Below are 144179 nucleotides of genomic sequence, written 5' to 3'. Positions count from 1 at the left end.
TCAATCTGTCCGCCAGTAAGCTCGCCAGTATTTTGGTGTCCACATTTATTAGCGAGAGAGGGCGATAAGAATCGCATTGTTCCCCATCCTTGTCAGGCTTCAGTACGGCAATGAGGAGCGCCTCTCTCATCGAGGCCGGTAGTGTCTGCGCCTCATGTGAGGCTTCATATAGCCGCACTAGATGTGGGGCAAGTATATCCGCGAATGCTTTGTAAAATTCGATCACAAAACCGTCCGGCCCCGGGGCTTTGCCATTAGGAAGTCGTTTAATGGTGTCTACAACCTCCTGAGTTGTGATAGGTCGCGCTAGGTATTCTCTGTGTCCGTCAGCCAACCACGCTATTTCCACATCGGCCATATAGGCCAACAGGTCCTCTTGCGGTATGACTGGTCGTGCCTCATATAGTGCCCCATATGTGCCCATGAACTCTCCCATGATGTTCTTGATATTGTGTGTTCGTTCTCCTGTCTTAGTTTGTATTGCCTCGACGTGTTGCGGTGCCCTGCCCGTACAGATTTTTTCAGCCAGTGCCCTGCCAGGTCTACCCCCCTCACCGTACCTTCTGGCAGTCGTCCGTTTGAAGATATATTTTAGTTCATCTGCAGCAAATTGGTGGTGTTCTGACAAGAGGGCCCTTATGCCTCCCAACAGAGCAGTATCACCCGTCTGCGTGTATCGCTGTTCCAGCTCTTTAATCGCCACCTCCCGCCTCTGTAATTGCTGGCGTATGTCTCTCAGAATGCCAGAAGTTGTGCTTATGCATACACCCCGTATAGTTGCTTTGAAAGCTTCCCACAGGAGGCATGGGTCCTCCGTTGTGGGTGAGTTTAGCTCAAAATAGTCTGTGATCGCTTTCAGGACGGTGTCCACATACAGCGGATCTTGCAGGGCTTGTGCGGTAAATCTCCACACATATGGCGTTGATACATAGTGAGGGATTTGCAGCTTTAAGAGCACAGGGCTATGGTCCGAGAGTGTCCTGGGGAGGTGCTTGATGTCCCCCACCCATGCTAATGTATCCTGTGTGCCTAACCAGAAGTCCAGCCTGGACCAGCTACTATTAGCCGCATTAATGTGTGTCGCTACGTGCTCCCCAGGGTGTGATATCCTCCACATGTCAACCAGGTGCAAGTCAGTCATCGCTTCTAGTAATACCGCCCTTGCCTTTACATGTGGTTCCAGTGTATGTAGTGTTCTGTCAAGCCCGTCTTGAAGCGTGATGTTAAAATCCCCTCCCCACAATATATTGTCCGCTCTTAAATCTGCTAGCGTGTGCCACAGAGTTTTGTAGAAGGTGGAGTCATCTATATTAGGGCCATAAACATTTACTAATGCAATCTGCTGTTGTCTCACCTTTCCCACCACCACCACGTATCTGCCCTCCGTGTCTTTGCGTGTGTCCGTAATCTGAAAGTGGGTCCCTTTCTTTATCAGAATACTAACGCCCCTCGAAAAAGTTGAATAGTTTGAGCTAGTGATCGATTCCGCCCACCTACTTCCCAGCTTCGACGTGCTATTGGGTGCCAGATGTGTTTCTTGTAGGAAGGCCACATCCACATTAGTTCTATCTAAGTACGCAAACATGTGTCGTATCTTTTTTGGGTTCCCTAGGCCCCGTACGTTCCACGTGATAAAGTTCAGCGTACCAGGACGTGTCATTTCTGTGTGTCTGGTTGTTGAGTATTTATGTTAGCGCCGAACAGAGCATCTGATATGCAGTTTTGCAGCTCCTGGCTGCGTGTGTGCTTTAGCCCTCTGGTAAGGAGTGTAGTCATAACAGCATCATTACAAGCAATGAATGAAGTCGCAATGCCTCTCAGACACAGTGCATAAATTAGAACATTCCCCAACTTCCCTTCCCTCCCCCCTCCCACTTCAGCGCCCAAACTTTGCCAAAGCCATCCCCTTAGTAACTTCAAACCAATGTCAGAACTTGTATTGGGGTACACCCGCCTGGGGGTGTCGCCAGGAGCACACGTCTCCATCCACATAGTGGATGTGGACGGGTGCGTTATTCAGTTGCATAATCAACAAAGTCTGTCCCTTACCATCCCATCTTGCTTCACGTAAGGTGACATAGCTTCTCCCCCCTCAATGGTCTATCCATCGTTTGAGCAATGACAGGCGGAGCGCTCCATTGCCCCCACGTTGTCCCACCAGTGGAGGTACCTACACAGTTCAGGGGTGCGGTGGTGCAGGCTCATTAGTTCGTTGTCTATGCACCCCGAGTATTGCTTCCCATGTGTCACGTACAGCTGTCCTGCATTAAAGCGTGCAATAGATACTCACTGTTCAATGTCCGTGCTGGCACTCGTCGTGGCGAAAGCAGATAGCCGCCCACTTGTCGCAGCACAATCCAATCTGTTGCACACCACGAGCAGCAGCGTCCGCGAAGTGTGGAAAAGTAAATTTTGCCATGTTATATGTGCCTACGTGTTCCCCATATTAAGCTATATGTGCATGATCGATATGCATGTATCCCCCTATGATCGATTAAAGACGCAATCATAGTTGTGTCCAACTCTAGTATGCCAGTTTCCAGTTCTCGTGAAAGCAACGAGTATTAGGCCTAAGTTGCCACCTTTTTCAGTGTGCACGTTAATTCATTGAATTGTCCCCGTTTCTAGGCCTCAAAAGGGCCCGGACACCAGATTCAAGCTCCAGTCTTCTGAACCCGCTCCGAGGAGCGATGCAGCCCCCACCTGCATCCCTGACCCTTCACTTACTTCCTGCCTCGCAGTGCCCGGCCCGGCCTGGCTCTGCCTCCCAGTCTGCCAAGAGTATGTTATGCTTCTAGTTATCAGTCCAGCCCTCCTTCTCTGCATTCCTAAGCTACTGAATCGCATCAATAGTTCCAGCTATGGTCTAGCCTTTCTGTCTCCATGTAAGAGAAATACTGTATTAATATTCATAGAATATTCCTAGCACACGCAATACATGTAGAATTATGCATGCACCAGTCTTAGTGTCAAGTAGCCTTTGCCCTGATAACTTTTGGATTCTATCAACATGTATTCCAAACACAAGATACCAGATATGATATAGGTACAAGTCGTTCTGACACTGCAGACTTTAGTCTCCTCTTCCAGCGTGGAAGTCATAGCCCCAGTTCTCCCTGGTAACACGTCATTGCCCGTTTGCGCGCACCACTAGGTTAAAGGTCCCAGCTGCTCTCAGGCAGCCCCCTCCATGTTTCCGCCCCATTTATGACACTTCCATGACGTCTACATCACATGTCTATGTATACGCCCTGTACACGCCTTCTTGTTACACCCATTTTACTCTTATCTTTCGCGACTGCTACGAGTTACGCCTACTGCTACGCCTACTGTATTGAATGTAATGTAATTGTTTTAGTATATATACTGTGTACTGTTACTGAAAGTTACCCCTTATCCCACCTTATCCCCTTACCCATTCTCTGGCAGCTGCCATCCTTTCTATTTCGCGCAGGCTATCCCGTTCCTGTCCCTTCCCTTATGCCTGATTAAAGCCTGTAAGACTCAAGATACCTCGAATCCTGTCTCTTATTTATTGAGCTATCTGTTTTATTCACTGTATTCAAAAATAGTACCGGTAATTAATTATTTATTTACCACATAATGGCGCCCGAATAGGGACTTGCCCTTTCCCCATGCGCCGGCGAAGCCACGCAGGCCCCCTGATCCTCTGCAGCCGTGACGGAACCATACCGTGCACGTGCAGATATTTCTGCTTCAAGTATCCCTCAGGCCCACGGAGGAGACGGAGGTTGCGGTCCAGCATCCAGACGAGGCGGTGAGGAACGCGGCGAGTCCCGACCAGAGCCCAAGCCGAGAGTCCAAGGTCCGAGGTATCCAGAGGCCCACCTGTAACTGAAGTCCGAAGTGTCCGAAGTTCGTAGTCCGACGTCGTAGCAGTCCAGTCCAGTCCGAGGCTTTCCGTTCTTGCTGCCCGGTGAGTACCGTTGCTGGGGTAGTATCTAGACAGGGTCAATTAATTTGTCTCTGGTCCAGTGGGTTTGGGTACACAGATCCAGTCCGAAGTATTCACCTAGGTGGATACGGGTCCGACGTGTCTCTTTATGGGACCGGTATGTTTCGTACTGTTTTAGCAGTGCATCTAGTAATTCTAGTAAGTTTCGTTCTCGAGAAATTCATGTGTTTTGTTTTCAGTATACCAGGTAATATTTCTGTCCGAACTGTTATTCAAAATGTTATTTAATGTGTCATGTCGTGGTATGAGTGATTTGTTTTTCTAGTCATTATTGTGTTTATCGTGTATTGTATTGTGTTCAGAATCAAGTACAGAATGCCTCTATTTTCTAAGTTACGTCAGTTAAAAACCCGAAAAGGGTTGCTCGAGGAAGCAGTTCCTGTCCCGCCTAGGGACAGTCCAGGTCATTTTATGTATCATAAGCATGGCTTAAGTGCCATACTATATCTAGACTTATGGGTCGACTATACCAAGGAGTTGGAAGAGAAATATAGATGGCCCATATCAGGTACATGGGATGCCGAGTGCATCATGCGAGTAGAAGAAGCATTATGGAAAAAGAAAGCCAGACAGTCCCAGAAAGATGCCATCGAGTTATGGCGCAAAGAATCTCATAGAAGAACCGAAAAAGAAATCAGAAAAACTGAATTAAGTAGGGAATCCGCAGAAAAAGCCCAAGAAAGGGAATTAATCGAAGTAGGTGAACGAGTTAAAGCAGAACAGTCAGACAGACAGAGAAATGCCCTTATTAAGGGTATGTATCCTCTTCTTGCCGAGGGCTTGCCAAAGGCAACCCCGGAAGCACCCTGTAATTTCCCGCCACCATTAGTTCCGATTAAGCTACGTCACAAACCGACCGCAGCTGATATTTTTCTCTCGTCCTATTTGGACGATACAGTCCCAGAATATGCAAATCCTGTTCCGCCTGCTCCCGTAAATAATGTAATTTCTTCTCCTCCAGTTGCTGGTTCCGTGGGTCCAGTTCATGTTACAGCACCTGTTACAGTACCCCCGGCCCAGCATACAGTACATGTTCCAGCTACATCAGTCACTCTACCAACACGTACAGTACCCACCGACGATTCCAGTTTAGGAGCCGCGGGGGGAAGTCCTCCTGGTACCCCGCCTCAACACAGACGTATGACGCTACATGAACTAGCGTTACAGCGTACGCCAAAAGTTCATACATTTACAGATATCAAGCAAGCACTTACCGAATGTCGTTATGATCCAGTTCCAGGCGATAGTACTATGGTCATATATTCATTACGTTTAAGACGGGTGACCGACTATTTGGACACCCTGCCCGATATGAGAGAACATCTAGACAGAATATATCGTTTTATCCGTACAGGAGTGGATCCAGAAAGTGTTCGCGACGCTATGATTCAAAGAAAAGTCGAGACCCAGCTTATGCTTTTAAAGTTTTTAATTAACTGTTTAATAAGAGAACAAGATTGTCCAGGAAAAGATCAAGAAGAAATGAAAGTCCTGACCAGGTGGAGTGACCATATAGCAGAGGGAAGACACAAGACACAGAATTGTATAGAGAGTATGTACAAGAAAATTTGTAGGGAAATAATAAAGTTACACGAGAAACGAGAAGCAGCACAAGTAACCGAGAAAGAAGACGACTCTCCTACCGAAGAGGTAGACGACGAGAATCCCTCCAGAATAGCGTATGTAGGTAGAACTAGACTTTCCGACAGACATTCACGTCCAGATTACAAGAAAAGTTTTCCTCCTCCAGCACCAGAACAAGGTTCCCTTGAACAAGTATTCCAAGCTACCGATAAAATTCTGAAATCACGAATTGGTTATAGTGAGCTTAGTAAAATGCATGAACAAGAACTAGCCCGATCAGCAGTCCGGTGGACTACTGATTCTACCACTTTTCCAGACGAAATAGTGGCACAAATGTTTCTGAAACTGCCCCCAGCCGAGCAACGTCTGGTAGGTATGTATATGATCCAACACCTCATTACACTGTATGAGGTTCAGCATTCTGATCCAGGTCCACTACATGATGTATTGAACGAGTTACTCCAGTATAGATGGAGAGGTCTAGGTACCGATTTAATTAGTGTCATTCTAGAACAACGCCACAAATACCGAACTTTTCTGAATCCACATTTTGTTCACGTCTCACCTCCAGAAAGTCAATCATTTTACATAGATAGACAGAATCCGTTACGAGAAGTACACCCAGTTAGGACAACGGGTGGTGATCTAGAACAAGTATTTGTTTACACCCCTATCACAAAGATGGAACTCTTAGAGATGAAAAAGTTAATTCCCTGTCACGACAAAGATCCAGCAGGGTTCCACCGTGAATTAAAAGACATGCTCCGTATGGGAGAATACACGTATCCTGATATCATTAAAATGTTAAAGGTCCTGTTGCCTGCAGGCATATATGAAAAACTCAAAGAAAAAGAATGGGAGGTGGGAGAGAAAAAGATAGATTGGACAGCTTTAGAAGCTGAAGATGGTTTACGAGTACCAGGTACCGGTCTTGGGGCTAAAGCCAAAGAATTGCCCGAACTGTTAATACAAGTCTTGCCAAGATTACTAGCCACGAAAAAGGAAGACTGGGATGCCATCTCAGCTTGTAAACAGAAACAAGACGAAGATACTAGTGATTTTTATTCTAGATTTGAAAAATGTTTTATTATTAACAGTGGTCTGAAAACAAGTAGTGAGTCATACCCTCATCTTTTTGTTACCAAACTAGTCGAGAATTCAAGTCCACAAGTTAAAAATCGAGTATTGAAAGTCGAAAGTACCTGGCAAGCTAATACTCCGTCACAAATGTTACAAATGCTCCAGTATCACCAGAACAGAATCAGGGAAGAGCAGGAACAAGAAAGGCGACGTATGAAAGACACGAAAATGAAAGTACTAGTTGCACAATCTGTTCCGCAAGACAGTCAGAAGAGGGGTCCGAATCAAGCCAGTCATCCTGCAGCTCCCGTCAAAGGGACCTGCAATTACTGTAAACAGCCAGGTCATTTTATAAACGAATATGCAGTTCTGAAACACAACATAGCTACTGGTAAAACTAAAGAAAGACCACGTCCGCCGAGACAAGAACAAGTTTCACAGACTTCCCAGCCACCGCAGAATGCACAACAGACAGTTACAGTACCGCAGCCTATAGCTGCAACACAGCACGTTACACAGCAGATGTACCAGTATGCACAGACAGAGTATCCAGATTATCAGCCGTATTCATGAAACAGCCTAGAGAGGGAGGTAGGCTTGCCTCTCATCGAGATACCTGTAGATCAAGAGGGTCCCTATGTACATAGTCAAGTATTAGGGAAAGACAGAAAGTTTCTGATTGATACAGGGGCAAGTAGGACTACCATCAGTCATGACGAGGTTCCAGGGGCTCCACTCTCAGGCTCAAGAAATGTTTCCCTTGGATTTTCAGGAAAGCCGATTGTTAATGAAATATCGAAACCAGTTACTCTAGAAGTCGGTCCATTGTCCCGAACTACTGATTTGTTACTCACGAAATCATGTCCAGAAAATTTGTTAGGCATTAAGACATTAAAAGAATTAGGAGCAGTTATTTGCTGTTCCCCAGAGGGGGTCCGCCTGTTTTTGAGAGACTTCAAAGGTCATTATGTATTACGTGATTTTGATCCAAGATTATTGAATGTACCACAGCATTTATGGGCGCAAGGTCCAACTGATGTAGGTTGTATGCATATCACACCCCATCGTGTGACTCTGAAGCAAGGTGTAGTATTACCACGAATCAGACAGTACAAATTGCCACCCGAGGCTGTAGCAGCCTTATCCAAAATTATTGACGAACTTATTGCTCAAGGAGTGGTTGTAGAAACTGACTCCAACGTATGTAATTCTCCTATCATTCCAGTCTTGAAACGTACTGATCTAAATGCACCTCCAGTTTATCGATTAGTGATTGACCTTCGAGAACTTAATAAATGTATCATATCCCAGTACCCAGTAGTCCCTGATATTTCATCACTCTTGACAGCCATTGATTCTGAAGCCACATTCTTTTCAGTTATCGATCTCAAGAACGCATTCTTTAGTGTCCCTATTCATCCAGACAGCCAGTTCCTTTTTGGTTTCTGTTTAAATGGAAGAAGCTATAAATTTACACGAGCACCTCAAGGTTTCACAGAAAGTCCTAGCATTTACAGTCAAGCACTTAAAAGACAACTAGACAGTATTCACATGCCAACTGACACTGCCCTGCTCCAGTATGTCGATGATCTGTTAATTACAGCCCGTTCTGAACGTGACTGCGAGCGTGCGTCACTTACAGTCCTGTATTTCCTGGCCGAGATGGGGCACAAGGTGTCCCCTTCTAAATTACAATTCTGTGTCCAGCAAGTGGTCTACTTGGGACACTTACTGTCCAAGAGGGGTAGGCAGTTGACACCTGACCGTATCCAGTTAATAGCACATCTTCCACAGCCCAAGACACAGAAGGAGGTACGAGCTTTTATCGGCCTCACTTCTTACTGCAGACAATGGATTCCTCAGTATGCATATCTAGCCAAACCACTGATACAGTTAACGACACAGGAGGCAGCCGTATCGACTGTCCTCCCTTGGACCCAGGAACATACACTTGTTTTTAATGAATTAAAGAAAGCTTTATGCCAAGCACCTGTTCTAGCAACACCAAACTACAGTAAGCCTTTTACACTTTTTGTCACAGAACGTGATGGTACTGCATTATCTGTTCTCACACAAGATCAAGCAGGACAATACAAGCCCTGTGCTTATTTTTCTAGCACATTAGATCCAGTGGCCCAGGCTCTGCCTGCGTGCCTCAAGTCAGTTGCAGCCACAGCTCTAGCTATCAGACAAAGTGATTCCATAGTGTTAGGACACTCTCTGACAGTACAAGTTCCACACTCTGTGGAAGTTCTTTTAAACCGAACTCAGACTCAGCACTTGACAATTGCACGTTTAACAGGTTATGAATTGACACTGTTTCAGCCACACATAGAAATCCGACGCTGCAACATTCTAAATCCAGCTACGCTGTTACCGTCAGTTACTTCAAATCCTGCCACACATGACTGTGTGGAAATTGTTAACACCATGACAAAGCCAAGACAAGACTTGACAGATATTGCATTACCTGATCCCGACCTGACACTTTATGTGGATGGTTCATGTATGAGAACAAGTACAGGAGAACTAGTAGCCGCGTATGCAGTGACTACTGACACCGAAGTTATAGAAACACATCGTATTGACACCCTGTCTGCTCAAGCAGCAGAGTTAGTCGCTCTGACCCAAGCCTGCATACGTGCCAAGAACCTGAAAGTTAACATATATACAGATTCACGTTATGCATTCGGAGTCGTACACGACTTCGGAGTGCTCTGGCAAGAACGAGGTTTTATGACTTCTCATGGAACCAAGATCCAGCATGGTCTCCTCATTCAAGCTCTGTTAGATGCAATACATTTACCGACAGCTATCGCTATCATGAAGTGCAAGGCACATACGAAAGTTACTGACATCATTTCCCAAGGTAACGATCTAGCAGATCGAACAGCCAAGCTCACAGCTCAAACTCCAGACATTCCAGTTAACACGACACAGACACTCACTCCAGATCAGACTACTTGTATGACAGTTAAGGACCCTACACAAGATGTCATAGACATACAGTCACATGCTACTCCCGAAGAAATCAAGAAATGGTCCGAACAAGGAGGGGTCCAGACAGATCAAGGATGGTTGACGAAGGGAAAAGCCACATGGTTTCTCCCCGACTCTATGGTTCAAGTCATTATTAATACCACACATAGTCCAGCACATCTAGGAGAAAAAGCTATGTTAGACAGTATCCAGAACCTTTGGTTCAACAAGCATTTACGAGCTGCAGCCAAGCAGAAAGTACGTACCTGTATGATATGTTGTCAGTTCAATCCAGGTAAAAGTGTCCCGGTGGAACAAGGGGGATTCCAACCTCCTGACCACCCTTTTGAAGTCCTCCAAATGGATTATATTCAGATGGAGAGATGTCGAGGTTTCAAGCTCTGTCCTCGTAGTTGTATGCGCTTTGTCCAGGTGGACAGAAGCGTATCCGGTTCCAGATTACACAGCTGCGACCACTGCCAAGCAGTTGGTTCGTGAGTATTTTCCCCGCTTTGGATTGCCTAGGGTCGTGTATTCAGATAACGGCCAGCCATTCTCATCCGAGCTCATGAAACAAGTTTCCCTTCTGTTAGGGTACCAGTGGAAGTTCCATTGTGTACGCCATCCTGAAGCAGCCGGTCTCGTAGAGAGACATAACCAGACTTTGAAAATCCGAATTGCTAAAGTATGTAGAGAAAAAGGTGTAGATTGGTTAGTTGCCCTGCCAGTTGCTCTGTTCTACATGAGAATGGTTGCACATTCCAGATCAGGCCTGTCCCCGTATGAGGTCGTATTCGGCCGTCCTCCAAACATGTGGGGTACACCTAGACCCCGTAGTATTACAGACGTTTCCAGTAATATGCTGACAGATTACCTAGCTTCCTTGATGTCTGCCCTACACTTTTGTCGTTCACAGGTTGCCGCTGCATTTCCAGACAACACTGAGGTGAAACCGCATGAGGTCGTTCCGGGAGAATATGTCCTGGTGCGCAATTTCGATCGTTCAAGTCCGCTGGAGCCCCGTTGGAAGGAGCCCCAAATGGTGTTGTTAACTACAAGGACCGCAGTCAAGCTAGAAGGACGCCGAGGATGGGTCCACATCAGTCATATCAAGAAATTCCATGGACTGTGACAAAAGACATTGATTAAAGACTGCCTTATTCCTAAGGACTGCCCAAAAACAGACTCTGTATTCAAACTTCCCCTGTTAGAGAAAACTCCGCAGCAGGAGTATAAAGATAAACTCCGGTCTAGTAAAATAAGTCAGCCAGTTTAATTGTCTAAGTCCCTCTCGGGTGAAACGGTTAGACAGGTTCCTGACATGTATGAGATAGACCCACACAGTGAGAGAGTTAGTCAAAACTCTAAAAGATGTATTATCGTTCTATTCTTTTTGTTATTTTTGAGTCTTATGGTTACATGCATAAGTTATGCTTTACATTTATGTTTTCCAATTTCACATGTACATATGCTTTCTAATGTTACAGTAGAGCACACATTTAGTGATCTGCCTCCTCACGAGCTATCCTATCGTCTTGCTATGCGTAACAATACATTCATTCGAATGTTGCACTATTCACACCAGACCAGCAATGCCACTAATTGTTGGGTGTGTGGTTGACTCCCCCCTTTCCAGACACCGAAGGGAGTTCTGCCACTTTTTCCTTATCCGTTTTCACATAATGGTTCGTGTGGAGCATGGTCCACGTTAACGTCATCCTCAACTGATATGTTCCTTCTGAATAGAACATGTTTTCCAGACAAGGAAGGTCTTTCCCATAGAACAGGGTTAGATCTAGAAAACTAAGTATATGATTTAGGTAATTATTCCTCGAATTTCATGGTCCTGAATGTTCAGTCCGATACTACTCCAGATTTGCCTGCTATTTCAGTACTACCCGTCAAAGGCGAATTATGTGTCAGAAAGAATGGTTCCGCACATGTAGGACATAGTGATTGTACTACTATTGTCGAGAATAGTGACAGTGGGAAATCTATTCTCAAAGCCTCACGTCATTCTTATTTTGTTTGTGGTCAGACCGCATATGTTCGTCTGCCCCTCGATTGGGATGGAACATGTTACATTGCCTTCCTACTGCCACCAGTTTTTCTAGCCCCATCTGATTATCACAGAAACACACATCTAGTACACGTTAGACATAGAAGGGAGACCGAGTCCCCAATTGTCGATCAAATTGAAACTGCTCTAGAACAATACCAAGACTTCAATAAAGGTTTCTTCTTCTTTATAGGCCCTGTCCAGAATAGTAAGTTAATACGTAGGTTAACCAGAACCCTTGAAGCAGTAGTGAATGAGACTACTTCCGCTCTAGGTAACTCAACCGAAGAGCAATCTGCCATTAGATTTGTCGTGCTCCAAAATCGTCTCGTCCTTGACGTCATACTGGCCGATAGAGGAGGAGCTTGTAGAGTCATCGGATCTAGTTGCTGCATTTTCATTCCTAATAACGCGCCGTCTGTTTATTCAGCTATAACCAGACTTCATAAAATTGCCCATCAGTTACACCAAGATCCAGGCACCTGGACATGGTCCGGTTGGCTCTGGAGTATTATATCTGCCTGGGGATGGAAAGTATTGTCATTCCTAGGTATAGCAGTAATGATCATATTCAGTTGCTGCCTCTGTTTACAATGTGGCCCTGCGATTTGCGGCATGTGTGCTACCTCTTGTATTCCTAGTTCTAAGTCCCGTTCCAAGACAATTCGAGACGAACAAATGATGCTATATGAACAGATAGATGGTATTATGAATATTGATGTTTCCTGATGGAAACGTAGGGCACAAGGAGGGAATGTGGAAAAGTAAATTTTGCCATGTTATATGTGCCTACGTGTTCCCCATATTAAGCTATATGTGCATGATCGATATGCATGTATCCCCCTATGATCGATTAAAGACGCAATCATAGTTGTGTCCAACTCTAGTATGCCAGTTTCCAGTTCTCGTGAAAGCAACGAGTATTAGGCCTAAGTTGCCACCTTTTTCAGTGTGCACGTTAATTCATTGAATTGTCCCCGTTTCTAGGCCTCAAAAGGGCCCGGACACCAGATTCAAGCTCCAGTCTTCTGAACCCGCTCCGAGGAGCGATGCAGCCCCCACCTGCATCCCTGACCCTTCACTTACTTCCTGCCTCGCAGTGCCCGGCCCGGCCTGGCTCTGCCTCCCAGTCTGCCAAGAGTATGTTATGCTTCTAGTTATCAGTCCAGCCCTCCTTCTCTGCATTCCTAAGCTACTGAATCGCATCAATAGTTCCAGCTATGGTCTAGCCTTTCTGTCTCCATGTAAGAGAAATACTGTATTAATATTCATAGAATATTCCTAGCACACGCAATACATGTAGAATTATGCATGCACCAGTCTTAGTGTCAAGTAGCCTTTGCCCTGATAACTTTTGGATTCTATCAACATGTATTCCAAACACAAGATACCAGATATGATATAGGTACAAGTCGTTCTGACACTGCAGACTTTAGTCTCCTCTTCCAGCGTAGAAGTCATAGCCCCAGTTCTCCCTGGTAACACGTCATTGCCCGTTTGCGCGCACCACTAGGTTAAAGGTCCCAGCTGCTCTCAGGCAGCCCCCTCCATGTTTCCGCCCCATTTATGACACTTCCATGACGTCTACATCACATGTCTATGTATACGCCCTGTACACACCTTCTTGTTACACCCATTTTACTCTTATCTTTCGCGACTGCTACGAGTTACGCCTACTGCTACGCCTACTGTATTGAATGTAATGTAATTGTTTTAGTATATATACTGTGTACTGTTACTGAAAGTTACCCCTTATCCCCCCTTATCCCCTTACCCATTCTCTGGCAGCTGCCATCCTTTCTATTTCCGCGCAGGCTATCCCGTTCCTGTCCCTTCCCTTATGCCTGATTAAAGCCTGTAAGACTCAAGATACCTCGAATCCTGTCTCTTATTTATTGAGCTATCTGTTTTATTCACTGTATTCAAAAATAGTACCGGTAATTAATTATTTATTTACCACAGAAGCATTGCCGGATGAATATCAACGTCTAGATTGCTCGCGTTAGTCCGCCATTCATGCCTTCAGTCGTTGTCACTCATTCTGTCGTCCCTGTTTCGCTCTTTGCGGCGCTTACCTAGTTGCTTGACATACTCTTGTGCAGCTTGCACCGTCGGGAAAATCACCGGTTTGCCCTCCGTAAGAATTTTGAGTTTCGCGGGATAGAGCATTGCGTACCCAACTCCCATGTCCCGGAGTTTCTTTTTGACTGAAGCAAATTCCTTTCGCGTCAGTTGCACCGCCATGGTGTGATCAGGATAGAACTCCAGGGTATTTCCCTGATATGTGACTGTGCCTTTTTCTCTAGCGAGTCTGAGTATAGTGTCCCTGTCTCTGTAGTTGAGGATGCGGGCAATGATCATCCTAGGGGTGGCCCCCGGTTTCGGGGTGGGCGCCAAGGAGTGGTGTGCGCGCTCAATCAGGAACATCTCCGAGAAGCTCCCCGCACCAAATATGTCTTTCAGCATCGCCTCCACGTAGGACTCCATCTTGCCAGTGTTTGTCGTCTCGGGCAGGCCCGAAATACGCACGTTATTGCGGCGTGACCTGGCTTCCTGATCCTCCACCTTCGCTTTCAGGGTTTCCAGGGTCTTTTCAATGTTGCCGCATGTTTTCGTTGTGTCCCTGGACAGATCCTCAACCGTTGAGAGCCGTTGTTCAGCTTCCACCAGCCGCTCCTCGTGGTTTTCCAGTTTCGCCGTCATAGAGTCCACCCTCAGCACGACAGCGTCCATCTTAGTGTTCATCTCCTGCAAGCTCTGCTGGATGGCTCGTAGCACCGATTCCATGTTGGCACCGCCTCCCAGTTCTTGATCCCCTTCTGCGTCCGGTGTGGGCACAGTTTTGAGTGTTTGTTTCCTGGTTTCGAAGGGTAGTTTCGATTGTTGTTTATCGGGTTTCCCCATGCCGCTGGGAGCCGCAGTTGGGCTACTAATTTGTGGTTCCGGACTGGCCGTGGCCGTGGGCACTGCTGGAGTCCGCTTACGCCGTTGTAGATTGCCTTGCGCCCCTATGGCCACGGGTCTATTCATTGGACCTGTCACTGTTCATTTATTTATTTATTTTTTCACCAGAAGCTGTGCCTGCAATTGTCGTGGTGTCCTGACATCACACGCAGTGTTCGCTCGTGGACACCTTGTCACGTCGCGCCGGGGTCTGTTTCGCCGTTTCTGTTTCGTCTGTTTTGCCCTGATTATCCTTGCGGGTGGAAGTTGTGATGGACAGCTATGCGAGGCACTGTTGTGCACAGATCCGATCGTGCATGCAAATGCCTTGCGTCAGCACTTCTTCGCGGTGTAGCCGCCCCGCTGCCGGCTTGACTGTAAGCTCCACTCACGCCGTTGGTATGCAGCCGTTTCGCAGTGTGTGTGCCGCAGCGCTCACCTCTCAATGGCGTACGTTGGCGCTTTACGCTGAGTCTCCCATCATCCGTACCCTCACCAGTCTTCTCCACTCAGCCGCCGTCCCCGCTCACAAGCTGCTGCTGATCTCGCTAGCACTCCCTCAAGGCCACGGCAGGCTTGCAGTACTTTTCGCGGGTCCTCCGCCCGTGCGTTTCACCACCACCGCCATTTTGCTGTGTTTGGAACGCAGCCCCTCCGCCGGTCCGTCACCGTTGCTTGGGGCACTCAAGATTCTGGTCCAGGCAGCGTTGTGGCTCCGCTCTATCTGGGTGGTAGTTTCGGCGTTTACAGTGCGTTTAGGGGCGGTTAGCTCCTGCAAGTCGCGTAGCTCCGAGTCGCGATCGCCGCCATCTTGGATCGCCGCTCACCTTCACCAGGGCAATCGCCGATTTCGTCTGCTGGGTCCCCGCCACAGTACTGTAAATTCGGCAGTTTATTGCCACCACCTTCCGATTTCCATTTTTCCTATTGTGGCAGTTGTAGATGCAGTTTTGGGGGTATAGGGACCGCTTTTCCCACACCCGTCCGGCGGAGCTGACTTACATGCCAGCCATCCCGCAGTGCGCCCTCTAGCGCCCCCCTGCTAATTGCAATTTGAGAATTATTGCAAGGGTGCAGAGGTGTCTCAAAGACACCCTGCTGCACCCCTGAAAAGAACATGTGTGTGCATATGGCGCCCAGACATGCCCTATGGGCATGTGTGTGCATCACATGCCACCTTTAAAAATGCCAAATTGTGCATTTCTGGAAGAATTCGCAAGTTACCATCAACTACAAGTTGGTAGTAATTTGCGAATTCTTAAACAAAATTTGCAAGCCAAAAATGCTACATACATAGCATTTAAGGAATCGCAAAATTGCAATTCCCTAAATGCTATGGAAAAATAAGGAATCGCACAAGTTTGCAATTCCTTATTTTGGGAATGTTTCATACATCAAAAAACATGCAAAAAGGCCGTTTGCGATTCGCAAAAGGCCGAAATTCTGCGAATTTCGGCCTTTGCAAATCACAAAAGGCTTGATACATATGGCCCTTGATCATGTCTTTATGAATTTTTGGGTTCCGGAGATACCAAGGATTAATAGGGGCAATCCTTTCCACTTGTCTGTGACTGAGGACTATATGTACCCAAAGCGGTGAGTGGTCAGAGATTCCCCTCACCAGGTGTCTAATTTCATGAATATATGTAATTTGTGGCCCAGGGACTATAATGTAATCAAGTCGAGAGAGACTAGCGTGCGCGCCAGAGTGAAAAATGTGTTGAATTTTATCAGGGTTATACGACCTCCAGCCATCAACAAATCCCATGGCCTCGAGAAAGTCATGTAACCATCGAGTTGACTGTCCCAGCACATGGGGGTGTTGATCTAGTGTGCCTGAGATGACAGAGTTGAAGTCCCCTCCGAGTACCAACAACCCATCTGGCAGTGTCAACAAGATAGTGCTTAAATCTTTGAATGTAGTGGTTTGTGGCACTGGTGGAAAATAAATTAACATGAGTATGACGGTTTGGCCCTCCCAGGTGCCCGTGACCCCAACATATCTGCCCCGGTCATCAACCCACGTGGACGTTAGATGCTAGGGGAAGAGACTTCTTGATCATCATACCCACTCCACGAGAGCGAGACGTGAAGGCAGCATGGGCTACCATGGTGTATCCATATCTGTGTAGTGCCTTGCATGAGTTCCCAACCAAGTGGGTTCCTTGAAGCATGACAATGTCAGGTGAGAGTCGTCGAATAAGTTGGAGCACCACACCTCGTTTTATCTTGTCCCTAAGCCTGTTAATATTCAATATTTTTGCATTTTTGTCCCACTGCGCACACATTTAAGCCTAAATAATTTGTGGTGTCTTTTACAACCCAGCCTGTACTGTCAATGAAGAAAACTCAATCATACGTAAACACAAACTCACAACCCCATGCACCCCCACAACCCAACTACCGGCCTCCCTGCTTTCCAGCACTCTGGGCGTAGAACTGCCACTTTAAACTTGCAGAATGCCTGTCTCCCCACTGATGAACTAAAGGAAGAAAAAGTTGGGGTGCGACACTCGTCCCCCCTCTCCCTTATTCTAATGACAGTTACTTAGAACCCGGTCTACTAGAATAATGTTCGTCCAGTTGAATAGGGCCCTTGAGTAGAAGATCCCCCACAAGTCTCACAGATGTACACTACCCCATCTGGGATTCAGCCTTGGCCAAGGAATAGCTGCCGATCATTGAGGTCTAATGTCAGTCACCTTGCCGATCCTCTGTTCGGTCTCCACGATTATGTTGCCCGGGATCACTGACTATCTGGCTGTCCAGCCACTCAGAAGCAGTATCTGGTTGCTCAAAGAACCAAGAACGTCCCCCCACCTCCACTCTCAGTTTTGCCGGGAAAAGCATTGCGTATTTGAATCCACGATCTCCGAGTTGCTTCTTCACCGTTAGGAATGATCTTCTTTGCCTCAGTACCATATGGGTGAAGCCTGGAAAGAAGGTTATCTCGTCATTTTGATACCGGAGGGGTGCGGACATCCTGGCATTTTGAAGGATTACGTCTCTGTCTCTAAAGTTTAACACTCTCGCTAGCAGAAGACGCGGAGGGGCCCCCGTTCTCGGTCCACCTCCCGGGACCATGTGCTCCCTCTCCACTAAAAAGAATTTACTGAGTCCTTTAGGCTGCAGGTGTTTCTGAATTAGGTCTTCCACAAAGAGGTCCAGTGATTGTGCCTCTGCCTTTTCAGGGACCCCCAGTATACGTACATTGTTTCTCCTGAGGCATCCTTCATAATCATCCAGTTTATGCTCAGTGAATTTGCAAAACACCTGCATGTCGCGTACATTCTCCTGGAGGTGCGACACATCGTCCACGAAACTTGCCGTGGTGATTTCAACCTGCTTAATCTTTTCAGTGGCTTTTGTAAGGTTGCCCCGAATTATGTGACTTCAATTGAAAGGGTGTCCATTTTGTGTTCCAGGGAGGTTCTGTTGCCGGCAATGGCCTCCATCACGTATTTTAACGTGAGTTCCTGGTTCTCCCCCCAGATTCACCCATCGTCCGGCTCTTTGAGTGTGGGTCTTGGGGCGCGTCCCTGGTGATAGTGTAGTGGACAAGTTTGTTTGACTGGACTGATTTGTGACCTCTCCCATTCGGCGGGTTAGTAGTCACCACAAACTTTATCTCCTCCATTTCGAAGTGATGCGGCTGATGGGCTCAGAATGTGGTGGTCTAGATATGCACGTTGGAGAGGCCTAACCATGCCCGCTCGAGTAGTTGCATATGGCTGATTGGGTGACCCCACTGGATCACAGTCTTGGACCCACAGGGGGATTAAGTCATAGGTGCGAGGTTCAGTGGGAGTAGCTCTGGTCCAGTCCTCCACAGGGTCTTGGGGCCAAGGAGGGCTATTTATATCCTCTATTTATGCCGCCTCACCGGGGGGCCACTGTCACTTACCCACCCCGCTCCGATGCGCTGGAGGGTGGAAGGTCAGAGCAACACTGACAAGGGTTGTCTCTCCCTACTTCCCTGCGGCAGCCAGATGGTTCTACTCATCACCACTGACCTCTTTTATGAAGGCTAATCACCGACGCGTCGATCCCCAGGGACATCAACCTCGGTCCACTCCACTGCTTGGTCTCCTTGGAGGACTCCTTCAACAATCAGCACTCCTCTCCAGCGGCAGAAATGGTTCACCGGGAGCCTGCGGTGCATTGAGCGTCTCCGCCTGGAGGCCCAGCAAAGCCTCAGATTTCCATATGTGGGCGGTCATACTCCCTCGCTCTGAACTCAGCCCGATCATAACTCCAGGCCCCGGTTCAGATGCGCGGAAGGGCCTCGCAGTGACGGGAGCCGTATCTTTTGCTCCGGCCCTCCGATCGACATGGGGGTGCCTTGCAAACACTCACCAGCCCTTCCGGTTAAGGAATTTCAGCTTTGTTCTATTGTGCTGGATAGTAGTGGGGGTAACAGGGACGGAGCTTGCGATTTAAGCGGCGCAGCATGATCGCCGCTTGGCCACGCCCCCTAAACTTCATCTTTGATTGTTTCTTGTGTAAATGATTACTTTAAATTCTTTAGTGGAGCAACACAAAAGGTATTTTTTTATTGGATTTGCCTAGATTTGTAGCATTTGTGTACAAGAAAATCGTAAAGGAGGTTAAATCACGGCAAGGAGTGGAGAGTTACGGTATAGAGTGCCGCTATGGGATAGTTCAGTTATTGTGAAGTGCCACACAGGCATAGGTTGATGATTGATCAAGAAGTAAGCTCTGATAGGTTTGTGGGAAAAAGTTGTGACAGGATTGGAGTAATGAATTGACATATACGTATTTATAAACAGAACAAAAACATTGACATTTTGAGTTTGAATAATGTTCATTCATTGTTACTTATTGCAAAAAATAAATGTTTTAAAGTTCTTAGATATCTGATGTAAGAAGGTGTGAGAATCCCAGTTTGGGAGGGTGAGGGGGCACCACCAGAAGGTGTCCCATCTCATTATAAAGCAACAAATGTAGGGCTCCATACATGTCTGTGGCGTTGCCAATGGTACAATTTCACTGAAAATGAGGGACCATTTACTTTTCCCCAATATAATACATTTTATTTTAAGATGATTGAAAACCTATGAGAAAAAGTAATGAGATTAAACCACCTCCTAGTCCCACACAGTACTCCTGCTAACGAGAAAGAAAAACACCAGAATAGAGCAAGGAGAGCAATGCAAGATTATGCAGATGCTCAATGGGATCAAGGGCAGCAAGGATGGAGGGTGTGTGTAGTTGAGGGAGCTAGAATGTACCTAAGTTATAACTACAGAAAAGACTAAAAAGAATTGGAAACCGGAAAATGATGTTGAGGAAACTACAGAAAAAACAGATACTGATAGAGATTCAGGAGATTACATTTTAGAAGCCTTGTTGTCCTCATGTCCACCACCATAAGTGGCCCCCACAACAAATACAGCTTGTGTTACAACCACTAGTGCTACAGTGGCTATAGACCCTGCTGATCCAAGCATATTGAGATTGAAAGACCACTTCCAGCACTTCCAATTGTTCCTACACTTACTGAAGCAGCCCATACTGTATTGTTCCAGGTGTAACAGCTTAAATTGTGACTGTTCCTGCCCCAGTGTCACAAATGGTAAAGGCACAGACATTGGCGGTACAGGTTGCTACAAAACCAATTAATATTGTTCTAAATACTGTTTTTCAAAGTGCTGAAGGAGTAGTTGTGACAAGGTTTACCCTGACATCGCAGAATTCACAAATTGTTGCCTGGACACCACCAAAAAATGTCCAATCATTGAGAGAAGGAAGTGAATTGTTTTCACAACACCAATTGCACAGGGAGAAACAGGGAGACCATCTTCTAGCCAGGAAAAGGCAAGACCTTTAAATGTGCCTAAAGTAAAGATGTAATTAGAATACATTTTCAGCAGATGCTTAGACATTTCAGATATGATTTAACATCTGGAAAATTAATTGATATATTTAAGTCAATAAGTTACAAGATGTTTGCTGCCACCCATGATAAATTAAAAGAGTTGGTGAGAAAATTTGAGGTGGATCTGTATGAGAAATGTGCCTTACAGAAAAGCTTCAGGGCACAACTGGATGATAAAGCTTTTGTGACAATAAAGTTGTCAGGAATGAGATTACATAATACAGAATTAGTAAAATGCATCCGCAAATGGAGTGATTTTGACAGATTAGAGAGTAAGTATGTGAAGAAACAGGGAAAGAAAAGGAAACAATCAGATACCACCAAGAGGAATGGTAAGCCACCACCAGCACCTCCAGATGAAGAAATGCTTTAGTTTTCCCTATGAGGTGGAGGTTATGTTCATGTACCATGGACTAGAGGTGATCTTGCAACATTCATGAAAACATTTTCAAAATTGATGGAGAACCCTGTAGTGGTATACTGAATTTGACAGATCTGTAAAAGTTTCAAAGGTGTTGTGGACAGATTTGAATACTTTCTTCGATATTGTGGTGTTGAGTTATCAGTGGGCTGAATGCAAGATTGCTATGTAGTGGCACGTTCTGAAACTCCAGGAAATACATGTACATGTGCACCTTCTCCTGTAGTAATGACTAAATATGATAAGGTGCTTACCTGTTGGAAAGGATAGGTCCCAGCCAGAGATATTGATATTGATTGGCTAATTATGAATGACTGATGCAGGTATTTAAACAAGAAAAACCCCAAAAGGCGATATATCAGGAGATTTTTTTATCACAGTTTGTTCTTGGGCTGCGATTAGAAATCATTATGCAGATAAAACAGATCCTGAGGTATGCAAAATACTGTTGTGATGAGTAGGAAATGAAGCAGAACAAGCTTAACGAAATATATATGCTGGTGCAGACAAAGCTGCCTCCAAAGAGGTTTCCGAACCAATAACATTGTGGAAATGTTGGTGGAATACAAGACATTGTTTTTCAAGCTGAAAGACAAATGGCACAAGGTCGAGTTGGTGTTTCACAAGATAGAGGACATAGTGTTTGGGCTGATCCAAATTCGGGAATAAGCATTGCGACATTGAAGAAAACAACTCATTCATTATTGTAATGAGCTTGGGCATTGGAAGAGAAAGTGTAGACAGAATCCAATTTGAGTGAATGGTGGTGGTCAAATGCAAGGTTTAAATCAAATGAAAATGCAATATGCTCCAGTTTAAGTACATGCCCAAAAATGCAGATGCCATGATGTAGGACCCACAAGCTCCAATGTCCCTTCCATTTAAGGGGAATCCCAAATTTATTATGAATCAGGTACCAAGAGGAAATTCAAATCCATTCCAAAATTAGAACTCATTCCAACAGGTCCCCATATTGAAGAATGAGAGTTTTAAATCTGACAATTCCTGATGATGATGACTGGTGGGAAAGGAACATTCCGTACTTGGCAAAGTCTATGAGGTAGACCCAAGTGGGACATTTCTAGAAGAAGAAGTTAATGACCACCAAGTGTAATTTCTTATTGACACAGGAGCTACCCATTCCACTGTTGGACGAGCGGAGGTCCCAGACCTGCCTCTTTTATGACATTTTCAAATTGTAGGTGTCACCAATAAGCAAATTACTAATTATATTTCAAAGAAAGTGCATGTAAAAATAGGATAATTTAAGGAAGATCACCAGTTTGTGATATGGGATTCAATTCCTGTAAATCTGTGAGGAATGTATATTTTGTGCAAGTTATATTGCAATATAAAGTACATACCAGATGGTGTTGAATTCTAAACACACAACGAAGACATTGAATTTAAAATGGCCAGACAAGATACAGCTGTAGGGTTATATCCTAAGAGAACAGTGGAGGACTTACCACTTGATTTGAGAGATACAGTAATAACAGAAGTGTGGGATTTTTCAGGGAAAGACATCGGACTAAACAAAAGTGTAGAACCAGTCCAAATAATGAAAATTACGATCGACACCGAAGCGGTCTGGAATCGCCCAATCTTAGGTAGGAGGTTCTGACCGCAGGCTTATGGTGCGATCGCCCATAGGGCTGTTGCAAACATCCATTTGTCAAAGGAGCCTTTGTGGCCACTGGTACAAAGCCTGCAGCACAAGATTCCGTTAATAAATGGATGTTTGTAAACATCCCAGCACCGTGTGGCAGGCACCTCATGGTGCCTGTCAGACAGTACAGGGTTGTTAAGGGGGCACCCTGGTGCCCCCCACCGCATAGCGGAGGGGTCTCTGCTAAGAGACCCAAAAGACACTTTCTGACAGCCTTTTCATGTTGGAAAGGCCAACATGAAAAGTCTGTCAGAAAGTGGCATCATAATCCCAAGCTGATCCTGTCTCTGCCATCATTAGGGGATTATGGTGGGTCCCTCTGCCTGATGCATCCGCCACCGCATCGTAATGCGATGGGCAGACCACAGGGGCAGATGTCGGTGGGTCCAACACTAACATGTAGGAGCCACCAACATCATTATCAGCCTCATAATTGTTCTATGTTGACCCTTGGCACCGAATGCTCTAAGAACAAAGGTACCACATATTATTTAAATTGAAAGTCTGGGGGAGAAGGGTAAACAGAAATCTATGCATGTACAAGCCCGAAGGCACCTCCCACTCGACCAACCCTGAGTCAAATATCACTAATTAAAGCTCTATTTGGCCATCCCTAGACTTTTAAACATCACAAACACAGTACAGAAACAATCAATTCATATTCATTTATTTTTGCATTTTTTTTATAAAAAAGTATTCAATTTTTCATCTGTCTTTTTTAAATTTATTATTGTTTAAACTCTCTTATTTTTTCATTTATACAGAGTGTAATTTGAACAATGCACCATTTGTTTATATTACTTAATAAATGTGAAAATTGAAACAAGTGATACAATAAATATATACACAATTTCCAACATTAAACTTTTCCCCATATCAATTATCATATACACTCACCTCTCATGCAATCATTACATACCAGACATACTCTCATACACTTCACAACTCATACAATAAATTCCAGCTACTAGGCTACTAGGTGGTATGCAGTTGAAAAAAACTCATGGAGAGATTCCTTCTTTGATTTCCATGATTGTGCCACCAGCTGGAAACGGATCTTGCCCAACGTACGTTTCAGTGGATACAATTAGTTTGATCCACCTTCATCAGGACCGCTTGCTTTTTTTCTTTTAAATGCAGTGGAGGTTTAAAAAAGGGATCTGAAAGTTGAAAAGGGATGCGGGTCATTTATGTCGCCCAAAAACAAATTACTATAAAATTATATTCTTATGGTCTGTACTGTTCTACTCTTTTAAACCTAAAAAGTATAAACAAGATTTGCCACCTATCTTATTTAGAAGGCACAAAGGAAATCCGACTAATGCGAAAAATGCGAAACGGCAGTGATAAAAAGATACGAAATTTAGCGATTTATGTGGTAGTACTGTCATATCATTTTCGTGCTAATAATACAAGTAGTGCTCAGAAAGACAACTAAATGCCACATAATAGCGAAATGGCAGTGATAAAAAGATACTAATTATGGGCTCTGCGTGGTAGTACTGCTGTTTCTATTCTTACAAGAAATGCTCAGAAAAGCAACTGAATGCCACATATTAGTAACGCGCCTCGCCCTATTTTTATACCAATGTATCACTATCTGGCCTGCAAACCAGGAAACTAAGAGAGTATTGGGTGGCACACTCACGCGATTAAATACGTGTTTCTGTTTTCTATGGATCTACAAAGGACTATCCATGCCATATTTAAAAGGTACTACCTAGTCAATTAGAATGTATTCACGTGACTTTTCACAAGTTAGTGAGTGTTTTATAGACTGACAGCGACATATTTGAGTGGTTGCCTGAAAGTATATATGTATATACTAGTCCGGTTAATTTAAGCACCAACCCGGGGCCAGACATTAAAGATGAACCTCTTGATGAGCCCGACTATGCAATCTTTGTGGATGGCTTATGTTTAAGAGATTATGAAGAAACTTTGAGAGCAGCTTATGTGGTTTGAACAATTCAAGTAGTTGTAGCTTACTGGCTTCTAGGTACTACCTCTGCACAAGTAGGGGAATGAATTGCCCTTGCAGGAGCTTGTAGTCTTTCAGTTCAATTGAGAGAGACTATATTTACAGATAGTCAATGTCAGAAATGGGTTTTCAGGTTGGCTAGGGCATGCACCTAAGTCAGGCAGAAACCACCACTCTTGCCAGGGCAAGGGAGTTACACACTGAAGATAACCCCTGCTCGCCCCCTTGGTAGCTTGGCAGAGAAGTCAGGCTTATCCCAGAGGCAATGTGTAAAGCATTTGGCCAACAGACTCACACAGCAGAGACACACTAGGCACACCACAAAAGAAACTCCACACAAGGTTATATAAAAATGGCCTTTGTATTATTCATAAAAAGACATTAGATCACAATCACATATATTACACTGTGCCACTTCACAGGGATTACATAATCACTCGGCCAATCGGGCCATTGTCATAATCATCACATTTAGGGTCACCTGTATCTACTGGCAGGACTACCTTCAGCATAACACATTATACACAAACATCAGCACCAGTGCACCATGGTAAAACACTTGCAGAGTGCACACATTAGGGTATAAACCCCAAGCAGATTAGGGAGTACATGAATTATGTTCTGAGCTTATAATGCAAATCCTAGCAGTGCAAACCTACATATATCCCAATCTCAGAGCATGTCATAAAAATGCCCATAACACACCTTGACCAAATTCCCAGGAGTCGATAATTACCTTGCCACTAGGCAATCCTCATGAACACAAGGAGTGCACTATTGCATACTACACAAGGCTTTATAACCTGGGAAAACATTAGGCATAACACCAACACAGGGCTTATACTGTACTTTCTTGGCCACCACTTTAGCATACTGCGCTGCACGCCTTCAGGGGAATACCACACTGCTAGAACTCTCCGTATCCCAGAAAGCGGGGGTGTCCATCAAGGCTTTTCCCCATAATGGCAACCAAGAAAATGCCCCCCAAAGGCAGACAGTTCAAACTCGGGGGCCTCCTACCGGCTCGCCCCACAAGGTCACCAAAGAGTACGTGCCCTCCCCAATACGAACATGGGTGAGAGAGAGAGAGACACCAATAACATGGACTGCAATCCAGCGAGCAACAGGGGGGTGACCTCCTGTGCCACTACTCCAAGACACAGTTGTCCACTGGTCCGACTCACCCTGTGCTCTCCATGTATTTGCGGACTGGTCCCTGCATCTGGGGGCAGCCACTCTGGTGCGGCAGCAAGAAGGGGTGGGCTCGGCCTCCTTCACTGCACCCGCCTACTGCCCGACATCAGAGGAACTCTTCTGCTCCTGGTTTGGGCTCTCCCTCCTTCCTTTAGCTTACTCTGCAGCTTCTGTCTACGGCGGTCAGAGCTGCGCTGCCGCGAGGGGAGCCGAACAAGGTTGCTCGGCATTTCTACGTTACACTCATTGCACGGTCCAAAACGGGAAGATGGCCGGGAAGGTGGGGTGCAGCATCCCTCACCGGGCCTCGCTCATTGAGGACGTAAGTGGGGATCCTTGGCTCTTCCTGGAGTCAGACCTCGTTCACTGTTAAGGCACCTCCCTCCTTCCGATTTACACTGAACAAGGAGCACTTCTCCTGCACTCTCCTCTGGTGCACAGGGTTTAACGGAGGAACAGTGCCCTCCAAAACGACCTCCGCTACCTGGGGGCAAGTTCAGGACAACAACTGGAGTGCTTGCCTCGCAGTTTTCAGAAAGCAGCAGCAGAGCACTCCACACGTGCTGACTGCTTACACAAGGCAAAAACAAAGCATTCACTATGTGCTATGATGAGGAGACCAGGCAAGCCACAGATCCTAGGAGATCACTTGGGCACATACCCAGCAGGAAGCAGGTGGCAGGCCAGGACAAGTAAGTGAGTGAGCACGGTTGCAGCCTTTCCAGGAGCTCAACAGGCCACAAGGAAGCGCAACAAGCAAAGTCACAGTGGTGTTTCCCTGCCAGCACAGCAATCCTCTGGTCCTTTTCCAGTTCCAGTCAGTTCCAGTCCAACTCACATGGGGTCACTGCCCCAGTACTTATAGCAGTAAGTGTCTTTGTCCTCCCCTGGCCCTGGGCTCTGAGCCCAGTCCAAATCAGTTCTGAGGGGCACTTTGCAAGTGCACAACACTCTCCATTGTAAGTGTAAGTCCTGGCCCCAGACACATCACAGGCCGGTGGAGCCATCTTTGTGGAAGGCAGGCACAGCCATATTCAGGTGCAGGTGCTACTCCTCCCACCACTCTAAATGCAGACCAGGCCTATTCAGCCTAGCGCTGACTCGTCCAGACTCTCTGGAGCACTGCACCTCCCCAGCCTCTGTCACTCCAAGGCCAGACAGTCAATACACAACAGGCAGGCACAACAACACATAGCGTACAGAAATGCCTACTCCTAAAAGTGGTACAAAAGGTGGTGGTGATGGACGGAGCATCTGAACCAATCAAACACTCACACCCAGTCAACAGATCTGGGTTTAATCCATCACCGTTCTTTAACCCACTCTGCCACTCCAGTTCAGACATGGCCGTATGCAAATCAGTCTGACCCTGTGCCTCATGGGAACAGTCCAGCCCGAACTGCCAAGCCATGCCTTCTCTGGACCAGAAACAAGCTTCCGAGGACCGGTTTCTGGCATTTCAGCCATCTTCAGCCAGGCTTGCTTGAATCCAGTGGCAAAGGGAGCAAGGGACTCACGTCTGAGCATACCCTGCCAACTTATGGCGAACAAAGCGGTACAAAAGGGGGTGATGATGGACGGAGCATCTGAACCAATCAAACACTCACACCCAGTCAACAGATCTGGGTTTCATCCATCACCGTTCTTTAGCCCATGGCTGAGGCCTGAGACAGGTTTGAAAGGCTACTTTGGTGGGTGGCACAAGCAAATCTGCAAGCCCACCAGTAGTGTTTAATTTAGTGGTCCTGGGTATATGGGATACCACTGTAAAAGGGTCTGACAGGTAAATTAAATAAGCCAAACAGGTGTAGACCAATCTTACCACGTTTTCCATAGAGAGCACATGCACTTTAGCACTGATCAGCAGTGATAAAGTGCCCAGAGTCATAAAACCACCAACAACAGGTCAGACAAAATACAGGAGGAAGACAAAAAGTTATGGGATGACCCTACAAAAAGGGCTAAGTCCAACAGTCAAAATGACTTTGGCATGGTCCATGACTTTGGACAGTTATGGTCACAGAGGGGATTTATGACATCATCAGTTTTCCCGATAAGAAATGGGGAAGATGTAATGAGATTACTTGGGGCTAGATGTAGGTAATTCCCATTTACAGACTCTTCAATACCGAATTTTACCGATTCGGTATTTAAGAGTCTGTAAATGGGAAGGGGGCAGATTTAGGTAAATTTAAAATCTGAATTACCGAATCTGTAAAATTCGGTATATACCGATTCTGTAAATACAGAATCGGTATTTCCCATTGATTCCTATGGGCTTTGAAGCACATAGGAATCAATGGGAAATACCGATTCTGTATTTACAGAATCGGTAAATACCGAATCCTGCAAGGGTGCAGGGGGTGTCACTTTGACACCCTCTAGCACCCCAAGTACAGGCCTGTGACATATGGCACACATACATGCCCTAATGGCATGTCTGTGTGTCACATTGCACAGGTGTGCATGCACAGATGTGCATGCACACCTGAATTCGGTATTTTACCCCACAATAGGATTGTGTGGTAAAATACCGACTCTTAAGGGCCTGTGGCACTGTAAAGTGTGCCACCTACATTTGTAATTACAGAATCGGTATATTTACCGATTCGGTAATTTACCGAATCGGTAATTTTACCGAATCGGTAAATATACCGATTCTGTAATTTTCAGCCCCCTACATCTGAAAACCCTAATACTGGTCGGAAACGGCCGAAATCGGCCGTTTCCGACCGGTATTAGGGCTCCTACATCTGGCCCTAGAAGCTTTGCAGTTACATCAAGAGATTGCAGTAGTTAAATGTGCAGCTCACAGAAGTGGCAATGATTATGTCACTATTGGAAATCACTATGCTGATGAAGTTCCATGGTATTGGTCACTTGCAACATGCACATTTAATGGAGCATATGCAAATGACTTTGAAGCAGAGACTATCTTATTGATGTTGATGTCTATAACTGATAACTGAGAAGAACTCAAAAGATCACAGGAAGACGTTTCCTAGGCAGAACAGCAAGGATGGCGCAGAGCAGGATGTATTAAAAATTCAAATAACATTTGGCTTTCAGCAGATGGAAGACCAGTCTTGCTAGACCCTTTATTGTTTCCTATGACATGATATTTCCATTGTCCTGCACATATAGGAATGAATGCAATGGGTAGGTCGTTTGGGTAGAATTGGTTCAATCCCAGATTCAGAGTTTTAGCTAAAGAGCTATTTCATAGGTGTGTTACACGTCAACAACTGAATGTAGGAAAGAGAACCCATGTAAGCCTTAGCCACTATGGAAGATCAGGAGGACCCTTTAAAAAGATGCATTTGAATGTTATCAAAATACTTGTTACAACAGGCTGAGATATGTCCTCGTTATAGTGTGCATTTTCTCCTGTTGAGTGGGAGTTTACCCTACACAAATGAATGACAGTCTCACTGTAACTAGGCTTCTGTTTAGAGAACTTATACCGAGGTTCAGATTTCCAGTTTCCATGGAGTCAGACCGATGGACCATTTCAATAACGAGGTCCTTAGAATGCTGTGTGTAGCTCTTCAGGTAGAACAGAGATTGCCCTGTAATTGTAGTTATTGTCCTGAGGCTTCAAGTATAATGGAGCAAGTAAATAGAAACTTGAAATCTTGATTGGTCACAGTTTGTACATCCACTTAATTGAAACTGCCAGATGCTTTACAACTGGTGTTGATGAGTCGTCAAAGCACTCCTGACAGGAGAACATGATTATCACCTCATGAAATCTTTATCGGTCAAGCTAGGAGGCTGCCTGCTGTACCAACAAATTTGCCTGCAAACATCATAGATGACATGAAACTCGATTACTGCAAATGATTAGCTGATGTGATGCATTCTGTGTCTCACCAGGTTGTAGCTGTCAATGCCAGTCCAGATCAAGAACAGTGCCACAAACTTACCCCAAGTGACTCGGTTTTGGTAAAGAAGCATGTAAGAAAATTTTGCTTGGATCAAAGATGAAAGCCCCTACAAGGGCATCCTAATGACAAACATTGCTGTCAAGTGTGCAGGGATGCTTAATTGGGTGCATGCCCTACACACTCGGAGCGTAAATTACGTGTACAAAGAAATAGTGTTTTTTGAGGCAGGTCCAAGATCTCCTGCACCTGTAAGTCCAGATGGACCAGAGGAGTGTGAAGTACCACAAAATCCCATCGGGTGCAAATTCCAGAAAGCTCATAAAGTGGTGTGGAAGCACACACTGAAAAGGAAGAATCAACATTCGAAAATAAAGGAACTATCAATGTATTACAAGAGCAATTAAATGACCCTGATGAAAGAACAACTTTGAGAAGGAAAAGACCCCCCATGGAACTCAGAATGGCCCAATGGAAGCAGGCCATTGAGGGCAATTGTGTCAGTTGAACGAATACCACAAACCATACTTGAAGAAACAGAATCCAATAGTATAAGAGTAACAGATGAAGACCAACTGACACCTAGGAGATCCAAGAGAGCGAGAGTTCCTTGTTGGAGGTATTCTGCACATGAATTGACTTGAAATGAAATAAAATGAAATAGTGTATTTGATACAGTGCACAGCTACGCAGTCTAGAGTGTCCTGGTGCATGACAGCGGAAAGAAAACGGAGAAAAAAGAGACCAGTTAGTTTTTAAAGAGCCATGTTTTAAGGTTCTGCCTGAAGGATAGTAGGTCTGTGGTTAGTCTTCCATCGCTTTGCAGTCAATGCGGTCCTTTATGAATAGCCAATGTAGAGACTTTAAAATGGGGGTCATACTTGATCTGGGTTTAGACCTCATAATTGCTCTGGCCGCCGTGTTTTGCACCACTTGTACGCACTGGATAAGAGATTTGGGAAGACAGAGATGCAAACTGGTGACATAGTCAAGTTTTGACGTCACCAGAGCCTGATGCACAATCTTTCTGCCGTCAAGTGGTAACAGTGGTAGGAATTTTTTAAACATGTGGAGTATACCGAAGCAAGCACCAGTTAGATTTTGGACCCGAGAGCGCATGGAGAGTGCATTGTCTGTTACAGTTCCTACATTTTTTACTTTTTCCTTTGCCGTGTGCGGACGCGGCAGATCTTGTGGCCAACATGAACTCCAGTCAAACACATCCGGTTGTCCAAAGAAAACAACTTCTGTTTTGTCTGAGTTACACTGATGCCGATTTATCTTAAGCCAATTAAAATCCTTTGTGAGGCAAGCTCTAATCATTGCCCCGTCAAAGTAGACTTCTTTATTGCATGTAAAAATTAGATGAGTGTCATCTGCGTAAGAGACAATTTTAGCGCCCTCTTCCACTACCAAAAGTGCAAGGGGAGATAGATACATGTTATTAATGGTTTGACTGAGAATGGAGCCCTGGGGGACCCCCACATTCATGGAAGGAACAGGGGATGAGAAGGGGGAAGCCAGATGTCCTGAGATCTGTTTCCCAGGAAGGAGGACATCCATGTTAGGGCAGTCTGCCCCAGGCCAATGTTAGCAAGTCTATCTAAGAGCCTCTCATGAGGGACCGTATCGAAGGCCGCCAACAAATCGAGCAGTTTTAGAACAGCCTTGTCTCCATGATTTATTTGACCCTTGATAAATTCAGTCACTTCCAGCAGAGGGGACTCTATACTACAGTTGGCCCTTAAGCCGGATTAGGACTCATGAAGAAGCTTCCAAACGTCAATGCGTTTTTGGAGGGCCTTGTTTACATGTTTCTCGAGTACTTTGGAGAGGGCTGTAAGGAGGGATATTGGCCTGCAGTTAGCGGGGTCAGTCTGTTCGGCATTAGCATTTTTTTAGCAGTGGAAAGATCTTTGCTTGCTTCCATAATTTCTGCATATTTCAGAGGAGAGGGATGGATTAAAAAGCAGGTTAACCGTGGGGTTTATGGTGGACACTAATAAGTTGAGTATATTTCATGGCACGGGTTGGTAGGGGAGCCAGACTTTATGCTTTGGAGAAGAGCGAGTGACTCTTCCAGATGAAGCTCAGGGAAAGCTGATTAGTAAGAGGGTTCCAGAAAATAGAATTTGCTCTTTGCCCCGTGGTAAAAGGTCAGTTCTTCCTCTGAGATGCTAGTGAAAGCTTGTTGGATCACAGAAATCTTATTATAGAAGAATTAAGCTATCTGATTGGACCATTTTTCCGTGCACGGCCATTCATTCATGCCGGCTTTTGGGGAGTTGAAGGATTTAACTATTCTGAAGATTTTCTTACTCTTATTTTAGGCATTTCCTATCTTGATCTGAAAGAAATGTATCTTTGCCGCCTTCACGAGAATGTAGTGGACCATTACAGTATCTTTATACGCTTTCATGTCTTCAGACAGATAATTTTTCTGCCATGGAGCAGGTGGGGCCGACCTCTTGGAGGAGCGAGTGGCAACTGGTCATTCCTACGCGAAGAATGTGCAGAATGCATCAGTAAAGAATCCTAATGAATTGAGACCAGATTTATTTGAACTTCCATGATATGCTACACTGAGAAACAGCATTTATTAAATAAGACTTTTTTAAACTAACATTAAAATCGAAGAACTTGACAAGCACTATTTAGTGAATACAAAAACCAAATCAATTGAGAAGACACCCAATGAACTGTGTTTAAAACTATGAAATAAAAGATTGAAAATGAACAATGAATGAAAATAAACATAAATAATTAAGAAGAATTTTCTATGGCCAAGGTTACAGTAGATGAGCAGAGATAACACATTTAGAAGAAGATGGAGTAGGGCTAGGGATGCCTCATGAAGATTTCTGTATATAAGCTGAATGAAATACTAGAAATGATGAATCAAAAGTTTTTGCACGTTTGCATAAGTACACATAAGTGCAGATTTTTTTTTTTTTTACAACTGTGGGCTGCACCACCAAACCACGTATCCAAAATTAATGATTAAATGTCCATCCAATGTTGGAAATATTTGAAAATGTCTTTTTCTTCCTCTATTTTATTCAAAGTAGAGCACCAGGCAGCCAAAGCGTTTCGTTCTTTTAGACAAGAACTTCGCCAGGGCTGTAAAAATATTAAAAACAAGTGTTTAGTACAATCTAGTGTATATTAAAAAAAACATACATGTAATAATACCACATTTAATACAATACCATAAGAAAAAAGAAAAGAAAAAATAATAATGCAGAAACACAACTATATTAAAACACAACGTATTGCTACACACAGCAATATATAATCAATCTGATGAGAAACATCGGACCATATAGAAACAAATGTCTCAGATTCATCGAGCGCATTATTGTATTTCAACAGTACTTATATATGTTTTATACTCTTTGTTGGAGAATCTGGAAAACTGCTACGAATGCCACTTGATCTTCCCCAGTGAGTGATTGAGGCAATGCAAAAGGTGGACAATCATCAATTATTAGATTTTCGTAAATTGCTTGATAGTAAGCTACAATAGTAATCAATTTTTTTATGTACATGATTGATAGTAAGCTACAGTAATAACCCATTTAGAGAAAAAGACAAAGGGAAACTGGATTATATTAGAAAATAACAGAGTGATACAGAAAAGTATAGAGGAAGTTAAGTAAAAAAATAAACTTATATAGCTTTTCCATATTATTGGTTTCTGACAGTGAATGGAATGTTGAGTCTAACCAAAAATCCTGTGGGCCCATTTATAATCGAAGTATTAACTCATATTTTTCTAGTCCCTCGTTACTTGTAATTACCCTAAATGGTCCCACATTGTTTTGGTTGGCTACTAATAACCATTTCAAAATCCCCACCGAACAGAAAATTCAAACTACATACCTATAAGACTGGCTGTGGTTATATTCCAAAAGTGCAAAATGTGCCAGACTTTCTCAAATAGGAACTCCGACCCGGATGTCACCGTCCTTTTCCAAGGACCAAGGCAAATTAAATGGCTGTTGTACCTGAAGAGAATTAAATTCAAATATTTAACCCCACAAATGAACCAAAGAAAAACTATACATTTCCAAAAGGTGACTCCTTACATACTGAGTTCGCATCATCACGAATGTAACCTGATTTTACAGTCACATTATCAGAGGAAACTCCAATTTGCTAGAAAATGCCCAAAGGCCCAAGCTTATTTTAACGGGGCATGTTTTCGGTGTAGCGATATCATTGTAGTCCACGATTATCAATCCAACATCTCTTGTAAATTAAGCTCTATATTTACCACATCTGTTCAAGGACTGTATATAGCCCACAGACACTAGAATCACACAATTGATGCAGTCCCATGTGACTACATCGTCACTAGCTCACTTTCAACAGGAAAGTCACTTAGTATTGCAACTTATTTTATATTTTAGTTCTCATGTATAATAGAACACCTACGGGTAGGCCACTAAGTAATGCATCTTATTTTATATTTTAGTTCTAATATATAATGGAACACCTGCCTATCAATCGTGTTGCTGGTTGATATCTCAAAACCAATGACAAGAACTATTAAATGGCTGCTGTGCCTGCAAAAAATTCGTAAAAGATAAAATAAGGTTCCACAAGTTCCAAAGATACCCTAAGGACTCAGGGGCATATTACCAACCAATAGAGATAATTTTTGTCTCTAACTTATTTAGAGACAAACATTATCGCCGCAAATTGGCGATTTTTATCGCAGATAAACCTTGCTATTAGCAAGGTTTATCGCAAATGCGATAAAAAACGGCCGCAATGCATGAATATCGCTGAAAAGTCAGCGATATTCATGCATTATCGAGCAAATGCTCTTAGCCATGTTATCCACCTCCCATTGGATAACATGGCTAAGAACTGCTCCTGGGCAAGTGTTAGCTTTTGGAGATATTCGCGCTTAGCGCGAATATCTCCAAAAGTTGGTAATAGGAGATAGCGATGTTAGCGACTGTTTTCAGTCGCTAACATCTTGGCACGCCCACTTTGCATGTCATTAGTGATAAATATCACTGACATGCAAAGCGGGGCCCAAGATGGTCACTATCTCCTATTAGCTGTCGCTAACTGGTGTTAGCGACAGCTTGGTAATAGGGAGATAATTTTATCTCCGCTTTCTTGGCTTTTAAAGCCAAAAAAGCGGAGATAAAGCCCCTTGATAATATGCCCCTCAATTATCCTAGGGCCTGTATTAAGGGCAACATTGTGTGGGCAGCGATAAACTGCCATTTGTATAGTAAAACAAGCCGCGCTAGCATTTTAAAAGCACGGGGCCAAATTGCGCACATTAGCCCAAAAGCGTATCATCAAGAGCCCAACTAAGGTGAGTCTCTAAGAATGCCTATTAAGGTTTAATTGCAATAGCCCACATTCAACCCTTAAGGTTTGATTGCTAACCAGAGCACGTCATGTTGGACTGCGAAATATACGTGAATCTGAGCGCTCGAAAAAGTAGTTCCATCTTTCTCAGCGTATTTGAGCACCTGACAGCGTCAAGGCGTTCAGGCATGTAGCTACGCATTCCAGGGAATATCTCAAAACATCATGTTTGTTTAGCCATTTCCCCGTTCTGGCCAGGGGCCGTGTGTAATTTATTCAAACTCGTGTTGTTTCTCAAAGTTATTTCGTCCACACCAAAGACAAAAAGTGTTAGTATAAAATCGCATCCTGCCCATTTCTGCTAGAAAGCGATTACTGATAGTTGTAGTGCAATAATAACATAAAGAGAAAATAGCCTTGTTATTAGTATCTCTATTAATATACCAAGAACTTGCCAATGGTAAGCTCATTTCGCATTTGATGTTCCCAATTTGTATTTATACAATACATCTTAAATAGAACTTTATTTGTGCTGCAAAAACCGTACGTCTCAAAACTCAACAATGAATATTACACTAGACACTTCCGTTGAAAATGATAATACTGTCCCCGGCAAATTATATACGTTAAGGGAACCAATGAGAGAAAAAAAGTAAAAGAACAGAAGTACAGAAGTACAGAGTGGAAGAGCAGAATTTAAGCAGTCCACAGTCAAGAATACTAGCCCAGGCGTACAATATATGCACCAGTACAATAAAGTTGTTTTTTCATAGCTTATACATATCTACGATAACAATATGTACCATTAAACCACAGTTACTCGTAGAGCGATCACAGAATAAACATACAGTTTGTCCTTACATTTGTTCTCGAAAAAGACCACAGGCAATCACATAAAATAGTGTAACTCTTCATCTGCGTTATATCCCATAGTAGTACTACGTAGAAGACATATCCATCCTGCTTCATTTCGTCGAATAGCTAGTTCTCTATCCCCCCTAGGTCTTACTGGGACATGGTCAATGGCGTGAAACCAGATCTCAGGCCTAGCACCATGGCATTCACTCATATGGGTTGTTATGGGGTATCTGGCATCTTGGTGACGGATTGCCCACATGTTCCTGAATTCTAGTCTTTAGGGCACGGATTTTACTTCCCACATATATAATGTTGCAAGTGCACCCAATCACATATGTCACATATGTTATTTTATATGTGATAGTATGTCTAATAGTGTAACTCCGTTGTGTATTGTAACTGAATTATTTTAGTGTATTCTTCCCATATTGATAAATATTACAATCTGTACATGTGAAGAATCCGTGTGACGGCACCGGTAACCATGTGCCAGCTGTTTTTTTAGGCGTGACATAACTAGGACACAACATATCTCTCAATGTTGTGACTTGTCGATATGTAATTTTGGGTCTCATCGGTATTTCCCCCTTAACTCCTGGTATTTCTTGGAGCAGGGGCCAATGTTTTGAAAGGATTTTATAGACCCCCTGGCTATGTTTGTTGTATTGTGTGATAACATTTACACCAAAGGGTTGATTGGAACTGCAGAATAGCGGTCTTCCAGATGCTATTATTCTGCTTACGGTCTGACTGCAAACAAACGTGTACCCTTACCAAAGCTAAATGTAGGGAAACAATTATAGTCACAATAATTGCTGTTATATTGGCATTTGTATTTCTTTAAGTTGGTATGAATTTTGCACCAGAAATGTGCACAATAAATGAGAGAAAACTAAAGGATTCATTTAAAGATTATTCAAGAGAAGAGTTTTGACTAACATTTATTCTAGATTAGTTCAAGAATATACACAAATTATAGATGCAAAGGACTTTTACGTTTGCACACTTTTACCTTCTTCAGCTGAGGAGGAGGTGACATACCACCATATGCCTCTGTCATATGCAATTTCATGTATTATTTTGCTTAGTTTATTTTATAAACATGAGTGTTTTGCCAATTATGGCATGATTCTTTCTAAAGTCCCCCTTCAGAAAAGAATAATAACTTATCCACAAGTAAAGGATATGGAAATTGCAAGGTATTATTTTAGATCACCAACAGTCATAGATATTGCCAAAGAATAATAATGAACCTAACATGTCTAATGCGCAATTAGAAAAGGCATTCATAATAATATTTGAGGAAAGGAGAGCCCAAATGTTCCATAGCAAAAATACAGAAGATGTTTTAAAAGATGTCTGAATGAATATAAAAAAATGGCTTGTCCATAATTTTTATTAAACTGAATAGAAAAGGGAAAATTAAGCGTTTACAAAAGGAGAACCCAGGTTAGAATCAGACATCTTGAGATTAGTCATTGTGAGCACACGTGTGAAGTTTTGAAAGGACCCATTCAAATATTAACAGAAGCGGTTATTTCAGGAGTTTATTTAGTGTGTGGAGAAGATGCTTATTTTTGGTTGCCAGCTGATTTGAAGGGTGTTAGATATTTAGCTTAGTAATTTCCAAAGATGTTTAATGTAAATAGCATAGGTGCTTTAACAATGACACCACCTTTTGGGCAACCATGTAGTACAAATTATGGGACACAATTAGTGGGCGATATTTTTGGAGCAATAGTACTACCTGTAGGAGTAGCCGTCAATGATGAAAAAAATAGAATGCTATCGGCAGCAGTAGATAAATTAGCTACTAGTACATCTGGTGCTTTACTAGCAGTTAACATAGAACTAGTGGCTTCCGATGATTTGCCTTGCAAGATTGATTAGCTTTAGAACACTTGTTGGCAGGGAAAGGCAGACACGGCAAAATGCTGACAGCTCAACATTGCTGCTCATATATACCTGAGAGAGTATAAACAGAGAAGAATTTGCAAAGAAAATTTCAGATTTAAAACCTTAATTCAAACCACGAGTGTATTTAGGGAGCTTGAGCAAATGCGTTTCTACCATTGGAAATTGGTTTGCAACCAGGGGAGGACTTTTTATGTTCATATTAAGACCTCTACTAATCATTGGTGTTTGCGTGATAATTTGACATGCTTTACATATAGGTTTTAGATGCCATTTAACTAAAAAAAAGAATAAAGAAAGACAAAGGAAACTCATGGAATTCGAAATGGAGGGGCAATAGAACAGAGAGTATAAAAAGTTAAAGAATAATAAAACCCTCAGAAATAAGAAGAATGACTCAACGGAAAATGAGAGTGCACTCTATAAATAATTTGTGAAGAAATTGTGATGGCTTTTCAACCATCCAAGGGGGGAACTGTTGCCACAAATTGTGTATGGTACCAAAACTCTTATATTAATTAAGAGCACAAGTTTACTTATAAATTCCACATATGCTAAATGCAAAATCTGCAGTTGGTAATCATATTTAAATGTTATAGGCCTACAAGTAAAGTGCTGAATTAAGTTAGCCAACATGTCGATGACACATTAAAGGGAAAATAATTCATTTACACTGAAAGGCCTGTTTTTCACATTGAATAAGTTGTTTGTGGAAGATGTTTTTCTTCATGTTGCTACAGATGTTGCAACTTCAGAAGCCTACTGTTAGTGAGTGAATAGAGACTTGGCTGTATTAGACAACTGATAGTAACGTTCTCACAGGGAAAAGGCAAATTAAAGGAAGAATGATTCATGGGAAGAAGTTTAAGGACCACAAGAAAACAACATTGTAACTTTCAAGGGCTAATGTTTGAAAATATATTATGTTCCGGTGAGAGGATGGGGATTGAAATTGTTACCAAGAGCCTGTTGATATTTTATTGGTGGATGAAGAACACAAAAGAAAATAATGTTACAACATAGAATTTGTGTGTTTATATTAGTGTGTGTTCCTAGTGTAGAGCTGAATTCCTTTCCCCTCCATTCTGACTAGATACTCCAATCTGATCTTTTTGGTTTCTCTACATGAGAGATTCTTTAGCTAAATTCTAGATGTCTGCTGATTAGTGACTGTGAATAATTTCCACTCCCATCTGCAAAGACTTTATGCTTGCATATTGATCTCTATCTGATCAGAACTCTTCATTCGGTTTCTGAACTGACACCTTTTTTTATCATTACACCAAATTATTTAGAATGATGGAGTTTACTTTAAATAGTACAAAATAGTATGTTCTATTGTATAATCAAATATTGATTGATGGATTAAATTAACTTTTAATGCACAATTACAAAGAATAATCATCAATGAAGAAATAGCTGAAAAAACTAATAGATTAAAAAAAACTTTAACTTACACCAACTCTCTTTATTGACTAAAATCTAAAGTTGTTATTGATTTAGTGAGTATCTAGAGGATTTCTCTTTGTCGACCAGCAAAGGTCCATACAACCAGTGGCAGGGGTTATTTATTAATAAAAATGGAAGGTTGAGATACATAAACTCCAACTCCATCATTATGATGATTAAAAAAGTTATGTTACTTACCTAGACGCAGCAACTAATAGACTAATGCCAATAGATTTTTTGTAGGGGTTGCACAATTTAGAGAAACTGCACCAGACTCCACGACGCAGGCATCCAAGGAAAGGCCTTTGACTGGATACGCTCATTTCTCACAGGCAGAACTCAGCAAGTCAGACTCTTGCCCTATCTGAAGGAACCAACAAAGACCAGATGTGGAGTACCCTGGGGATCCTCCCTCAGCCCCACCCTCTTCAACATCCACATGGCCCCCCTCACAACCATCATCAGAAACCACCGGCTCAACATTGTCTCCTATGCCGACAACTCCCAACTCAACCTCTCCCTCAACAAGGAATTCAACATCACCAGGCACAACTTCCAATAAGGGTTGAAAGCCGTTGCCATCTAGCTGAAGAAAAGCTGCCTGAAACTCAAATCTGAGAAAAAAGAAGTCCTCATCCTTGGCCCCACCCCCTCAGCATGGGATGACACCTGGTGGGCACTCGCCTGCAGAAACCCCCCACCCTGACAGACCATGGACGAAACCTCAGCATAATACTGGACTCATCACGCACTATGAACCGCCGGATCAATGCCGTATCCTTGGCCTGCTTCAACACCTACTGCATACTCTGGAAAACAATCAGCCTTATCCCCTCTGAATCCAGAAAAACAGACACAGAAGCCCTTGTCACTAGCGGATAGGAATACAGCAACGCCCTCTAAGCCGGAATCTACAAAAAACTCCTTTGCAAGCTCCAGACGGTCCGGAACGTGACAGCCAGACTGATCCTAGACATTTCCCTCCACAATCAAATCACTCAACACCTCCGTGACCTCCACTGGCTCCCCATCAAAAGAAGAATTATCTTCAAGCTCCTCACACACGCATACAAGGTCCTACACAACATCGGACCAGTATACCTAAACAACCACCTCTCCTTCCACGCACCTAAGAGAATCTTCCAATCAGCCAACCTCTCTCTGGCCACCATGCCACGCATCTACAGGATCAGAACGGGTGGAAAGTCCTTCTCCTACCTCGCATCCAAGACCTGGAACATTACCTCTTCACCCTTGGCAAAGCCCTACATTGCTCCAGTTCAGGAAGGACCTCCAGACCTGGCTATTCAGATGACCCCAGCACCCTACGGAGCCCCACCCCCCAGTGACTTGACACCCTCGTGGGTGAGTTACTGTGCTATACAAACCCCCAGATTGATTGATTGATTGATTACCCATGTTATACACAGCCCTGCTCTGTTTTCTAGCTTCTGACGTATTCAGCCTCATACTTATTTATTTTTTATTTATTTTTAGAGTTTTCTATAGAGCGAACCGGACGCAAGGAAGGGTAACAGAGCGCTTTACATAGTGAACAAGGTATGAATAGCACATTTGGTAAACACATAGCATACAAAAACAACGCATACAAAGTAACAACATAGCATAACTGAGTTTTTGGGATAAAAGCTGAGAAGAGAACTGTTCTGAACAAACGCAGTCAATTCGAGATTGTGCATGTCTTAGCATCGAAAAATCAATGGATGGAGAGTATAGACAAGTTTGAGGTTGTCAGCTGGCGTGGTGTTTGTGCAGATTTTAAGGAAGGAATTTGCTCATCAAGAATGATTTTGCTTCCTTTTTTCAGAGGGGTGTCGAGGCGCTTTCTCTGATGAATGGCGGAAGCGAGTTCCAATATCTTGGTGACGCTCCAGAAAATGCTCTGTTGGAGGTTTTTGTCTTGTTGAACCGTGAGGGTTTCAGGAGTAGAGTATCTGTGCTCCTAGAATGTATGTTTCTTCCATATAGTGTGGGTTTTGGGCTAGGTACTGGGGGGTATTGTGGTGTAATGCCTTGTGAGTGATGCAAACCATCTTTAGGTGAATACGAGCTTCATAGGCAAGCCAATTGAGTTCCTTCAGGTGTGGCGATATGTGGTCAAATTTCCTAGAGCCTGCTATGAGTCTTGCTGCGGTGTTAAGACAGGCTATTAGAGGGGCGGTAAAGACTTTGGGAAGCCCCGAGAGGGTAGAACATTCGTACTCCAGCCTCGATATGACTAAGGACTGAACTGCAGTTTTGAGGTCTGGGTTCTCGATGAATGGCTTCATTTTTCTGAGATAGCTAAGGTGAAAGTGGGCATTTTTAGCCATCAAGTTGATGTGAGCTGGCATGTTAAGGTTCTTATCCAGTGTGATTCCAAGTGATACTGTGGAGTCCACCAACGTTGGCATGCAGTTCAGAGCCGTGATCATTTTGGTCCATTCCTTTATTTCCTGGGAGTTATTGGGGGGAGATTAAAAGAAATTCAGTTTTTTGTGAGTCTAACCATTGGACGATTTTTTCGAGAGCCAGATTCATTGTCTTTATCTCTTCAATGGAGGCGATCTTAATGTAAAGTTGGGTGTTGTCCGCATATATGTGGTAGGAGATGTTCCCCTTTTGTAGTAGATCGGTAAGTGGTTTGACATATAAGTTGAATAGTGTGGGGGATAGTGTAGAGTCTTGTGGTACTCCTAGCAGATTAGGTGAGGGGAGAGAAAGAATCTGGAGAAAGAATCTGTTTTCCAGAAAGGATTTGAACCATAGAAGGACTATGCCCGAAAAGCCCATCCTGTCTTCTAATCTTTTTAGAATTTTGTCGTGATTGACCTTATCGAAGGCTGATGAGAGGTCGAGCAGGACTAGCAGGCATATTTCATTGCAGTCTAGAGCTAAGAGGGCGTCATCTACTATATGTAGGATGGGTGATTCAGTGCTATGGCCAGATCTGAAACCCGATTGGTGGATATTCAGTAAATTGAAGTTTGTGATGTGTTGATTCAATTGTTGAACACATTTTTCCAAGACCTTTGCTCGCATGGGAATGTTGGTTATTGGTCGGAAGTTGTTGGGGTCAGAGGTGTTAGCTGATGGTTTTTTAGGATAGGGGTGACTTGGCCAATTTTTAGGCAGTCCGGGATCTGACCTAGTGTTAGCAAGGCATTCATGATTTTGGTCCAGAGAGGGGAGATGATATGATAGATGTGGGGTAGGCAATTTGCTGGGACGGGGTTATTGAAGTGTTTGTTGAGTTTAGTAGTCGCTAGAATTTTGGTGATGTCAATGAGATCGTAAAGTTTGAAAGTAGACCAGTGAGAGTTATTTTTGACAGAGTTAGCTTATGTTATACCAGGTCAGTGGCTTGAATGATTTTTGGGGTGGCTAAGTTGATTGCCGCCGTACTGAGTTCAAGTTGGAGGGAATTTGTTTTTGCTGTGAAGAATGAGGAAAATTCTTCACTACTTAGCTGTAACCTAGATGTTAAGAGTGAGGATTTGGACAATTTGTTCGATTGTTGTTTCAGAATTTCAAAGAGTTTTTTTGGTCTATTTTTGGCATTCTCTAGTTCTGATTTGAAGAAGTCTTTCTTTGATTTTAGAAGACTTTTATTGTATGATTTTCTGGCTTTCCGGAGTAGAATAAGATGGAGGGGGGAAGACTGTTGCCTCCATTTCTGTTACGTTGATCTGAGTTTGTGTCTCTCATCATTCAGGGCTCCGCTGAACCATGGGTTTTTACCCTTGTCCGGAATTCTTTTAAGTTTTGGCAGAGCGGCTTGGTTGAATACTTTGGTCATCGTGGAGTTATAGTGAGTAGTGAGGGCATTGACATCTGCCATGGTATTTGGGGGGTAAGAGTCATCTTATATTGGGAGGTGAGGTTGTTCCGGTTGATGTTCTTTGTGCCTCTTATCCATTGTTTTGACTTGATTTGTTGCTGGAACATTTTCTTGTTAGCGGATGGGATTTGGAAGGTGATAATGTGGTGGTCTGACCAGTCACAGGGGGTGATCGAGATCAATTCAATTGTATCTTGTTTAGAAATGAGCCAGTCGAGTGTAGTGCCCTTTGTGTGAGTAGGTTTTGAGATAGCTTGGATCATAGAATGGTCTGCAAGGAACGTTTTGAGGGCGTTAACCTGCTTGTTCAGTGGGTTCTCCCAGTGGAGCTTGAAATCGCCTAGGAATATGTCATTGGAATGAGGGGAAGAGTTTGCAGTGATGATTTCCATACGTTGTTCTGTGAAAATTGTGTTTTGACTCATGTATGGCATTGCTACGCAATTATTCATAAATGAGAAGTCCAGTGTTTGGTAGTTTACATTTCCTTTATATTTTCAAGGTACTTTTGAACTCTTCTCATGAGAACGGGGTGCACTGCAATCTTGAATTTCAGTTTATGTCACATGAATCCTCATTCAAAGGAATGCATGTCGAAAACCTATATAAGGCTGGCTTACAAATAAGGGTAGGGTCAGCATTAGATGTTCAGAGAAGGGAAAAGCTGCTAGTTTGCAAAGCAATATTTGAACATTGCTAAATTTGCTAAATAAATTAATGTTGACTTCATGTAGGCTTACAAGTATTCTGTGTTATCTCTCAGACAGGTGTTAAGAAAGGCAGTGCTTGGTACAAACACCTTGTACCATCAAATCATGAAAACAGACCTGTGACAATGGTAATTTATGTGTCAAGAATATGTGGGCATGTTATATTGCATTTAGTTGTGGTGTGGCGTCTGCATTGTTGTTTTGTGCTACTATATTTTTCTGCTGCAATATTTGACTGTATTAGTGTAGTCTTGTACCATGGCTTTCGTGTTTCATTCTGTTTAGATTGTCTATTGTGTTGAGGCCTGCTATATTTTTGTTGTGTTGTTATTTTGCTATGTGTTATGTTATTGTGTTTTGTCCTATTGTGCACTGTAATTCCTTCAGAGATGCCAATAAATGTTGTTACTTTTCGGGGAAAGGCAGCATATCCCATACAGGGTTCAAGGACTAAAGACCATTTACCACTGTCTACAGTGGTAAATCACCACTGCTCAGACTCCACTAGTTGAGATACAGATCAGCCAAAAACTGTGGCTGACAGCATGTCTTAAATTAGTACTCTCAGTTCTCCCTGTATGTGATATGGTTCTAGAGCTCTAGCTTTCTGCTCAATATGCATTCCACAGGTACTCATGTAAGTCAAAATGTGAAGAAGCAAATTAGCTAGACTGGTAATCAGGTCAAGCCACATTTCAAACTACTCAATCCCTAAAGGTTTTTTCAGCCTACAAATAATAAGTGTGTTAATCTTAGAGCCGCACTCTTTTTATCTTGTATTTTTTTGATTGCTTACAGAGACATAATTCAAAATGCCATGAGTAAAATATGTTGCTGGTTTAGCACACAGCACTGTGAGGTTTATATGACTATCTAAATCTGTGCCTGACTGTCTGTGTAGCTGTATGGGTGAATAAGTGGGTGTGTAAGTGACTGTATGGGTGCATGAGTGGTTGTGTGAGTAGCTGTATGGGTGGGTGAGTGGCTGTGTGAGTGGCTGTATGGGTGGGTGAGTGTGTGTGTGTGTGTGAGTTCCAGTATCAGTGACCGAGTCAATGTGTGAGGGGCTCTATGAGTGGGTGATTGGGTCTGTGAATGGTTCTGTGGGTATGTGAGTGGGCGATTGAGAGGCTGCATGAGGGTGTGAGTGGATGTGTAAGTAGTTCTGTGGATGATGTCATCAGTGATGTCATCAGTGTTGTCACCGACCATGACATGAGTAATGTAATATGTGAGGCCATAAGCAGTGCATTGCGGGTCGTAAGTTATAGTTAGCTCAGGTAACTATAACAGTTGAGTTTCAATGGTTTCGTACGAGTGAAATATGAGCCTAATTATAATGTCTCTACAACCTTTGTATTCTTCAGTGAATCTCTAAGCTTTTTTTTAAATTGTACTTCCTAACTATAATATCCATGTTTTTTTCAGTGAATTTCTTTGTTGTTTTAATGCTATTTCCTAGCTATAGTGTCCCTGTAACCTTTGATTTTTTTAGTTAATTTCAAAGGTTTTTTAAATTGTATTTTCTGACTGTGTCCTGTAACCTTTGAGAGTAGGTATGTGAGTGGCTGTATAGGTTGTTGATTGGATGTGTGAGTGGCTGTATGGGTCTGTGAGTGGGTGTCTGAGCAGTATAGTGGGTGTATAAGTAGGTGTGTGAGTGGCTGTATGGCTCTGAGTGGGTCTGTGAGTGGGTGTGTGAGTAGTTATATGAGTCAGTGACTGGGAGTGTGAGTGGCTGTACGGGTCTGTGGGTGGGTGGGTGAGTGTATGTATAGGTGTATGAGTGACTAGTTTAGAGGGTGTGAGTGAGTGTGAGAGTAGAATTGTGAGTCGTGAGTGGGTGTGAGTGGATGTATGGGTCTGTGAGTGGGGATGTGATTAGCTGCATGGGTGTGTGAGTTGCTTTATGGATCTGTAGGTGGGTGTGTGAGTGGATGTATGGGTGTGTGAGTAGCTTTGTGGGTGTGTGAGTGTTTGTGTGTGTGGATGTATAGGTCTGTGAGTAGGTGTGGGAGAGGTTATTTGGGTGTCTAAGTGGGTGTGTGAGTGGTTTTGTGAGTGTAAGAATGATTTTGTGGGTGTTTGAGTGACTGCATGGGTGTGTGAGCACATGTGTGAGTGTCTGTGTGTTACTGTGTGTAGATGTAAGAGTGACCGAATGGGTGTGTGAGTGGGTGTTTGAGTGTCTATTTGGGTGTGTCAGCAGCAGAGTGAGGAACTGGGCCCAAATGGAACCTCACCTGCCGCTTCATTCAGCAAGAGTCCACAGTTTTGCCCAAAATATCTACCAAGCTGGGGCTGTATTACCAATGTGGCGTATTTTCCTGGTTAAAGCTGGGCACACCTTTCAAATGGTGTGTAGTGCTAACCAGGAAAATGCACCGTATTATGGTGAATGTGCAGTCCACAGGGCAGTTGCGAACTCGTGTTGCCCCCAGAGCAGCACATTCATGTGAAAAACAGAGCGACTGCTATATAGCCGCTCCATGTTTTCACAGTGCAGCCGGCAACCTGCCTGCACTTTGAAAGGGGTTAGAGATCCCCTTGCAGGCGGGTTCAGTGAGTGACTGCACCCTCATGCAAGGGGATGTCTTGGGGTCCACAGGACCTCCTTTCTCCCCTCCAGAGGGAGAATATCTGGCAGCTCACTGGCAGTGCGTCACCTTCTAGGTGGCACAATGTCAATGCGCTCTCTCACAGCTTCTTTGCCTCTGCGCTCACATTTATAATACATTGCGGGCACAGAGCAAAAGGGATTCCCTCATCTGCATGGGGCTACACATCCATGCAAATGAGGGAATGCACTCTTGTAGAAGTGCTGGCACTGTATGTGCACTGTGCATTCAGTATTTCAGAAGGGGCAGCACAAGCGTCTGTGTCCCCTTCTGCAATACCAAAGTGCCCCAGGGGCACGTAAAGCGGGCACAAAAACCTTTAATGCTCCTGTGGCACTTTGGTAATACAGTCCCTGTAGCACTTTTGACAGGTTAATAAGTTAATACTACATTACTGGGTATATGTCTAGTGCATATTCTACACTTCAGCTGTGTAATGGACCACAAGGAATTGTCTACAGTGACCTTGTGTGTGTTTTGGCAATGTGATTGTTCTCTGCTTCTTCATCCAGAAATCTGTGATAACATGAATAGCTCTTATAGAGAAGACAACAAGACTAGAAACAGGCAAATCTCTACCAAACAAGGGTCCTTCCTCTTAACTATATGAAGTAAGTGCTTCTACGTTTGGTGGAGATGTCCTCATATTCTTTGGCATCAAGAATGTGTCACTAAAACCAGCAGGAAACAAGGTGGAGGGCCTTTTTAGTAAGCTGCCCATCATACTACCAAAATGTGGGAAGACCTTTGCATACATATAAGGTGTACCGGGCGTGGTCAAATGGGTGGAGCTTCCAAGCGATTTGTGCATTTGCATACTCATAGAAATTTAAAGGGAGAACCATGGACTTTGCTCTCACCAGGACAAGACAAGAAAGCATTCATAGCGAGGGGGCCACAGCCTCCCTTCCTTTGCAGATTTAGGCCCCAAAGAATCCCATCCCCTGGGGCCTGGCCGCTTAATGCTGTGTACCCTGGAACCCAACCATGGGACCCAGTGCGCACTGTTGGGACCTGCAGGGGAAGCCCCAATGCCCCGTAGTCCCCCAGTCCCTGCTAGCTCCCCACCTCCCGAGGGAGCAGGCATTGCTCTCACACATAGGAAGCAGCAAAAAATGCTGTTCCCTGCATTTGGGAGTCATTTTTAGGTTGAGCCTAGCGCAGCGCCCATGCGCTGCTCTAGGTAAAACAACCTCTTGGAATCACTCCGGACTAAGGAAACGATTGTGCGTGTGTTTTTTTTTGTTGCATTTTTCCTATTGGCCTTTGCGTGCAAAGACAGCACACAATTGGGCATAGGCGGTGCATGTGCCACCTTTCCCATCAAATGTAACCGCCCGTGGCCTAAGGCTTGCGGTTACAAGCAGTAGCGCCATCTGTTTATAATTATCGCTCATGCGCTTGTTTCCATTTGACTGTCTCACGGTCGCTTTCATTATAAACAGATAGCACTCTTGTTCACTTTTGCAGCCCTGCGTTTCCTCATCATTCTTTTAGATCAGAAAGTCTACTGCCCAAATAAAACAACGACATAGCCCGTGGCAGGGACTACCAGAAGCCAGGGATCTACCAACACACTTAATCGTGGTGCTTACAATATTGCATTTAAGTTGCAAAGCATCCCGCACGCAATGATTTCAAAGTTCAAATGACCCCACACACAATACCTTCAGCACCACAACCCTAGGGATAACATTAAATCAGCCCAGTAGTATTCAAGGGTTCACATCATCACCACCCCAGGAAGAGTACACATCACCACAAATCAATCACAGGTTTTTTGAACATTCATAAACCTAGGTTTCAAATAAAAGTCATTACGGTCCTAGGTTTCAGATAACCTCTCATGGGAACCGGAGAGTGTTTCCCCAACACCCCTCTGGTGAATGCTCTGCAGCCTCCTCCCTCCCTTTAATATTCACTGGGTTGAATCGGAGTGAATCCCCTCCCCCACATTACTTCCCCAAGGATCCTTACCTGGCTGGTGCTGGCCGCTTCTTGCAGCATTTGCTGGGTCCTGGCCCACTAGCAGCAAAAGGAGGAGAAGGAGAGACCCCCAGAGCGCCAAAATTACCGCCCGAACACCGGCGCTCAGCGCAGGGGAAAAGGACAGGAATGCGCTGTATATTTTAGGTACTATGCCTGCTGTGCTTCCCTACGGCAAAACCTCATAAATGAGGCCCTCAATGTCCCTACAAAGACATGGCTGCAATTTTTCAGAAACACACATCTCTACTAATGTGTATTACAGCATTAGGGGGCCCTTGGAGCTACTCTCCACCCAGCCAACCTGTCTTTGCTACCAAGAGGGGAACTGGCTTTGTAACATGGCAGAGCAAATTTTCAGAGCAGTTGCATCAGCTTCTTAGGATAGTCCCTCATTTGAAATTCTGAACTCAAAATGCCGGCCTCGAGGTTCAGCCATTTTGAAAGAAAACTAAAGCAAGGCTTCCTGGGAAGGGCTGGCGGTGGGAATTTTCTTAGGATAGGGCCCTCACTTGTTACCAATGATTGGCTGGTGTGTCCTAAAAGAAAGACTGTCCACCACCAATTTATCAGAACACAACTAAACCAGAAGATGATGTCAGGAATCAGGCAAGGTGACAGGCAGGCAGGGAGTGAAAGCAATAGAAAACAGGGCTCTGGAAGGAGTAGTAGACCTTTAACTCCTGCTCATTTAGGGGCATATTATCAAGAAACGGCATTAAAGTTATCACCACTTTAGCGGCAGGAAACTGCTGCTAAAGCAGCGATAATGGCCTTGATAATATGCCCCTTGTGAATTCCCATAGATGCCCATGTTCTGGTGTGAACATGGGCTTCTATTGGAATTCTCAAGGACATATTATCAAGCCCATTATTGCCGCTTTAGCAGCAGTTTCCTGCTGCTAAAGCGGCGATAATTTTAAAGCCCTTCATGATAATATGCCCCCAACTTTCTTGGTGAAGGTAACTTCCACAACAGATGGGTAGAACCCTATTTAGACTCCTAGAGACCTTAACTTAGTGCCTGGCAGTAGGTTTGTGGCTATGTTACCTTTTCCCATCCATCTTCACCTTAGTTTACCCCTGTTTTGGCACCCTCCGTGTTTTTTGTGTTCTCCTTTTCAGTTTCCTTGGTACCCTTGTTAACGCCCTCCTTAGTTTTAACTTCTTGGTTCTCTGCCTGTTAACTAAGTTTCTTATAGAGTGTGTGAGTGTTTCCGCAGTGTCCTGGGGCTTCACTGAATTCCTAGTTGGCTCCGGGCTTGTCATGGCATTATCCGCTGCTGAAACTGGAAAGCCATGTTACAGTTGTTACCTGTATGTTACATCCATTTGGTATCTATATTGACCTTCTGATTAGAGCCATACAGCTGGTCAGATCTACTCAGGATTCATCACCAGACGTGTGCCATTCACTGAAACACACGAAGTCTCCAAGAACGAGATCAGCCCCTGAATTTCTATCTCCCTTTTTACCCCTGTTTCTCCCCGGTTGGTGGGTCTGGTGATTATTATTCACCAGTACAGTGGGAACGTCAAGAGTTTCAATGGGTCCCTCACCCCAAATCCTTATATAGGAGACGTCTGCTTGCTGTGTACCAGGGGAAGGGCTAAGGGAGCCAATGCACTATTATTTTGGAAGTGATAATTAGCTTACATACTGTGGCCTCAGAGAGGGAAAGGATCAAACCAGGAGACCAGTTTAGAGTGGGCTGGAATGTACTTTGATGGAGCCCCTGCTAGGGTGAGCGACTGATCCTGCCTCTCACTATGACCTGGACCCTCGATGCTTTCCTTTGCTATCTGGGAGCAGTAGGAGTGTCCAGGAAGAGGCCTAAATCAAGTGGGATTGTTGTCTTTTTTCCAACTTACTATGGGCTGGGCAAGGTGCCAAGGCTACACGAAGGCAATATTTGAGATCAGAATGAGGTGGCAGGTTACCCAATGACAAAGTGATCTCAGCAACTATATTTTCCACGTTTGTTCAGCTTGGAGTGTTTAGTGACAAAACTCAAACTTTCAGAGGGAACATGAAAAACAGAATTCCAACTTTAACAGATCCACCATGACGACAGCATTATGCCTTGAGCCGCTGCAAGATATGGATTTCCGTTTAAAAATGTTATGTTCCAAATCATAAATAGGTGTTCGTATTGAATCTGCAACTTCTGTCTACAATAATATGGGATTACTAACTTGGTGGGACCCTTTTCCCAAATTTATAATTTTGAATATAACGTGACTCGCTCAAACAGGCTAATGGCTGAAGAGAGCAGACTTAAAGCCATGCAAATTGAATGTTGTGCCTGCATGAATTCCAGCACACAGCCAAGACTATCCCTGGGCAGGGCTGTAAAGGATATCTGGCATATTTGTACTCACATACATTTTTGTGTCACATCAGGATATCTAGGGCAATCATAATTAACAAGTTGTGTAGAGCCCAGTGTCATATGGTACTACATCCCAGTAACATATGGTGCTTGATGTGGAGTTTTGCAATATATGATCTTGAACTTTCATTTCAAGATCATTGCATGGTTCCATTTCTCAAAGTTTGCAGGTCTTCCAAGCATCCAAACAAAGTGTAGGTAATTCTTATGGGGGCTTTCCTTTAAATCAGATGTAAAATTTTATGTAAAACAATATGGAATGTGTGATCAACACAAAGATGACAAAAAACATACAGCCAAAGACATTACATTCAACACTGGTTTCACAAAAACGAAACAATGCTATAATATTAGACTTTATTATCTAGTTCAAGTTCAAGTTAGAGCATTTATATAGCGCACTACTCACCCAGAGGGTCTCAAGGCGCTTGGGGAGGGGGTTCATTATTTGTCGAATAGCCAGGTTTTAAGTTCTTTTCTGAATGAGATGTGGTTTTGAGTAAGGCGGAGGTGAGAGGGGAGTGAGTTCCAGGTCTTGGCAGCCAGGAAGGAGAAGGATCTGCCACCCATGGTGGATTTTCGGATGCGCGGGACTGTGGCGAGGGCTTGATTAGACGATCTTAGTTGGCGGGTGGGTTTGTAGAAGGATAGTCGAGTGTTGAGGCATTCGGGTCCTAGGTTGTAGAGGGCCTTGTGTGCGTGGGTGAGAAGATGGAACGTGATTCTTTTGTTGACGGGAAGCCAGTGGAGGTCCTTTAGGTGTCCGGTGATGTGATCTCGGCGAGGGATGTCCAATATGAGTCTCGCTGATGAGTTTTGGATGCGTTGGAGTTTTTTCTGTAGTTTTGCTGTGATTCCGGCGTATAGTGTGTTACCATAATCCAGCCGACTCGTGACCAGTGCGTGGGTCACAGTCTTTCTTGTTTCGAGGGGGATCCAGCGGAAGATCTTTTTGAGGAAGTACGTTGAAGCAGGAGGATGAGACTGCGTTAATTTGTCTGGACATCGAGAGAGAGGAGTCTAGGATGAAGCCAAGGTTACGTGCGTGGTCTGTGGGAGTGGGTGCTGTGCCCAGAGCGGAAGGCCACCAGGAGTCGTCCCAGGCAGAGGGTGAGGATCCTAGGATGAGCACTTCAGTTTTGTCTGAATTGAGTTTTAGGCGGCTCTGTTTCATCCATTCAGCTACTTCTTTCATGCCTTCGTGAAGATTGGTTTTGGCTGTGTTCGGGTCTTTGGTGAGGGAAAGGATTAATTGGGTGTCGTTGGCGTAAGAGATGATGTTGAGGTTGTGTTGGCGTGCGATGGATGCGAGTGGGCTCATGTAAACGTTAAAGAGGGTGGGACTGAGTGATGATCCTTGTGGTACTCCGCATATGACTTCTGTGGCTTCTGAGTTGAATGGAGGAAGTCGGACTCTTTGAGTTCTCCCGGCTAGGAACGAAATGATCCAGTCCAAGGCTTTTCCTTGTATGCCGATGTTGCTGAGGCGTTGTATAAGGGTGCTGTGGCAGACTGTGTCGAAAGCGGCGGAAAGGTCGAGTAGAATGAGGGCCGCAGTTTCTCCGTTATCCAGTAGTGTTCGGATATCGTCAGTCGCTGCAATGAGGGCGGTTTCGGTGCTGTGTTTGGCTCGAAATCCGGATTGAGATGGATCGAGGGAGTTGTTGGATTCAAGGAAGGTGGCGAGCTGGCTGTTGACTGCTTTCTCAATGACTTTGGCAGGGAATGGGAGGAGGGATATGGGTCGGTAGTTTTTAAGTTCAGAGGGGTCTGCTGTGGGTTTCTTCAAGAGGGCGCTGAGTTCGGCGTGTTTCCAGCTTTCTGGAAAGGTGGCTGAGTTGAACGAGCAGTTGATGACATCACGAAGATGGGGTGCGATGATGGAGTCAGCTTTGTTGAAGATGTGGTGGGGGCAGGGGTCGGTTGGCGAGCCAGAGTGGATTGAGTTCATTAGGCGGATGGTGTCTTCAGTGGTTATTGTGTTCCAGGCGCTAAGGTAGTTAGTTGGTGAAGTGGTCTCTGAGGGGTGTGGGGAGGGTTGATCGTTGGGAGTGTTCTCGATGCTGTTGTGGATGTCAGCGATTTTGTTGTGGAAGAAGGAGGATAACGCGTCGCAGAGGTCTTGGGAGGGGGTGATGTCGTTAGATGCTGCGGTGGGGTTGGTGAATTCTTTGACGATGTTGAAAAGTTCCTTGCTGTTGTGGGTGTTGTTGTCGAGACGATCCTTGAATGCTGATTTCTTGGTGGATCGAATCAGTTGGTGGTGGTTGCGGGTGGCTGCCTTGAGGGTGGCCATGTTGTCGGTGGTTGGGTTTTTTCTCCATGTTTTCTCCAGGGTGCGGCATAGTTTCTTGGATTTTTTGAGATCATCATTGAACCAGGAAGCCTTTTTGCTGGCTGATTTTATCTGGTGCTTTTTCAGGGGTGCTAATTCGTCAGCACTGTGGGAGATCCATTGCTTGAGATCGGTGGCTGCTTGGTTAGGGTCCAATGAGGGGGTGGGAGGATTTTGGTTGAGTGATGATAGGAGTTGGTCGGAGGTGATTTTGTTCCAGTTTCTCCGAGGAATGGGTTGTGGTCGGTTGTTGTTCAGGGTGGTTTTGTAGCTGAAGTGAACACAGCTGTGGTCCGTTCAATGGAGAACTGTGGTGCGATCGAAGGAAATGTGCTTGCTGGAGGTGAAGATAGGGTCGAGCGTGTGTCCGGCAACATGAGTGGGGGTGTCAACAAGTTGTTTGAGTCCGAGATTGGCCATGTTTTCCAGCAGGGTGGAGGACCTAAGGATCTAAGTACTCAAATGTTCACACTTTTACACAGATCTGCTCGTGCTCCACTACTGTAGTAAGAAAGGGTGCCTCATACCCAAACCCTGGTTTACCCACCATCAAAACACTATGTCACATCTTCATTTGGGTGATAGTTTGGCTCCATATGCTACTTTCAGAACTTATCTCGAATAATCGTACTGTACCTTACTTTATACTGACCTATGCATGTTTTTATGTACCATGCACAGGCAGATGAAAAGATGAAACGTCTAAGTTTGGAGATGAAACAACATCTATATTGTCTGTGGCCGTTGACATGGTTGGATTAGGGACAGTATAGCAGGCTTGCAAAATGTGCTTACAATAATATGCTTTATGTTGTATCCAAACGGATCACATACTTTACGTTTTCAGTAAATGTCACAATTGACCCTACAATGGTATCAAATGAAGAGTTGGGCTAATAGCAGCACATCCTCAATGTCAGGTAGATCTGACACATTCCTCTGCCCTAGTTTATGAATTGGAAGAGACAGGCCTGCTGTCTACAAAAGATACATTTTAGGGACGGTGTTTGGGCTCCCCAAAAAAATGTCAGGGTTCTCACTTGCGCTTCAGTCCCATTTGGGGATTTCAACACAGATGTGTCCTTACTATTAACAAATCCTTAGGAGACAGATGTAGGACGTGGTGTTCTGTAGACTGGGCACATGAGGACATTGGGATAATACACTAATGAATTCTCTGGCTCAACAGCAGTGGTGGGCTCCACGCCAAATGACAAATCTGGAATTGAGGAAATCTACTCATCTCTCCAGCTGTTGCCCTCACTGGGAATACTGCGTTTGCCTTCTCTTGAAGGATACTATGCATGACTGCTGCAGCTGTGTTCAATGCTCGGTCTTCAAAGATTGTGTGGAGATCACTGGAGGAATCATCTTCAAGTACAGACCAAGTGCCAGGCTAAGTCTTGGCTGGTGGCTGCTTCAGTTACCACCATCAGTGACTTCATTATGGTGCCTACAATCACTGATGTTTGCTTCTACTCTACCTGCCACCAAGGTATCTAGAGGTGTGTGTCATACGACTAGGATCCAAGCTAGGCGGTGCCTCCAAGCAAGCCCGGGGCCTGCTCATGGCACCTGATGGATACAACTGTACCTCGGCACTCTTCTTGGCATTGGGCCCTGTGGGGGACAATAATGTATTGGTGTTAATGGGTTTTCCAAGCACTTCTCACCTAAACAGAGATACCTCACACTCTTTACTCCTACCACCCAAAGAGGTTAGGTTGGACTTTGGTAATATGTAAGCAAGCTCGCTCACCTTCGTGGCAGTACCCCAAAATATTATAGATGAAGCTTGCAAGTGGACTCAATGTCGATCAATATTCCCAGCAAATACATGACCAAACCATCATAGGTTAAAAATTGTTTGGACCATATGGCACATGCATGCAGTGTTTTAAAGTCTTTTTCTTAAGGGAAACATGGAAACTCAGAACTGTCCCTAAATGAACCCAGTGCTAAAGGGCCGATATAGACCGCTGGACTGGAAGCAATGTTCTGATGACATTGGGAACAATGGGTGTTGCCTTGTTGTTTTCGACTTGGTTTGTACAGGCAATTACTGCTAAGGCACCACAGGGAAACGAACCCTCCCCAAAGACTATTTCAGCGTGCTTAAATAGCGAGCAGATTTACCTGTGCTTCTAGGGTTCCTACCTGGAGGGGGCGTAGAAAGATGGACGACAGGCCTTTCTACCAGGCACGTGCACAGCAGATGTCCATGAGTGCCTGAGCTGGTCATACCCACAATTACCAAACAAATCAATTGCAACCGAACATCCAAAGACTGCCGACCCTTGGTGCTTTGACTCAGACACAATCACACTGCATAAGGAAGCATCTTAGGTTGCCCTTTGTCAGGTTAGTGAGTGTGGTTTGCCTTTTGTATAAAGTGATAATTACATTTATAGCAATGACCAATTCGATGTAGTACACACAACAAACAGAATTTGTCTCTACAAGTTAAGTGCTGTTTTACTCAATTGAATATTGCGCTTTTGAATGAAGATCGGAGGTTGAGTGGGTTACCTATCCAAAAACCTACAAGTTACAGTAATACTCGGCGTTCTCTGCTGCAGCCACACGATCCACTGAGCTATCTGCCATCAAGATGGCGTTCGGGTGTCTCGCTTATATCAAAAACCATGCAGTGCAAACCTTCGAGACTTGTGTATTTTCTCTTGCATGTGCAACGTTGGGGAACGTTACATGCTCTTCTGGGGAGCTTTCGGAATAAACATAGGTGTTTACACCTATTGTCCACTGAAGTAAATGAATCAACCAAGCAACAATGAATTCCATGTTGTCGAAAAGTTGTTAATTATGAACATAGGCGCCTTATGCGCTTTGTCCTATCACTACGTTTTTTTATAGACACACATCAATGTGCCATTATCGGCGTTAATAAATTGCTTTCTGTGTGCTGCTTATGAAAGTGTGCCTCAATTCAACCCCTCTGAAAGAAGGTATGTGTATCAAACGTATTGAAAGTAGCCGAGATGAGTGGAGAAAAAGAGGACTGTCCAATGGTGCTGGAACAATTTTCAGAGTGGGGGTGCTGCTGTAAACGTTGCATCACTAAAGTCATAAGAACTGTGAAACATTCAAGCATCACGAAAATAACTAGTGTAGTAAATTCGTTCAGCAGGGAAGTGGTAAGGATGTGTAGTATGTAGCTGGAGGTGCATTTTGGAGCACACTATTGCAATTCTATTACTAAAGCATGGTGTGGTAGGGCCCTGCCTTTTACAGACATCACATGGGCACTAAATTTGCAGTATTTTTTATCGGTATTTTCATTTTGTTACGTAAGAAAAAATTTTACCCAGCCCTATAGCCTTTAATTTCACATGCACTGTACCCAGCAACATTGTGACAGTTCATATTACAAAATCGTCCTAGTTTGCAGTCAGAGAAATAAAACACCAACCTGCCTTTTAAAAGAATAAGCAGCAATTTGTCAAAAAACATAGCTTGACATTAAATTTCTATCTTTGAACACACAGCAAATGTGGCATGATAAAACAAAACTTAAAGGCACCTTTTACTGCTCATTTACCTTCCAAACTCCAGTGTGTTTTTTTCGAGGGTCCGCCAGCAGCCCGCGCCTATACTGCCAGCTCCTAAGGTACTGTCCCACCAATTCTGAGACACCTGCTCACATTAACTATAGTGACTGAATTTAACCTGATAGAAGGATTATACATGTGCATCCCACAAACCTATGAGGCAGACTATATGTTGAAAATATTAGATATACTTTTTAGACATTGCAATCTTTCCTTCGCTGTATTTCAGGATGCTTTGAGCTACCAAGAAGACGACATTAGGTTGGCCTCAATTTGCTCCACGAGTAGCTCAGTCTAGTTTTCTTTTCATTCTTGGACTTGGAGTTTTGTATTGATAAAGGTAAAAACAGAACTATAAGTGCCAGAAAGTAAAGTATAAAACCAGGACTTCCTAGGACGATTGAGGGAAAGGTGGTTAGAGATTCACAGAGATCCATGATAACCTTCCTTATAGAACTAAAATTAAAACATACAGGACTTCTTCTTGAAACGCTCCCTTGCAATAAAGTTGTACAGCGTCTCTTATATTTCACTCAAAAATAGTGCAAACAAATGTTTTCATTAACCAGCCCTTCTCCATTTTGGACATGCCCTGATGAAGGCGATGAGAGGGAGCGTGGGCGTCAGATGATGGCCTCCTCAGGGGCCCATCCGCCCCCCTATGCACCCTGCTGTGCTGTGGGACTGGGACAATGGGCTCAGCCTTGCAGTCTTTTACACACCAGTAAAACAATCAACTCCTGTAATATGTGACATGCCAGGAGAGGGCCTGAGAAAATGGCTGCCTGCAGTCTTTTTAAATCTAAGATGCCTGTCACCCGACCCTCTCCCCAATACCGGGACATGTAATCGTTTTAAAGAAAACTATTGGGGCGCGGGACAGTTACCGAAACACGGATTGTTGGGGGAAATCCGCGACGTCTGGTCACCCAACTCCATGGTGCCATTACTCCTACACCCCTAGGGCCTCATTTATGAAAGCCTTGCGCCACCGGTGCGTCACTTTTTCCCATGTTAAAAGTGACGCACCGGGGGCACAAGGCCTTCATAAATAAGGCCCTAGTGTGCGCTCATCTTCGTACTTACTCATGAAGAGACAGAGGCCCCTATCATGATGCGCTTTTCTGGTGCAGCGCAGAGCCGAGCGCCTGTTTTATGCGCCTGCGAGTTATAAAGTGAATTCATTTAACCAGATATTTCTCTGAGCGTGTGCTTTATTCTCAGAAAGCTCAGCTCAGAAAGAGTCAAACCTTGCCCACGGTTTCTGAGGTGTATTATCTGAAAATAAAGCACTAACTTGGAGAAGTGCTGAGTTATGAATTAACATTAGGCCCTGCAGGTGCATAAAATAGGCGCTTGAATGGTGCTCCAGAAAAGTCCAGCAGGGTAGCCTGTGAGAGTTCAACGCGCTAGATGTAACAATTGTAGATGCTGACATGTTTTTCTGCGTGCCTTGTACTTTGAAGTCACCCGAAGAGCCTACAGTGTGCTGTTGGTTGCAGTTGGTGGGCGATCCACTACTGTTTGGAAGGCAGAACTTTTCTTTTATCATCAGACTTTGATCCGCAGCAAGAGAGGAAAAGGCAAAAAAGGAAAAGGAAAACAGGGGAGTAAGCAGGGAAGAGAACGTGCAAGAGTGAGAGAATGACAGGAAGTGTAGGGTGGCAGTGCAAGAGAGATGTGAGAATGAATTAACACCCCGCAACCTTGGAACTTCATAACATTCTGAAATGCTGGCTGAAGCTCCTGAGAAAAGCGTTGTGTTCCTGCACCATGTCTACAAAGTAAGTACTGCAGGCTAATTCCGGAAGGATAAAGAAGGAAGGAATGTGTATTTGAGCTTTTGCTAAAAGAATGTTGGTGAAGGGAGGAAAGTACTCTGGAATTGTGAACCGGTGGCCGGGCACATTGTGAAGCATTCCTCAGGCCCTACTGTCAATGAATAAATACTTTCAACTTACCTGCGAGTTGGCGTCTTAAAACCAGCCCGGCTCGTGGTGGCATCCAGAGGTCCTCGCCCGGTATCCTGGTCTGCTCGAGGGCTCACATAGCAACATTTGCTGCTGAAACTGGTACACCAGCATGTCTTGCATTTCTAATGAAGTCACTTCCGCTAGTACCCTTAAACTGATCTATGGTCCTTTGTGCACCCTACAGCTGTTTCAGTGACCCTCCATTCCATCCCTTTCATCTGACAAATGCACTCAGAGAAGGAGATGCATTACAGGGTGTCTCCCTGACTGCTCTTCCCAGTTTTCCATTAGGTTTACTACCAGAGGTGTGTAAACCATCTTTTGTATCCTTGTAAGTGTTCAGGGATGGCAGAGACTTTCAACGGATCTACTTTTCAGTAACTTCAGACTACTCTCATCTACCAGCGCACTAGAGAACCTGTGGTGGCAGGGAAAAGATTATAGTGCAGGAGGAGTCTCTTTTTCCTGTTGTGTATTGGACTTTCCCGCATTTCAAATTGTTCTACCAGTCCCCTATACCTGAATCCTTTGCTCATTCATAAAACGAATAGAACTTGCATATGCATGTAGATGTTACATGTGAACGTTATGCCCACGCGTGAAGAATGCATGTGGAGAGCCAGATAGTTCAGGTGGATACAGCTAATTTCAGGGAACTGACACCAAAAGATTGTGGCCCTAAACTAAGGATTTTTCCATAAAACTCACCAAGGTAACATGCTTCATCCGTGGACCCCTTCCTCACTGCAGTGACATCTGGTTACACACAGTGGGCTCCTCCTGTATCTCTTTTACACAAGGGAAATATTTTTCTTTTTTTGTAAAGAGCGCAGAGAGAAAACGAACTACGTTTTTGGGGTGTCACCTCTGCATCTGGAGTGGCCATATGCGTATTGGGGGGGGAGAAGGGCTGCATGATATTGTAACAGGGTAAGACAAACGTATAAATGCTACCCATGACTGTGAGATCTGATGCCACCTACACACCTGCCCCAGACTTGGGTTGGCACTGCCATGACCTACCTTTGGGCATGGGCAGTGCACAACTTGAATCACAAAGTCTGCCAGATGTAACAAGTGCACACCAGTGGAGCAGGGCAGTGCACACAGGCAGTGCCTGAGAAGGGACTTCATGATCTTCATCACTGGGACAAAGTAAGGGACTGTGAGACATTGCTCCCTTGGAGAGAGACAGGAGTACTACAACGGGGCCAACTAAAAGATTTAGCTGAAACCAAGAGTATCCACAGCAATAGGCAATATTCCCTTCCAGGCTACAACATCATGCTCCCCCATGTCAAGGGCCAACTTACCGCACTAGAAGCGACTCTTCCATAAATTACCAGGGGTACTGCCCTGATTAGAGCTAATTAACCACTCTCTGTGAAATTGTGTACAGTGAACCTTTTTCTTTATTTTCAGTAGTAAAATGTAATCTTCTTATCTACAAATCAAAGTACTGGCTGGTCAATTACTTATTACATGTCATCTAATGAGTGCTGGATCTCAAAACCCAGTCCCCTCCCTAAGTAAGACTTTGACTGCTTTATTTTGCTAACCTGACTGTCAGTGGCTAAAAAGGTGCACTTGGTGATTAGTGTTGTGTCCAATACTAAGGTTAAACCCCTAAACACCGGTGGGAAAGGTTCTGGTTCATACAATCTGAGCTTAGTAACCACTGACTGTCCAGGGATTCATTTAAAAGTTCCTATAATCGACATCAAATGGTGATGATCATTAGATTCCAGTTTCAATAGATATAAGTGCAATTAATAAGTTCATCTTTTTCACACACAACTTGCACACAAGAATGTCAGATGGTAAATGGTAATAAGCAAACCTGAGAAACCTGTCACTAGATTAGCTGAAGGATTTGGGTTGGAATAGGGAGTGTTAAAGGAGGCTCACACGCTTCTGTAAGCTCTCTTCTTTTATTAAGCTCCTTCATGTATGCCCGGCAGGAAAGCCAGTAAATAGCAACTGACACATATTCCAAAAGATGAAATTCCACAGCCACACTATTCTATGACCATTCCATACACAAGATGTGCATTCCAATTGAGAACCCAAAAGAGTGGAGGTCTCGAAGGTCTAAGGATAGGAAAATAATTATAGATTTCAGGATGGATCACATAGGGAGATAGAGGCCTTGATAGAGAAGATTGTGAGAAATCTGTAGAGGATGCATAGAAGAGGAAAATGCTGTAGACAGAGGTTATCAGAGCTCCAGAGTGCAGACTTCCCCAAGGCTGTTAACCACATTATCCCCAAGACAGTATTCCAGAGTGTCCCTATGAGAAACAGGGTTGTTGGCTGACTGGTGTTTGAGCCCTGGTCAAGCAACAGCTACAATCCCTTGCAGGGAGAACCAAAAAAAGTCCCTAAATTAACCTGTGAATAACAATGGGTAGCTTGGCACAAAAAGCAGCCAGGCTTAACTTAAAATCAATATGTAAAGTATTACCGCAGCACATAAACAGTAATAAAGAGAAAACACAACACAAAGAAAAAAAAATCCCAAACCAATTGAGAGAGAAACATAGATTACATTTTAATAAAATATTTAACACCAAAATGATAAAAATCCAATCAGTAGAACCGGAGTATGAATTATTAAAGTTTAGAGTGAACTCTAGTGCCTAAAACATCATAGAATAGAGATCAAATGACAGGTGTATACCCATATACCCAGTTGAGACCTGGGGGATGAATGTATGTAACATAAACAATGTCTCAACAGGTAATAATTGTTAGGCTAATAAATAATGCACATATAGTTGCAAAAGAAAAGAACAGAAAGACTCCAATGTTAAAGAATGTGCCACGGGCACTGTATATTCAGAATATGTAAAGGAAAAATACAACAGTATCAGCACTGTTTTCAATGAATGTGGGTGTAACCCCAAAAAAACTATGTGCACTTAAGTGCTCGTGATACACAAGGTGGACGGCGCAAGTGTGGAGTGACACAGTGATGAGAGGTGCAGAGTGAGCAAAGTGATAATGTTTACAAGGTACATTTGGTTCACAAACAACATTTTACACTGACTGCAGCAATTTTTTCGATCTCCAAGAGAATCTCCTTCATTTTTTTCGAAGAATTCTGCTCAGACATTCTTTTACTGATAGATCACCCACTGATCACTTAACCCATTCCCCCTTTCATTCCCCATCCACTTTCAACCCCCCTCCTGCCCTTATGCGGCCAGAAATACTTTCATTCGAACGATTGGTCCTCCATGAAGTTGCAGCCTTCAAAAACGAGTTTGAATACATCCCATACAACTTGACCCTTGCTGAAAAACAGGCACTCCTCAACCTCAACAACAAGATGAATGTTGTAATCAAACCAGCTGACAAAGGTGAAGGGATTTCTGTTATGGTTATAGAACAATACGACATGTAAATATCAAGACAGCTATCCAACTGCTCCCACTAGGACCTCTTCCTGACATTAGATTCAAAATCCAAACAGTTACAAATCAAGCTAGATTACAGAACATAATATCTAAAAAAGTGTTCTCCTTCTTGAATAGCCAACATCCCCATATGCCTGTCATCTATGTACTCCCACAAATACATAAGAATGCCACAAACCCAGCTGGATGCCCCATTGTCTCTGGCTGCGGTTTCGATTCTGGAACCCTTGTGCAAATAAATAGATGCAGTGATCAAAGCATTTTGTCCCACACACCAAACCTATGTACGCTATAGTATGGACCTCATTAGTGTCATTGATGATAAATCATTCAAAATTAATAACAAACTGGTGGTTGGACTTGACATTGAGTCGTTATACATTAACATCCCACATGACAAAGGCCTACTAAATATTCAAAACCTCCTGGATACCAAACCTATACCAAGACGGACACCGACTGACTTCATCATGGACCTACTTAAAATTGCCTTTACCAACAACTACTTCACATAAAAGGATATGTTCTACCTATAAGTTAAGGGCATTTCTATGGGAGCCTGTTTTGCCCCTAACTTTGAAATTCTATTTGTACATCTTGAAAAAACCCACAAATTAATACCTGAAAAGGCTTTCCTTCCTCGACCATATATGTTTCTGGATAAGATACATAGATGATATCCTCCTACTATGGCAGGGCACCAAGAACACCCTTGATTCTTTTATGGAATGGGTCAACCACTCCCAACCACATCTGAAGTTAATCTCAGACTCCAGGACCAATGATCTCCCCTTCCTTGCCTTACCCTCCATTTGGATGTTGGCAAAATAGGAACCATGCTATATAGGAAACCCACCGAACGAAACACCCTGTTACTCTATTCCAGCTACCACTTACGAGTTCTTCCGGATGGCCTCCCATACGGGTAGTTCCTCCTCGTCAGAAAGAATTCTAAATGGAGTAAGATTAATTTCGGGAAGCCATCATTCTTACCACTAAGCTTATCCAACGTGGTTACCCATGCTGCCTGGTCTCCCGAGCCCGAAAATGAGCATGGCACTGTCATCGAGACATTTTACTCACACCGAAAGAGAGACGTGAGAACAAACGCATCCCCTTTGTCTCTACCTTCTGTCCCTCCAGCAACAAGGTCATAAAAATAATCAAAAAGAAGTGCCATATCCTCCACTCACAACAGAGCTTCCAACAACCACTGCTGTTCTCCTATAAAGAGGAAGCAACCTATTCCAAACACCTAGTTCATGCCATCACTTGTTCTAAAAAACCAAACAGAGAATCTATTACTTCATCATGGGGCGTCCCGCCAGTTGTAGGGTATTGTAAGTGCCAAATTGTGTGGCATGAGCGCTTAGGATCACCAGCAAGGAATTTAAAACAAATAGCCACACGTATGCATTAAAGACCTTCACAAACTGTTGTTCTACTAATGTGATCTTCGCAATACGTTGGCTTGCAACCTTGTATACATGGTGCAAACCACACAAATGGTCAAACAGCACATCATTCAGCATAAAAGCTGCACCGATTGCAAAGTTGACAATGCTCCCCTTGTTGCACACTACCTTGAAAAACAACAAAGTGAACTTGACATGACTTGGCAAGTAATCGGCCAACCTGCCCTACCCGCCAGAGGCGATAACCACCAACAACTCCTTAACAAGTGTGACTGTTGATGGATCATACAGTGCAACTCTGTTAATCAAGGACTGAACACTCTAGATGAATAGAACAACACGGTCCATCTTTAAAACTGCATTACCAGTTCAACACTTTATCCAGATTCTCTGCTCTAACATCCCTCTAGCTCATCCAACTACCACCTAGTCTAAGTAGTCCCACCACACACCTCAGTTCCCCCCACCATGCACGTTACCCATAAGGAATGGTTCAGATGCATTGATTACCATTGATTCATATTGTAAAACCGTGCATGCAATCTATGTACCTGTATCATGAATGCATGCATCCTAGGTAATTTGTTGCAATTTGCATCTTTTTCCAAAATGTCAACTTTTTCATTCATGTCGTGTATCCTTGCATAGTGCGTGGTAACTTCTCCACACACTGGTGACCTTATGATTCGCATAGTAAAACTATGCATGGAATCTATGAATCTGTTTCATGCATGCATGCATCCAAGGTAATTTGTCTCTTATTGTATGATTAAATTCCAAAATGTCAATGGTGGATTTATATCCTTGTATCCGTGCAAGTGCATGGTCACGATCTCTTTAACTCTTAACCACTTTTTCACCTTCTCTATACACATCTGTATTTCGTACTACTTTCAATCTTTCTCTGCCCTGGCGCAGAACGTCTGCCTTCCCGTGCGACTCTGGCCCTTTAACCAGCTCTTCCCACTCCCGCCCTCCCGAACGCTTGCACCATTCACTGTGATGTCACTCAGACCCTGGAATGTTACTTCCTCATTCCTTCCTTCGTGGCACTACCAACTTGGACTCACGTCGATCCCGTTTGCCAGCCCCCAGAGGATTCTGACTGGACCTCCGACATCAGTTATTGTCTTTCCCATCTGTTTCCCTAGGTAAGCGCGTCTCCTAGCCATCCCAATACTCTTGAGTCAGCTCTCCCTATCCGTGACTTTCTTTGACTTGTGGTATCTCATTATACATTTTTTATCAAGCATCCATTCGCTTCACCTGTGACACCAGAATTTAGGTTGCCTGGAGCCTGAAAAGAAGTTATTATCTTCCCCTAGGTAAGCACTTCCTCATGTTTCCCGCTGCCATCGAGCCTGCCCACCCTCACCGTGACTCTTCTTGACTCTTGGCATTCTCTCATATACCTTTTACACAGCCTCCGGACTCCTCATAACTGACGTCGGAATTTGGCTGCCTTCTCCACTTGTGGAGCCTGTCCTTGAGACACCACCTGTCCCCTCTCAGGTGAGCATCCTAACTCTCTACGCCCTATCCACTGTACTCTTCACCCGGGACACTACTGGACATGAATCTTGGATTTTTTGTCCACTGCTTCCAGACACTTAACCCTTGACATTGGTTTCTCACTGCCTTTGGTGACACACAGGAGTTCCATGTGCGTAGGGTTAAGGTCCATACCGTGGTGGACCTTAACCCTACAAAAATATTGCACTTCCTGGCAACCTTTTAAAAAACCCTCTCCTAGGTCTACCCTGGTATCACAGTACCCTGTATCCCAGCGCTTCTCTAGCCACACCCGGCTTTTCACCCTGCCCTCTCTTTTTTTCTCGATTTCCCCTAGCACATACCACTGAGGTTAACTGACAGGCAGTACATCCTTATGCCTATGCAGTCCACCCACATTTGTCAATTACATTTGTCTGGTCCTCTCTCACATCAGGTACCCGTAACTAATTGTACCTGCAGATTCTTCCCTCTCTGCCCACATTCTCACCCTGACCTCTACCTTACTATTTTCCCTTTCATTCCATGTTTGTACAGCATGAACACACCGGTAACCTGGTCCTGAGGATGACCCTAACCCACTATGGGTTGAAACGCCGTTGACTTCCCTGCACAACTTATGGCGCTTTACTCTGGTTCACAAATTAATAACCCTTTATAACTCTTGTAAATAATTATTCGTGAACCAAAAATACCTTGTGAATGTATCACTTTCCTCACTCTGCACCGCTCATCGCTGTGTCACTTGTCACTTCTGCCGTCCACCTAGTGTGTCACGAGCGCTTATGTGCACAAAGTTTTTTTCACGGTTACACCCACCTTCATTGAAATTAGTGCTGATACTATTGTTTTTCCTTTTACATGTTCTCACTATATAGAGTGCCCCATGCACATTTCCTTACCCTTGGAGTCCCTGTTCTTTCCTATTGCAACTATATGTGCATGTTTAATAATTAGCCTAACAAGTATTACCTGTTGAGACATTGTTTTTGTTACATAAAAGATCAAAGCACCTTCCGTGGATATCTAGTCACCCAAGGTCAAGTCAAAGTTGAAAGATAAGTCCAACCACAGTGGAGCTCGGTTTGGATGCAAGAAGTGGATTGGGCTCTTACCTTCAGACTTATAAAAATTCTTGAAGAAAAATGTCTGAGAAGGTATAAGGTCAGCAAGGCATGGCTGAGGGAGGTGTCCAATGAGGGAGCATCGTCAGATGTCCTTGGGTGAAAGCTGCGGTGAAGATTTCTAAATTTGGACTTAATTACCAAAAGGGAAGTCAAAAAAGGAAGGGCCTTTGCTGGAATGATTGATAGTCAGGGGGGGGTTCTTCTTAGCTTGACACTTAGGGGCCTATTATGATGGCGGACGGACACCCCCGAGGAAGAGGGACCGTCCGCATGGGCAGCAGCGGTCCCTCCATGGCAATTAGGATGTGACCGGCACCCTGGCGGTCACATCCTGTATTTTTAACATTGTGGCGGATGCTGCTTCAAGCAGCACCTGCCGCAATGTTAAGAAATGCATGTTTACCTTTGCATGCACGAAGCGGCAGGCTCCGCGTGGTGCCTGCCGCTTCGAGCACGCAAAGGCAGGGGGGTACCATAGGTACCCCCCATGTGCAACCCCCACCGCCCCATCACCCCTGGGGGCCCGCAACTGGCCCCCTAACAAAAGACCGTATGCCTTTCCACGGCGGAAATGCTGCCGTGGAAAGGCATACAACCGCAGCCATCCTAATTTGCCTGGTGGTGTCTGATAGACACCGCCAGCCATGTTAGAGCTTTTCTGCCGCGGTCGGAAGGCGACCGCGGCAGAAAAGCGGCCGACGGAAAAAAGATCCCACAGCCATCCTAATCTGGCGGGGGCTCTTTTTCCAGTCCGCAGCAGATAACCCGCATGCTCCGGGCTGGCGGTGGATTCTGCCGGCCCGGAGGATGCGGATTATCCGCAATCATAATTGGCCCCTAACTTGGTATAAAGGGACACAAAGGGTGGAAACAATAGATAGGGGGGGGCGACTTGCTACGGGCTAAGCTATCACCATAGGTCATTAGTGACCTATTTGCCTGTAAGGGGGGTGTGGGGAGACCGGGGGGACGGATTTCAGGTTAGGGAGTGGGTTGAGGGAGGGAAATGGGCTCATATGGTATAGCACAGCGCAGTATCTGAGATGGCTGGGTGGCTACGCGAGTTCTAGCAGGAATGGGATAAGAAGGAATCCAGAATGGGGGAAGAGGAATTTGCGTATTGATTTACTGGTTAACTGGTCGGGACAGGTTTTTGATGTGTTTTAATGAGTGCACACATTGCTTCTGTTAATGTGTGTGGATTGAATGATCACCTAAAAAGGCATCAAGTCCCTGCCACTCTAAGAGCAATGTATCTGGATTTTGTTTGCCTACAGGAGACGCATGTAGATGGCACAAGGGATTATTTACTTGAATAGTTAGGTTTTTTTTGCTTGCTTACATGAAACAGGGGGCTAAGACTAGAGGGGTTGCTACACTGGCTAAAAGAAATCATGTTATAGTCAAAAGAAAGATGGAAGTTCAATGGGGTAGGTGGGCCTTGTTGGAATGAATAATGAATGGTGAAGTGATTACTATAGGATCGGTATACGTATCCACTGAGGATGACCCAGATATATTTGAGTTCTTAGACCCGGAGCTAGCCTCATGGCTAGAGCTGGTTATCCTATGTGGAGATTTTCCTATAAATGGTGTAGGGTGGCTGGGTACGGAAGTGGAAGAAAAAGAGAGTACCCTTGAACCAACGGGAACTGGGTATAATGCAAAAAATGAAAGTGTTTCCGAGGTATTTCTATATTTATCTATTTGATCAGTCTAATCAATTATACTTCTCACATTAGAGTTATCCACTCACTTTTTTAACCACATCTAGTGTAATTTTCTCTCACCCCGCACATATAAGTAGAACCACAAAGGCATAAAACTCAAAGCAAATAACTAAATCCAAATGTACATTCCATTTACTTTTATTAAAACAAATAGTTTAAAAATGTCTCTTTTGAGTTTGTCACTTAAGGAGTATTTTTAATTTATTTTAGCAACAACTCATCATATTCCAGTTTCTTGGCATATACATTTCATATTTTATACAGTGCCTAATGCCAATGAACAATTTTTCATCAAAACATTTATACCACCATAAATTATAAAACCATAGAGGTTTTTTGTCAAAAAAGTGAGTGGATAACTCTGATGTGAGAAGTATAATTGATTAGCCTGATCAAATAGATAAATATAGAAATACCTAGGGAACACTTAAATTTTTTGGGTACGGAAGTGGACATTGCTATGCTGGTCGCAAAAAAAAACATGTTGTGCAATAGTTAATCTGGCTCGGCACATTTCCTAAACAGACGTTTGGGCATATTTGAAGCCTCTTGATCCTGGTAGTACCTATTATTCTGCCCCACATAAGGTCTGTGTTAGATTGGAATACTTTTTTATATCAAATCTCTTGTTGTCAAGAAGTCAGATCGAGACTTTGTCTCGGATTATCTCTGACCATAATCCGCTGGTGTTAACTTTAAAGTTTACGGGAGCAGTTAGGCGTGAGCGGATATGGACTTTTGAAAGAGGATTACTTAAAGATGAAACCTACCTTAAAAATATGAAGAAGTGGATAGTAGCCTATTGGGAGATTAATAGAAGTAGCACCTCTTCAGGGGTATCTTGGGATGCTTTTAAGGCAGGTATCCGCGGGGAGACGCTGAGTTTTAGCTTATATAAACAAAAGCAGGAGGAGTTAAGAACAAGTAAGCTGGCTAAAACAGTTGCTGACGCAGAGGAGGAATTGAATCTAGCAATTCTCACTAGGGTCCCCCTTAATCAGGCACTCCTTAAAGTTGTATGCGCAAAGGCGCAAGCAGTGGAGAGCATTTCTAGTAAGTCGGCAGCCACTTTTTTAATTAAAAATGAGCAATGTCATGAGTTGAGTGGGCGTGTTGGGCATACTCTGGCGGTCCGTACAAGACAAAAAGCGGCTCTAGGAGAAGTTAAGGGGATCTGAGATGGTAAGGGGTGTACAGTCATTGACCCTGATGGTATCCAAGAGGTTTTTAGACAATTCTATGCAGGTTGTATAGTGAGGATCAGCCAAGGGACTCTACAGCTATCCAAGGGTATCTCAGGGATCTTTCTGCTCCTCTACTGCCTGAGGGGATAGGGAGGCACTGGATGCACCTTTGACTTCTGAAGAGATATTGGCTGCATTGAATAGCCTCCCATCGGGTAAAGCTGTGGGCCCGATCAGATTCCCATTGAGTTTTATAAAACTTTTCAGGAGGTAATCAGTCTAGATCTTGTATATACAGTATTACAGGCTCAGTTAGGAGAGTCAGTACCAAGCTCTTGGGCAGCCGTTGATATAGTGGTAATACTGAAAAAAGGTAAATCACCTTTAGAACCAGGGTCTTATAGACCGATAACTCTTATGAACTTGGACGCAAAAATATTCTCCAAGGTAATGGCTCTTAGGCTCTGTAAGATTATAGGTGAATTGGTTAGCCCCACCCAGCATGGCTTTATTCCAGGGAGGGGTACCACGCAGCATGTCCGTAAGGTTATCAACCTCTTCGATTCCATGGAAGTCTCAGGAGACCCTATGGCGGTCATGTTGATGGATGCAGAAAATGCATTTGATCAGGTCTCCTGGGACTACCTCTGGATGGCCTTGAGATGGTGTGGTGTCGGTGAGGGATTTATCAATGCAGTCCAGGCTCTTTATAGAGGTTCCACAGCTCGAATCAGAGTCAATGGAGGCTACACGTCGCCCTTGCCGATTAAGCGTGGGTGTCTATGCTCGCCGCTTCTATTCGCGGTATATATTGATCCACTTATTCGCATATTGGAAGCAAACAATAAGATTTCTCCAATAAAAGTCCAAGGTCAAGATTTTAAAACTCTGGCATACGCAGATGACGTGGCTATAGTGAACCCTTTACCCGCTAGCGCTATAGTACAGGTGGAGCTAAAAGCCCTGGTTTTTGGTCGGGTTCCTGGCTATGCGCTAAATGGCCCTAAGACCCAGATAATCAAGGATAAGGGGGCAGTCTGTAATGATGTACGAGTTGTCGATTCTACTGTATACTTAGGGATCAGCATCTCGGCAGATCTGGAAAAGACTGTTGACAGAAACATTGAACCCATAATATTTGAAGCTATAAAATACCTCGATAGAATGCACAACATTCACCTCTCTTTAGTAGGGCACACCAATGTAGTAAAAATGATTATTTTGCCCAAGTTTCTTTATCTCTTTAGGGCAATACCATTGGTATTTGAGGCTTAATGGTTAATAGATTTATTTGGGCACATGGTAAAACCAGGAGGGCTCTTCGTTTTATGACTCTACCTAGGGCTAGGGGAGGTTGGGCTGCTCCTGATTTTAAGATGTACTACTGGGCAGAAGCCATTCAGTATATGTGCGGGCTGTTAGGTGGAGACGTGTCTGACCCGCAGGTTAAACTAGGCTCAATTCATATATATGCTATACTCATTGGCGAGGAGGCATAGAACTGCTTCCTTAAATACACTGACCCCAGTTATTTTAAAAGAACCAGATTCAAGACATTGAAGGCAGGCTATAAAGTCTGGGCGTCATTTCGTAAAAAATATGGGCTTGGCAGGTTTAATGCATATACCCAGTTGATGAGGAATGTATCCCTCCCGGGGGAAATATTTGCAGACTCTATTATGGCTGATAGGGAAAGCAGGGAATCCGGAATTTGGGTGATTTGATGGGGCCTAATGGACTTCTCCAGTTTTCTGATATACAGGGTGTTTATGGTATTGATCGAAAGAATTTCTTTAAATATTTACAAGTTCGGAGCTTTTTAGGGAAGAACCATAGAGGCACTGCTGGGTTTGGCAAGAATAAGATATTGAATGTTATTGAGGGCGGTGCAGACTGTACTATTTGAAGGTTCTGTCCTGAGCTCTCTGCAACGAATGACGATGACCTGGGAAAATATGGGAATAAGTGGCCAGATAAGCTGGGGGTAGATCAAGACTGCTTTCGGGATTCATTAGAGCTGGGACGGACCATTCTATGTTCTGCAGGGCTACAGGCCCAGCAATATAAAACGATTTACTCTTGGTATCATACACCTGCAAGGATAGCTCAGTGGGGGGGGAGGAACTGCTGGAATTTCGTGTCCCCGGTGTGATAGTTCAGAGGCAGAAATAACCCATATTTTCGCATCTTGCCCTCAGCTACAGTTTTTGCATAGAGCTATTGAATCCTTTCTAGATAGAACCCTAGGAATCAGGATTGCCCTCACACCAACTTGGATAATACTTGGGGTAGGTGGAGATGATGAGCAATGCCCTTCCCATTTCTTTTTATTTATGGCCAAGTCAGTTTTACGAATTTGTATTGCAACAGCATGGCTAGGTAAAGCTTTGCCAACCTTTCAAAAGTGGCTTGCTGGGCTACTGTCTGTGTAAAATCTTGAGAAGGGGATTTATGCAAGGAAGAGCAAAAAGGGAAGAGAACTTGGGAAACGTATTTGGGAACCTATTTCGAGTTGGAAGGAAAAGTTTTAATGTCTTAAGTTATATCATTCTTATTATGTTATGTTGTTGCTGTAGTAATTTCAATGATTAACATATGCATCTCAGATAGGTTTTTTGTATAAGCAAGTCGGATTATTACTGTGCTTAAAAAAGATTAAAACCCAATAAAATATAAAAAAATATATATATATATGTGATATTTTCATGTTTATTCCACATTGGCATGAGGCAGAGTTTTGGACTATACCATTTCCCGCTGAAAGGCAATATTTCTCTCCATGTGTTCCCATACTTCGCGTGTTACGCAGTTTGGTGCTTACGTTCCCTCCATGTTAAAGAGCAGTAGATGTTTCAGCACCCAGGATAATGTGCTGCATAGCTAAATACACATAAGGTCCCAAAGGCGAGAAAGATTGCATTGCAAATGCTTGGTTAAGATAAGTCTCTTAAGTCTTATAATGTTGTTCTTATACAATGGAACAATACATTCAAAAATACATTAGATGCACAAAATAAAATCTTAGCACAGATCATTGAAAAAATTGACGTACAATGATGTTTCATATCTTTTAACAAGCATAATTTGCAGTCATATTTGAAATTGCTCAAGCAGATTCGACACCACCGGCATGTTACACTATTTGTTCAAAAGTTAAAAAAAGCATTACATTGTGATAAGAGTCCCTCGAATGTAAGTATTATCGTCCTCATTATTATTAAATAACATCAGCCAAGCAAATCATATATCGAAGAAGCAAATCAACCAATGTATGTACATTTTTAGAGGAAATTGTAATTATATTAGGTATGCTGATAAATTCAACAGCAAGGACAGCAAACGCCCAATATATCACTACATAGCCCCGAGAAGTCCAATGTATTTGGTAACTAGACAGATATGCACTTTACCTAATGCCATGCCAGGCCAGAATTTGCATTGTTGGGATGCTTATATATGGTATCAGATCCACTACCTCTGTCGGGCGGCTGCTGCCCGTGGTTGAGTCCAGTCACCGATACACTGCGAAGACCTGAGGATCCTTGTGCCACTGAATTGTTTTGGTTTTTACTGGAACTTGTTTCTGTCTAAGTTTGGTTCCCTGGCTCACATCTGCAATCATGGACCACAGTCTCTCATGGACTTCTTTACTTTTTCTTTTATCCTGGCTGCCATTTTGCTGCTGTTCTCGGCCGTTTTTCTCTGGACCCGACCCGCCATCTTGTCCATTCCCTCGTCTTGTACCCTTCTCCCTCGTTTCCCCTTGACGATCCTCAAATGTTTCTTCCCTTTTCTGTTTTGCCTTTTCTCCATACCCTTGTATCCCTCCCACCCTCCCTTGGTGCTGTGACTGCGTCCCCCCTCTGACCCCACTTAATGGAACGCTGCCTGAGAAAATCTACTATGTGTGTATATATATGTATATAGAGATAACTCTAATCACTAGTATATGCAGTAGACCTTTGTACTCTCTACCATTCCTATGTGACCCTTAGAGTATATCCATTTGTATCCCTTCCTTATGTATATAGAGATAACTCGAATCACTAGTATATGCAGGAGACCTGTATACTCTTTACCATTCCTATGTGACTCTTAGAGTATATCCATTTGTATCCCTTCCTTATGTATATAGAGATAACTCTAATCACTAGTATATGCAGTAGACCTATATACTCTCCACCATTCCTATGTGACTCTTAGAGTATATCCATTTGTATCCCTTCCTTATGTATATAGAGATAACTCTAATCACTAGTATATGCAGTAGACCTTTGTACTCTCTACCATTCCTATGTGACTCTTAGAGTATATCCATCCGTATCCCTTCCCTATGTATATAGAGATAACTCTAATCACTAGTATATGCAGTGGACCTGTATACTCTCTACCATTCCTATGTGACTCTTAGAGTATATCCATTCGTATCCCTTCCTTAGGTATTTAGAGATAACTCTAATCACTAGTATATGCAGTAGACCTTTGTACTCTACCATTCCCATGTGACTCTTAGAGTATATCCATTTGTTTCTCTTCCGTGAGTGACTTTACTACTTGTACATTTGCAATTTTGCTTTCTGCTTGTATCTTTTATGTAACGCATGTAATCCTAAATCCTTATATTTCACAATTGGTTCTTATGTAAAGCGCTCTGACACCTTCGGGTACAGTTTGCGCTATATAAAATTGCATTAAATAAATAAATAAAAATAAATAAAATGTATAAAACAGTATCACCGTGAAATGTCACAATTCACACTGCCCACATATGCACAGCACAATTATCTTGCTAGATTGCGCCTCGTGTAGCTATGTACAGCATCATTTTCATGCCAGCAAACAAATTGCCCTGATATTTAAGGTCCCATTTCAACAGTGCACCCACCCCATTCACTGATCTCCTCTCCACTGCCTCCTATCCTGAGAAGCTGGACTGTAACGAGTACCAAACTCTTCCAGGCTGGTGGCCATTTCAGGCTGCTGGGTTGACCACTCTTAACTGATCCAGCTGCCAGCTTCGAGTTTGCTGCTGCTGCACGGATAAGCAGAAGCCCATTCTTTCTTTATACTTTCTTTCTACCGCTACACCACAGAAGAATAATTTACTCATTAAAGGGTGCTGCTTTGAGTAAGGAGTGCAAGCTGACTGGTCAGCTGCGTGGAGGCACCAGAAAAGGGTCTGTGTGTTATATACTGTAACATGTCAGCCCATTCAGCGCAGAAAGCAGTCTCCTTCCTGGCTAGGAGCCCACAAAAAATGTCTGACTGTTTGGATACCATGCCCAATAATACTTTGTGACTGTCCTCAACTGAAGCAAATTCTTTCCCAAAGATCTGTCATTGATAACTTTTTCATCGACCTTTACAAGGGTTACCTTTGGGATTTTTAAGCCTCCTTTTTTACGTCTCCACGTTCCTTGCAAATGCATTCAAACATTTAATGTAATAATTACTCACTGAAAAGCCATCATATCACAGTAATGTGACATACAAAGGGGTGATATTTTCAGAGTGCGTGTAATAAATGTAATGCTTCAGTATTACCCAGTCTGCAGCCGTGGCCCGTGGAGGGAGTTCCGTGGGGTAGAAAGGCGGGGCGGGGGAGGGTCAGGGTGAGGGGTGCTAAACACTGGAATATGGATAATGTGAAGTAAGTAAACAATTTAATAAATAAAACGAATTTCGTAGAGCGCCCTGCATCGCATTTTGAGATGCAGGGTGCGCTACGAAATTCATGGAAAAGTGCCAAAAGCATTGTAGCCGGCAAAAACGAAATCCCTTACAGTCAAAAATCGCAGGAGGTAGAGGCAAACAGTTAGGGGAAACCTCGCAAAGGATGCCAAGTTTAACAATAACTATTTACAACAAGGGGTGGTGAGGGACAGAGTCTCTGAATTAAGCAGAATACTCTCACCCAGTCAAAAGATCAGGGCTAGATACAACACCGTTTTTTAGCTCATTGCACCATCCCAGTTTCAGAACCTGGCTGTATGCAAATTAGTCTGTTCCTGTCCCAGTGCATGATGGGAACAGGACAAACCAAACTACAAAAGCCAATTCTTACACTGGGAAGGAAACAAGCTTCCGGGGACCGGTTTCTGGCATTACAGCCGTCTTCGGCCCGGCTTGCTTGAATCCTGATGGTGCAATGAGCAAGGGACTCATGTCTGAGTAAACCCTTCCACGCTTAGGGTGGACAAAAATATTTACAACAAGGGGTGGTGAGGGACAGAGTCTCTGAATTAAGCAGAATACTCTCACCCAGTCAAAAGATCAGGGCTAGATCCAACACCGTTTTTTAGCTCATTGCACCATCCCAGTTTCAGAACCTGGCTGTATGCAAATTAGTCTGTTCCTGTCCCAGTGCATGATGGGAACAGGGCAAACCAAACTACAAAAGCCAATTCTTACACTGGGAAGGAAACAAGCTTCCGGGGACCGGTTTCTGGCATTACAGCCGTCTTGTTGTAAATTATTTTGTCCACCCTAAGCGTGGAAGGGTATACTCAGATGTGAGTCCCTTGCTCATTGCACCATCAGGATTCAAGCAAGCCGGGCCGAAGACGGCTGAAATGCCAGAAACCGGTCCCCGGAAGCTTGTTTCCTTCCCAGTGTAAGAATTGGCTTTCGTAGTCTGGTCTGCCCTGTTCCCATGATGCACTGGGCCAGGGACAGACTAATTTGCATACAGCCAGGTTCTGAAACTGGGATGGTGCAATGAGCTAAAAAACGGTGTTGGATCTAGCCCTGATCTCTTGACTGGGTGAGAGTATTCTGCTTAATTTAGAGACTCTGTCCATCACCACCCCTTGTTGTAAATTATTTTGAAGTTTAACAATAACTGTCATCTCCTACGCCGATGACAGGCAGTTCATCCTCTCCCTGATGGACAAGACAAACACCAATAGAACCAACTTCACCAACTGCACGACCATGGTACCAGACTGGATGCGGGTGAACTGGAAGCTCAACTCTGACAAGATGGAAGTACTGGTTTTTGGCAACAAGATATTCCCATGGGTCTCCACCTGGTGGCTGTGGGGGCTAGGACGGACACCCACACCGCAAGAAATTTAGGCATCATCCTAGATGACAACTCCAACATGATGTCTCAAGTCAACCATCAAACATGCACTCATCATCAGCAGGCTGGACTACAGCAACACTCTCTACACAGAATCTCCAAACAACTCCTATGCAGAATCCAGACCATCGAGAAGACAGTTGCAAGACTCATAACCCTACCTTCCACACTGCACCCACATCACACCCCACCTCAGTAAGCTTCACTGGCTACCCATTCACAAGTGCAGCCATTTCAAACATCTCATGTGTAAAGCCCAACATAACAAAGGACCAGAATACCTGAATAGCCGCATATACTTTCAGCAATCCACCAGAAACCTATGCCTCAATCACACACACATCTGAAAAAGCAAAACTGGAGGTCACGCATTCTTCTACATTGCACCAGTTACTCATTAGTTATTATTTTTTTTTAAGTGGGTGTCCCGGCTGTCCGCTAGAGGCACCAACATCAAGACCAAATTATGGGGGCCGGATGGGGAACCCCAAGGCCACCTGACCCTTGCTGTCTTCCCACCTAACCTGGATGCCAGCAGGAGCAGCCAATTTGTTTCTAAAGTATGTGCACCAGTCTTTACTCGGGGCACCCACACCATATCCAAATGTTGGGCGCCATGGGCGGAGCTGAAGGCCCCTGCAGCCCATGCCGGCTCCCCTGCCAGCACTGATACTTGGTGCTGCGGGAGCAGGCTTAATTTTTTGCTCTTACCTGGGTGACAGCTGCTTTTTTTTGTGCTTCTACCTGTGCAGGAGCAAAGTTGTGTTCCCTGCCCGGAAGAGTGTGGGCAGGGAATAAAGTTTATATTCTTTGCCTGTACTCTCATGGGAGGGGGCACAGCATTGTACCAAGGGATAGTTTCTCTGGGACACTGCAGCACTTATTGGGCCCTGGAGGTGGGTTCCACGGGGTAAGTAAATATCACTGGTGAGGGGTCAGAGGCCCCCTATCCAAAATGTAAATCTCAGGTCCGAGGGTTGGGGTCTCCAGAGCCTCTGTGAGGTGAGTGGGCTCATGCCCTTCCTCCTTTAAATAAATTAATCAGCGCCAGGGGATGGGTTCCTCGAGCGCACCAAACTCCCTTCTACCCTTAAATTAAAGTCATCCCCGGGTCTTACTTGGGTCTCAGGGAGGGGGAGTGATGCCCCCTCCTTAAATATGCATTTAGCCTCAGGGATAGGGTCCCAGAGGGCCCTTGAAGGCTCAGCAAGGGGAACCACAGACTCTCTCCCCATAAAATAACTTACACCGGACAAAGGACTGAGTCCTCGAGTCCTAAAATGGCGCAACCCTATCTTTGTTTATGGAGTAGCAGCCATTCAGATCTTACCTTTAAATCTGTTGGATCCGCCGATCCTCCGCTTTGTGAAATATACAATTTTTTTAAACCTTAATTTCTCCAAAATTCCTGAATGGATTTTCACCAAAAAGATCTCTCTCTGGACCAAGATCTAGCTTTTTGTCAAATTAGGTGTCATTCTGTTCAGCCATTTTTGTAGTATCGCTATTTAATTTTTCTATGTTTTTGGACCTCCCTTTTTCTCAGCCACCACTTGACAGATTACTCTGAAAACTTATCAAGAAGGAGCTGACGTGGATGAACATTTCGTTTGGAAAGTTTCGTTCAGATTCAACAAACTGTGCCAAAGTTCTAAGCAAACCACCAAAATGCTTTTCCTTCGGAATTGCAATCCTAACAGTACTACCAAGTGTACGTGTCTGTGTGTGTTTGTGTGCGTACGTGCATTTGTATGTGTGTGTGTATTTGTGTGCATATACAGAACTTTTAGGATATTGTGGCATAGATGAGCAAATTTTGCTGCAAAAAAAGGATATTTTGTGGCACGCATTTGCTGTTTTAGCCTAATTTTTGCAGCACGTTATATTACTTAAGTGTATTCCATATTAGCCTTAAAAAATGGAAACTTTTCAATGAGAGTATTGTACTTTAAAATAAACATGTGTTTATCAATTAGGAGTGATTATGCACTCTACATTGCTTTAAGTTATAATGTATCTGTCAAGTCAGCACAATGATACCTAGCTCCAGCCCACTGCTTCTTCCCCAGATAAACAAATCCTTCCAGAGAGTGGACAGGTGCGTGGCAGGTGTGCTGTGTGCTCAAAAATCAGAAACGAGGCGGTGGTTAACAGTAGTATCATGGCTAGCGTGTGCAGGCTAAGAAAGAAAAGAATAAGAACCTAAACCGGTTGGTGAAGAGCAAGGTCCAAAATGTTACTGTTCCTCTCAACACCCAACTAACCATTGCCTTGCCCCTCTTCACCACACTACTACCTCTCCACAGAGTTTTTCTAAACTATTTTGTTGACCCTCTGGGCCTCAATAGCTTCATTTGTGGCTGCTCTAAAGTTGTCCTCGCTGAGCCTAAGCTCACCCAGAGGTCTCTCTGTCCCAGGTTTGTCACTATTGTTGTTGGCTGAACTCTGCTGCAAACCCAGAGGAAGTGAGTGCCACGCCTATAAGGTGGTATGCAGGGGTATGATATGAAGTGTTCTGTCTGGAGCCACTAGCCTGTCAGCCAAAAAACAAATGTGAATAAATCTCCATACATGTGTGAGACTGTGTTTACTTTCACGCTTATGAAGTTGTTTTGTTTCCTTTTAGGTATGCCATTTCCTAAGCCTTCTTGATTTCACTAAAATTGTATATATAATATGGCCTTCTTCACCCACAGGTCTGTTATGTGCTTCACACTTTTCGTCCATCCTTTACAGCATATAGTATGTGGCAAATGGTCAGTCCACCTCAGCGACTGGCTAACTTCATTGTTAGTGATGCCATTCTTCTCTTTCACAAGAATCACATTTACACACTAAGGGGTCGATTCCAATTCGGGAAGGAAATCGTTGTAGCCGTCACAGACCCGCTATTTTTTCCGACCGAAACGTACACACTCCTTCCGAATGTGCAAGTACGATGTGAAGTGTAAAAGTTCCTAATGTTTCGGTCGGGTAATAAACTCTATGTACGATTCGGTAGGAAAGGAGCCTGTCGTGCCAGACTTGTGAGTGGAAGCATCGAGATAGCCAAGTGACAACCAGAGGCAACAGACACAACAGACTCGTCCGCGAACTATGCCACTTAGTCCAGTATTAAAACAGCACATTAGACACAAACACTGCCTGTTTTTCGTGTTCTGGTGTGATTTAAAGCATCAATACGCCTCGTCCGAATGCTGAGACTTGCTGGAAGTAGAGCCCTGTACGACGCGTTTTCAATACACATCGTACCTGCATATCCGGAAATGTGTTGGTTTCCTGAGCCTGTTAGGTACTGACATAGAGCACGAATTGGACCCGATGATTCACTCTGAATTTGACTGGAATTCGCATCGTATTTGCACGTTAGAAGAAAAAATCTCCGGATACGATTTGGTTGTCTGGTAAACCTCCGAATAGCATTAGGAAGGCATTTTTTCCTGAATCGGAATCAACCCCTATGTAGTTCCCTTCAGTGCAAGGACTACTGTGGGAATGTGTGTATTTTGCAGACAGAACATGTTTTTTGTTATATATATAGATGTACAAAGTTTTAAAAAAGCCATTGCAAAACAAAATGAGCATTAACAAAGCAAAAATGCCAACTTTGCCAATGCTTGCTCATTTTTCGCTGCCAGCAGCTTACAAATCGGGGGAATCACATTTGTTAGTCAATTTTGTTGTTAGTTTGCAAATGAGAATATTGTGAAATAGTGGAGTCTCTCTAAAAAGTAGGGTTGAATAGAAAGTGCATAGTCTGTTTATGTTCTGAAATTTCCAGCAAGTAAGAGACCTTCTCAGGGCTAAAAGTAGGACGAAAAGCCACTGCTGACTGGGGATCTTCTTTTCTGAGCCAACACCTATTTCCCTTTTTCCCTTTCTTCCACTTTGTAAGTGTGCCTCCCTGTGTGCCTGGGTTCCTAGAATTGCGCTCTGAAGTCTTCTTTCAGGAGGAGGGCTCGAGGCCTGCCAAAGTCCATAGGATCGGCAGCGGGTGCCAGTATAACGCTCTGTTTAAGTATCATGAACGTCGCCTTTGTAGCCATTGCAGGAGCTGTGGACCTCAATTTACTAAGTTCAGGTTTTTTAAATCCCATGGGGCATTACCAGCCTGTTGGCATATGGGCATCAGCCTTAACTATTGGGCAGTTAATTTGCAGTTTTCCAAAGGGCAGAGTGGGTGAAGTGAATCGTTCAGGGGGCCCCAGCTTGAGGTAGAGACCTAAAGTTAATACGTTTCAGTCATTTATTTCTTCAGTGGCGTGCGCTGCCTACTGGCATATGGGCCTTCAATAGTGGGCAATTTTGCTTTGTTAAATCTCAATCATCTTCCTTTACTCTGTGAATGCTGTTATTTCAGGCTACCTGCAGATGCTTTGACGCCTTTTGCCTGGAATATCTTGCATCAGTAATGTGAGCTTTTGTTTTAAAGCCATTGATATCCCACTCACCCTTTTTGTTTTCTGGTTCGAGTCTGACAAGGACAATCAGTGTGGACTGGATCAGCCTATCAATCAACCAATCAATTACTTTATTTGATCCACTTAAAGCATAGATCATAATAAAAGTACATATCGGATTAAAATAACAATTCAATAATGTATAGGATCAGTCATTTGTTTGACAAAAGGGGCCACTAAAAGAGCAGGAGCACACCGGCACTTTGATGGTTTTCAAGTAGTTTATAAGGTGATGCAGTAACAAACCCCAACAGGAGCAACCTCCTTGCTGCTCATCCCTACAATCAACTGACTCTCTCACCCACACATGCAACACTCTATGACATCATCACTAATACTAACATTCTAAACACATCATTGGCTGAGCAGCAGGCTGGAAGCAGACACCACAGTATGCCCTGCTCTTATATCATCCTCAGTTTAATATCAATGGCTAGGTTTTACGCTCTTATCCCAGCTTTTAATCTTTAAAGAACCTTCTGCATGCATGGTGCTGCCCTCAGGTGCGCTGTGGGACACTGTCTTTCCTGAGCTGTTTATTTTTTTTTTTTTTTGTCTGGTTACAAATGTAAATACTTTAAAACTGAAAAAATGAAGTGTTTGTCATAAAAGCTAAGAGTGCTTAAATGATTAAGCATTTGTAGTAAAAGCACATTTCTTAATGATTAGTCTTCATAGAGACATACAATTGACTCCAAAAGTCATGAACAAGATAGGCATCTTGAATGGTTTCCCATCTAAGAGTCTTTGCATTACAACAATGAAATGATCATGAGGCCTGTGCTGTGAAAAATAACCAACAGGATATAAAACCTGCAAAAGTATTAGAAAGGCATTATGTTGGTTGCATTTATGGGTTATAACAAAATATCATGGTACTCAGTTTCTGAGAACCACATCCTGGAGGATGTGAATAAGTGTGTAATTGCTCTTCAGGACCGAGATGTTGATGGTTTGGACCGAACAGCTGGTGCGATCCGTGGGCGTGCAGCTCGGGTCATCCATGTGGTCACTTCTGAAATGGATAATTATGAACCAGGGGTCTATACAGAGAAGATCCTTGAGGCCACACAGCTGTTATCCGACATGGTGATGCCCCGATTTACCGAGCAGGTCGAAGCCGCTGTAGACGCACTCAGTAGTGACAAATACATCGATGAGAATGAATTTATCGATGCCTCGCGACTTGTGTACGATGGCATCCGAGACATTAGAAAAGCAGTGCTGATGATCAGAACTCCAGATGAATTGGACGATTCTGACATTGAGCCTGACGATTTTGATGGCCGAAGTCAAACAAGTGTGCAGACATTAGATGACCAACTAATTGCTGGGCAAAGCGCAAGAGCAATCTGTAATAATGTAATAATCTACATGGAGTCAGAGTGTAGTTCCAAGTTGATATTTATTGTAGATGAAGTTACAGGTGGTATAGGTGAACCAAGATGGTAGTTAAATGGTTAATTAAGTAAGTAAGTTAGCCCCACCAGGAGCTGTCCTCCTGGATGCTCAGCCTTCCATCACCAAGTGAAGACACATTTCATAGCAAGCATTCTATGACATATGTAACATTCTAAATACAGGCAAGCTGGAAAGCATGGGAAGATATATGACAGATAAGTAGATTAAAATACACTTTACAACATATCCCTTTTTCTTACACCAGAGAAGAGAGATGCGAATAACGGTATACACTAAATAGTAATAAGTATTAATATAGAAAAACAGAACTAATGGAAATCTAGAACAGAAGGAAGAAGTAGTAATGTAGAAAATTAGAATTAATAGAAATCTAGAACAGATATGTCTAGAAGTGGAATAATATAGAAAAAGGTAATGAAATATTATAATACACAAGGAACAGATATCCCCTTATCTTATTGCAGAGAAAACATTATTAAGATGAAGGATATCGAACACATAGTTCACTGGATCGTTAACCACACCAATTGGCCAGACTGGCGTAATTGTGAAACTATGAACTAGGTGGTGAGATATAACTAGAATGAATAAATATAATAAGGAATTCAAGTAAAGGTGAAATTCAAGTAAAGGTGAAAGAATGACACCTAATCGGAATAAGAAATGTTATCAGTAAGAATAATTAATTAGAGCAATATTATAAAAGCATTAATACTTAAGTATCAGGAATATAATAAAACAAAATTTCATGTGGCGTACGTCTACGCACAAGAAATAATGAGAAGTAGTAAAACTATTTTGCGCAAAAAGAAGAGAGCTCTAGTAAAACTATCATAAAATAGCGCTACATTCAAAGAATGACGTGAACATTTCATATTTTAAACCGGCAGCTGTAGACATAAATTTTGTCCATTAAAAAAGCATGCATCAACTAAATAATGATAAATTATCACTTTAACCCGACATTTGTAGACAAATTGTGTCTACATATAAATCATGCATACATGAAATAATAATAGTATATATCATCTTAAACCAATAGGCGTAGACAAATAGTGTCCACTCGTACAACTCGTAAAAATTGAATAATGACATAAAATATATTTTAAACTGAAATGCGTAGACAATTAGTGTCTACTCATACAACTTGCATATTTTGAATTTTATCATAAAACATCACTTTAAACCCATAGGTGTAGACAAAAGTGTCCACTCATTAATTTTGCGCAATTGTTGAATTCATTAAAAGTAAATAACATCATTAAGTTAATCTTTGTAAAGAATTATATAAATAATTTATAATTATACTTGTTGTAACCTAACATTATAATGCACAATTTCATTTTAAAAGGTATCACAACATGAACATTAGTTTATCACAGTATAGTATATTAATAAATCAGTTTAGATGTAGTAAGTGAAATAATCTTCAAATAGGATAATAATACCAAAACAATAAAATAAAATAAATAAAGTTGTCACCGTTGTCCTCTGGTATATAAGCTTTACGTTGTATTTCAAGAAGAAAGAGACTGTACCTGCGCTGAATGAATTGTAATTCCGAATATCATGAGGTATATTGAAGAAATATCAGCATTATATATCATTTGATGAATACCATATGTGGCGCTCTGTTTATTTATTTTACCGTGTAGACAGAATTTTACCACCACAGAATTTAAACAGTCTTTAACAGAGAGACTGAACTTAAAGAAGGCACGTTGGAAAGAGGTGCAGGTTATGACGTGCTGAAAAGAAGATGTACTTTGAAGGTGAAGATGGTAGCACGTTTCTTCATGTCGTGCCAGGTGGTTACTGGCAGATATATGCACCTCAAAGCTACTGCGCAGTGTCTTTGACGTAGAATTTGCGTCACCTCACAAAAAGACATGAAAGAATGTTCCACTGCTTGGAGGCTGCACGGGCTTACGGAACGCGCTGGCTGCACGCTCTAGCCAATTTTGAATGTACATTTGACTGTTGAACTGCTGCGTTATAGAGGCAAGGTAAAAATAAATCTTTTGTTTATCAACTTAAAAAAAAGCAGTTCATAATCCAAATGGTTGAAGAGCACAATGATTTCCCACATCATGCTGTAAATAGGAAATATATATTACGAACGATGTGAAAAGTTCTCCAAATGCCTTTGCTTCGCCCAGCTGTCCCATAAATCTGTAATTAACTGACAAGCAGGGTCAGAAGGGTATATCCTTAACAGACGGTGAGAGATAAAAACTCATACCAGTTGCAATAATGAAGCCTTTTGTCGTCCAGACAGTTAACTCCTTAAGTTGCAGGAACATTTACACAGAGGCTTTTTCCTATTTATTCAAGTGTAGCTTTCACTTAATTATTGTCTCTTTGAAAAAGATGTTGCAGGTTTACTAATCATTACCGTGTAGTGTAGCTTTCATTTAACAATTGTTTGTTTGAAAAGCATATTGCAGGCTTACAAATCATATCTTGTAATTTGAATTTAAAATAGGAACAGGCTTGTGATGATAGTTTATCAATATTTTTCGTGTAGATTTCCAATCAGCAGGTTAATAAAGCATAGTCAGGCAGTCTCTTTTTAGTCAGGAGAAATTGTTTTAACATAAGCAGTGGTTTTAAATTCAGGTGCAGCTGTAAATAATTAAAAAGTTGAAATAAGAACTCACCAAGCTTAAGTTGATGTTGGCAAGCCCAGGTGAGGCTGACCGTTGGCAGTTGGTCACTGGTGGGGCAGGGGCAGCCAACATGTATAGTTGTAAGTAGGTGCTTGGGTTCTTACTTGTTGAGTTAGAGTTCTTTGTAGAAGTTGATGATTTTGAATCATTAATTTCAATGTAGAAATCCTTTAAAATAGTATTCACGCAGGGTTTGTAGTCCAAAACGTCGCCAATGTAATAATGTAATAATCTTCATGGAGTCAGAGTGTAGTTCCAAGTTGATATTTATTGTAGATGAAGTTACAGGTGGTATAGGTGAACCAAGATGGTAGTTAAATGGTTAATTAAGTAAGTAAGTTAGCCCCACCAGGAGCTGTCCTCCTGGATGCTCAGCCTTCCATCACCAAGTGAAGACACATTTCATAGCAAGCATTCTATGACATATGTAACATTCTAAATACAGGCAAGCTGGAAAGCATGGGAAGATATATGACAGATAAGTAGATTAAAATACACTTTACAACACAATCATGGCTCAACTTCCACAAGAACAGAAAGCTAAAATTGCAGAGCAAGTCGCTAGCTTTCAAGAAGAAAAGAGTAAACTTGAAGCTGAAGTTTCGAAATGGGATGACGGTGGTAATGACATTATTGTTCTTTCAAAGCAAATGTGTATGATTATGATGGAAATGACAGATTTCACTAGGGGCAAGGGTCCTCTGAAGAACACATCTGATGTTATCAGTGCTGCCTGAGCTGTTTATTTACAGCTGATATAATCAACACTTTCAAAGGTAAAATGTGTCACAGGTCTGAGAGTATGTTGTGTTGTGACACGCTGGTCTGGTGTCAAGTGATTGGGATATATACTTCACGACCTCAAAGGCAGTAGACAGTAGAGAAAATAAACACCTCTGTTGTCTGCTGCAGAATCTCCTTTTTTTCGGACCAGTGCCTACGCAGACCCCATTAAAAGAAGTGAGGGGCACATTTAGGAAATTTCGTGGGAGGTTTTGTAAAAAGTGCAATCTTTTTATGAAAGTGATGATTTTGTGATTTCTTTCTTTGTGAATAGAAAAACCACTACATCTTCAAGGGTATGCATATGTGAGTGATATATATAATATAATATAATTTTTATGTATTTAATGTGCAGTGGTGTAGTATGGTATTAAGTATTTTAAGTATATAGATAGCATAGTATTTGTTCTTTAAGTATGTATATTGCTCCTTAAGTGTGTATATTGTTAGAATGTAGAATGGGATGATGCTTGGATTGAGAATTCTAGAATGTAAGCACTTGGCAAACACTGGGTGTGCTGCAGGCAGGGAAGTAGTCGTGGGTCTCTTATCAGATTAAAGATTTCTTTTTATTCATCTGAATTTCTGCGTATTTTTCTGCCAGGAGAGCTTTACAACATTTTAGTGGCGACAAGCAGTGTTTCCTTTTATACTTTGTGGATCCACTGACACCCTGCCACTTTTATAGGGGTTTTCTGCATTTTCTAATTTCTTTACATTTGGTTGCAGCGCAATGGGGCCTTTACCGGTCATTGAGGCAGTAAGCAACAGCGGCTGCATGTTTTGAAATTTAGCAGCAAAGATTACCTTGATAAATGCTCCTGATTTGGTTGCTCTCGCTGCACATGCTTCTGCAGCTGGAGGCGATGCAGGGTACGCTACGAAATTCATTTTAGTAATTACATTGTTTACTTACCTCCAATTATACATATGCCGGCTTTTAGCACCCCCCACCCTGCCCCTCCCCCGCCGCGCCTTTCTGCCCCACTGCAACTCCCTCCACGGGCCGCGGCTGTCCTTATCCCTCTTTCATTATATAGTCTCTTTAGTATAGTTACTCTTTCATTTTTCAGTTCAGGACAGAGACACAATAGATGGATAATGTTATCTTCCCCAGATTTACACAGCCTAGATAGTGTGTCCTTTTCAAATGTTTTCCAAGGTGGTGCATGGGATAGACACGGCAGTACGCCAAATCCTGCTTTAATAAAAATGTGTTTATTTTTCAGTGACTATGCCGTATCAAGGTATTGCTGTACCATCTTTTTTGAGAAACCATTTATGATGGGCCATGCATGTTTTCTTTTGACGAAGGTGGTTTTGTCACTTAACAATGATAAGTGATCTGCTATTTTATTAATAACTTTCTTAAATGATTCCTGAGTTATGGCGGAATCCCAAATTGCCCGAACCTCAAATTCTTCCAAAGCTGCATCCAGATATTTACATGCAGTTGATTTGCTATTTCCATTAGTTTCTTTCCACAGTAACTGGGACTTTAAATTTTCTTGGTCGTTTTTTATTCTGTTCCAGACTTTAATTGCATGACCTTTAAGTACATACAGCTGATTATTTAGACCGAATTGCAGCGTAACTTGAGCTTGCAATGCATTATTAGGCAGATGAAAAAGAGTTTTAAAAGCTTTTGAAGTGGCATTGTTGATAATTACTGTATTTTTCCATTTAAGGCCTCCCTGCTGTATGTTAGAGAGGGTAGCAATTTAGCAGATATCACCTTTAGGAAGGGGCGGTAGGTTAGGTCGCAAATTGATTTTTTAATAGTCCTAAATGCCGCTGTCAAAGCATTTGCTTTCCTATAGATAATATAACACCTAAATATCTATAGGTTTCAACTTGTTCTAATTGCTGCTTTCCGAAGAAACCATTTGGATATGTATTTTCGTCTTACGTTTTTTGTAATCACCATAACTTTGGATTTTGCTTCATTTATTACCATCCTATTTTCTTTTGAATACTCAAATATTTGCGCTATTAAACGTTGTAAGCCCACTTTTGTATTGCTTAAAAGAATGACATCATCTGCATATAGTAGATTTGATATGTGTTTATCTGCAAGTTTAGGTGGATGAGCATTTATATCATTCAATGTCTCTGTCAAATCTGCTAAGGACAGGTTAAATAGTAAAGGGGCCAATATGCACCCTTGTTTAAACCACCTTGGTTAGGTGTTCTGCCTATATGACTGGATCATCCTTATACAGGGCAAAGGGGATACCATGTGGGCCTGCCGCCCCGTCTTTTTGTTTTTTTATTAGCTTAAACACTTGTTCTTGTGTTATTTCAAATTCAATGTCCGGTTCTGGGTTTGATGTTTCCTTCCTTTTATGGTTGTTCTCGCTTTTAGTTATGCTGCAATCCGGGTTTAAATGGTGTACCAGAAAATTCACCCATTCAGTCTCAGTTAATACCGATGCTACTACAGTTTTATCCGGTCTTATTAGGCTGTTTATCATTTTCCAGAACTCGCTAGAATTTGTTTGGTTACTAGCATTAAAGACTCTGTCCAAAGATCATTATTTGCTTTGTTTTTTTTATTCCAGATTAGTTTCCTCAGTTTTTGGTTTAATGCTTTTATGTTGGCTATTGTTTCTTTTTTGTTTGGAAACTTAGTCAGCTCTTTCCTGAGTTTATTTCGAGACTGTTTCATTTTCCTTACAGTATATGTTAGGTTAATTTTTGTTTTCTTTTTTCCTGTCCGCATTACATATTTATTCTTACCTTCAGTGGGTGGGGTCAATGTTGGTTAACTAATTTGCATGTAAAACTTACCCAATGATCAATTACAGATGTAGAGGTTTTTTCTTGAAATCATTCGATAACCAGTTTTTGTGCTAGTTGACTGGTGTGTTTTTTTGTTATTAAGTTTCCAAATTAATTTCCTATAATTGATGGTTCCGACATGACCTTTCATTGACAAATACAGTTGGTGTTGGCTGTGATCGCTCTCGGGAGCTTCCTTAAATAATATGAGGTAAAGTTGTTAAAGATGTTCAGTAATACCATCGTATAATCAATTCGTGATTTTGCATTTTGTGTATAAAATGACCATGCTGGAGGTGAATCCGTCAGGAACTCCCATTGACTATTCTTAATCCCAAAGCTTCCAAGTCCTTCACAAAATTGATGGCTGTTTTATTTTACCTGGACTTAATTATTGTTTCCATTGATTGTGCAGGGATAAGCCATTGTTGGTCTTGTGACTGAGTGATGTCGTCTCTTGTACAAGGTAGTTACAGATTTAGATTATAGTCTCCTGAGACTACAAAGTCCACAAAGGGATCATCAACCATTTGTTCCAGTAGGTAACTGGTAAGAGTAGCACACTTGGAGGTCGATTCCGATTCAGGAAAAACCGCTCCGAATAGCCGTTGGGAGCGTTTTTCCCATACGAGTCGTACCCCGCAACGTCCCCCGTCTGTATGACGAAGTACGATTCGTACCAGGAGCCGTACTCCATACGAGTCGTACAAGACACCGTACGACTCTAATCTCCGTACGATTCTCCCTCGGAACTCGCTGTACGCGACATCTGTACGGCTCACGGCTGGTTTTTACGACCCAGCAAGTACGATACGTGTCGGGTACGCACCGTACGACCCTTTTTCTACGGGAGCTGAAAACAGCTATAAAAGCATAGTTTGCGCCGTAACAGGTACAGAACGCCCCCCCCGGGTACGGTGCGTACCCCCCATGATCGCAGGGGTACACACCGTACCCCTGCGATCATGGGGTGTACGAGCCGTACCCCCATTGTACGATCGGTGTACGAGCCGTACCCCCATTGTACGATCGGTGTACGAGTCGTACCCCCATTGTACAATCGTACAATGGGGGTACGACTCGTACACCGATCGTACAATGGGGGTACGGCTCGTACACCCCATGATCACAGGGGTACAGTGCGTACCCCTGCGATCATGGGGGGTACGGACCGTACGGTGTGTATGTGTTTGTGTGCTTTTCCGTATGACTCGCCCTTACCTGACGTGGACATGTGTACGAGTCGTACGGTATGTGTACGAGTCATACGGTTCACGGTTTCAGCCTTGCAATACGTACGGTTTGCGACGATTCGGACGGATTCGCGGAATACGGATCGTACTTCACGACTCAGACGGACGGGTATGATTCGTACGGAGAGGGCTCCGGATACAAATCGTACGGACATTTTTTTCCCGAATCGGAATCGACCCCATAGTCTTCCTTGAATTCGGTGTAGGGGAATATATATATTAACCAGCTTTAAACATTTTTCCTGATCATGCGTTTTATATCTTAACATTACCGTTTGAACATTACAATTGCTCGTAACCAGTTGCTTATGTTCTGCTTTTAGATCAATTGACATAAATATTGCTACGCCGCCACAAGGGCAACCGTGTTTGTTTTGCTTACTCGCAGGTTCAAAGTATCCTTTATATCCATGCATAATAAAAGGGTCCATTGCCCATGTCTCTTGCAGTAATATGATCTGATAGGACTTGAATATTTGGGATATGTTATCTAGTTTTTTACCTAATCCATTTATGTTCCATGAACAGATTGTTATTGTTTCACTGTCAATGCTTGGTTTTTTAGAGGTATTTTGTTGGGTATTTTATCATTGGTTATCATCCCAATGTAAGGCCATTGTTATCCATTTCTCATTCATCTCTGTAGACTTCTCCATCTTTTTGTCGACTGATGGATTTAAATCATCTATATCTGTTTTTCCTAATGGATTCTTTAGTACAGAGTAGGCTGGGGTGCCCTTTTTTTCTTTTTCACATATTAGCATTTTTTCTGCTTTTATCAATGGCGTATCCCTTTGCTGCAACTTTGCTAATTATTATTACCCAACTATGAAAAATTTCTTGTTCCTTCATAATTTGTTCCACTGCAGAAGGAGATGTTACAGTTACTACTGTTAATTATTGTTTCCATTGATTGTGCAGGGATAAGCCATTGTTGGTCTTGTCACTGAGTGATGTCGTCTCTTGTACAAGGTAGTTACAGATTTAGATTATAGTCTCCTGAGACTACAAAGTCCACAAAGGGATCATCAACCATTTGTTCCAGTAGGTAACTGGTAAGAGTAGCACACTTGGAGGTCGATTCCGATTCAGGAAAAACCGCTCCGAATAGCCGTTGGGAGCGTTTTTCCCATACGAGTCGTACCCCGCAACGTCCCCCGTCTGTATGACGAAGTACGATTCGTACCAGGAGCCGTACTCCATACGAGTCGTACAAGACACCGTACGACTCTAATCTCCGTACGATTCTCCCTCGGAACTCGCTGTACGCGACATCTGTACGGCTCACGGCTGGTTTTTACGACCCAGCAAGTACGATACGTGTCGGGTACGCACCGTACGACCCTTTTTCTACGGGAGCTGAAAACAGCTATAAAAGCATAGTTTGCGCCGTAACAGGTACAGAACGCCCCCCCCGGGTACGGTGTGTACCCCCCATGATCGCAGGGGTACACACCGTACCCCTGCGATCATGGGGTGTACGAGCCGTACCCCCATTGTACGATCGGTGTACGAGCCGTACCCCCATTGTACGATCGGTGTACGAGTCGTACCCCCATTGTACAATCGTACAATGGGGGTACGACTCGTACACCGATCGTACAATGGGGGTACGGCTCGTACACCCCATGATCACAGGGGTACAGTGCGTACCCCTGCGATCATGGGGGGTACGGACCGTACGGTGTGTATGTGTTTGTGTGCTTTTCCGTATGACTCGCCCTTACCTGACGTGGACATGTGTACGAGTCGTACGGTATGTGTACGAGTCATACGGTTCACGGTTTCAGCCTTGCAATACGTACGGTTTGCGACGATTCGGACGGATTCGCGGAATACGGATCGTACTTCACGACTCAGACGGACGGGTATGATTCGTACGGAGAGGGCTCCGGATACAAATCGTACGGACATTTTTTTCCCGAATCGGAATCGACCCCATAGTCTTCCTTGAATTCGGTGTAGGGGAATATATATATTAACCAGCTTTAAACATTTTTCCTGATCATGCGTTTTATATCTTAACATTACCGTTTGAACATTACAATTGCTCGTAACCAGTTGCTTATGTTCTGCTTTTAGATCAATTGACATAAATATTGCTACGCCGCCACAAGGGCAACCGTGTTTGTTTTGCTTACTCGCAGGTTCAAAGTATCCTTTATATCCATGCATAATAAAAGGGTCCATTGCCCATGTCTCTTGCAGTAATATGATCTGATAGGACTTGAATATTTGGGATATGTTATCTAGTTTTTTACCTAATCCATTTATGTTCCATGAACAGATTGTTATTGTTTCACTGTCAATGCTTGGTTTTTTAGAGGTATTTTGTTGGGTATTTTATCATTGGTTATCATCCCAATGTAAGGCCATTGTTATCCATTTCTCATTCATCTCTGTAGACTTCTCCATCTTTTTGTCGACTGATGGATTTAAATCATCTATATCTGTTTTTCCTAATGGATTCTTTAGTACAGAGTAGGCTGGGGTGCCCTTTTTTTCTTTTTCACATATTAGCATTTTTTCTGCTTTTATCAATGGCGTATCCCTTTGCTGCAACTTTGCTAATTATTATTACCCAACTACGAAAAATTTCTTGTTCCTTCATAATTTGTTCCACTGCAGAAGGAGATGTTACAGTTACTACTGTTAGTGGCAGTGAACCTTTGGGGTTTCGTAAGAAACCAACGATTTTGATGTTGTTAGTTGACACATTAACTAATGATGGAACCGATTTGAAAAGGCACATAAGATTGCCTCTATTCAACATGTCTTGCTGCATTCGGGACTCATATACTGGTTTAAAGATTAGTTGTTCCGACCTCTGAACTGGCGGTTCCTTTTCGGTGTCGTTTTCTGATTGTTGCTGGACTTTATATATAACTCGTTTGTACTTACCACATCTATAATTATATGGTCCCGTTCTATTATCTGATTTTTGCTCTCTATTTGTTCACTTACTTCTATTTGTTTCCCTGGTTCTTGGTTTATTTTATTATTGAGATAGCATAATGGCATGGTAGTTGTATTGAGTTCACATTTGGATTTGGGACTATGTTATAATCCCCATGCGATGATCTTTGTGCTGCAATGCCACTATTTATTTGTTCTGGATCCATTTTAACTAGAGAAGCTTTAATTTTTTTAGGAGTTTAGCCAACTCATTGTTTGCTCACCCTTTTTTTGTGTTCCTCTTTGGGTGATCTCCCTGGCCCTTTTATCCACACAGCCATTTTCATGCTTGTCATAAATAGTCTCCTCTTGTTCATCATGTAGCTCTCCTACCAATTGATCCGGTGGTTCGCCTCCTGTTGGTTTGTTGTTCTCCCGTTGCTTGTACGGCATTATTGGGGGGCATGATTGGTCCTTAATGTCTAAATCAATTTGAACAGTTAAATTCTCTGTCTTTTTAAGCTTACTTTCCACTGTTGAACACGTACCTTCCTTATCTATTAGTTTCTTATTTTCATTCAATTGAAGGCTTGCCTTGATATCTTCCTATATAGTGTTAATAACTTCGGGTATTGATGTTAGTTTATTAATTATTGGCGCACAAGAACATTCCAGATAGGTAGTTGATGTGTCTGTTTGAGCTCTAGTTATCATCCTATTTAGCTCAGCTAGTTTGTGATCTATTCCTGTCTTAATTAACAAAATAAGAAGTACCACCAGAAAGGGTGCTCAAAGAGCAATTCCGGTGAGATGATTCGATATCAGAAAGAAGAAGTCCTTCTTTGGTTATTAATAACCCCTCACTCACCGACCTGGTCGGTGACATGCTTCATCATCGGGGCCACCTCGATGGCCGAGTGCCATCAAGGTGTGCTGCAACACCTGAACTACAGTGGAGCTGGTATATGAGTGATGGGTGTGAAAAAGAAAAAGTAGGTGAGTTAAAAATTGTCCTGGTATGACTTATTGGAAAAAACGTTATTCTTAAGACTACTGGACAATAATAAAATGTAAGTGTCGATACAATAATAGGTATATTTATGACCGAATGTATCTGGAGAATATGTGGTGGGTCTACATGTTCCAAACCGTCATAGGAATTACCGGTTTTTCTTCAGGACCAGATCAAAGAAATGGGTGGTCAGGGTACACTAACACCCTGCCGTGCCATCATTCCTTTGTGCCTAGGTAACAAAATTCGTGGTACCAGGCAAAACAAAACAAATAGAGGTATAACCCGGTGGTGGTTATCCTGAAAAGACTCCTAATGAAGGGTCATTGGGCAGCACGGGATATATATCTATTCCTGTCACCACGTTTGCCATTGTTCCCAGTATTTCGATTTGAATATCCATTTTATCCAACTGAAGTGTCAATGCTACAAGAATAAGTGATGACGTATGGTAAAAAATATCCAAAATAGACCCCAAATCCTGATTTTCTATGGTTTTAGTATTTTTGTCCCACTGAAGCTCCTGCTTGGTGTTAGGAGAATTTTTGTCGATAATTCCTGTTGTACTGATTCCGATTTTTTTCTCATGCTAGTTCCTGGAGCTTGTATTGTTTCTTCACTTGATCTTAGTGTTTTGTGTTGCCTAGCTTGCTGACTGGGTAATAGTTTGGGTGATTCGTTTCTCTGTGTCTTCTGATCTGAACAATATGTTTCCAAGTTTATATCTTCATCATTTTCTAAAAACATCATTGTCTCTGACGGGGGAGAGGCGCATCCTTTTTTTCTAAGTTGGCTTTCCTGGAAAGATTTATCTAAATTTTCACTTGTATCTCCTGTTATCTTCTGGTTGTCAGATGTCAGGACCCTACTTTGGACAGTATTTTTTCTTATTTCAACGTTAACCTCTATAGGTAATCTAGATGACGTATATTATATTTCCAGGTTTCGTGATCATTTCTTCAAGTGACATCTCAATTTTTGATGCCTCACCTATATTCTCTAAGTTTAGATCCTTTTGGTAAAGTGGTGTTATACATAGTAATTCGAGGTCGCTAATTTGAGTAGGTGTTTGATCTATTGGTTGCACTGACGTATTAGCCTCTATGTCCACATTATATGTTTTCTTGTCGAATTCTTGCTTATGCTCAATTGGTTGGCTGATTACGTTTAAGTTGCTAATAGGCTTGATAGGTGCCTGTAAATTTCTTGTTTCAGGTTCGATTTGACTTGATATCACAGCCCCCATCGGATCTTTCAAAAATCTAATTTGTGAGGGACTTTTAAGGATTTTTCGAACATCAGCGCTATTGGAGATATTAACTTCTGATTCATATCTTTTGATTGTGCTTTGGCTTTTTTTAATACTCTCAGTGCTTGGGTTTTCCATGACTGTCGTATCGGAGGGCTAGGTGCCCTCCCCCTTCCTGAGCGCATACTTGGGATCGTTTACAAGTTCTCAGAGTAATATCACCTCTCTGTGGGTTCTCCGTCGGACCCTACTTGATCACACCCTGCTCAGTACAGCTTAACACAACTCGATATGTTCCACCCAAAGTAGAACGGCCCCGGAGATACACCTCAAGTTTGTCAGCACCTTTGACGGCCTGGGGGTTGTTCATGCGTTTAATGTGCTTTGAGGTTATTCCTGGTTCCGATCAGCGCTCAGAGCATCCGATGAAATCTGTGTTCCCTGAGTTATCAGGGAGTTATCAGGGACCCACTGGGCCTATGGCTGTAGTTATGGCCCACTCTCCTCACTTTAAACACTACTGGAAGGAGCTACGAAGCAAGGAGGAGGAGCATCCTCCACCCCTTGCACTGGCTCACTCTTGCCAAACAAACAGTCAAAAACGAGTCTCGTTCAAGCCTCCTTCAGGAGTCAGCACCAGAATGTTGATACCCACACACAGGGCCCCCCTCTCAGTGTCACGCTCTCACTATTTCCACACAGGTTGTGTGCTTTCCACACAGGTTTGTCTTTTTTCTGGTGTCTAGTGAAGTAGATCTCCTGCAGCTCCCACAGCTCCCTTTTCAGCTCTGAAGGCTCAGTATACAGCCCCTAAGTAGCTCTTTGAGGCCTATGTGGGCCTGCTACAATTCACTTACTGCATCACTATCGCAGGCCAACACCAACTCCTCCTGCTCCTACTACGATCCTTCACTGTAGCGCTGTGACGTTGCTGCACCAGGCGCGGCTTGCGTTACTCGCCTTGTCTGGCTCTGCGGTTCTCCTAGCCTGCTGATCTCCCTGAGCCACTGCTGCCGCTGCCCCTTATGTTTCACCTGTACAGCCTGAACCGCTGAATCGCAGAATCACCAGAGCGGCTTTCGACTCACAGATCCCAATTCCGCGGGCCAGGGCCTCCTCTGCCGCCGCTTTGGGCTCTCGCCGCTGCCGCCTGGGTTTAGCTGAACAGCTAGGCACTGTAACGCCAGTGCGGCTCATGGTTCACGGTTCTTGATTCCTGGCTCCCAGCTCTCCTGGGCTACGTCTGCTGCCCCTTGGATTTTGCTGCAGCGCTATGTCCCCGGTGCACCAGTGCGGCTCACGATTTCATGCTACGCAGTTCAACGGCACTCCTGGGCTGCCTCTGCTGTAACCGCTTAACTGCTTCACCCGCTAGCCTCCCTCTGCCGCTGCAACTGCTGCTCTGCACTGCTCAGCTCACATGACTCCAAGCCAATGACAAGAGGGCCTCGTAAAAAAACAAGCATTGGAAATGCAATAGGTCTCGCAATAGAAAAGTTTGAGTTTTTGGTGTGGTAAATTTAAATATTATTTACATTTTTTTTATGTTGTGCAAATTATAAAAGTTTTTTTTGTTATTATAAATGCCAATAGTTATAACATTATAAAATGTGACATCTATAGCATTAGTAAAGGTACATGTTTAGTTTTCCCCTGTCTTACATGTATTGATCTGACAAATCACAATGTTTCAAAAATTAATAGCTTTGTTATTTACAATGCCAATAGTTTTATCTTTCGCAAATGTGACACCTATTATAACACAATATGCGTTGTAGCACTGAGTGGTATTTGGAGTGTATGTTGCATTGAGCGTAGTGTAATTATGTGGCGTGTAATTATGTGGCACTGAGTGGTATTTGGAGTGTATGTTGCACTGAGTGCTGTGTAATTATGTGGCGTGTAATTATGTGGCACTCAGTGGGATTTGGAGCGTATGTTGCATTGAGTGCAGTGTAATTATGTGGCGTGCAATTATATGGCACTGAGTGGTATTTGGAGTGTATGTTGCAGTGAGTGCAGTGTAATTATGTGGATTGTAATTATGTGGCACTGAGTGGGATTTGGAGTGTATGTTGCATTGAGTGCTGTGTAATTATGTGGGGTGTAATTATGTGGCACTGAGTGGGATTTGGAGTGTATGTTGCATTGAGTAGAGTGTAATTATGTTGCGTGTAATTATGTGGCACTGAGTGGTATTATGAGGAGTGTATGTTGTATTCAGTAGAGTTTAATTGTGTGGCTTGTAATTATGTGGCACTGAGTGGTATTTTGTGGAGTGTGTTGCATTCAGTCAGTAATTATGTGGTGTGTAATTATGTGGCACTGAGTGGTATTTGGAATGTATGTTGCATTGAGTGCAGTGTAATTATGTGGCGTGTAATTATGTGGCACTGAGTGGTATTTGGAGCATATGTTGCATTGAGTGCAGTGTAATAATGTGACGTGTAACTATATGGAACTGAGTGGTATTTGGAGTGTATGTTGCATTGAGTAGAGTGTAATTATGTTGCGTGTAATTACGTGGCACTGAGTGGTATTATGAGGAGTGTATGTTGTATTCAGTAGAGTTTAATTGTGTGGCGTGTAATTATGTGGCACTGAGTGGTATTGTTTGGAGTGTATGTTGCATTGTAATTATGTAGCATATAAGTATGTGGCACTGAGTGGTATTGTTTGGAGTGTATGTTGCATTGTAATTATGTAGCATATAAGTATGTGGTACTGAGTGGTATTGTGTGGAGTGTGTGTTGCATTCAGTAGAGTGTAATTATGTGGTGTGCAATTATGTGGCACTCAGTGGTATTTGGAGTGTATGTTGCGTTGAGCGCAGTGTAATTATGTACAATATAATTATGTGGCATTGAGTGGTATTGTGTGGAGTGTGTGTTGTGTTCAGTAGAGTGTAATTGTGTGGTGTGGGTTCATTGACATTAAGTAAGGCAATGGCTGAAGAAGGCAGAAACACTGCCCCTCTCGATATATATTGTGAGGTGATTAGAATGTGAGTGACACTTCAAACAAGAGAGAGAGGGGGAGAGAGAGGGGAGTGCAAGAGAGAGAGGGAAGGGAGAGATAGGGGAGTGCAAGAGAGAGAGGGAAGGGGGAGAGAGAGCAGAGTTCAAGAGAGAGAGGGAAGGGGAGAGAGAGGGGGGTCCAAGAGAGAAAGGGAAGGGGGAGAGAAGGGGTGCAAGAGAGAGAGAGGGGGAGAGAGGGGGGTGCAAGAGAGAGGGGAGTGCAAGGGGAGAGGGAGAGATAGGGGGTGCAAGAGAGAGGGAGAGAGAGGGGAGTGCAAGAGGGAGAGAGAGAGAGAGAGAGGGGAGTGCAAGAGAGAGGTGAGAGAGAGGGGAGTACAAGAGAGAGGGCGGAGAGGGGAGTGCAAGAAAGAGGGAAGAGGGAGAGAGAGGGGAGTGAAAGAGAGAGAGGGAAGGGGGAGAGAGAGGGAAGGGGGAGAGAGAGGGAAGGAGGAGAGAGAGGGAAGGGGGAGAGAGAGGGAAGGGGGAGAGAGAGGGGAGTGCAAGCGAGAGAGGGAAGGGGAGAGAGAGGGGGTGCAAGAGAGAGAGGGAAGGGAGGGAGAGAGGGGAGTGCAAGAGAGAGAGAGGGAAGGGGGAGGGAAGGGGGAGTGCAAGAGAGAGGGGGAAGGAGAGAGAGAGGGGAGTGCAAGAGAGAGGGAAGTGGGAGAGAGAGGGGAGTGCAAGAGAGAGGGGGAGAGAGGAGTGCAAGAGGGAGAGGGTGGTGGGAGAGAAAGAAGATGAGGAGAGCGCTGGAAAAGGGAGAGAAAGAGGGAGTGTGAAGAGGGGAGAGAGAGAAGAGGAGGGAGAGGGTGGGAAGAGAGCAGAGAGGGAGGGAAGGAGAGAGAGGGGTGGTAGAAAGAGTGGGAGATAGAGGGAAGAGAGGGAAGTGGGAGGGAGAAGAGGGAGGGTGGAACAGAGAGAAAGAGGGAAGAAGAAGACACACACAGGAGAAAGTGAAATATGAGCAAAGAGAAACAAGTACGGGAAATGCAAGCGGCGGGGGAGGGGGCGGGGTGCGGATCCCTTTAAAGTAGCTCATGGCCTCGCGGCCGTGAAAGTGAAAGCAAAGCAATTAGGGGGAGGTGGGAGGGAAGCTGATGGCTTTGATGTGTGAGCGCACGCTGATAAGCTTGAGGGAGGGAGGCTGGGCTGCCTTTGATTTGGTAATGCGAGGCAGGCGGCTGGTGGCATTGTAGGGCTCAGATTGAGAAGCAGGAGGAACAAGCAATAGCGACTCTGTAGACATAACATCATTTTTACTTAATATACCTACACTTCGGGTGGAACAAAAAAAATCCAAGTCTAAACCAATAAAACCTGCTTTGGCAGTATATGACGCCAGGGCTCTTGGGTCTGCCCTTTATGGGGCAGAGCTGTGGGGTTTTTGGAAGCTCCTCCCCTTGCAGATCTCTGAGAACAGGTTTCTAAGGGGAATCACAGGATTTCCGCAGAGCACCCCACTGATTCCCCTTGGTCTTGACCTGGGGAGAAGAGCAGTTAGTGACCTAGCGAGGTTGCGCCCGATTCTCTATTGGAGACGCCTCTGGACTACCCCGGAGATCCGGCACTATACAGAGGGGTTCTTGGCCATAATAAATGCTGATACCTTTCACAAGATAGTTTGGCTAAAAAATCTTAGGTCTGCTTTAGGCGATTTATGGGATAATCCAACCAGGGAACTCTTTCCAAGTAAAAAAGCGATTAAAGACCTATATTGGGATCTGGTTGCTGAAAGAGTTTGGAACAAAACTAAATCCGACTCCATGACGGGGCGCTTTGTGGTAGCTAAACTTTATCCAATCTTGGAGCCCTATTGGGACAGCATAACTAACCCTGTGGACAGGAAGCTTTTCTTCCAGTTAAGATCAGGTGCTCTTCCATTGAGATCACTGACAGGTAGGTGGAGGAGTTCCTCCACCTTATACTGTCCAGCTTGTGGTGCATCAAATGAAAGTATAGGCCACTTCTTATTCTCTTGTAAAGCTTATGCCACCCCGAGAAAAGTTTGGTTAGTCCCTGTTTGTAAAAATGTAGGGACGTCCAGGGGTATCGAGGCCTTACGAATCACTTGTACTTCCACCCATATGCCTGTAGTCCTAGCAACAGCTAAGTACCTGGGGTGGGCATGGTCTATCAGACGGAGGGCCCTTCTCTAGAGTACACCGATTGGGGTATCCTATCTGGCATCTGTGCAATTATGTACCAAAGTTTTATATTGCTTCTTTGCTTCGATTAATTGTCTATGTCTGCATGATTTTCTTTAAAAAAAAAATATATATACTGTATTTAATGAGGAAATATTTTTAACGATGTATTTTAAATGTATGTTTGTGCTTTTATGAGTCTAATCCTCGAATAAAGCTTTTGTAATAATAATTAATATACCTACATTTCTGTTCCACTAAAGAAAAAGTGTATACTTTTCAGATCACGTTAAATTTTGTGGCTATATTTATTTTATATATTCGCCCAGTCTATGGTATGAAATCAGGTGACGTGTGTGCTTCTTGTCCATTACAGCACTCTAATTTCATGTGTTCCCTAATTACCATGCGGGGCAAAAAATTAAGCGATCTAAAATAAAAGACAAGAAGGAGATGCATTCTGTTTCTACTTCGTTCAGATAAGCGCGTCAGCAAAACCTATCGCGTTGTTTCATATAATTACATTATGTGATATTGACACGCCAGGGCGCAGATAAGGAAAGTGAGGCGGTCGGAGAGACAGGGTTAGAAAGACGGAAGGAAGTAACGGAGAGAGGCATCGAGAGACAGAGATGGAGGAGCGAGAGACAGGGTTAGAAAGACAGAAGGAAGTAACAGAGAGAGGCATCGAGAGACAGAGTTTGAGGAGCGAGAGACAGAAATAGAAAGACAGAAGGAAGTAACAGGGAGGCATCGAGACTCGAGAGACAGGGTTGGAGGAGCGAGAGACAGGGATAGAAAGACAGAAGGAAGTAACAGAGAGAGGCACAGAGAGACAGAGTTTGAGGAGCGAGAGACAGAAATAGAAAGACAGACGGAAGTAACAGAGAGGCATCGAGACTCGAGAGACAGGGTTGGAGGAGCGAGAGACAGGGATAGAAAGACAGAAGGAAGTAACAGAGAGAGGCACAGAGAGACAGAGTTTGAGGAGCGAGAGACAGAAATAGAAAGACAGAAGGAAGTAACAGAGAACAAGACGGAGGGCATTGCTGTGGGGAGGGGGAGGAGAAATGAGACACGGGCGGAGCAGGGAGAGCGGCGGGTGTGAAGCAGCAGGGGCCTTTGAAGTGAAGCTAAGCTTCACTTCAAAGGAGTGGGAGGAGTGCTGCTGGGGAACAGATGGCGATTTGATGATGTGCACGCGTATTTTAGGTCAATGCGCTTGCGCATTGACCTAAAAGCGCACGGGCACAGCATCAAATCGCCAGTCTAGGTAAACCTTGTTTAAGCCCCTATAGTCTCACTCAATGCACATGCGCATTGAGAGGCGAGACCTAAAAAAGGAAAAAAACTACCTCCCAGTCCGGATAAAGACGCATAATAAGCTGCGCTTCCACGTAGGGTCGAAACGTCAACGTTGCAGTCACAATAGTCCTTGCGGTGTCCCTGACCCCAATAGAAAGTCACACTTGGGTCCTGTATTCATGCATTAAGGAATGGACAGAACAATACAACAGGTATTTTGATTGTTTTATATGTTACCCATTTGTACAATAAATGTATAGCACTTTTTGTCTTCACTTACCACCACAAGTCACTAATCCTGCACTTTAATCACTTTATCACTGTGTATGTATTGTTTCATTGACAGCCATGTTTATTGTCCACTGTACATAATACTAATCGTCATTTTTTACCAAATTATTTTGTCTTTGTGGTGTGTGTCCTTTCTCTCCATCTGGTTCTCGAAAAGTATTGTTGAACCAATTTCTAACATAAAATTTGTGATTTATACTTTAAGAATTTAAATTCTCAGGATGTATTACATACATTTTGTTTTGGTTTAAAAGATTTTTATTAGGATTTTTGCAAATACAATACACAAGCCATATGAAAAATCAGCAATTAACCTAATAAAGTAAAACATTAGGCATAAAACATATAAAAATATATCCTAAAAGAAAGAAGAAGAAGAAGAAGAAAGAAGAAGATAGGAAAGAAAGAAAGAAGATAGAGAGGAAGATAAGGGGAGAAAGGAAAGAGAGGAAAAAGAAAGAAAAGGTAATCCAAATAATGAAGAAGAAGAATATTTGCATGAAGAGAGAAAACAGAATTAACATCGGGAAGGTTTGGAAGAGAGATAGGTAGTAAAAGGGAGCCATAGGAGGTCAGATTTAATTTTCTGAGAGACAGAGGAAGATGAAGCAATAGCAATCCTTTGTTCATCACAAATGAAATTCCACCAAGTAAGTACAGACAATTTGGAGTTATCTTTCCCCAAGGATAAAATCACTTTAAAAGCATGAGCAATAAAGAGATCTAGTAATCTCGCAGAGGAGGATACAATGTCTATGTCATGTGATAAAGAACCTAAAAAAACATGCAAAAAGGATAAAGGAGTAGTGAAACCAAACATTGGCATGCATATATTCCAAACAGAATTCCAAAAGGATAAGACAGAAGGGCAATCATAGATTTGGTGGTTAAGTGTACCCGTTTCTTTAGAACAAGACCAACAAAGAGGGGAAGCGGATGGTGAAAATGTACAAATATGAACAGGAGTTATAATAGCTCTATTATAAATAAAAAACAAAGATTGAGTAATACGGGCAGCAGCTGAAACTTTAAACAATTTTGTCCATAATTTATCCCAAGACATAACAGAGAGAGAAACGGATAAATCATTTTCCCAAGCAATCTCAACAGTTGACTTAGAACGAACCATAACATTTGATAACGGTAATGTATATACATATGCAGCTTTAGCTAAATGAGTGGAGAATAAAGGGTATAAAGGAATAGAGGGAGTAGTATGAGGCAAGGCAAGAGGCATTGTAAATGTAGACAACTGAGAACGTATAGCAGTAGTAATGATGGTTTATTCATGTAGAGAAGAGTTGGGTAAGTGATAAATGGTTTGTAATTCATTAAAAGGAATAATAGAATTACTGGAAATAAATCGATGAACAAATAGAATATCCTTTTCCTTCCAATATTTGTAGTAAAAAGATTTGCCTTTGTATTTAAGAAATTTATTATACCACACAACGGACGAGAGAAAGCATTGAAAAGGGGTAAAGTCCTTGGAAAATGTATTATATAGTAACGTTTGAGAATATTGCAAAACTGGGTATTTAGCTAAAAAGGAGCAATTTGACACAAAAACAATATGAGGAAACAAAAAGTCCTTCAATAGGGAACGTTAAAAAAAAAACATCTGGGAACCGGGGTAACTGAAAAAATGTAAGCTAAAGAAAAGGATTGTTTAATTAAAAAAGCAGAATGGTAATTTTTAAAATTAGGGAAACGAACACCACCTTCAGTTTTGGGGCGAGTAAGTCTAGTTAAGGCAATACGAGGATGTTTATTGTTCCACAGAAATTTAGTACAAATGGAATTTATGCGAGAAAAATAAACATTGGGTATTTTAATAGGGAGCATAGAAACAGTATATAATATGTGGGGAGTAATCATCATCTTGATAGTATCAAGCCTACCCCACCAAGAAAGATATAAGGGAGACCAAATTTGGAGGAGAGACTGAAGTTTCTTAATAAGGGCAGTAAAAGTAAATTTAAGCGTATCAGTCAATGACGAAGAAAACCAAATGCCAAGGTATTTGATTTTGGAGGGGCACCATGTAAAGTCAGTAGCTTTGAACATATATTGGTAACAGATATCATTTAGAGGTAGAACTTCCTTTTAGATAGGTTTAGTTTATAACCCGAAATGGAGGAGTATAAACGAACTTCATCCAAAAAAGGAGGTAGGGACGTAAGTTGATTGGTCATATAGATTAATATGTCATCAGCATATGCAGATCATTTAGTTTCAACTGAGGAGGATGTAAAACCAATAATCTGAGAGTTAGTTCTGATGCGCTCTAAAAAAGGTGCGAGGCAGAGGATAAATAATAAAGGGGAGAGAGGACATCCTTGTCTAGTACCTCTAGCCAGTGGAAAAAATCTTGAAAACTGATTATTAACAAAAATACTGGCACGAGGGGAGGAATATAAAAGTTTGACATAGGAAATAAAAGTAGGACCAAAACCAAACCAATGGAGAGTTTGAAACATAAAGTACCAATTAATGCGGTCAAAGGCCATCTCAGTGTCTAAAGATAAGGCAGCAAGAGGGTCCTTGAATTTTTTGCCAAGAGAAATAATATTAGAGAATATACGAGCATTATCAGAGGCTAGTCTGCCCTTCTCAATTCCAACTTGATGTGTTTTAATAAAAAGAGGAACAATAGAATCAAGACGGGAAGCATGAATTTTAGCAAAGATCTTACAATCATAATTAATGAATGATATGAGGCGGTAATTTTTGCAAAGGGAATGATCTTTATCAGGTTTGGGAATAATAACAATTAATGCATCCATAAAGGATCCAGAGGCCTTAGCGTCTGCAATAAAAGAATTAAAAAGTTGTAAAAGTTTAGGGGCAAATATTGAATGACAAGTAGAGTAAAATTCCACAGGCAGCCCATCAGGGCCTGGTGCTTTTGACTTTTTCAATGAGTTAATGGCCAAAAGCACTTCCTGAAGAGTAATATCATTTTCTAATTGAGCAAATTCATCAGGAAGCGATGGTGGTGAGAAGAGACCATCAAAAAAAGATGTTAAGTTTTGAGTGGAGGGATAGGTGTCATCAGTATAGAGAGACTGATGATAATAATGAAAAACAGCAGCAATTTCTTCATCAGATGTAACAAGTTTATTATCAGCTTCATTGAGGATAGGGCCAACAGCCTTACGTTCAGATTTAATTTTTAAATAATTAGCTAGCATTTTAACCGCTTTGTTTTGACCCCCATGGAATTTGGATTTAATATTGAGCAAGGTATTACAAGCTTCAAAAGTGGCAATTTTATTAAGCTCAGTTTTTGCTACAATTAGATCCTGAAGGGCGGTAGTAGCCTTAGACGTGAAATATGCATGCTCTAGTTCTTTAATTTTCTGTAACTGATCCTTATATTTAGTTAGATTTAATTTCTTTTTTTTTGAGACATAAGAAATAGTGAAAGCTCGAAGAGCAGCCTTAAAAGCATCCCAGTTATTAGGAATAGAAGTGTCAGATGGGTTATTAAAGATGAAAGAGTCATTAATAAAAACAGTAATTTCCTTTATAAAAACAGCATCAGATAAAAGAAAAGTATTGAATTTCCAGCGACTAAATTTAGAAGAAGCAAGGGAAAGGTCCAGGACAGCATATACAGGTGCATGATCAGAAATGAAAATAGAACCAATTTCAGAACTTTGAATAGAGGGGAGTAGTGAATTACTAACCAAAACATAGTCAATTCGTGACCGGGTGTGATGTACATTCGAGAAAAAAGTATATTCAAGTGAATCAGGGTTACAGGTTTTCCAGACGTCATATAACGGACGTGAGGTAATGGCAGATTGTAATGATTTGTGGGACTTATCTTTTTGGAATTTACAAGAGGAGAGCCTATCAGAGGAAGGGTCCAACCATTGGTTGAAATTACCTGCAACTAGTATATTGGGGCAATCTATAGAAGACAGAAGAATTTTAATATCTTTCCAAAATTTGGGGTCAGGACTATTTTGTCAATGGTACTGTGCATACCTTGTTGCATTTCGTAAGCATTTATTCGGAATTTTGTATACTGTGTGCAAATCTATCAAACACAAAGCCAAGGTGAGCCATATAGGTGTAGAAGGTGGCATTCTGTGTGTGGAGCTTAATAATGTGTTGTTGCCCATGGAAATCAATACCCTGGATCAACAACAAAAGGTGCAAAGGTCCCATTTGTGATGTAAATATTGGGACTGTTAATTTATGGCTGATTCTGGTTTGCCTATCACTATTCTGGTGAAATCACTTTTGATAAGTTATAGTAAAAATGTTTTATTGCCTGCTATGTCAATCCCAAGGCTTTTGGGGTAATGACATTTTGATGAAAGGTTACTTTTCTGATCTTATCTGTTTCAAAGGAAGGGAAGTTTTCACAAAAATGTGTGTGGCTAAGATGGGTCGTGGTTTGTTAGAATGGCTTAGTACAAGCTAAACTGGGTATTGTGCTGAAACCGGGCCACAAACAACCTGTGTTCTTAGGAGAAGTGCCTGTGTTTTCTCTTATGCATATCGATTGTGTGGATAGAGTGGGTGAGTTAAACGCTTTACTGGATATGTTTTTTTGGTGTGCTTTGTGAGAAAGTGGGTCTCATAGTAGGATTTGAGCACACCATTAATTTGAAAAGCAATGCTTTATCTTTTATCCAAAAGTTTAGACCTGTGCCACTGTCTGTGCGAAAGGATTTAAAAAGCAGATATGTTTAGGTGGCTACTTAAGTGGGTGGCACAGGGAGTGATGCAGTCTCACTAATAGCGTTTAATTTACAGGCACTGAGTACATGTAGTACCACTTTAATTGGGACTCAAAAGTAAATTAATGTGACTATTGGGTGAAAGCCAGTGATACTATGTTTTAGGGAATGAGCAGACATGCTTTAGCACTGGTTTGCAGTGGTAAAGTGCAGAGATTCCTAAAACCAACAAAAACGAGATCAGCAAAAATGGAGGATTAAGGCAAGATACCTGGGTAAAGACCACCCTAAGGCTAACAGGTATAACAATATACATATGGCACTATCTTTACTATATATGTACATTTAAAAACTATATATCTATAAATACAGTTTGATACAAATAAGTAAATATGTATATTTATACATAGGTATATTTCAAAGCAAATATTTCACATGTTTTAACCCTTTAATGAACTTATCGAAGTTCGCTGGAGTCAATCCTGTGTGCACATAGGGCTGCAGGGTCTTGTAGATATAATCAAGTACCCAAATACAATGCATTGCTTAGGCAGTGCAAGATTATCAATAAACAAATCAAAAGGAACAACAAATGTATCCTTCCCACTTATTCATTTTAAGCTTTTACTGCCCAGTGTCAGTGTGCTTCCAGCCTGCGAGAATGGTGCAGAAATTAAAGAATTTAAGCTTACGTGTCTAGAATTTTCAGTTCTATTCGGAGGTGAGGATTAAGCTTCTAATTTCTTTACTGCAGATATACAGCAGCGAACCATTAAAAAGTAAACCAAAAATACATTACCCATAAACCATATATGTCATATGCCACATGCCCCAACCACAGTATATTCCCTCATATAAGTACTGAAATCATCATTTTGTGTCCTCTTTCTTGGCAAGGAAGGTAAAGGGTACTCCAAGGGAAACAGGGTAATAGTTATCAAAGTCAAAATTCATCCAAACCAGAATCCAACAGATTCCTACTGATTCAATAGGGATGTCAAATAACCAAAATGGGTCAACTGCAGACCTCCGAACTGGACCACCAGGAATGCTGACGGCACAACGAGCCACACACAATGCCTTCTCATGCAAGTAGAACTTATAAAGCTGGAAGCAGCTTCTCAACGATTCTTCTAGTCATTACCTGAAATGCTAAAGAGCAACCGTAAAGACTGTCAAAGTAGGTAGGCAATATATATTTGGAAGTTGGAAGATTGGACATTTGAATTCCTCTCATTAACTTGCATTCCAAAGGATGTTTACCCACTGGTTTTCCTTTCACCAGAAGGTGAACCGCTGGAAGTGTAGACCCTATAATTATTGACAGGCCCGTAGGCCACACCAGACTATGCCAATTTGAAAAGGAAATTTAGGACCTTACAACACTCTGCTCCCAGGGGATCGACACCCCATACGTTGCACCAAGAACACTATCTCCTCCAAGCTTAGGCATAACGTTTGCGGGTACTGCTTGCCCACGCCTGTCTAATGAAACTTGTAGCTTGTTGCAAAAGTCCTGGGGTACACCATCTTTCCCTGAAACCATCCAAGTCATCAACTCAGGATGACCAAATAACACTAAGGGATGAGAAAGACACCCCAGATCTAATAACAGATCTGCCTGGGATGAGAGGTGTATTGGAGGAGCAGGCACTAGAGTTATGGCTACCGGCATCCAAGTTTGAACCCTCCAAAATGGAGTGATAAGAATGATCTCCGACTTCTGATGTCAAAATTGCGCCAGAACAATGGATATCATCAGAAAAAAGGGAAAGGCATAGCCCCGAAAGTGGGACCAGTTCTTAAGAAATCCATCAGTAGCCAGAGCTTCCGGATTCAGCACCCAGCTGAAGAACCTCGACAGTTGACGATTGAGTCAAGATGCGAACAAATCTATCCTGCACAGACCCCACTAGTTGTGACGGTCCTGGAATACTGTAGGTTGCAGACTCCAATCACTGAAATTCCAAAGATGACAGGAATTCCAATTGGCTATCATGTTTCTCTTGCCTGGGAGATATTCCGCCTTGATCGAGATGCAATGACTGAGGCAGAAATGCCATAAGTCTTTGGCTATCTCTGCTAGGATGCAGGACCTCTTCCTTTCTACCTTGTTGACATGCAGAATGGCTGAGATTTTGTCTATCTTCAGCAGTATGCAACAATCTACTTTTGAGGGAGTAATGCTCCTGATGGCAAAGGAACCTGTCAGGAGTTGCCGGCAATTGATATGGAGGTACATCTCTGCTTCTGACTAACTAATCCCCCCACCCCCGTTGAGAGGGATCCGCACCTCAGTCTTCAACCCCAGTGACTAGCATCCGATTCTATCACCAGATCTGGGGAGGTGCCGAAACTCACCTTGCCATTTCTTGATTACATGTGTTCCAACCACCATATCATCGCTGATCTGGCTTCGCCCAACAGGAGAATCTGTTTAAATATGAGAGATCCTTCCTCAATTGTCAGATTTTTTTATCTGTGAATGGCTCCGTAGTGGAGGGGACCTGGAAAAATTGTCTGATTGGAGGAAGCCAGGAGACTCACTAGCCTGGCAATCAACTTCAATAAAACAGTCTGGCTGCGCAACACAAATCTCAATTCCCTTTTGGTTTTGGAAATCTTCTGTGAGGGAAGGTTTAACTGTGTGTGGATGGAAACTATCTGAAAACACAGAAAAACCACCTGTTGTGCAGGAAACAACACTGACTTATGCAAGTTGAAAATAAAGCCCAATCTCTGCAGGAGCTGGTTCACTGATAGAATATCGATGTCACAAACATCCATGTTCTAAATATCGAAGAAAAAAAGTGGACTCCCATACCTTAACAGGTGAGTGCAAAAATATTTACTCCAAAATATCGACTTAAAAAATGTAGGTGTAAAAAATATTGATTTAAAAAGGTGTATAAAATAAAATAATATATATGAAATACTAATATTATTTATAGCAAAATAAATAAAATGTAATGTACATTTTAACTAAATATAAGAAATAAACGTATATATAAACACACAAACATAATAATTTATACATATACATATATTTACTTAAAAATTATTTATCTTTATTTAATTTTTAAACATTAAAATTACATAAAAATAAAATATATTTATATCAATCATTTAAAATTAAAAACAAATTCTTTAATAAATTATAACATTAAAGTATTAAAAAAAATTAAACTCACATTTCCCAATACAATAAGTGCAACAGTAGGGGACGTGTTGGTGAGCGGAATAATTACATTTGCGATTCCAACTCCAGTGCAACAGTAGGGAAAGTGTTGGATAGCAGAGGGGTCAACATTTCTATTCCCACTTCAGTGACAGCAACAGTAGGGAAAGTGTTGTATAGTGGAGGGAAAACAATTACTATTCCCACTCCAAAGAGTGCAACAGTAGGTAAAGTGTTGGATAGTGGAGAGGTGAAAATTACTATTCCCACTCCAGTGAGTGCAAAAGTTAGGTAAGTGTTGGATAGAAAAGGAATTACATTTACTATTCCAACTCCAGTGAGTGCAACAGTAGGGAAAATGTTGGATAGCCGAGGGGTAAAAATTACTATTCCCACTCCAGTACGTGCAACATTAGGGAAAGTGTTGGATAGCGGAGGGGCAAAAATTACTATTCCCAATCCAAAGAGTGCAACAGTAGAGAAAGTGTTGGATAGCGGAGGCATACAAAATTACTATTCCCACTCCAGTGAGTGCAAAAGTAGGGTAAGTGTTGGAAAGCGGATGGATTACATTTACTATTCCAACTCCATTGAGTGCAACAGTAGGGAAAATGTTGGATAGCAAAGGCGTAACAACTACTATTCCCACTCCAATGAGTGCAATAGTAGGGAAAGTATTGAACAGCAGAGGGGTAAAAATTACTATTCCCACTCCAAAGAATGCAGAAGTAGAGAAAGTGTTGGGCAAATAATATTTAAAATATACATTTAAATTTATTTATTTTATTTCATACCCTATGACACCATACCAATACCAAAACACTTCAACATTTATAATTACATTTATTTCCATAATTAACATAATTAATAATCAATAAGAGCATTAAAAATAATCATTAATTGAGTACACAAGCTTTAACACTCTAATATCCACAACACACACCTACATTAAACTATAAAATATTAAAACACAATTATTTATTATTTTGTAAATAAAAACTATTACTATTAATAACTAATAATTAAAAAACAGCATTTTATTTAGTACACACCCCTTACCCCTTTAAAAGTAAAAACAAAACACACGAAAATAATCATATACCCCAAATATACATCAAATAATTAACATTAATTAACAACTATATATTAGTTAATTAAACACAAATTACTTCCTACCCTTTACTCCAATAAACACCACAACACACACATGAAATTAATTACACAATTACTATAGTTAATTACCAATTAATTATTTAAAATTAACAACTAATTATTAATTCATCAATTAAAATGTAAATAATTTATTTCCCACCCTTTACACCTACAAAAACTACCACACACAAATATAATTAACTAGCTTACCGTTTCGCGCATTGCTGCGATCTCTGAAGAAAGGAAATTCAAGGAAACTACTTATGATAGCATTCAATTTACATTGTTTCATTTTTATTGAAACTTATTCATTTTAATATGGAAAACTTTCAAAGTGTCGTTTTAATTCTATTTATTTATTCGAGTGCTTGTGGATTCACGTTTTTTGTTTTTCCGTTTGGTGCGTACATCAGTATTCGAAAGATTATGAGGGCCCTGGTGGGCCGATATTTTAAAAAAATGTATGCCAGAAACCTTCGTGGGAGTGTACTCAACAACTTCCCAAAGTTTACTGGCGATCGGATGAATGGTGTTTTAATTCTATTTATTTATTCGAGTGCTTGTGGATACACGATTTTTTGTTTTTCCGTCTGGTGCGTACATAAGTATTCAAAAGGTTATGAGGGCCCTGGGGGGGCCGATATTTAAAATATTTTTATGCCAGAAACCTTTGCGGGGGTGTACTCAACAACTTCCCAAAGTTTCATGGCGATTTTTTGTTTTTCCGTCTTGTGCGTACATCAGTATACGAAAGATTATGAGGGCCCTTGGGGGCTGATATTTTAAAACAATTTATGCCAGAAACCTTCGCAGGAGTGTACTCAACAACTTCCCAAAGTTTCATGGCGATCGGATGAATGGTGTTTTAATTCTATTTATTTATCCGAGTGCTTGTGGATACACGATTTGTTGTTTTCCGTCTTGTACGTACATCAGTATTCGAAAGATTATGAGGGCCCTTTGGGGCCGATATTTAAAAAAATATTTAAGCCAGAAACTTTCGCGGGAGTGTACTCAACAATTTCCCAAAGCTTCATGGCGATCGGATGAATAATGTAGTGCTGCATAAAGGACAAACAGCCAGACAGACAGACAGACATACATTCGTTTTTATATATATAGATTACACATTTACCGAAATATTACAAAATAATTAATTAAAATTAATTAACACCCAATTATTCATTCATAAATTAAAAATGCATTTCTTCCCACCATTTACACCTATAAACCCCACAACACACACCTAAATTGATTTCACAATTACCATCATTAATTACCAATTGATTAATTAACAACCAATTATTAATAAATAAATAATACATTAATTTACAGATTTAACACTATAACATCACAATTCAACAAATATTAATAAATAAAAATGTATCAATTATTTAAATATAATTAAATTATTTCCCACCCTATTCCCCTATAAACCCACAACCCGGCATGGAACCAAACAATGCCAAAATACATTTTTAAAAAATTATACATTTAATATAATCAAATTACTTCCCACCCTATTCCCCCATAAACCCACAACCTGCTATGGAACTAAAAACACAAAATTCGAAATAAAAAATAATACCTTCAATATAATTATTTATTTATATTTATTTATTTATTTATTTAAACATTTGTAAAGCGCTACGAAGGCCCATGGGCATCTCGGCGCTAGTATCTGCTAAATTCAGCCCTACAGGAGGATGTAATTATTGGTCAAATAACCACGTTTTGAGTTGCTTTCGAAAGGACCACAAGGAGGGGCTGTTCTTTATGAGTAGTGGCAAGGATTGTGGCAATTAAATTACTTCCCACCCTATTCCTCTATAAACCCTCAACCTGCTATGGCAATAAAAGAGCAACATTCAAATAAAAAAATAAAAAAACTACTAAAAATTTAACACATATATTAAAAATACAAACACATCTTATACAAAAAAAATACATCACATACATATAACATATATACACAAATAAATAACAATAATAATGAATGATATTTTTAACAACTATTTTTTTGCAACCGAGATTGAACGCTTAGATATTTTTTATAACGATATTTCTTACCGTAAGTTGATATTCTTGACAGCTGGGTATGAGGACAGGAGGTCTTGGGGCCCCGGAATTTCGGGGCCCCAAGACCTCTGGAGCCAGCTCCAGTGGCTCTCCTACTGGACTGCATGCCGAAACCTATACAAGATTGGGTTTACGCCCGAGAAGTTTGGTCGTGGAGAAGTACATTCTCTACTACTGCCTAAGGCGAGGGTCCCCACGGACTGCCCCCCACTACTGAGAAGTGCCTTGTCGTGCTGGAAGAAGGCCCTTTCCTATACGTCGGCGACTCCTCCTTAAGCGGCGAATATTCCGCTGTTGGGCATACCCACAATACAGGGCAGGCTCACACGAACTAGACTCCAAGAGTGGATGTATTGTGGGATAGAGACGGTTGGCTCTTTTTTGGGGGATGAGACGCTCATAGACCATGATACATTCCTGCAGATCACCGATGCTCCACCTCGCTTATACTTACTGCATGCCGTGGTCGCACATTTTATCCGGACCACATGGGCACCAGACCGAACTAAACCCACACAACACAAATTAGTGCACCTAATGTATTATATGGGACCGGGAGGGCACTTGGTTCGTTGGCTATATACTGGCATACGGACACACGCTGCGATCCCTCTGGAGGCCTTGAGAACTAGATGGGCAAACGATACGAATGCGGAAATTGCTGATAGAGCATGGCAGACTATACTGGAACATCCTAAAAAGGTGTCCCGTAACGTCCGGTTTAAATTTATTCAAACAATGATACTTCACAGGGCATACCTTATGAATACATCTTATGTTCCCGGACTCCCCCCACTGTTGCCCTCGTTGCGGAGGCAACGAAGCAGACTTTATTCATATGTTATGGTTTTGCCCATGGTTATGCGTTTATTGGAGTGAGATTTGCCGGGTTATTAATACCCTAACACAATTGCCGGCCCCTACGGAGGCCTTATCCTGTCTATTAGGACTGCGACGCCGATCAGGGAAGCAGAAAGTTGGCTTAAAGTTTACAGATTTGTCCTATGTCTTGGCTATTAGGGCTATCACCATGAAGTAGAAGTCACCTAGACCCCCATCAATCTCGGTGTGGCGGGCTGACTTGTTGCAGTGGGGGAGGGAGGAGGGGGCGGCCTTTCGTAGAGAGGAAGAGAGGGCTGCGTAAACACCCAATGGCCCTGGATTGTGAGGCCTTATTGATTGCCCTAGAGGCAATGGATTTCCCCTTGGATACCTTGGTGTGAACCCACCACAACACAGGTCTTTCCTTTAAACTTCGGACTTTCTGACTTCACAGATGTATAATGTATACAGCGTCCCCTGTCAGTGTTACATATTCAGTGATTTATTTGATTGTCATACATACCTGCGGAGAGCATAGGTAGGAGCTGAAAGGACCAGGAGAGGGTGGGGGGTGGGAGGGTTTCGTTGCTGTTAAGTTACATGAGTAGTTTGGTTTACTAGTAAAAGGATACGAATACACATTATTGGAACATATACTGCAGGATACAGCAATAACTGGGTGGGGGGCAGCTATGTTATGCAATATACATAGACCATAGCTGTGTAGCAATGTGTGGGTACACTGATTGTAATTGCTGCATCTGGCTGATATGTAATTGAGGAAGAAAAATGAAAAGGCTGGTGATGATTATTATTGCTTTGTACCATTTCCCTGCTTCTGCTGCAGTCGACGATAAAGTGTGTTTTAAAAAAAGTTGATATTCTTGACCACGATACTCTTTCTGACCCAGGATATCAATGACTCGATATTTGAGCAACTTGATATTTTGTACTCAATATTCTGTCTCAACACCATAGGAGCTGAATGGTCCATGACAAGTAAGTCTTGAGCATCTGAGGATCCAAGGCCATCAACAGCATATCATCTAAATGCACAATGGGACGTACTCCCCGAGCTCTGAGAGACTCTACTACTGGCCTCATCAGTTTGGTGAAGAATCACAGGGCTGATGAGAGGCTGAAGGGGAGAGACATAAACTCTAGACATTGGCCTGTGGCGGGGGGGGAGTTGAAGATGGGCACAGAAAAGTATACATCCTTCAGAACCAACCGGACCATCCAATCGCCTTCCTGAAGAATATCCCTTAGCAAGTTAATGCCCTCCATTTTTAAATGCCTGTGCAGTATCCACACATTGAAATCCTTCAGATTGAGTACTAAATGGTAACCGCCCCCTTTCTTTATGACTAGAATAATTAAGCTTAAAAACTTATCGGGTGAGGGACTGACAAACAGATTGCTCTGGGAAAAAACATCTGATTTGGCAGATGAGATTGTACAGGAGTGTCGGAAAATTCTAGTTTGAAGCCTAGAATGGTTTCTAGAACCCCCGGATCTAGAGCAATTTGGCTTCAATTGTTTGGGAACACACCCACTCTTACCTCTGAGTAAGGAATAATTCTTACAGGAATATCCTGTGTCTTGGATTGTCCCTTTTGTTCCCATCGAGAGCCTCTTTTTAAGCGTGGGCAGACTCATCGGAGGTGAGTGGGATAAAATACTGGTTCAGACGTCTCTCAATACCACCCCCCTCTACCTCAGGGGTAGTAGCCTTGCAGGAGGCTTTGAAAGGATACTCAGCTTGACACACACCCTCCATAGCGCCCACCCCTGTCAAAAAGGCTTCTTCTGAATACTTTTTCCAGAGAAATTTGAGCCTTGCTCATAGTGGCGTAAGTGGAACAAAACTTGGTTAGTTCTTTGACAAGTGACCCACCAAATAAAAGCACTTTAGCTACAGGCCGGCTTCGGAAGTGGCAAGATCATTGAGAATTGCATCTATACACATCAGAATGGACCTCCTGCTTTCAGTGGAAAATGCCTCAACTGACAAATAGCTCTCTGTGCCCATCCTACTAGGATCCTAGTAGGATGTCCGTATCTACAGGGGAATCAGAATTATTGGACTGGTATGCCAATTCTAATATCTTGGTCAAGGGACCAGACATATCCAGGAGTTTGTCCCGACAATTTTTCCAAGCTCTATCCAAGCCCTTCTTGGAGCCTTTGGAATATCTGTGCATGAACGTGACCATGGTGGAGTCAACTTCTAGTGTGTCTGCTACTTTCCCTTCCAGGCTGGCCTAGGGCATTCTGATTTAAGTTGCGCACGGACCTCTTTATCAAAATCTTATCTTAGATGCGATTGGATATCCTCTGCCACCTATGTAGGAGGAACCTAACTGGAAGGTTTGGGATGAATCATTTCCTTGGGATCAAAGGTAGGAATTTTATGGGACGTGAAGGAGGAGCATTTCTTCTTCTGACTAGGAACAGGTTTGTCAGCCTGATCGTTGTCTGAGTGATTTGAGGAGGAACCTGACTCATGGGAATTGGGGGATTGAGAGGTCTCTCCCAGATGGAGAGTGCTATTATCATGTTACAATGCCCTCTTGCATTTCAGTTTTGCAAAGGTGTCTGCATGCGCCTCCTCCTGGATCTTTGTTTTCGCATTGCCTCTTTGTGTAGGTGCACCTTCAGCCAGAGGGATCAAGGGTTGCCAACCCTGCTGACATGTAGTCAAGTAAATGACCCTTAAAAGGACCCAGAGCCCGTATTAGGGCCTTATTCACTGACTGCTGTACACTGCAGTCAAGAGCGTCATATAAATCCAGTTCTAACTAGTCATCGGTGTCATTGGGGAAGTATCCCATGTCCGCCTCATAAATCACCCACTGTGCCATTCTCCTGTCTAGGCATTACCCTTCGATAAGTCAAGATAGATAAGGGGAGCTGTAGCCCCAGCCAGGCCATGAAAGGCCTCTGATAATAGAATGTGGAGGGACCACCTGGAAAAACACTCAAGGTCAAGCCTGCATCAACTTTACAACCCTGTGCAAACTCTTTGCTAGCATAACGTAACATGTGTATTTGTAAAGCGCACGTATCACCCAAGGGTATCAAAGCGCTGAATAACAGATGTTTAGTGTTACCCAACTCAATGGTACTCATTTTATCGACCTCAGACAGATGAAAGGCTGAATGGACTCGCCGGGATATGAACCCGTGACCATAAGGTCAAACACAGGTGCCCACTGATCCACCAGACCCGGCCTAGCAGGGTGTGAGGGGAGCCAGTAATCAGCTACCACCTTGTATTTAAAAGGGTGTACTACAGAAGCACAAGAGAGAACACTTCAAAACATATCTTTACCCGTTACGGGTAAACCTACACATGCACCTTGGAGTGTTGAGGAAAGGCAATAGAAAGGGGACTAGACTGTCACAGAGATGGTCGTAGCCACGATCCCACTCCACAGAGGCCAGAACACCCGGTGTCACGGATAGAGTTTTTATCTAGGTGCATTTTTGGATTCATGACGGAAAACAAGCAAAACTTTTGCTGTGAATAGCGTCCAGGCAGGACAGAAGCTAAATTGGTCATGCGTACTTCAACACAACCATAACAAACATTACGCAAAAACAAAATAGGACGAAATGACTTCCCTTAATAAATCAGGGCCTTTGTGTTCCAAGGAATTGATGTAATGGCATTGTCAAACTTTGGCAGTGAGTGAAAGCCTTTGCTGAGTTTTAATTCTTTGGTGATTTACCAACTTGATTATCATTAAAACCTCAAACCAAAATCAAGGTTGGCGTTTACCAAGCCAAATATATGAACTTAATTTCCATTGCTACTCTAAAGGACCAACATATTTAAATTTATAGTAAACAGCATTGATGTATGAAAACACGAGTGCAATATTTGCAAAATAATAACTGCTTCTTGGATAACCTTAAAGTCGACAGTGTAAACTTCTCAAAATACATTTTTATAGTATTTTTATACATATTTACATCGAGAAATCACACTATATTGCCAGTCAACTCTTCTTCCTTAGCACATATTAGTTAACCCACCAGGTCCTTCTGCCCTGCTCTTCTAGCTCAAGCCATTTGTAAAATGGAATACATTGTTATGAGGACACATCTTTTCTCATGGCCAGAAAAGCTGTGCCACCCTGCCCTATGTATTCTTCCATCCGTGACCGCGGTAAGCTATGTGCCCATGACTTTTGATGATCTCTTAGCACTGGTGCCCCCGAAGTCAATCCCCACCTATAGTCTCAAGAGGCCACTACTACATCACTCCTTGCTGTGTGATCAGTCACAACTTTTTTGCATTGCTGAGTAATAGGAGTGTGAAGTCCCCTGTAGTTAGAAAAGGTACTCCCCTCATCACTGGGCCAGATGTCTTTAAGATGTTTATGACATGTTCAGACTCTTTTTTTTTGTCCTCAGTCATGATGGCTGCGCTATTGCATAACAAACAGTGTGCACCTGTAGGCTCAGATGTAAAGTTTGCCAGTAGTTTCGGTGAAAGAAAGCCTCTCTCTACCATTGTATAGAATGTATTTGTCATTGCAAGACACACATGGAAACATATAACATGTTTTACAATATGAGGGAGGAATATTTCCAACCTAAAACAGCAACTTCTAGGCTCAGAGCTGTATGGAGAAAATATGCCGTGAATTCCGAAGATGATGATTGGTGGAGACGAGTGGAATGAAGTATGGTGTTGTTCGCTCTGCATACTATTCAGCGATAATAGGGTAACTCTCCTTGTCAGTTGCCATCCGTCTGTGGGTGTGTGCTGTATTGGGGCTGAAATATTTTATTGAAATCAGGGTCCCCTTGCACATGATTTTCATGGGGCATGATGGTCGGGGTTATTGAGCTGTGTCTGTGTTTCACTCAAATGGTTTCTGTTCAAATAAGACAACAATTCATATGTACTATGTTAATGTTGTAATGACAATATCATTTCATTAGCATTTTGAAGTATTGAGTCTCTTTCTAAATTTGCAACCCTTGTAAATGGTGGTTTGTACACGAGAAGAGAGATCAGTGTAATGTCATAAAGGGCTGCTAGAGACAATTGCTCATCCTCATTGACGTGCTGCACCTAGCACATTTGAAATGAAATAAAAATGTTTTTGTATAGCGCATGGCTACCCGGAAGCATCCCAGTGCTGACACATAACCAGATGGACTGAATGGCCTAGGGGAAAAGCCAGGTTTTGAACTGTTTGCGGAATGTAATATGGTTGGGTTCTCTATGAAGATATAGTGGTAGGGTGTTCCAAAGTCCGGAGGCGTTGTATGAAAGTAACCGTCCGCCACTTCTGGCCTTCTTGATCCTAGGGACCACCGCTAGTTGGAGCTTGTCTGAGCGGAGATTTCTGTTTGCCCAATAGGGATGGATCATGGCTTTATTATTAGAAGGTCCGCTCCATTCAAGGGCATTATGAGCGATGCAGAGGGCCTTAAAGTTTACTCTCTCCTGCACCTTGAAGCCAGTGGAGGGAGCTCAGGGAGGACCTTGCTGAACACTAATTAGGGGTCCCCGTGAGCAGTCATGCTGCACGGTTTTGTACGATCTGCAGTTTCGCGACCACTGAGTTCGGGGCACCTAAGTAAAGGGCATTTCCATAATCTATCCTTGATGGAATTAGTGCTTGGATCAGCAATTTTCTTGCTTGAAACGGTAGAAAAGGGAGAACTTTGCAAGTCATTCTAAGCAGGCCATAACATGAGGCAGCAGTCTTCCTAGCTTGCGCTTTGAAAGTGAGGTCTTGGTCTATCCAAATTCCCTTACTTTTTATCTCTGTGTTGGAGGCTGGCACTGGGCCCATACAAGCAGGCCACATTGTGCTTGCTTCAAAGCAAAAATGATTGCCAAGAATTATAAGCTTCATTTTGTCACCATTAAGTTTTAGGTGAGACAAGCTCATCCACTTCGTAACTTCCTCGAGACAGGAGTGGAGGTCATTGGACGTCTGATCAGGATGGTTCAGTGTTACAACCAGTTTTGTGTCATCAGTGTACGTTATTATATGAATCCCGAAGGGGGATACTATGTCCACCAACAGAGCCATGTAGACATTAAAAAGAGTGGGGCTCAAGGAAGAACCCTGTGGAACTCCGCACTGTAAAGGGATGGGATTTGAGATGGTATCATCTTCAAAAACCTGAATCTTTCTTCTAAGAAAGAATGTAGCCATAATAGGGCTGTGCCAGGGACTCCTTTGCTCCTGAGATGGTGGACCAAGATTCGGTGGTTCACCATGTCGAAGGCCGCGCTCAGATCAAGTAAAATTATGGCTGCAGACCCTCCTGAATCAAAGTTCTTCTTGATTCTTCCACCACTGCTAACAGGGCAGTTTTGGTGCCTTGGCGCGGGCGAAAGCTGATTTGAGAGGGATGTAGCAGATCATTGGACTTGAGAAATGCGGAGGCCTATGATTAACATATTTCTCAGCAATCTTGCTGATTCCAGGAAAGAGCGAAATCGGGCAATAGTTTCCCAGGTCGGCTGGGTCTAGGTTGTTTTTTTTTACCAGTGCTTTTACCATTGCCCTTTTCCACTCAGGGGGTACCTTACCTGTGGATAGTGAGACATTAATCAGGGAGGTGGCTGTGGAGACAATTGTTGGTGCTACCAGTTTAAGGCTGTTCGGTGGTGCCGGGTCAAGTGGCGATCCACTTTTTATCATTGACGGGGTGGCTAGAATCGATTCCTGGGTCATCGGGATTAACATCTCCAAGAGATGTCCCGTTTTGTGCATACCTTCATTTGTGTACTCGATCGGGGTGTCACTGTCTTTTTAGGGAAGATGTTTGAGAATATTATGTACTTTGGTGGTGAAGTATTCTGCATGTTTGTTGCAGCGGAGACCTGAAGTATCCGGTACCGCCGGAGGGTCAGGATCTTTGAGGAGCTTTTTGGCAATGAGGAAGGTTTCTAGGGGAGCTAGCAGCTAACTCAACTTTTTCCTCGAGTAGGAGGGCTGGGCTTTTTGTATTTCTGCCTTGTATAATCCAATGGCCACCCTGCATTCCAATTTCTTATCAAGAGAGACATCTTTCCTGCGGACCCTTTCTAGTTTTTTACAATGCTGTTTTAAAATACGCAGTTTGGGGGAAAACCAGGCTGCTTTTTTTGGGCCGGTTTTCTTCTGAATTGAAATTTTTGGGAGCACCGGATTGAGTGATCCTTCAATCCAGTTGCAAAAGCTTTCATTAGCTGCAGCTGGATTAGAGTCAAGATACAGCTTTGTCTTTTTGAGTTCTTGGGTCCACCTTTAATGGGGACGTTTGGACCAAGGTCGGATTCAAGCTTAAATCGGTGCAATATATGGTGTGGTGGCTAGTGGCGACCAGAAGAAGGTGGTCAAAAAATGGTCCGCCCACGGAAGAGGGAGGGGGTATTTCCCCTTTAGATCACCCAGATTGGAGAAAATATGGTTGAGGAGGTGTCTTTTAACATGGGTTGCTTGCGAGATCTTCTGTAATAATTGGTAGGATGTGAGGTCTCGGGCAAGTTCAGTTGCGGTAAGTGCTGAAGGGTCGTCAAAGAGCAAATTGAAATCTCCTAGGAGAGTAAAGTTGGCAGCCGAGCTGGCAAGACAACAACTGTTTCCAACATGGATCTGCAGATTTGACCCATCACTCCAGGTGGGCGGTAGATGAGAATGCTTGAGAGCGAGAGGTGGGTGTAAACTCTATTGAAAAATGGGCATTCTCGCAATCTGATAACGGGCTGCCTAACAGGTGACAGGTTAGGTGGTCTTTATAAATGATAGCAATACCACCGCCCTTGCCTGTCACTCTGTCCACCTTCTCAATTAAATATACCTGTGGTAGTGCTTGGACAATATCTGTCTCTGAGCTGGAATTAAGTCAGGTATCTGTGAGAAACAGACCTTCTGGGTCCGAGTCTTTTAATAGCATCGAAATTGACGCCGTATGTTTGGGCAGGGATGCAGTTGAGTAAGTAGAAGTCTCCCAGGGGGTGGTGGGGAAACAGTTCGAACAGACAGTGACAACACCTGTCATGAAGCATCTCCATCAAGATCAAGTGTGCACATTTTGGCCCTGGGATTCTATTAAGCTGTCTGAGTTGCATTTATTTTGAACATTTTCATAACATGTTCACTAGTGCAGCATAAGACTTTGCTCTGTAATACTGTTGTAACCTGGGTCCATCCACCCATGCACTAATTCATACATTTTTCTAGCGACTCACCCATGCACTAATTCAACCATTAATTATCATGGCACTCATTTACTCAGCCAATCATCTATGGACTTAAACATTCATATAGTTGTTCACTCATTCTCATATTCACCCACTCATTCTTCCTTGTATGCCACACACACGAACACACCAATCACTGAAGAAACACATTCTCTCGTAAAATAGCCAGACCAACGGGATTTGCCAATATTTGTTCGGAGATGTGACCAGTAAAATAATGTTAAACGGGCTGAGGCTGAAAGTGTATAATTTTTGCTTCTGAAAAAAAGTGTTTTGTTTGTAAGTTGTAAAGTTTTCTTGGTTAACAAAAGAGGTCATTTGCAATTTTCACTTGTAGTCTAATATCTTTGAATTTTATTGATTGAAATCAACAGCTATTTTTTTCTCTACAAAAAACCTCCAGCAAAAATGACCACATTTCCTTTTATTGTAATTATTTTAACACACTGATCTTTACTCTTATACCCTTAGGTAACACTAATCAAGTGGATGGAACCTAGAAATTGGACATCAGGGCAATATTTCATTCTTCTAGGATTTCCAAAGGAACAGTGTGCATTAATATTTTTAATTTTCCTGCTGATTCTTCTAGGAAACTTGTCAATATTTGGCATTATCCGGATCGATTCACGTCTTCACACACCAATGTATTTTTTCCTCACCAACCTATCATTGCTGGATATCTGTTATTCAACAACCACTCTCCCCATTATACTGTCCAACTGCATAGCCGGTGAAGGAATCATCTCTTTCCCAAGATGCATTGCACAGTTGTATTTTTTTGTGTCCCTCGGAGGAGCAGAGTGCCTTCTGTTGGCTGCTATGTCGTATGACCGTTATGTGGCAATCTGTAACCCCCTGCGGTATGTCATTATCATGAGTCATAGACTTTGTGCCCAACTCGCCATATCCTGCTGGCTGAGTGCCTTTCTTAACTCCATCCTGCACACAGTCATGACCGCCATCTTGCCCTTCTGTGGGTCAACTCACATCCACCACTTCTTCTGTGATGTGCCCCCGCTATTGAGGCTGTCCTGCACTGACACCCACACCAGCCAGACATTACTGTATGTCGTCAGCATCTTCCTGGGAGTGAGCCCCTTTATATACATCATCATCTCCTATGTCCGCATCATTTCCTCCATCCTGAAAATCAGCTCTTCGGAAGGGAGGCGCAAGACCTTCTCGACCTGCTCTGCTCACCTCATGGTTGTTACTCTGTTTTATGGGACAGCAAACTTTAACTACATTGCGCCGAAGTCCGGCTATCCACCAGAGGTGGAGAGCGTTTCCTCGCTGCTCTACTGCCTTCTAACCCCTCTCCTCAATCCAATAATTTACTGCCTGAGAAACAAGGAAGTAAAGAGTGCCTGGAGTAGACTTTTCAGAGGAAGCACTAAGTCATTAATATTTAATTGGTAAACTGCTTCAGTCGCCTGGTCACACAAGAACAGAGCAGGTCTGCTGGCGCAAATATGGACTATAACTGGATTCACACTTGCAAAAGAGATTCGGAAAGGATCCAAAACAGACTTGAAAATGTATTTATTTAATAGGAAAACCTCTATTGCACTATATTCTCCGGCAAATCCAATAAAAAAGCCAATTCGGATTCCAAAAATATACAACTCGAATGGACATAGGACTTTGCAGGTCCATTATGTTATCAACAGAATTTTTCCAATTTCAATATTTACACCATCATTTTTTTCTGTTGAGCTCTGTTTTTTCATTCAATGCACCTTCTAATACCCAAAACTAATATGAGACCCCATGTTGTCAAACATAACGTGATACCCTACCTCCAGGTCATTATGAACAAGGGATCTAGTCCTGGTCCTTGGTGTGATAGCCTGAGGCTTTCTGGAAGTTTCAGTCTTGTTTTGCATCAATAGAACTAATCAGACTAAAACACCTGAAATCAATAATTCTAAGTGAAACGTTCAGGATGGAGACTGTGGATCATGTTCACAAAGGTAAATGAACAGCTGTAGATATAGACTTTGGTGTAAATCTGCACGTTTGTGTTGTTCAAGATATCCAAGTGCAAATGTACACCTAAGTGCAGACTTAGGTACTGATTTAGATCTTGGTGGACAGGTTGCTCCATCACAACGATGACGATTACGTCTGCTGAAATAAAAATCCCATAGGATACAATGGGTTTTATATATGGGCAGGCGGGATACCCTTCACCGTTGTGACGGAGTAACATGTCCACTAAGATTTAAATCAGGCCCTTAATTGGAACCAGGGTTAGAGACATCCAAAAGTAAATTTACAAATGTAACATTACTACGAGTCATTTTTTCACGTATAGGTATAGGTCTCCCCACTGCGGAAGATATTTATTTGCAAAACTATAGGAAAATCAATAAAGTTTACTGATTTATTGAAGCATAACAATATATGAATGTATGACACATTTATAAATGGATCTGAAATAATTATTAGTAATCTAAAGCTATTAAAACAAAATGTGGCAGCACATTACTCATCAAACTAAGGGTCTGATTTAGATGTTTGCCAATAAGTCACTCTGTCACAATGGTGACGGATATCCCATCCTCCGAAATATAAATCCCACAGTCTATAATGGGATTTATATTTCAGTGGATGAAATATCCGTCACCATTGTGATGTAGTAACCCATCTGCCAGCATCTAGATCAGGACCTAACTCTTTATCAAATAATTACATATTTACAGTGTTTTTAATTATGAATTTTATTTTAAAACGTTTTACAAATACCACCCACATTAGCATATTAGTATTGCATTAATACTTACTACATTTAACTGTAAGGTATTTGTTTAATTAATACAAATTAATTGTACATGTTTAATAACATTTTTAATTTTGTCTTATCTAACAAAATGTTCATTATTGATTTTTAAAATGAATATTGATTTATTGTTAATACATTATACCTTTGCAATACTAATACTTTTTTTAAATTAATTTAATATTGAAGTCAAAATATAATATATGTAACTATATTTTCTGTGGGGTTTTATTTTAAGACTCTGGCCCCATTATTTTATATAGGAATATGTTGCTGCACCCGCAAGAGTGACTGAAGTACATTTACAACTGTTTTGGTCCTCTTGGGCAGTAGGAAATTTAGAAGTAGGATAGGCCTACTTCTTTGTCGCTGGGAGTTTTTATTAGCATGTCCCTCTCTAAACCTCTTCTTAACCCCCTATAAAACCCTTCTGTTTTGCAGGAAGTATGCCCATTTTCGAGCCACTCTCCCTTCTCTCAACCACATTTACTACAAAAAACATTTCCTTACATGTGCAGAGAGATCGGCAAAAAATGTATAAGGGGCGGAGGCCTAGAGTTTCAGCCATATGTCTGTGAATAGAATTTAGGAGCATGTGAGTAGTAGTACTATAGAATTTAATAGTGTACTACAAAATTGCGTTTGTTAATAGGCCCCAGTGCCTGTACAGACCTGGAGTGAAGTGATCATCCTAGCTGAACATTTGCCAATGCAGAAAAATGTTAATTATCAGCCATTCAAAATAAAGATTAATTTATAATATTGTGATTCTTTAAAACAATTAGTCAATTAGACTTCTGAACACACTGGATTTGTAAGCGGTCTTCTGGATTCCAAAGGTCAGCAATATTTGCTAACTCTTTTTTCACTGTACTCATTATATGATACAGAGAAAATAGCTGTGTGTATTATTTTCTTAGTAACTCCTCAGATTGAAAAACTACAAACTGTATTTAGCAAAAATCTGTACAATCAGTCCAAGTGGGATGTTGGCCAAAGCAAATACATCTGGGCTAGTATTACATAAAGGGTGCACTGTGTGCAGCATGGCTTACCTTTAAACAGGTGCGCTGGGCACAAACAGGGACAGTGGGCCCTATCACAGGTCATGTGGTGCCCCCTGGGGACAGCTCATTAGTGAAAGTCAGACCCGCCGACTGTAGCAGCCGGTCTGAATCAATCAGGCCATTCTAGGAGTTATAAATGGCCCTCGTATTGCCTTAAATGGGCCATCCAGTGAAGAGAAAACACTTATTTTTACCCAGTTCTGCATCACAAATATCCACCAACAGTAAGCATTCTAGAATGTTGGTGTACTTGAAGACTTCTGCTTGGGTCTTGAGACATATGATATTCAGCGGGTGGCCCCTTTAAAAGCTATTCAATACGTACTCTACGTAGGTATAGGCGATGAGTATTTCAGTCAATTCAATTCAATAAAGCTTTATTCGGGTCATTAAAAATAACCATAAAAGCATATACATACAATATCAATAACAAATCTCATTACATTCATTTTTTTAAATAAAAAGTTAATCATAAAATCATCAATTAATGAGGGGTTATTTAAAACAACATGCTCTTCCTAGCTTCAATAGACTTAAGAATGAATGTTGCAATAAAAAAACAGACATCTATTTCATTCAATGAGACAATCAACCTCTTAGCAGCGTCAATGGAAAAGGTGCGATATTTTAAAAATAATGGTTTTAAAAAGGCTATACGAACATTTTTATTCAGTTCACAGACTAAGAGGAACTGCAAGGTACTTTGTTTTGTGCGACCATCACACGGGCAGGGAGAGATTGAATATTCTTTAATTTTAGGGAATGCGACCAAATGGTGCGCAATCCCAAATCTCACCCTTGTTAGGACATATCTATGGGACGCTCTGGTTACAGAGCTCAAGTAGGTTTGGAACCCAGCAGCGTCCAAGTAGTTACAATAAAATTGGTGAGTTGTTAACTGAGCATTCTCATTGTTATACACCGTCGCTCTATTGGATAGAAACAAGTTCTTGATTTCTAATTTTGTCCATTCTAATGTTACCTCAGGGTCATCTTTGATGTTTATTTTAAAAATATCATTGAAACATTGTACTACTAGTATTATAGTCAAGTCCCACAATTCTAAAACTGGTGAGTCATTGCTTGGGCCCCCTGGCTTCTCAGAAGGCAAGATTACATTTGTCTTGACTGTCATTTTGTAATAACGCTCGCATTTTTTAAAATGAGATGTGTCTTTTCACACACAGAAACATTACATAAACTGATGCAACGGTGCTATTTTATTTCGGAGATGCTTGCAAAACTGTTCTGAGACACTATTTATCACTATTTTGTAAGGTCAGCTGTTTTGCTCATTTCTTTTTGTCACAGCCAGTGCTTTTTGAACAAAAATCAATGTTTGTGTATTGTCAGCTGCAAGGATTTACGTTGCTGACGCACAGTGCATCTGTACAATCTATGTGATTTCCCCGTTGTCTCCTAGAAGCCCCCTGTGCGTTTTTTGTTTTCCAGAGGTGTTTTGCGAGGCCTATCCCAGAAGGCTCTCCTCAAAGTGGAAACTAATGCTGCTTTTCATGAAACTTCACGGAGGAGACCCTAAAAGGGTGATCCTTGCTTGTAATCTGAAGGGGGTATAATGTTCTTGGTTTCAGGATCACTAAAGGAATTCAAGAGTCTCCAGTGAGAGCAGCTTTCTGGAAGGTGGACTTGCACGCATGCATGCAGGCAGGACCCCTTGCAGTGAATTTTAGGGAGAGGGCTTCCATGACACTTCTTTGGGGATTGAATTTCAGGCCAAGCTTGGTTGGATGGATAGCTGGAGTAGACGTATGAGATGCACAGGACAGTGGTTGGTATTTGGCTGCTGCCCGCCAGCTTACTCAACTGGTCTTGTGTGGACACAGTAATGTCTGTGTGTCTTGAGTGTGCCACTGAAGATGCCCACTTCCACATGGGTAGTCCTAAGCCTAAAGGCACTGCTGAAGTCTGCTCTGCCGCTGTCCGAAAACCTTTATAAATGCTCACACATTGCTCCAGAGACCGGATGCCCACCAAGAGCTGATGACGCATGTTCAGTTTAGACTCAATGGTGGCTCCGCTTGATAAGCATGCTCTGTGCCACCTTTGTTATTTTCTCTTGGTTGATCCCATTAGCTAACTAGCTATCCAGATCCAGAGATATCTTTCTGTCAGCTGTGTGCCTGGCGGTTCCACATGTTGTCTTTCAGTACAGTGAGAGAAAAGGAGATACGGTTACCTTCATGGTTCCACACTTGAAGTCAAAATCACTTCCTCCTTGTTTTCAAAGTACCTGGAACATGATCATTTAATGTCTGTTGTGCTGTTTGATAACTTTGTGCACCCCTGCATTTGCAAAACTTAAAGTTGATTGGTTTGCCACGCAGTAATAGTTTTGGTCAGAAGTTTGCATCTCCCTTTTGTTACAGTAGCTTTATTGTTATTGGTCAATATTTCTGGACACGTGTTTGCCAACATTGTTTAACCTTGCCACATTGCAGTTTGTCACCTTTGAGTTGCAAAATCTGACCAGAGCTTGCCACCATTCATAGATGTCTTTGGCATGGATGAAGATGATTTACCCCCATTATGATGCCAGTCTTTATGTGGACTTACAGGAGGGAAGAGGACTTGATACTTCCCCGGGTACAGAGTTGGATTTGCCTTTTACACCCCTAGTGGAAGAGAGTGCCTCTTTTACTGCAGCAAATCGATGAGTGGCTCTCATTCTGGGCTACTGACCTTTGTTGAAGTCAAGACAAATGTCCTCACAGAACATCTGCATTCTGGGCCAGTATCATCTGAGCTTGTGCTTCCATTCAATGAAACCCCCACAGACATGATAATCGGTGATTGGTCTAAGCCTTTACTTTGCCCACCACCGCTTAGGCAGGTGGCCAGACACTATAGACTGGCTCCTTTTGACTCTGATTTCTTTACATAGCATCCTACTCCAGAGTGTGCGGTGGTCCAGGCTTGCACCAGCAAGGTACACCACAAAACACTCCTGACGACCCCTCAAACAGGAGGTAAAAGAATATTGTGGCATTCATAAAACACATGTTTTAAACAGCTAGGCTTGCATTGAGGTTGGTCAATGCTGTTTGTTTATTGGGCTGTATATGCATGCCCTCTGAGTCATGTTCAGTGAGATCTTGCAGGCTGTCCTGGAAATCGTAGGGGGTCCTTCACACATACCATTCAACAAGTCCAAGATGCAGTCAAATACCTAATGCAGACTGACCCTGGTACTACTGATTGTCTGTGGGAAGCATTTAGCACCAGTGTGGGGCTGCTTCGCTAAATTGTAGATATGATCCACAGGTCTCTCAGGTGATGTGCAGGCTTCCCTTACGGATATTCCTTTCAGTGATTTGCATCAATTTGCCAAACAGCTTATTCTGCTTTTCAGTGCTTTAAGGAGAGTAGGGCCACAACATGCTTTCTGTGTCTTTTGGCCCCTGCCAAACAGTTTTCACACCAGTTCAGGAAATTCCAAAATGACTCCAGGGGGTTGCTGTACAGACAACGCCAGTCTCCCCTGCCCTCGCTGAAATACCCCCAGTTCTTTTGTGGCTATAGATGTGGACTGACAGGCAATGCACAGATTACCACTGGAATCAGCTCTCCCCATCCCCTTCCCCTGTGGCAAAAGCCTCCAAGCAGTTTTAGCTTGCCATTATTGGTTTACAACCTCCCTGTGGAAATCAGGATCAAGCATTTTCTTATGGAGTGGTGATGCATCATATCCCAATCAATCAATCAATCAGAGTACTTATAAAGCGCGCTACTTACCCGTGAGGGTCTCAAGGTGCTGAGAGGAGGGGGGAGGGGTGCTACTACTGTTTGGAGAGCCAGGTCTTAAGGAGTCTCCTGAAGGCAAGTAGGTCTTGGGTCTGCCGTATATGGGTAGGGAGGGTGTTTCAGGTCTTGGCGGCGAGGTAGGAGAAGGATCTGCCACCGGAGGTCGTACGTTGGATGCGGGGGACAGCGGCGAGGGCGAGGCTGACAGAGCGGATCTGGCGGGTGGGGTTGTGGAAGCTGAGTCTGCTGTTCAGGTAGGCGTTGTAGAGTGCTTTGTGTACGTGGGTGAGGAGCTTGAAGGTGATCATCTTGTCGACGGGGAGCCAGTGTCGGTTTCTCAGGTGGGGGGTGATGTGGTTGCGGCGGGGGACGTTCACGATCAGTCGGGCGGAGGCGTTTTGGATGCCTTGTAGTCGTCGTAGGTGTTTAGCTGGGATTCCTGCGTAGAGTGCGTTGCCATAGTCCAGTCTGCTGCTGACGAGGGCATGTATCACCGTTCTTCTTGTTTCGGTCGGGATCCACTTGTAGATCCTGTGGAGCATGCAGAGGGTGTTGTAGCAGGAGGAGGAGACGGTGTTGACCTGTTTAGACATGGAGAGGGAGGAGTCGAGGATGAATCCTAGGTTGCGTGCATGGTCGGTGGGTGTTGGTGCTGTTCCCATTGTGGTCGGCCACAAGGAGTCATCCCAGGCTGAGGGGGTGGGTCCGAGGATGAGGACCTCCATCTTGTCCAAGTTCAGCTTCAGACGGCTGCTCCTCATCCAGTCCGCGACGGCCTTCATTCCCTCGTGGAGGTTGGTTTTGGCGGTGTCTGGGTCCTTGATGAGGGAGAGGATGAGCTGGGTGTCGTCGGCTTAGGAGATGATGTTGAGGTCGTGATGGCAGGCCACTTGTGTGAGGGGGGCCATGTAGACGTTGAACAGCGTCGGGCTGAGGGATGAGCCCTGGGGGACTCCGCATATGATGTCTGTGGCTTCGGATCGGAAGGGTGGGAGGCGGACTCTCTGGGTTCTGCCTGAGAGGAAGGACGTGGTCCAGTCGAGGGCCTTCTCTCGGATTCCGGCTTCTAGGAGGCGTGTCTTTAGAGTGTGGTGGCATACCGTGTCGAAGGCGGCTGACATGTCCAGGAGGATGAGGGCTGATGTTCTGCCGTGGTCTACTTGGCACCTGATGTCATCTGTGGCAGCGATGAGGGCTGTCTCGGTGCTGTGGTTGCATCTGAATCCGGCATCGGATGGGTCTAAGATGTTGTTGTCCTCCAGGTGGCGGGCCAATTGCATGTTGACGATTTTCTCCATGACCTTTGCCAGGAACGGGAGCAGGGAGATGGCCCGGAAGTTCTTGAGGTCCTTGGGGTCCGCTTTGGGCTTCTTGACGAGGGCATTGATTTCGGCGTGCTTCCAGTTTTCCGGCAATGTCGCTGTTTCAAGGGAGATGTTGATGACCTTCGTAGTTGGGGTGCGATGGCTCTGTTCGCTTTGTTGAATACGTGGTGTGGGCATGGGTCTGATGGAGATCCTGAGTTGATGGAGTTCATGACCTTGCGTGTCTCGTCATCGTTGACGTTGGACCAGGAGGTCAGGCGGTTGGCTCTGGTGGTGATCACAGGGGAGGTGGCATCTGGCGTAGTCGGGGCAGTCGTGGTGTTGAAGCTGTCATGGATGTCAGCAATCTTGCGGTGGAAGAAGATGGCTAGTGAGTCCCACAGTTCTTGTGAGGGCGGGATGTCGTTGGTGGTGGCGCTGGGGTTGAAGAGTTCCTTTACAATGCTGAAGAGCTCTTTGCCGTCATGTGCGTTGTTGTCCAAGTGGTTTTGGAAGGAGGATCTCTTGGCTAGTCTGATGAGGGGGTGATGTCTGTGGGTGGCGTCCTTGTGGGCTGCGTGGTTTCCGGTGTGCGCTCGTGGAGCCATGTCTTCTCCAGTTTCCGTCATGCGTGTTTGGAGGTCTGGAGCTCGTCGGTGAACCAGGTGGCTCTCTTGCTGGCGTGGCTGTTGGAGGGTTCCTTGAACAGGTCAAGGGTGTTGGCACAACCATCGATCCACAGTCCAAGGTTGCGGGCTGCAGTGTCTGGGTTGGTGGGGTGGGTGGGTTCTGGGCGAGGGTGGTAATCAACTGGTCGTCGGTGACTTTGCTCCAGCAGCGGCGAGGTAGCTGTTGGGTGCGGTGGTGTGTGCTTGGTTTCTTGAAGGTGAAATGGATGCAGCGGTGGTCGGTCCAGTGGAGTTCGGTGGTGTGGTCGAAGGTGACGCGGGAACCTGTGGAGAAGACGGGGACCAGTGTGTGGCCGGCGGCGTGGGTTGGCGAGGTGATGAGTTGTCTGAGGCCGAGGTTGTCGATCAGGGTGGCGGAGTTGGCGTTGTTCAGGTGGAAGTTCAGGTCCCCGAGGGGGATGTAGTCCATGGAGGCGAGTGCGTGGGTGCTGGCGAGGTCGGCGAAGGAGTCGTTCCACAGGTCTCGGTCAGGAAGGCCACGTCTGGGGCAGAGGTGTCGATCAGATCCCAGAGCTCGACAGCGTGTTTGCGTGCGGAGCGGGTGTTGAGGAGTATGAAGCGGAGGTGGTTGGGTCCAGTCCTTGGAGGTTTGGTGGTTCTGTCGCAGGTGAATCTGCAGGTGCGGCAGGAGAAGGGTCCATGGGTCAGTTTTGGGGCTGCCTGGAAGCAGGTGAGGCTTCGGTCGGCGTTGAGTACATGGAGGGTGCTGGCGTCATAGTGGATTCTGGTGTTGTGGCGTTCACGGGATCCAGGCACGGACAGGCGCAGACGGGCTTGCCTCTGACGTGCCAGCGGCACGCCAGCGGTGCGGCCGCACAGCGGATGCCAATTAAGGCGGGGAGGTAGGGAGGAGCAGCTGGGAGGTGGGAGCGGGGCGGTGAAATGAAGGCGGGGGGAGCAGGGCCGCAGGGGAGCAGCAGCGGGAATCGGCCTGGGGGTTCAGAAATAAAAGGGGAAGTGGGGGGTGATGAGTGGGATGCGAGGGAAGAAAGGCACAACAGGTACAAACAACAAATGACACTACTGCCAAAATGCGCAGGGGAACGCAAGAAAAGAGCAAAAAAGCGGGAGCAGCAGACAGTCAGCACGCTTCAGGGGGCACAGCAGGATCGAACACGCGCTCAGCAGTAGCAGCGAGGAGGGAAGGCACCAGCACACAGGTGGAGCTGTGTGGCAGGTGGAGAGCGACCTGTCCTGCAAGCAGGGTCAGGGGTTGCTCCCACAGATGGGTCCTTCAGGTTGTTCAGCATGGCAATGCTCTACCCTTTCTTTTTGCCCCAACATACCTTCCTCCCACATCAGACTGGCTCACTGAGGAGCACCTATCCATTCAAATGAAACAGGTGTGAACTTTATTCTATAAAGGAGCCATTGAGAGGGTTTGGGACTATGAAATAAGGACTGGTTGTTGCTCTTGCTCTATCCCTGTGCAGAGGAAGAATGGAGGGCCTTGGGCAATCTTAGATATTTGCCCCTTGAAAGCCTTCCTAAAGAGGACAAATTAAAAATGCACACACTGGTCCACGCTATGTCTGTCTTGGAATCGGGCAATTTGATGGTGCCTTGGACCTGCAATGCATATTTTCATATACCCGTCCTGCACACATACATCACCTTTGGTTCAAGGGAGCCCAAGAGCATTTGCAGTATATTACACTCTCCATCTGCCTCACCAGTGCTGCTTGAGTGTTCAAGAAAGTGATGAGGGGGATGACACTCCTCTTAGGAGGTTAGAGATATCAGTTTTCCCTTACCTCAATGACTGGGTATTAAATGCAGGCTTAGCACAATTAGTTGGGGACCACCCCTAGACAACAGTGAACCTTGGAATTCTCATAAGGAGCCCAAAGAGGCTTCATTTTATTTAAGGTGTCTTGGACATGGTGCGACTCAGGGCCTTTCCACTGTCACAACGAGGCAAGCACATTTTGACGAAGATCCTGATGTTTCTGCCTCAATCCTGCATCTCAGTAAGGACAGCTCTGTGACGTCCTCACAAGCTAGCCTCTGGCATTTTTCTTGTTGACTACTCTAGGGGACATATGCAGGCTCTACAGGTACAGGAAGTGATGTGAGTACCCAAAAGCATATAATCTCCCAATTTACTTTACAAACCCTTTTTAAGACATTTTTACATTTAGATCTCAAATCATGAAACATAATTGTTCATATCTTAACACATCATTTAGTTCTTAACAGCTGAATTCTTATTGTTAGGTCAGCGTTAACCCAGCGTAAGGATATAGAATGAAGTCAAAGTCTGTTGTGTGCTCCAGACAACTTTAATTAAAAGAAACTCCAAAAAATGTGTTGCAGTGCTGCCCGGATGGGCAATAAGCAACCAGGCTCTATGCAGGTCTGAAATATGGGGTCCTATTAATTCTTAAGAGCTGGCTCATGACTAGCTTGAACTAGATTATTACGGGTATGTGACAGTTTGGTGGGAGAATTTTCCACCATTGATCCCTTATAGAAGTAAGAATTGTTTTCTTATTTTATTTCTTCTGGTCTTTTTATAGCAGTGTGTAAATGTTATACACTGTCCTATATAAGCCTAACTCGATATGTATGTCTGAATTGTCAGCCATTATTTCCATCAGAGAGGACCGATATTTTTTGCTAGGTTGACTAAGGGTAGAGAGATACTTATCTCCCTGTATCAACCTAACAATAAGAATTCAGCTGTCCAGAACTAAATGATGTGTTAAGATATGAAAAATTATGTTTCATGATTTGAGATCTAAATGTAAAAGTGACATTGTTTTTATATATATGTTTTTATATGTGTTTATATGTTGATTACTGGTTGCAACTTTTGTATATATGAATGTGTTTGACAATACATAGTATGTTTTGTGTATATGTGGTAACAGCATTGTCCTGTTATGTTTACAGCCCTGAAGAAGCCTCAATGGGTGAAACACATTGGCTGTTTTTTATAACCTACATGTATAATGCCAAATGATGAAGTAATAAGAAATACAACCACGCAAAGAAATATTTTGTCTTTGTCATTGTGATTTAGCTGGTTTATGGATTTTTCCAAACATGTTTTATTTTCTCCATTTGTGTGCCTCTCTACTTGTGTTAGAAAGTCATAACCCTGTGTTAAAGCTTGTAGACAGGTATAGTGTAACATGGATTCTCCAAAATTAACATAATAGGCAACAGGTCTGATGTTGATAACCTGTCTGACAAAACCATTGAAATAGAAACTTTCCCGCATGAGAATCCTTGTTAGGCACTCTTAGGAAGGGTCTTATGTTGTTTTTCCAATTCTAATTTTGCACATATTTCCTATTTTATGTTAGCATACTTGATGGTTATTTTGTAGAAAACCTCATGCTGAGTATAGTAAGCCTGAGTTGGTTATGGTGATGAGCCCATGATAAAAGGTATACAATGGATTGGTTCTTTAGGAAACATTATATTGGATGCCATAGTTTAGACCAGTTTGATACAAAGCATTACACCACAGGCAGTAAGCCTGACTTATTTTTTGTGAAAAACATGTTTTAGAGCAAATAGGACTTTAAAGTTGCATTGATATTACACTGTGTGAGACAGACATTGTGTTACATGGAATCTCCCAAATTCCTGTAGTAAGCAAGGATTTTGATGTTGGCTATTTCATGTGACAAATCCTAGGGGATAGAGGATTTGCACTGTGATTCTCCTTGTTACCCCCTATGAAAGGGGCTAGCAGGTATAGTTTGTCTTTTTAATAATAAATAAAATAACCTCCACATATTTAAAGGGTCTTTGGGGCAGCCTTCGTCTGTCTGTTTGAGTGTCATTCACATTCTACTTCTCTACTTAAATGCTCTATTGCCCTTAGTGTACTAGCTTCTCCCCTGATCAAATTGTTCAAATGAACCTAAAAGGAGTGTGCGTCAATATCATGTATAGTTGCCAGTACTTTAGTTTCCTATTTTTCCCTTTTTAGTTTCCCTTTCATTTGTTTCCTTCTTCTTTTTTTTATATTTAGGAAAACCCTGTAGCTCCCCACACATATCTACAGCGCCATTCGCTTGCCACCCATTTCATCTGAACCGTGCTGCATCACGGGCAGTCACTATTTATTAACTGGGTGGACATCTTTGAATTGTGTTGTCCACAGTGGATCATTGGTTTACTGTTCAAAGCTATCCATCATGTTTTGAAGCATGATGTTGTCTACATTGGATCAATAGAGCAATGATACGTTATGTACTTTAGCATTAAAAGATGGCTACATAATGTGATATTTACTGAGCAGCCAAAGTATGGTATTGCGTATAATGTATAATTATCTTTGCTCCAAGATGGCATACACATTGGTTCTAAATATTCAATCTATGTTGGAACTTTAAAACAACTATACCTCATGTACAATACCATTACCCGACAGCCACCTACTGCTATGTTTAATTGTATTTTGGTATTCCCAACATATGCCCACCAACTTGAGGTGGTGGACATTTTCTTTTTTCTACTTGTATTTGTGCTTGAAATAGGGACTATAAGATTTATGATCGAAGGCCTTACTTCCCTGGTTAAACTATTATTGTAAAAGCCTCCTCCCTGCCCACAGAGTGCCAATCTTAAGATAGGACAACGCCCACAACTTCATCATTTTATACAGAGCACGATGTCGTGTATTTCTATAGGTTCTGAATCGATCCCCCTATTCCTGACCCTATTCTGGTTAAACTAACTATCAAGTTAACTAACAGTCAGCCCATGAGGCAAGAAATCCCCCATGATGCAGATACCGTTATCTGACGCAGTCACACTACGGCACAGGAACGTGTTATCTGATTAGGTCATAACGCTTGAGATCTAATTAGACAAGCGACATTCCTCCAGCCCCTGATAAGGCATACGACGTTCTCATAACAAATCAAACCTATGACAACCTGGAAAATCCGTGCGGCCATTGTTTTGATTTCACAGAGAACTTTGCAAAAGAATGTGCTAACGAGCAAGTCGTATGACATCTTTATTGACGTACCTATGTCCATCCTTACGTCAATCCCGGCACCTTTAAGGTATAAATATTGCCGACCTTGCCCTATGCAAACACACGCGTGGTGACAAGACGGAGCAGCCATACTTGCCGAAGCCGAGAGCAGAAGCAGACCCCGCTGGCAGCAGCCCCGCCTTCCTGACGCGCTGAGAGACGCGCTGCTATCTCAAGCCGAGAGACCCAGCACCGGCGCTTCCGGGTAGCCCTCGCAGGCAGCCTGGAATATCGAGAGCAGAGAAAGAGATACCATTCCTCATCCATCCTAAATTCCAGGTACAGAACTGAATAACCCCTCACAGAGAATTCTTTAGTTATTCACTTGGCAAAAACAAACTTAACTTAAACTGTAACTTTCTATTCCCGCCCACGCATTAGACTTAGGTCAGGTACACGGGGTAGGCGTATTTAGAAACACCAGTTGAGTACGTTTAGTCAAATGTATATGTGTATGTAAATATATTTTAATCATTTTAAAACATCATTTGGCTCAGAAACCATATCAATGTTTTTACAGTATTATTTTATACTATTGCTTTTAATGTATGCACTTTACTTAACTATAAGTATTGCAATAATATCGATCCATTTCTCTTGTACGAGAAAAGAGACTGATCAATAAATAACACCTTTTTATTGAACACGCCCGTCTCTTCCTTTTCTCTACATTCTGATGAGACTAAGAATGCACGTACTGACTGAGTAAAATAATTGCCTTGTGCTCACACGACTCTTGAGATTGACTCTTGATTAGGGGAGAGCAAAGTTGTCATGTTCTATGGTTGTCAGAAACTAAATCCCTTCTTGTCTAATCAGGGGAGTTAATCCTTCCTTGAACATTCGAGAAAGTTTCTAGCGAACTCTGAGCTTAGCTGGCAAACCCAAAAATTAAGTCTAGTATCGACAGTAGTAGACCTAGTTAACATCTGGTCTAGGCCTTTACTGCTGTAGGTACTATTCCAATGCGCAGAGCCTATTGGGAAAATAGGAGCTACACTACATGGCGCCCAACGCGTTTGGAAAGGGCGATAAAACTAACGTAAGACATTTAGAGTAACTCAGTCGTGCTTTCTCACTCAGACCCCTTTTCCCAAATACTCCAAAGACGTCTGGAGTGGGTGAAAGGTTATATCCTCCAAAACCTCGCAGGAGGGAACTCCTATGTATGGTTTTTGGTCAAGTCAACGTTGAAGGATAAAAACAGTTCCATAATATTGTGCATCTAATCTCTGTTTCCATAAGAAACCTGATCTGCAAACAAACATAATACCATCCTGTCTGTAAAATGGCAGAGAGTGATGATGAAAGAGAGGCAATTAGATTAGCTACTGAAATAGCAGATGCTGATGCTACCATGCAAACAGCAGACCCGGATATAATACTCATCCAGGTCGCCAAAAGGAGATCTATAACCTTAAAACTTATAGAAAATGGACTGACACCTAGAGGTGGCACAGTCATATTCGTAATTGAGGCACACGAATATCGGCAGACAGAGGTATACTATACATGGATACATTTTCCAGCAGCAAATGCTGTAACAAAGTACTTCCACTATTACAAAGTAGAGGAACCTCCTGACATTTACACTCCTTTCGAGGAGGTGGAAGTACCACTCAAATTCCAAGAGCATTTGCTCTTATTTGATGGCGCCCTAAAACACAATAATCACATTACAAGGCTCGGTCCTTTAGGAAGACCAGGAGCAACGTGGCCGGTCCTAGCCGGATACACACCACATCCAGACATCGATAGGATGCCTGCAGCTGAATTATTAACACAGCTGAAACAATTACTAAAAATTCATAGACAATTAGTTCAGTATGTAATGCGGACTTCAACAATTCAGCCAGCGATTAAACTACCACAGCTGACCCCACACCAGGGGAACACAAATAAAATTACACCACAGAACATCCAATCCTGCCTAGGTAAGGTTCCAGCTAAACGGGAACAAATACCATTCTGGTTGGCACAGAAAATTACCCAAATAGAGGCGGTGTTTCCTGACACCACCCCGCTGGAAAAACACAGGATTCTGACTATATGTCTCCCAATGGGAATCGCACCACACATTGAGGACTGTGACACTTGGGGTACAGTCTTTGCTTCCATCTACACAAAAACGCACGGTGTTCCATCCATTTCGGTAATACCAGATGTGCTTAAACAAATTCAAGATGAATACGGTCCAGAACCTGCTTTAACTCTTGGTATGAAATTACTGAAAGACTTCAAGCAGGTCTCTGCTATATTACTAGCCAACATAAAAGGTGAAGCAGCGAACGTGGCGATCCGCCAGAGGTTAAAAGAGACAGATATAGCAGACCAACCAGCTGAAATTGCCAGAATCATAGAAAAATCCTATGAAGAACTAGGCAGAGATAGTCTAGGTGGAATACCAGTAAAACCGCAACTGACTACAAGTCCAGAAAAAACGTTTTTTAACAATAATATTAATTCACCAAAAAAGAACTGGGATGGAAACAAACAATCCAATCCTAAAGAAAAGAAATTCCAGTCCAGAGGAAGGTCGCCTAGGCGAAGAGAGAAATCTCCAAACCCGAGACAAAGGTCACCCCAGAGTGACCCCTCTGGGAATAGATATAACCTTAGAAATAGGGATAATATTAAAAAACCTGATAGATATCAAGACATTGATACACGTCCCTCTCAATCTTTTCAGAATTCCTCGCAGAAATCGGAAAGAAGAGGACGATCAGAAGAGCACGCCAAGTCCAAAGACAAGGAACCTGCTCAACTGAAAAAGAAATTACAATTTCCAAAAAAGAAGGTAGCCAGTATCAAGGTAGTTAACAATGCCGAGAATACTGAGGACACAACTGAAAAACGGAGAGTGGGCTCAGACAATGCTAGACAGCGCAGCAGAGGTGAGCATAGCTCGCAAAGTCCTTATGAATCATCTGGAGACAGTGGACACGAATGAATACCTTCAAGTGGAAACTGCAGACACCAGAGTTAGCAAGCCCCACAAGATATACGAGATAACATTACGTATAGAGGGAGATAAGACTAGGAAAATTAGGGGACTATTTTGGGATAACCTATCCAAAGGCTATGACATCCTTCTAGCTGAAAAAGACTGGCCACCAGAGTTTGTCAGGGAATGCCCTCATGGCGAAGAAGTAATTATGCCTGCCTTCTCGAATCAAATCCCGATTCATAAAAAATACACACTTGCTAGAAAGTGGGCAGTGGCCTTAGCACCTGCTTTATATAAAAATCATGTAGGATGGGATGAGGATTCTCCTCCTCACAAAATCCAGTTAAAATCACAACCAACTGCACAAAGGCAGTACCCAATTAAGCAAGAAGCTAAAAAACAGGTAAATGAAATACTAGACCAGCTAGAATACCAGGGGGTGATTGAAACTTGCACCTCACAAATGAACAATCCTTTGTTTCCGGTCTCCAAACCAGACAATTCATACCGTCTAGTTTTGGATTACCGACACCTTAACACATGTTGCAAAACCTTTGCAGTGCAAAACTCACACAGTGCTGCACTAATGAATAACATAGTGCGCAAAAAATACAAAACAACCTTGGACATCTCCAATGGATTCTTTTGTCAAAACATAGCACCAGAGAGCAGATCTTTAACTGCATTCTCAGTAAATGGCACTCAAAAACAATTCTGTCGGTTAGCCCAGGGGTACAAGAACAGCCCAGGGGTATTCTCAGCGAGAGTAACAGAATTACTACAACTATATGATGATGAAGCATTATCTTATGTTGATGACATTTACTTAACAGATGATGACTTGGAGACTCACTTGAAAAGAGTGAACACCATAATACTTGGGTTCGCTGCAGAGGGTTACAAATTCAACTTCAAAAAATCCAGAATTGCCCATCTAAAAGTTCTATACGAAGGATATGAATTATCAAGTATAGCCTGGTTGACAATTTTTTGAGAACTAGAAGAATTACAAAAACTAAAATATGAAAAGACGTATCCTCTGCCAATCGACATTCTGCCTCTACGACATTACGCCTGTGTAATCTATACAGACGGACATGCTCAACCCTCCGTTTGGGGAGAACATGCATACAACCCCACATGTGAGATTACAAAAGAAGTGTGGCGCGGAGGTATATTAAAACCTCTATTAACAAAATCACACTCAGTAGAAACTAATTCAGAACTACAAACTGAAATAATAGCTTTGAAAATGGCGCTAGATAATGCGGATCGCGAATTCCCGACACTTATAGTGTCAGATTCATATTACTGCGTCAAAGCATATAACAAGGATTTGCAGACATGGATTCAGAACGGTTACAAAGATGACACAGATGCACCAATAAAGCAGAGACTGCTCTGGGAACAAGTAGCTCTTTTGAAAAAAGAACTACCAAAGACTCACGTGACTCACTCACTGAGTCATCAACGTGATGGCGTTCACGTTGTAGGGAATTCATTGGCTGAAACAGCCGCAGCGGCAGCCACTAAATTGGCTCCCGTAGATCGAAAAAAGCGTACATTAAAATACATTGACGGTGAAACAATGCTGGCGGTGAAAACATCATCAAAAGGCGACTGCTCAGCGTTACCGATCAACTATCAACTCAATTATACATACATAATCGATGCAAACTCCGTCCCTTTTGCTCGAATCCCTGGAGTGGGGGATAGAGTGATTCCAAACATGGACAGGAGAAACTTGTTAATCGCAGACGCACACATGGGCGAGGGTCTCAGACACCTTAAATTAAAAGATTCTCTGGAAGAATTACAATCACGGTACTGGTGGCCAGGCATGAGCCTGCACTACACCATGTTTGTAAAAAACTGCCCAAACTGCACAGAGATCGCAGAGGGGAGAGAAGCAGTTTAATACCTCGTCGAATCAAGGCAGATAATATTACCAGCAAGAAGAATGGCTTGCGATTAACATATACAGGCTAGTTTCCACTTATAATGTGGCCCCAGCAAACGGCTGACGCCAGAACTGTTATAAAAGATTTGCGGGTCTTTATCGGCACATACGCAATTGGCATTCTGCATTCGGACAATGGTCCTGCTTTTAGCTCTCGGGCTTATAAGGAGGCCATGGTCAGCATGGGCGTGCAATTGCGGTACTCTTGTCCATTTCACCCTGAGGGGAACGGAATTGTTGAAAGAAAAAACCGTGACATAAAGCAATCTATAACAGCAAAGGTATTAGGTTCGGGAGCTGGGTGGGTCAAACATCTAATAAGTGTCCAACGTAGTCTAAATAACTTGCCAAGAAATTCTCTGAAGGGATTCAGTCCGTACGAATTATTATTCGGAACTAGGATGTTGATCTCTGACCTTGATAGTCAGACTTCAGTGGTAATTGAAAAAACCTTTGATGTCAAAGACCGTTTGGCTATTTTGCAGGACTTAAACAAAACAAGAAAAGACCTGAGCAACATACAGTTGAAACAACAGCCAACAACCACTGAAGAATCACCACCTGTCCCAGCAAGACCTGTCTGGATTCCAAAAGTCGGGGATCTAGTCAGGGAGAAGATCGCGGTAAAGAAGGAATTTGGGCCTTCTTACAGAAAAGCAGTTCCTGTCTTGTCTGTCAACGGGACAAGATCAGTTGTACTACCGCCACTTGCTGGAAAAAAGGAGAACCAAGTTGTATCCATCGACCTGGTAAAACCACAACATGTGGCCGATAACAAACGGTAGGCCAAGTGGACTCCCAATAAGTAGCAGAACACCAAGGTTTGCTACCAGTACAGAGGTCCTATCAAAGAGGCTCATCACATTCGAAACGCATACAGAAGAACAACAAGGACCATTCAACAATGCAATAGAACTAAGACCTCTGAAAACCCAAATAAAAACATTTAGCAGAGACACACCAATCTACAATGAAGTTCCAAGTGAAAATGCAAGAAACAAAAATCCTGAACCAATTGGAACAATTGACAGAACTGCATCTGGTTACTTCATCAACTTCGATGATTCCTCTGAAGGTTTCAGCGAACAAAAGACACAGCCATCATCAAAATCCTTTAAAGACAAAGCTAAGGAACTTTTGAAACAACTGAAAGAAACATATCTGGTTTCCCCATGGATTGAATTTTGGGTGGGTTTTGGTGCATTTATCCTCATACTTTGGCTCATCATGGTATTTACTTTGGGACGCTTCATTGAGGGAAAATATGCTAAAATGGACACAGCAAGTCAGAACATCAACTTGGTCCTCAAACCACACACATCTTCACACGTCGAGAAAAGAGAACTTTCTTCAGAACTTTCTTCAGCCAACTTCACAGCAATTCCAATACCTGGTGGGGTAGCCTGGGACAACACTGACTATGAAATTTATGGTCCGGTCGAGATCCTGAAATATCCACACCAAATCAAGATCTCCTTGAGTGACTTTGGAAAACCAAACTCATTTGCTGATGATTGGGACTTTGAAAGTATAAACAATATGATGTCTGACTTAGTAATGTCTGCTAAATTTACAAAACATGATTATTTGCAAGGTTCTACAAATTATGATAGTATGTATTGCTATAACCATTATGTTAACAGTTTTTTGCATAAATCTGCACAACCAAGAAATGTTTTAAATTATAATCAATGGGAACATTGTGCTACACCTCCAAAAGGGAGCTCTAGAACCGTTTATGACAAATATTCACACTTTCAAGGTTTTAACACTAGTAATGCTGAAACATTTTATTATAAATTGTCAAACAAGACAGGGATGAAAACCATGATAACCAACACAAAATTGATATATTCAGATATATTCTTTGAAAAGATGATTACTTTTGGATTTGATTATTGGGACAAAAATGTTGATTTGAAAAGTGTTTGGGGTACAAAAGAATGGCAAGTACAGGGTTTAGAAGCTTTGTTTAGAGCCTGCATGATCCCAGAACAAATGATATTTTTAAATGACACTGTTCAACAAACCACCTGTCTTGGCTTAGCCAAAATCAAAGATTTAAATAACCCGTCTATTCCAAAGCCAACAATGTTTAGCAATAGCTCTGAAACAGATGAAGAAATAGACATAAACCATATACTTAACCAAAACAGAACACATCCTGATTGGAAACAATGGTTGATCTGGCCCACAGATACAAATCACTGTCAAGATAGATTCCTGAATAAAACACAGGGTTTCAAAATGACCAGGCCAGACCCTAAATATCCCCAAAGACATCACCCAGGGATAATAACAACCTACAGTGTGGGCAAATTATGCCTTCAATGGCTACAAACTTCCACACTGCCTGAAATTAAGCAACACCTAACTTTACTTACTGATGGTGCTGACTTGCGTGATTTCATACTGGGACCACGCAAACAGCGTCAAAAGCGTTTCATAGCAGCCTCTGTATATGCAGCATACAATGAGGCCTGGAAGGTTACTCAAATTGAAACAGCAGAAAGAATACGGGAAATTGACCGTATTAATTTGGAAAAATCACTTTCTGTAGTGGACAATGGGTTAATGACTCTGTCCTCCAGAATATTTTCATTGGACAGCATTGTGTCTTCAGCAATCGATATATTATCGCAAGACTTACTGTTATTACAACATGGTCAGTCACAATTGCGTTCTATTGTACAGCTAGGCTGGACGTTACAAAATCTGCGTTCAGGCTATGTGCCTTGGCGTTTAATCAACACAACGTCACTATTCCAAATCTTTAACCTTACTGATAGACAAATCGGTATGGCGCAGAAGGGTGCTGATTATACAATCTTGAGCATTGAAAAACTAGAAAGATTACCGTTGACAATGTCAGAACGACCTGTCAGTGAATGGATAATCCACGGAATCATAAATATTCCAATCTCAACCTTCAGGTTTCAATACTGCCAAAAATATATACAGGCTGGCATGTACGAGAAATTGGGAAAGGGGTACCTTAAAACAACTTGGAACCTGCCCTATTCACATGCATGTGTCAGTAATAAAGGACAGAAAGTGTTTCTTAGTGGCAACAATTGTGCTATGTCACTAAGCGGCACACTTCTGTGTAACGG

General features: G+C 42.9%; 1 protein-coding gene across 1 annotated transcript; it reads left to right on the top strand.

Moving 5' to 3' along the window:
• The first annotated feature begins 122039 nt into the window (after nucleotides 1–122039).
• LOC144769526 (olfactory receptor 5V1-like) lies at nucleotides 122040–122972 on the top strand. Its single transcript, XM_078653668.1, has one exon. The coding sequence runs from the start codon at nucleotides 122040–122042 to the stop codon at nucleotides 122970–122972; it is 933 nt and encodes a 310-aa protein (XP_078509794.1).
• The last annotated feature ends 21207 nt before the right edge of the window (nucleotides 122973–144179 follow it).

Source organism: Lissotriton helveticus, chromosome 7, assembly GCF_964261635.1.
Source record: "Lissotriton helveticus chromosome 7, aLisHel1.1, whole genome shotgun sequence".
Lineage (NCBI taxonomy): Eukaryota > Metazoa > Chordata > Amphibia > Caudata > Salamandridae > Lissotriton > Lissotriton helveticus.
This window is presented reverse-complemented; position numbering and strand designations above follow the sequence as displayed.

Bases quoted from the DNA above. Each gene is read 5' to 3' on its own strand.
- LOC144769526 (XM_078653668.1), top strand. From the start codon at position 122,040: ATGGAACCTAGAAATTGGACATCAGGGCAATATTTCATTCTTCTAGGA.